Source organism: Ceratotherium simum, chromosome 32 (genome assembly GCF_057802395.1).
Source record: "Ceratotherium simum simum isolate JZ-2026a chromosome 32, ASM5780239v1, whole genome shotgun sequence".
Lineage (NCBI taxonomy): Eukaryota > Metazoa > Chordata > Mammalia > Perissodactyla > Rhinocerotidae > Ceratotherium > Ceratotherium simum.
Window position 1 is genome coordinate 28,499,479 of NC_141931.1, and position 143,918 is coordinate 28,643,396.

At 37.9% G+C, this 143,918-nt stretch overlaps 1 protein-coding gene, 1 long non-coding RNA gene and 2 pseudogenes across 3 annotated transcripts; all 4 read left to right on the forward strand.

Annotated features, from left to right (window-relative positions):
• Positions 1-6,917, forward strand: part of LOC101406446 (aldo-keto reductase family 1 member C23-like protein) — a 14,229-nt pseudogene extending 7,312 nt beyond the window's left edge.
• Positions 6,918-35,736: 28,819 nt separating this feature from the next.
• Positions 35,737-50,270, forward strand: LOC101406707 (aldo-keto reductase family 1 member C23-like protein). Of its 2 annotated transcripts, none has more exons than XM_087420906.1 (9): positions 35,737-35,820; positions 37,791-37,958; positions 38,804-38,920; positions 40,229-40,317; positions 40,753-40,879; positions 43,704-43,813; positions 44,690-44,855; positions 48,469-48,551; positions 50,228-50,270. In XM_087420906.1, the coding sequence occupies exons 1-9, from the start codon at positions 35,737-35,739 to the stop codon at positions 50,268-50,270; spliced, it is 987 nt and encodes a 328-aa protein (XP_087277032.1). The 2 variants fall into 2 exon arrangements, with proteins under 2 accessions (XP_087277032.1, XP_004425462.1); XM_004425405.3 differs by having other exon boundaries at positions 40,229-40,306; positions 40,757-40,879.
• Positions 50,271-60,422: 10,152 nt separating this feature from the next.
• On the forward strand, positions 60,423-73,052 carry LOC147912992 (uncharacterized). The gene is made up of 3 exons (XR_015549376.1): positions 60,423-60,600; positions 67,676-67,796; positions 68,224-73,052. It is a non-coding gene; the product is annotated as an uncharacterized LOC147912992 (long non-coding RNA).
• A 36,522-nt stretch (positions 73,053-109,574) lies between these two features.
• Positions 109,575-139,307, forward strand: LOC101406969 (aldo-keto reductase family 1 member C23-like; annotated as a pseudogene).
• Positions 139,308-143,918: the final 4,611 nt, after the last annotated feature.

The window sequence follows — 143,918 nt, forward strand, 5'->3', positions numbered from 1 at the left end:
GAGTAAAAGCTTAATTCCTTCCCTTTAATTATCAATGTTCTGAGAAAGCAGTTACTGTAATAATCACCATCAGTGGGAACAACTATTTTTGTTCTCTCTCATCACTATGGATTCCTGGGTTTTTGTTTACTCTGTGCGTTATAATTGCTTTTAGTCATTATTCCCTTCGATGCTCAAATCTACCCAGTGTCACCCATCACAGTGGGTGATCCCACCCATCAGTGGGATCCCATCACACTGGTTCTTTTGTCCTTTATATATCCCTTCATGAGTCTTTGAGGAATTTCTTACTTTCTGGTCCAATTTGATGTCCGAGGCTCAAATAGTTCTCTTCCTGTTCCAGATCTGGGATTAGCCATGTCTCCTTGTAGTGTGCAATGGTATTGAGTAAACAAGATCTCGTCCATAGAGTTGCTTGTTCTCAGGAACATCATCTTTTTTTTGCCCTTTCAGGGAACAGTGATATGATATTTATTTTTTAAAAAATCATTACTTGATGTTGATATTTCCAGTTGAAATTTAATACTAAAAATTTTTCTATTCAGCTTTTTTTCCTGCTGAACTTTCTCTTTCATATAACACTGCCATTCTTTAATCTGACATTTTCTCTCTTGGCTTTCTACAGGTGGAATGTCATCCTTATCTCAACCAGAGCAAACTGCTGGATTTCTGCAAGTCACAAGATATTGTCCTCGTTGCCTATGGTGCTTTGGGATCCCAGCGTCTACAAGGAAGGTAACAAAGACAGAAAAGAGTTTACCTAAAACACTATTTTTAATGAAATATTTCTAATCATACCATATTCAGTTTTTGGAATTAACTATGAACTGGTTTGGGGAGAGAAGGGAGGGACAGAAGAAATCCTTCTCCTTTGCTATCTCATCACCCAGCCATGTTTTTACATTATATGTGTCTGGTTTTAGGTTAATCAATAACAAATGCCTGCATTAAACGTATTATAATCCAAAAAGTGAGACAAAAGACATAAGATTAATAACGATTTTGATATTTATTAACTAATTAACACGTTTCTGGTAATACACTCTCTAAGCCTCACTTACTTTATGTCTAAAATCAGGATAATAATATGTAACTCCTAGGTTTATCATGATAGAAAAAATTACAATCTGAAACATTTTTACAAGCTTCTATAGGAATATTACACACTATAAGAAATGATAAAATGAATAGTTCTCATTTTGGGGCTCTTGAATTTTTATCAATATCATAGAAAAGTTAAAAGAAAAATTATCCAATTCTTTTCCTCTCTGTTTCTTCTTTCATACTCTTGTTCTTACTTTGATCAGAGAAGAAAAACAGCCACTGAGAAGTAAAAGAGAAAAACTCCATGAGTTTGGAAATTTTGGTCTGAACTGAAGCATGCATCAAAATCACCTGGAGGGCTCTGCAAAGACAGACTTCTAAGGGCCACACCTGAGTTTATGAATCAGGTGGTCCTGGGTGAAGCCATGTAATTTGGCTTCCTAACAGGATCCCACGTGATACTATTGCTGCTGCTACCTTTTGAGAAGCACTGGTCTAAAGTGGACCTATTTGGTCTGTTTGGGAAGACTCCTAACAAACGGAATACTGAGTCTCAGGTCTTCAGCATTTTTACATTTCCTTCCAGGGTAAACCAGAACTCCCCGGTTCACTTGGAAGATCCAGTTCTTTGTGCCATGGCAAAAAAGTACAAGCAAACTCCAGCACTGATTGCCCTTCATTACCAGCTACAGCGTGGGGTGGTGGTCCTGGCCAAGAGTTACAACGAGAAGCGGATCAAAGAGAACATGCAGGTGATGAGTGAGGCTGTTGGCATAGGGCTTCTAAACAATATCCTTCACATGTATTCTTTTTAAGGCTCTCAGGATATCTTTGGGTCTAGATGAGTTACCTGTTATTTCCCATGCATGTATGCCGTATGAGTATTCCCACTGATTTTCTCCTACTGTGGCAACAGGAGAGGCTGCGTGGCTGGATGGAATTCAGATTGGACCAAAAACAGAGGTTTTAGGTCCTGCATTGTCTGCAATGTACTCTGCAGCCCTGTGCAAGTAAATCTCATTTTCTTCATTCTAAAATGAGGGGATTGGATTATGTGATTTTCTTAGTCCATTTGGGCTGCTATACAAAAATATCACAGATTGGGTTGGTTATGAACAATAGAAATTTATTTCTCACTCTTCTAGAGGCTGGAAGTCTGAGATCAGGGTGCCAGCATGGTGGTTGAGTGCTCACTTCTATATGTATCTTAAAGGGTAAAAGAGGCAAGGGAGCTCTTTCAGGTCACTTTTATGGGGCCATGAATCTCATCCAAGAGGGCTCCACTATTATGATCCAATCATTGCTTGAGGGACCTCCTATCTAATACCATCACAGTGAGGGTTAGGTTTCCAGCATATGATTTTGGGGGCAAACAAACATTCAGACAGTAGCAATGATCTTCAGTTTCCAAACCACTGTGGTTTTAGTTTGCATTTCCTTGAATACTAATGTAGATTCATTTTCATGTATTTATTTTCCTTGAGTTTCCACATTTGCGAAGTGCCTGTTCAAGCCTTTGTCCATTTTTATTAAGTTGTCTGTCTTTTTTTTATGTGTAAGAGACTATTATTTCACCATTAGCGATAGCTGTATAACAAATTATACACAAATTAGAATTTTCCTACAAAAGCCATTTATTAAGCTTATGATTCTCTGGTTTGACAATTAGTCTGGGCTCAACTAAGCAGTTCTATTCTTGGCTGGGATCTCTCATGCATTTGCAGTGAAATGCAGAGCACTTGCTATCTCTGCTTTATTAGGTTTATTTGGCTGATGTCAGAGGTGTGCAAGCTCTGTTCCATATAATTTTTCATATAGTTGGCTAGACTATAGCCAACTAACCTGTTCTTCCTTTCATCACGATGGCATGACCCCAAGGCAGTGAGTGGATACTTGCAAAGCCTTTTCAAGTCTAGGCTCAGAATGGACTCACCACTGTTTCTGGAAAATTTTATTGTCCAGTGCAAGTTACACACCAGACCAGCTTCAAAGGACAGAGAATCTTGCAAAAGCATTTTTGTCTTTTCATTCAAATTTGGGTCTCTAATACACTTTGATGATTTTTTAATATGATGTGAAAATGGACCCCAAGATATATATGTTAAATAAAAATGCAAATGTCCGTATTTTCTCACCGATTTTCATTGTCTTCTCTGACATGTATCAAATGTCCTGCAGTCAATCTCTTCTTTCTCTTCTATTCAGCTGCTTACATTTCTGTAACATCATCTTATAGTGGAAAATAACACTTTTCAGAATGTTAAAATTTTTTCTTCATTCCTTTTTCTTCTTTAATAATGTCTTTGCTATTCTTTGGCTAGTTGTTCTTTATGTGAAATATAGTATCACTTATCAACTTCCATGAAAAATGAGTGTAAGTCTTTGTTTCATATTTCATTGAAACAGTAGATCAATTTGGAGAAAATTGACTTCTTTGCAATATTGAGACTTCCAATCAATGATTATTACATGAAGTTTTAATCACTTAGGTGTCTTTTATGTATTTTTAATAAATTTCATAACTTTCTCCAGAAAGGAATTTACATTATACTTTTGTTGGATTATTCACAGATAACTAGTAAGTTTGATATCCTTTTGGATTTTTCCTAACTTTTTATTTTGAAGATTTTCAAATGTACAGAAAAGTTGAAAGAATAATGCAACAAATGCCTTACCTAGATTCATGAATTGTGAAATTGTTGAAATTTTGTCTGTCTATCTATCCATCTATATCTATCTATCTATCCATCTATCTTTCCAACTTCTCTATCTTTAACAGTCTTGGAGCATTATTATGGATTGATGGATTTATTTGGTTCAAAATATTAGCCATTAATAACATTCTTTTTGATGTTTAAAGCATCCCACATTTAGACAGTGACTTCCTCTTCAAGTCAGTTACTGTGTTCTTTGAACATGGCATCATTAGTATTTGGACAATCATTGGTTTTAATTATCTTGAAAAATTTTTTTTTCACATTCTAACTGTTCATTGATGTGATATAAAAATCCATCTGTCTTCCACAAAATTACTAAATTATATTATGTATTTTTAAAATTCATCTCTAGATTCTTCTGGATCTTCAAGTACATGATCCTATCTCTTTGAATAATGTCAGCTTTGTTCTCTCTGCTCTTTTGAAGACCTCCTTTTTGTCTGTAGTCTCATGCAGTTTCAATATATTATATCTAGGGATGGATTTCTACTTAATTTTTGCCTGATATTTATCAGCACTTGAGTATTTTGCTTGATATCTTTAAAAACTTTTGAAAACTTCTAAGACATTTTGAGTATTGCCTCTGCGCCATTCAGTCTGATTTACTTGGATTTTCCAGATTGGAAATTATGTTTTCCAAAAAATGATAAAAATCTTTCCACTTCTGTGATAGGTTTTTGAATTCCAGTTGACTTCAGAGGACATGAAACTCCTAGATGGCCTAAACCAAAATCTTCGATATCTTCCTAGTCTCGTGTAAGTGACTTTGGTAAATATGTTTGCCTCAATTTATTTTCTGATAATGAGCATATGTTGATTGTTAAAATTTCTCTCAATACCAGGAAGAGAGAGGCCAGTTTGAGTCAGGGATGAGACAAAAGCTTTCTGGAATCTCATCCCAGACTCACTCCAAAGCTTTGTTCAGTGAGACAACAACAGGGTGAGTGGACAGGGGTCAGCTTGCACTTACACGCATATGTCCTGCGCTCATCACTCCATGGAACTTTCCAAGAAGCTCAATATCATTGCTGACTCTACATCTTCCATGTAGGCCTCCCATGTCTACGACAATCTAGTGGACATAGACTGTGGATATCACCAGTGTAGCATAATTCAATGTTTCCAAAACTGTTTATTATCCTCTTCTCCCAACTTCTCAATTCTTTATCAGATTAAAATCTTCTCCATCAAGCTTGTGGTCCATGCCAGATATGCCCATCACCCACTTATGGAATCTTCATAAGATGCTGCCAATTTTATGTCCTTCATAAGTTCCCAGACCTCTCCTTTCCTTTTCATTGCATGTTTGTTCAGGACCCAAACACTGAATTTCCCTCAAGAAAGGTTGGCCTTGTGGGGTCCATATGAATTCTTGGTTTATGTTTTCTGAAATGTGGAGATCTCAATGCAGAGGACAAAGTTGTCAAGAAGAGAGATTTAAACCAAAGGAGGAGTATGGAGGCAAAAGCACCACTACTGGAGAGAATTTACAGCCTCCAAAGGATCTTTACTATTGCTTCATGATCTAAGGTTCTGGAATTTTGAGAAAGGACCTACATTTTAAGTGAGGGAAAGGGAAGAATGCACATTCCTTTTGCCTGTGAGAATTTTAATTCAAAATAGTAATAAATGTGCTACTGTATGGGAAGGGATTAGCATAATGACAAGTTCTGAATACTAAAAACTTGGTAGATGTATTATTATCCTTGCTAATATATTTACTAATAAAGAGGCAAATGAAGAATAAGATAGGGAAATCATACAGAGAGAAAGAGAGAGTGGTAAACAATCAATAATTCTTCCAATAAATTAGATATTTTAATAATAAGCAATCATTTTTCTATTGCTTTCTATTTTGGGTTATTACTGAATAGAATTCTGCTCACTGTACAGTAAGCTCTTTGGAGATGGGACCCAATGTTTTCATGACAGCCTTTCCATTTCTGAATCTAACTTGATATGTGGTGTGTGGTGGGCAGTTAGTAAATAATTAATAAAGTAAAAAAATGGAAGTGAAATTGCTATCAGTAACCTATATCACCCTAAAGTATTTATTAGTGCTGAGCATGTGGCTGGACTTGTCCTGTGCAAAACAAGGCAGAATTGGTCTCTTCATCCACCGAGGATTTGAAATAAGAAACGATAGGCTATCTTGCTGCTTTATTGACAGATGTAGCTAGGGAGAGGAACATATTTTATTATTTGACTCTGTATGTTCTGTGTATTAAATTCTGGGCAGGAAATACTAGTTGAGTAATTTAATTATTATTTTTTTAAAAAATCGTAAGAAAGTCATGTTTGTGAAAGAAAGAGAGGGAAACTTCACAACCTGTCAGGAAATAAAATGTTTAACTTTACCCTAATGACAGCTCCATAGAAATCACTTCTCTGTTGTCGCGGGAAGAGGGACAATCCCCCTCTGCCCTTTCCCTTAAAGTTCTTATGGCTGGCCAAATAATTAGCAAGACAGGTTAGCAGGAGAAAATAAGACCAAGTTTGATAACATGTATACATGGGAGAAACCAGGGACTCTGCGTTTCTCAACACAATAGCAGAAATTCTCGTCTTAAATACCATGTTCAGCCAATGACAAAGGAGGATGTTGGGGGTGGGGGGAGTCAGTTATAGGAGATTACCACTAAAGCACAGTAAACAAGAGTAAGGTTATTATGCAAATTTAAAGCCTCACCTTCCACATTGACAAGTTTCTAGAAATAAAGTTGTCACCCCTCTTCCCAATACAGAGGGGGAGATACCTTTACAAATGGAGATTTCCCTTATAAATGTAAATGTTTGTCTGGCAACTCCTCACAGGGCCATCCAGAGAATGTGGCCAGAGACAGAACTTCAGATAAAACGGGCTTGTTGGTGCCTTTCCTATTGTAACATCTATTTTACATTATATTACAGCGATCAGATAGAAGATCTGTTCCAGGAAGAAGTTAGTATGTCAAATTCTTTAGGCAGTTAATGGGGGAGGTCAAATGTCCGTCAGAGAAAACAATCAAGGTAAAGAGATATATTTCAGGATGGCCAAATCTTGATCTCCCACACTATCATCCTAGAAACAGAGTCATTGGATCCATATGATGCATTGTTCTATCTCATTTTAGTTTTGCTGACCACCCTGAGTATCCATTTTCTGATGAATATTAACACCGAGGCCTTTGTCCTGACTTCTACCAGAAGACCTGCGTGTAGATAATGAGGCGTGAAATGTCTCAGATGTTGGTGATTCGACATGTCAGTGTAGGTTCCATCCATGCTGCTTAGCAACTCATACTTAGCTAGACTTAAGTCAGGAAGGAAAGACAGTCAATTTTTCTCACTTTCTTTAAAAATTAAAGATTTCTTCCAGTAAAGATTCTTTACCTACTCCAGTCTCTGTTTTGTATATTTTTTTTGCTTCTGAGTCATGAGAGCCAAAAATTGATTTACCTAGAATTTGGGGCAAGTGGGAGATGGGATATGATAACAGCTATTTTATAGACATATCTGGAGTGGGATGGGTAGAGTTGTCAGCCTCTAAGGAAGTGGTAGTTAGCAGGTATTTATCAGTCACTGTTCCTTTAGTCCTCCGAGGAACAAGACAAGACACTACATATGTGTGCAAGGTGAGGCACATATTACAAAGATGACCAGCAGTGCAAACACTCCCTTCCATCAGACCTCCAGGAAATCCCAGAATGAGGTATCCCAGTTTCAGGGCTGGCCCAAGAGGTGGGAGGGGAACCAGCCTGGAATGATTGGGATTAGGATTAGGATTAGGATAAGGACTCAGACATACAGAAGGTGGAGGGAGCTGAGCATATAGCTATTGGGGAAACTTTGTAAAATGCCTCTTTGCTACTTCTCTTCTGCACATAAAAAGAAATTTTACACAGCATTTTACCAAAGAACCAGAGCTGAGAGTCAGGACTAGACTGCTGCGTGTGCTCAGGTAACAGTAAAGAGCTCGCTGGGTTGTAGTTGGGCAGAAATTCAAAGAAACAATTGACTGATCAAATCACCATGAACATTAACTCCATGTTTGTCAAATTTTCTCAGGTTCAAAAAAATATTAATTTGATATACTCGATCCTTTTAAGTGTTTCAAAGCAAGGCACACTTACAAATACAAAACACAAAATCTTCCTAAACCATTACACGTGTTCTGTAAAGCCAATATTAGTATGGTGAATACATTTGGTAAATCCAATTCTCCTAAATTTTCAAACAGTATTGAAAATATATGCAAGCAAAATAGCCCAATGCTTACAACATTTACTAACTTTCAACATCTTTTTAAAAAATAAATTTATTTTCTACAATTTTTAGCAGTACAATTAGCAGTGTAATTGCTAATTTTGATCTCAGACCATTTTGTTAAAATTGGGGGAAATCATAGACCAAACGGGGATAATCACAGAACTTTGAGAGTGACGGTTGTTCAGGACCTGGGTACACTTTCTAACACCTTTACCTGCAAGCATTGCTTCCTCTCATGACCACATTCATCTGTCACAACCACTGGGCTTTCTATAGCCATTTTTTTAAGCTGGGACCAAACCAAAAAGCTGTGTAACCCACAGTTTTGCCTAAAATGATTCATCCTCAAACTAGAAGAGGCCATATATTCTCATATTTGAGTTCACAGTTGTATGACTGTAGCATAACTTTATGTTTTTAAGATTTAGTGTATAATTATTAGGATGGAATCCTTTAGGTAGGCTTCACTTGGACCCCCTTTATTCTTCATAATGCCTCCTTTGACATTTTTTTAGCCAGTTGACTGAATTTCATCTTGAAGGGTTGTTCCCCTGAGAAGATCAGTGTATATGACAAACATAGGCAAGTAAACTACCTAGGCCTGCTTCAGGCAGGAAAACGATAAGGAGAAGATGCAAAGGGTCAAGAAACTATACTGTGTAACTAATTCAGAACTGTTCACAAAAAAGAGCTCAGTTTTACTAATATTGAAAAAGCTAGAGTTCCAGTTTCTGGTCTCACAGATGAAGACCTCATAACTGAGGATTTCCATCCTCATGACGAGAAAAAAGAAAAACAAACTAAAAATCAACAATTCTCCTTAGATTCATCAGAAAATTGAGGTCACAGGGAAAATTTCAGACCTAATGATTGGAAAGACAGGTGGATACAGAGAATCACCATTTACTGGGAACAGGAGAATAGCATAGTGCCTGGACTGACATTACTCAATTTCAAGCCTTACTAGAAAACTGCAGAAATCAAGAGATTGTGCTAATGGTGAAAGTACAGACTAATGTATCAATGGATCAGAATAGGGAGACCAGAAATATACCCACACAAATAGAGTGAACTGATCTTTGAGAAAAGAGCAAAGGCAATCCAATGGAGAAAGAATAGTCTTTTCAACAAATGGTGTTGGAACAACTAGACATCCACAAGCAAAAGATGAATCTAGACTCAGACTTTACACCTTTCACAAAAGTTAACTCAAAATAAATTAATAGACCTAAATGTAAAATGCAAAACTATAAAACTCTACAAGATAACATGGGTGAAAATCTAGATGATCTTGGACATGCTGATGACTTTTTAGACACAACACCGAATGCTCAGTCCATGTCAGAAAATGATTGTTAGACTTCATTAAAATAAAAAGCATTCTGCTCTGTGAAAGATGCTGTGAAGAGAATGAAAAGACAAGCCACAGGCTATGAGAAAATCCTTGTAAAACCATATCTAATAAAGGATTAATATCCAAAGTATACAAAATACTCTTAAAACTCCATAGTAAGAAAACAAACAAACCAATTTTAAAATGAGCAAAAAATCTGTACAGACACTTCACCAGAGACGATATACAGGTGCCGAATAAGTATATGAAAAGTTATTCAACATCATTTGCCATTATGGAATTGCAAATTAAAAAAATGAGATACCACTACACATCTATTAGATTGGCCAAAATCCAAAACAATGACAACACCAAATGCTGGCGAGGATGTGGAGTAACAGCAACTCTCTTTCACTAAGGTGGGAATGCAAAATTTGGAAGGCACTTTGGAAGATAGTGTGGCAGTTTCTTACAAAACTAAACATGTTTTACTATATGGTCCAACAGTTGTGCTCCCTGCTATTTACCCAAAGGAGTTGAAACCTTGTTTCCATGCAAAATCCTTTACACAATTGTTTATAGCATCTTTTAATAATTGCCAAATTATGTATATGGCTTCTTTGGATGTGGATACATAATTGGATCTATACAGTAGAATCTTATTCAATGATAAGAAGAAATGAACTATCAAACCATGAAAAGATATGGAGGAACTTTCAATGCATATCACTAAGTGAGAAAAATCAGTCTTAAAAGGCTACATACTGGGCCAGCCCCGTGGCTTAGCAGTTGAGTGCGCGCACTCCGCTACTGGGGGCCCGGGTTCAGATCCCAGGCACGCACTGACGCACCGCTTCCCAGGCCATGCTGAGGCCGCATCCCACATACAGCAACTAGAAGGATGTGCAACTATGACATACAACTATCTACTGGGGCTTTGGGGACAAAAGGAGGAGGATTGGCAATAGATGTTAGCTCAGAGCCGGTCTTCCTCAGCAAAAAAAGAGGAGGATTAGCGCGGATGTTAGCTCAGGGCTGATCTTCCTCACACACACACAAAAAAACAATAAAAAGGCTACATACTGGGCCGGCCCCGTGGCTTAGTGGTTAAGTGAGCGCGCTCCACTGCTGGCGACCCGGGTTCGGATCCCGGGCTCGCACCGACGCGCTGCTTCTCCGGCCATGCTGAGGCCGCGTCCCACATACAGCAACTAGAAGGATGTGCAGCTATGACACACAACTATCTACTGGGGCTTTGGGGGGAAAAAATAAATAAATAAAATCTTTAAAAAAAAAAAAAAAGGCTACATACTGTATGATTTCAACTGTATGACATTCTGGTAAAAGCAAAACTATGGAGACAGTAAAAAGATCAATGTTGCCAGGGGTTTGGAGGAAGAGAGACAGGGAAAGATGGATAAGTGGAGCACAGGAGATTTTTGGGTGAGGAAACTATTCTGTATGTAGACAGTAATAGTGGATACATATCAATGTGCATTTTTCAATATTCATAGAGCTGTAGAACACAGAGGAACCCTAACATAAACCATGGACCTTAGTTAATAATATACCAACATTGGCTCATCATTTGTCATAAATGCCCCACAATAACACAAGATACTAATAATACGGAAAGTGGAGCGTAGGAACATGGAAGAGACTGTGCAGGCACTCTCTGTGCTTTATGTGCAATTTTTCTGTAAATCCAAAACTACTGTAAAAAGTAAAGTTGTTAACAAAATAAAACAATGTATGGTCCAATTTTTATTTCTTCTAACAGTCCATGCCTGTTAACTAAAAAATGTTTTTGAGCACCTGGCAAGAGTCAGATTTTGTAATTGTCTCATGACACAATTGTCTAATGATGTGATATACAAGTAGTCAAGATGTCTATGCTTCTATAGTTCTGAGGTCTGTGAAGGTGAACTGGAACAGGAGGTGAGAGCATTCTCTGATGATCAGCTACTTCTTAGTGAACTAGGTTAGCAGGATGCCAGGCTTAATCACATGAGGTCATGTGGAGTCGTTTTGGGGAAACTGGTCTCCAAGGGGGTATTTCCTTCAATTTCTGCATTGTACTCTGTGGGATTGGAGCTGTCAAGAATAGTTTTGCAAGTAAGATGCCATGGAAATTGCAGTTTTGGACACAAAGTGGTTGAGAAATCATGGAATCCCTTATAGAGACTCAGCTAAGATACTCCAAGTAAAAGGCCAGATAGTTACACCAATATTGATCTATTTGGGATCAATACCAGGAAATTTCACATTCAGAAGAAAGAGAACAATCATCCTGAATCCTAACCTAAGACCTGGAACCACAAGAGTTACCACAAAATCCCAAGACATGCAGGAACATGATTGTTTCCCAAATCAAAAATAACGAAGCAAACAAGGAAATCTACCACCATGAGAAAGAACCAACAGATCCAACAAATAGCAAAAAAAATCACACAAGAAGAAATAAAAAGAGTTGAGCAATTTTAGCATGATGAATATCATTTAATTTACCACTCTCAAAAGTTTTAAAAAGGGAACATTTATGAAAGGACAGGGAAACTAAGTAAGAAAAGAGAGGTAGGAGAAAGAACCAATTGGAAAATATTCATTTGTGAAAAATAAATTATTTGAATAAAAAGAGGAAAACTTCAATAGATGCAATAAATAGGAAACTAGGCACAACAGCTATGAATTTTTACTTAAACTAATGGTTGCCTTTGGAACCTACTTAATTTCTCTTTTTCTACCAAGCCAATGACAACAGCGCATTCTGAGGACATCCGTGTAAAAGACATTAATAAGTGCTATTTTCTCAGTGAAAATAATATTGCCTCTAAAGCTTTTTGGTATTTGCATTCAATTCTTAAGCCGTATTTACAAATCTTTAGGCTTCACTCTTTTTATATAACTTTCAAGCTTCAATTTAATTTTTTTTATGCATGGCTACTGCTCTTGGTTCCTTCTTCCTGACTCTCCTTCATGAGCCTCCATGTCTGCTCCATAGCAGAAAGCTAAATCAGGCCAATTCAGATTTAACCAACAAATTCAGTGATTCAGTCACTTCAGGATTAAAATTTGTCTCTTTCAGAAACTTTCCCATCCACAGAAATATATGCGAAGACAACTGCATGCTCCCTCACTCTTTCCTTTGCTGGTTCTCTTGTGCTGACCAAAAGATAATGCCAGTCCATAGGCTCTATTTTTTCTCACAGGCCACTTTTGCATTTCCCTGAGAACCCACGGAAACCTTCACATGGCATGTTGTCAACTGGAATAAGATCAAATTGCTGATGTTGCTGTTATGACAGACAAAATGGGAGCCTCTGGTATTGTTTCCACCAGGAAAAATAGTTCAACTCTTCATCGGCATCTGAGACAAGGTATGGAGGAGTTATGTCCCATTATTAAAGATCTCTTTGCTGGAAATGTTATAATTCAAACAATAGTTCTTCATTTAATAGCCCCTATGGTCTGTTTTAAAGGCAGACACAATGGAGTGATGAGTCACAGCTCAGCTGACTATTGCAAGTTAAATGTGGTTGTCCTGCCAAACATTATGGAGTCATCCAGGACATCCAAAGGTCTCCAGGCAACTACCTTGCTGGCATGGATTTGGCTACCATGTTTTACTCAATACCTGTATCTAGTTTGATGTTATGTATGAAGGCACTCAATCCACATTCATCTGGCCTCCCATGGGTACCTCAGTATCCGTGCCGTGTCACACAACCTCTGCTCCTAGGACTGAAACAGTTTAATAATACCACATTTTGGCATTACATGGACGATATCCTTTTATGGGTTCTTGCTTTAGAACAGGTGACCCAAGATCATAAGTGTCTTGCAAGTTGTTTACAAAATAGAGGCTGGGCCATTGCCCCTCTCAAGATTCAAGGGCCTCCCGGGGGCCGGCCCAGTGGCTTAGCAGTTAAGTGCACGTGCTCAGCTGCTGGCAGCCCGGGTTCAGATCCCGGGCGCGCACTGACGCACCACTTCTCCGGCCATGCTGAGGCAGCGTCCCACATGCAGCAAATAGAAGGATGTGCAGCTATGACATACAACAATCTGCTGGGGCTTCGGGGGGAAAAATAAATAAATAAAATCTTAAGATTCAAGGGCCTCCCAAATCAGTTAGGTTCCTTTGCTGAAGTTATGTGGTACTCCGAAGGGTGAACAATCCTGAGACCACCCAGCAACTTTTGTTACTTAAGGCCATTTTGAACCTGAAAACAGGCACAATACCTCCACGCTTGTTCACCTTTGGAGAAAACACATATCCTTCTTGTTGAATTTACCACACAATTTCTCAAAGTACTAGAGAGTCTGCCTCCTTCCAGTGGGAGGACTGCAAGACTGGGCCTCGAGATTAACACTCAAGATGTTCAGCAGGCGTGGTCCCTGGTCCCAGGTTCTGACTCTCCAGTGAGACCCTGGCTACCATCATGATGCCTCCTGGAGTTTATGGACCAAGTATGGCCCTAAGGGTTGCCCATGGGTTTTGGGACCAAGCAGCTGCCGCAAGGAGCCTTGAGGAGACACTTTAGAAAAACAGATACTTGAGCCTGCTAGGCTGTCTTAAGAGTGAAGTCCTGGGCCCCAGTCTGTGGCCTGAGGAGTCAGATTCCTCTCTGCCATGAGAAACAGACCCTTCATATGGGCCCCTGGGCCTGGACACACAGCCTCCTTGGTTAAATGGCAATAGCTCCTTCAGGACAGGACCAAAATCTAGGAGGATGACCTGCCCCATGATCAGTTCCTCATCTGCAACCACAGGGGTGGTGGAATTGCACTCCCTGCTTGCCCTGTGGCAAAATGAGGAGCCCCTTGGGATGATGGCAGTGACGCCATCACACAGAATTGAGCTCATGGGCCAGTGGCGGCATTCCACCCGCCTCTAGCACATCCATGACTGGAATGGGACAGACGACTCTGCTAAGCTGCCAGGGGTGAAAGCTTTCCATTTGGCCCTCCTAAGATGCCCTGAAGAGACGCCTACCTGAGGTCCAAGTTTTTAATTATCCATGGGCGGCTGTAAATGGTCTTGCAAATGGCCTGGAAAATAGAAAAAGCTTGTTTTTATTAAAAGGTAAACTGCTTTGGGCAGCCCCCATTTGGAAGGTGTTGGTGGATTTTCTTCTGCCATTTGTATTAACCAAGTCTCGGCTCTCACCCAAGGCTTACCGGAGGCTCCATTAATGCCACAGCAGACGACCTATAAAAAACTCAAACAGGTGCATTGGCTCGCCCCGAGTCCCAGGGCCACAAATAGGCCACCCCAACACATCATATCCGGCCATCTGGGCTCATAGGAGTCGTGGCCATGGTGGTACACAGGCTCTGCCTTGGGACCGTCCCTGGACAAAACAGTCATTGATAACTGTGTCCCTTGTAACTGAAGTAAACACTGGAGACTGTCTCAATGGGGAGCTCTTCCCTGTGGCCAGTTACCTTACTGCATATGGCAAATGGATTATATTGCTCCACTGCCCTCCTCAGGTGCCACACGTTATGCTCTTACATGGTATATACACAGCAGGGTAATACTTGCCTACGCCACAGCACAAACCACTGTGGACTCCACAATATAGGCCTTCGTCTATGTTGGTACCTTTGATCACAGACTCTGATCAAGGCTCCCACCTGACTTCCCAGCCTGTACAAGCATAGGTATTGAAACAGGGCATACAATGAAATTTTCACCCTCCTATTGCCCTCAGTGGCAGGTTTAACTAAAAGACATAATGGCCTCCTTAAGGAATTCCTATGTAAATTACAATCAGACAATGGTCCCTCTAAATGGGTCTCTCTCCTGTCTTAGGCCTTGGTCCTATTATATTCTAGACTGGTGGGCCTTAAAATACCCCATAGCAACTTTCAAGCCACCGCATCTCCCCTTATTAATTTTCAAGGAGGTAAAAGGATTCCATGTTCACGAAGAGTCTCCTCACCCACTTCTACTTTCATTTCCTAATCACCCATCTTCCCATGAGGGCTGAGGGTGGGGAACATCCTATGACACAGTGACAATAGAATGCCCTGAGGGACCCCTGATGGCCCTGCTGTGATACCCTCAGGGAAAGCCTATCTCTTCTCCCTGCTCCAAAAGTTTAGCCAGGGTTCACAGGATGTAAAGGCTGGTTAACAAATCCTAATGCCTTCTCTGTGCTCCTTTGTAGGAAATAGAAATAATTGCCCTGGGGCTGACTTCAGGAACCATGTAGACCACTAAGAGAGGAGATGACAAACTCAACTCCACTTAGTGAGTGCTAGCAATATCCGAAAATGACCAGGGAAGAAATTCCTGTGCTTTCAGTGGAGCCCCCGAACCATACACAGATAGTCAGGGGGCCACAATCCTACGGCTACAGAAATAAAAGGGTCCTACCTCCACAACCATCCCACTCTCCCCTGGTAAGGGTACAGCTCCCTGGGAGAGTCGCTACAAAATTAACAGGAAACAAATTTGTCAAATGCAGCTGTTAGCCCTTATGCCAGCTGGTTGTGTCTGTATCTGATCTGGGTACTTGGCTAGTTTATGACACACAGGCTCAAATACTTCACCCTGAAGATGGTTACAAGCTCCTGGACAATGAAACATGCTCATAGAACAATAGGATATTTTCAAGTTGGAAATGTATTGAGTCTCTCCTAAACTTCTCAGACCTTCTTGCCACTGCGTATGGTTCATCCAGAGCCTAGGTGAGCACCAAGGTCACATGCCACATGGACAGCCTGGAGATCCCGCATGCAGAACCACTTACAGGGCCGCTAATCAGAGCTGAACACATTTTACCCAAGGCGGGTCCACATGCACTCTTGTTGACAGGTACCCAGATGCCCAAGTCACCTGTCATGACTTATCCGGGTAAAACTGGGGATTCTTTATCAACCGTACTATCATCCCACTCACGCTGGATTTCCAGTATGCTTCCAGTAAACGAGCTGTCTTGTCAGGCTCAGAAATCACTGCATAAGCAGGCCAGGCCTTTGCCAACCTTCAAGATCTCACTGATATTTGCAAGTCCAGTTCTTGAGTCCAAAAATGCCAGGAGGTTCCCCAGATTGCCCAGGCCGATTTTCATCTTAGAGACCCTAGAGTTAGGAAACCCACACCACCTGAGCAGATAGCCACTGGGGAAGGCTATCCCAGGCCAGAGAGACAATGTTGCTCCAGTCCAAGGACTTGCCATTGCATATCACAGCCTGCCAGACCCTTCCATTCCTCCGGGACACCACAGTGAGTCGCCCCTGAGACTACACCTATGCAGCTCTGAGTGACCAACTTTACACAGCGTAAACAATGGACCCTGCTGACACCACGGACTTTCTGAGGTTGGTGCTTGTTGGCCCTGCGTCCCTGCTTGCTCAAGGACACCTGCACCATGGTGAGTCCTGCCCCCCACGACTGGGACTCCATCATAACTCACGTCCACCTTCTTTGGGTTCAAGTGTGGTGATTACACACACTCCTTTTTTTTTTTTTTTTTTTTTTTTTTGTGAGAAAGATCAGCCCTGAGCTAACATCCGTGCTAATCCTCCTCTTTTTGCTGAGGAAGACTGGCTCTGAGCTAACATCTGTTGTCAATCCTCCTCCTTTTTTTTTTTTTCTCCCCCAAAGCCTCAGTAGATAGTTGTATGTCATAGTTGCACATCCTTCTAGTTGCTGTATGTGGGACGCGGCCTCAGCATGGCCAGAGAAGCGCTACGTTGGTGCGTGCCCGGGATCCAAACCCTGGCCGCTGGTAGCGGAACGTGCACACTTAACCACTAAGCCACGGGGCCAGCCCCTACACAACACTCTTAAAACAAAGCTTCCCACCAATATTACCACCCTATCTAGCTTACATGGCTCCCTGGAGAAATACCCTCCCTCTATACACTCTGAAAATCTATGGGAGACTTTTGCTCCCCCCAAAACATACTCCCAGAACACCTCCACAAATACCACCTCTCTCTCTAGCACTAGAGAATAGCCATCCCTACACAAGGCCTCCGCCAGCGCTTTCTCTGTCGCTTACATCAGAATATCCTTCCCTGCAAGAGTCCTCTACTAACACCCAAATCCTGTCTTACATGACAAATTATCCACGTGGCATATGGCCTCTACCAATGCCTTCTCTTTTATACTAGAGAATACCCATCCCCACATGAGGCCTTCCCCATAACCCACACTCCCTTTTATACTCTAGAACACTATTCCAGCACCAGGCCTTGACCAATACCCACTATGTCACTTACACTAGAGATTCATCATCCCAACATGAGGCATCCAATAATACACACTCTCTCTAGTACAGTAGATAGTATCTATCACAACACTAGACTTCCACTGACATCCACCCTCTCAGTTACTCTAGAGGATACCCATGCCCAACAGGTGGCCCCACTAAAAACCACACTCTCCAGCACTAGAGGATACCCATGCCATCGCATGCACACCACTGACATCCTCTCCCTCTTACACTAGTGCATATGCATTCCAACATGAGTCCTCCACTGACACCCCCCACTACTGTAGAGAACACACATCCCTGCTCTTCTATGCTACACTCTACTGCTCAAGCCCTGACATCATACCTCTCTCACTGCTGCTTTTCACTACAGCCACATCAACACCACCAACATACATGTCCATCTTCCTCGGATCACAACAGGGCATTTAAACAAACTATCAGTTGGATTTGCCCTGATCACTGTCTTTACTGAACCACCACACATTTGCCTACCCAGCCCATGTCTACATCAGCAATGATCTATGTGAATACCAACACCACAGTCAACGCCCATCTTCCTTCTACCATGTATTCCTCTCACCCCATCCAGGCTTACTCTAATTGCTTACCACAGTCTTCCCCAGGGGTGAAGTGCAAAACCCCTCTAGAGGATAGCACCAATTATGCACAGTCTGTGTCTATGCTGCCTCACCTACTGTCCTCCTCTCTTAACTCTTGACTCATATGTCACCTACTTCACTTCACATCACCCTCTCTTACAGAACATTCCAGAGATGGGCTATCAGGGATACTGTGGAACTGATAACTCCACTTTCCCTGCTTCATAGCCAATCTATTTTGTGATCTCCTTTCCCATAGATCAGTTATCAATCACTCACTTCCCTATCACTGTCGGATTTCCTGTTCTCATTAAGGACACATCTACCCTGCCTGCATCCTTCTGCCAATGCCACTTGTGAGCCCTAACTATCACCTATACTCCTTGGTGTGGAAGCATTGCCCACTCCAAAGAAGACTGACACAGCAGGCAAACTTATAGAGGCCAAATGGTAAATGTCTCAGGCTTTAATCTCTCAAATGACGCAGACACCACAAGCCATTGGCCTCTTAAATTAGATAACATTTATCTTACAGAATCTATACGTAAAAGGAATTATCTTGTAGGCTGAACACATTTCTTTGCAATAGGACAACTGGAAGGAGGGGAGCAGGAGTTGCTGAAAGATAGGGAACCTGAATGCTGAAAGGGAAGGTGAGTTGACATTCAAGGCCGTTTTGACAAATGTCACAAGATACCAAGCGCTAGGTATTACCTGGTCAGAGAATCACTTAATAAAGCCTTTGACAGTGGTCAGAGTGTGTCTAATGCATTGTAATGTCTGGAGAGGAATAATCTCTACAATTAATTATCCCTAGTTTTATGCTAAGTAGACTAAACTTACTCCACCAATCAAAACATGGAAATCATCTTTTATTGAATAGCTAAAAATTGGTTAAATTTTTGAAAAATCATATCTCTGAGGTCCAGCCCTGGTGGCCTAGTGGTTATGTTTGGCATGCTCCACTTCAGCGGCCTGGGTTCGTTTCCTGAGTGCAGACCTACACCACTCATCAGAGGCCATGTTGTGGCGGCAGCTCACATGCAAAATAGAGGAAGATGGCCAGATACGTAGCTCAGGGTAAATCGTCCTCAGCAAAAAGAGGAAGATTGGCAACAGATGTCAGCTCAGGGCACATTTTCCTCAGAAACAAACAAACAAACAAACAAAAAATCATCTCGCTGAAACAGTTGGTGCTGAAATTACTACTTGAATATCACCAATGAAACAAACTGCAGTAACATATGAAAGCAATGATTATAAAATATATTACTATACCAACGGTTAAATTTCTTTGAAAAGATTGAATTTCTGATTATTTATAATTTAGTTTTGTAACTTTCTAGGGCTATGGCTACCTATTTTAATGCTTTCCTGGAATTTCAATAATCTCACCAGATCTGAAAATAAAATTATACCTTCAAAGAAAAGCCCAAATATTGTACAGAGTGACTTCAGGGAAATGGCAGACTGAGAAGCACCAGGAATCCATCTCTCCACCTAGACAACAACTGTGTGGGTAGAGTCTGTCTGAAGTAAGGATTTTGGAATTCTGGAGGCTCTTTGAAAGCTTGCCACATCCAAGAGAAAGCTTGGCTGGCAAATTGCAGTTAATATTGATCGATTACAGCCCTCAGGGTGGCAGTGTCTACCTGTTCCCCAACCTCCCAGGTCTGTGGCAGGCAGCTGTGAGGATGGAAACCAGAGGTTCTGGTGTGGCTTGCTGGACCCAGGATGGGCAATAAGGAACTTGTCTCCATGTATCAGTGTTCTGTGTTTGATTATGTGTTTCTGCTTCTGATTGCTGAGGTGCAAACACAGAGGCTGCTGCCATTGTTTCATACCCCACTGGCTAAAGTGGTTTCCAGGGCATTTAAAGGACCCATCCTTTGTTGGGCATTCAAAACCACTGTTATTGAGGGCATGCACATGTGGGGTGTTGGCTAGTGTCAGTTTAGGGCCCTTGCAGGCCACTTAGCCACACAAAATGGATGCAGAGACAGCAATGTTATGGGATAGTTTAGCTAAACTCTCAACAAAGCCATATATCACAAACCAACATGCGACATTATACTCAATGTTGAAAGACTGAAAGCATTCCTCCTAAAGTTGGGCACAAGACAGTGTGCTCGTTTTCACCACTGCTATTCAACATTCTACCTAGAGCCATTAGACCAGAAAAATAAATCAAACAGTTTTGGAGGCCGGGAGTCGACAGTCAAGGTGCCAGCATGGTCTGGTTCCCATGAGAGCCCTTTCCCTGGATGCAGACAGCCATCTTCTTGTATCTTCAAGTGTACGATCACCTCTCTTGTGTCTCTTCTTCTTATAAGGACACTAATCTCATGCATGGGTGTTCCACTCTCATAATCACCACTGAAAGACCCCACCTCCTAATACCATCACATTGGGAGAGAGGATTTCAACATACAAATTTTGGGGGGACACAAACATTGAGTCCATAGCATAGGCAAAGTGGCATGCACAGAAATGTCCTGCAAAAACAAGAGTCACAGATGACATGACCCTACATATAGAAAATCTCAAAGAATCCACAAGAAAACTACTAGAGCTAATAAACGCATTCAGCAGAGTTTCAGGGTACAAGATGAACACACACAGATCAGCTGTGTTTTTATATATCAACCCTGAACAATCCAAAAGGAAATTTTTTAACAGCATTTTTGTTGGCTGTGACAAAAATGTTTTGGGTATAAATAATGGTGATGGTTCTACCACATTGTGAATATATATAATGCCACTGGATTGTACACTTATGGATGGTCAAAATGATAAATATTATGTTATCTATATTTTACCACAATTAAAGATATAATAATCTATAGAAAGATAATTATAGATATTATAATAACATCTTCTAATATTATAGAGCAGAGATTCACAAACTATGGCCCACAGGCACAGCTCACTGCCTGTTCTTGTATAGCCCACGAGCTAAAAATAATTCATACATCATTTTAATGGTGAAAAAATTTACAAAATGAATATATTTCCAGAAATATGGAAATTATGTGAATTTTAACTTTCCGTATTCATAAAGAAAGTTTTTTGGAACAAAAAAAATTATCCCAAATTGCTGAATTTGGATGATTGATTTATTCTTAGTAGGACCCTGGTATGGCTGCCTCTCTGAGAATGATTCCAATCCAAGCCACAGTCATCAAACTGACTTCTCTTTTGATGGTAAAACTTTACTTTTTACACACTTTTTTTTTTGAGGAAGATTGGTCTTGTGCTAACGTCTGTTGCCAATCTTCCTCTTTTTCTGTTTTTTCCCCAAAGCCCCAGTACATAGTTGTGTATCATAGCTGTAGAGTTGTACCTCTTCTATGTGAGACCCTGCCTCAGTATGGCTTGATGAGCCATGAGTAGGTCCGTGCCCGGGATCTGAATCAGTGATCCCTGGGCTGCCAAAGCAGAATGTGCGGACTTAACTGTTATGCCACCGGACCGGCCCCTCTATACGCTTTTTAAATTGTCCATTCCTTTTGCCTTTCTCATGCGTTTTAGTATTTCTGATACCTGGTATCTCCCAATTTGACACACCTTTTAGAGTTTCCATTTATCAGCATTATATAACACATGACATTTAATTACCTTTCTTCCACACTGTTGAACTCTGCTTTATCTTGGGTAATGTGACTCACCCTGGGAGTCTTAATGTTCCTTTGATGTGACTCAGATGGGATCGACAGTCCCACCTGTACTTGGCCCATTTCAGAACAGCTTGGCTTGCTCTCACTTTCCTGCTTACAAAAAACAGAGGAGTACATGGCTCTATATTAAATTACTCATATACATTTACCTTCCTCAGCTTCTTCAAATCAGTGAGAAATTAAACATATTTTATCTTTTTCATCCTTCTTTTGTGTTCCAACTGTCTTTTCCTAAACTTCATATTAGTTTTCTATACAAATAGAAACTCAGGGCTTTTCATAGACTCAACTTTTTTCAAATGACAATGCTAACATTATTTTCATTTTCAAATTGTCACAACTGGTCTAGCAGTATTCTCTCAGTGGACACCTTTGTTTTTTCAGAGATATTGCTGGCTGCAATACCAAACCAAGTGTGCTCGCCTCCTAGTGAGTCAAATAAGACTCTACACCAGTGGAAGTTGTCTCAGAAAGTAAAATGTATTTGCAACAAAGAGAATGCCATGAGGAATCATTTCCAAAGTCATGGCTTCACCAAACAAAGGGAATCAGGAACTTTTATTTCGGGCAGGGAATAAATATTCAAAAGGGAGAGGCAGGTATTCACTGGCACAGGCCCAGTTGGAAAACATGCTTACACATACACTGCAGATTACAGTAGTGAGGCTTAATCTTCTCCTAAAGATATCTACACACTAAAATTAAGGCAAAGTCATGGGCATAGCTCTTTTACGGAGGCTTGGTTAGTTTCAGGGTGGTTTCTTTTTGTGTCTCCTTAACTTAAAAACAGTTAAAAGCTTCCAAACCCACCCTTGAATTCCTCAGGGCACTAGTCAGTCACAAACCACCCCTCTAGTTCTACACTGCTCTTCATTCTTGAGGGGCAAAGATTGAAGTTCTGTCTTCTGTGACTGTTTCCTGCTGAGCATGGGCATTGTCGTGGGGACCAGTAGAGGAGCAGAACTTACAGCTAATCTTCAAATAAATTTGTCGGTCACCAGAGTCATAGCCCAGAATTGATCGTAACAATCATTTGTAATTTTATAGCCTCCATGTTTTTTGGATCTTGGCTCACTTGCCGCCCTCTCCTCCCCGCCAGATTCCACCAGCTTTTTATAGTCTAGCTACTGAGTTTTCCATTTCTCTGATTGACCAATCTTGCTGCCCAGGAACATGCAATCTCCGTGTAATCATAATGTGCCTAAACGGTATGGGGTTTGTTAGGATCCAGGGAAAAGCCTGGAGTGGATAGTTGGTCATTACTTATCTGCATAGTGTCGCTGAAACAAGAGTTTCAAATCAGAGAGTGGTTTGAAGAAAAACTTGGAGTCATCAATTGTCTGTGATGATCTCTCTTCATGTTCAGGCATGGGTGCCATTTTTTACCTGTGTATGGTGGATCCAAGGGGTGACTCCTTACAAAAGAATGCTTCAGCAATTTTGATCCTATCTCATTGTCTTTAGAAACTTAAAGAAGTTTCATAGTTCAGAACCTGAGTGGCACATTGTTCCATCTCACCGAACACATTTCTTAGTCCTGATAATAGATCAGTCCAGTTAAGTTCATTTTGGAAGGAGGTGATGAAAGTGGGCTCCCAAAGTTTGGCCTATATTGTGGAAGCAAGCAATCAGGTATTTAATAAGAAACATTTCTATGGAAATAAAAGAAAAACAAGGTTAATGGTTGGAGCAAGTTATAAACCAGTTTCTGAGTTCAGAGGACAGCCAGTCAAGAAGATTTGTAGATGTCAGCATTGAAGCAAATTTTATAGATTAAAATGTCTCTGATGATGTTGTGCTGCATTCAGGTATCTTCCCTATAAGCTTACACAGCAACAGACATGAGTCTCTTAAGTTTACATCAGGTCTTCCAGCTTCGGTTTGCAAGGATTCAGTAAAAAAGTGCAGGTTCAGTTCTCAGTGATTCCAAATGAAAATGATGGGAAAATTGAAAATGTTAGTTCAGAGATTTGTAGCCAGATATTTCAGGAGATTGGAAGAATTCAGGATCCAGTCATGTTAACAGATTTAAAACAAAAACATCAAAGACAATTAACAGAACTAGAATCTAATCTAATAGTACACGATGGTGTACTATAGTTTTTATTGAAACATAATTTTTCTCTCTAAAATAACCCTCATTTTTACCAAAGCTAGTTGAATTAAGACTAACTGGTTTTCAAAATAAGTCTAGTTTCAATAAAACTTGGTTAGGTTATTTACATAAGTGTGGCAAGAATAGCAACTGGTCATATAGGCTCTTTTAAATCTGCTTTGCTGGAACTTTTTATGAGGACTGTCAGATTGAACTGTAAAGGTCTCTTGAGGCCAGGAAAGCCAAGCCAAGGACTTTGTCATACATTTTGCCAGTAACATCTACTGATTTGGGGGATTCCTCTCTTCTTTTGAAGTTCCCCAAAATATTGAGGTTCCAGGCACCTGCCAGATAAGTGACCTTCCTTACTCACCCAAGTAATATTGCTTGGAACTTCTGTAAACAAGATATTAGGCCAATATTTTCAAGTGGCTTTAGTCCATAACATCCAATATTTGTCTCTCAAAAGCTGTTTGGTCATATCTGAGTTTCTGCACGTTTTTCTCAAATATGACATTCCAGTCAAACCTTTGATAATATAACCAATGTTTCCAATTGTGTCCTGTTATAAGGAGAACAGATTCTTATTGAACTTATGCAAATAACTATATTGCCATGAAAGCAGTACTCACTCACTAAGAGTTTCCAAATCCTGGAATGATCAGGTAAGGAGAGTAAGACAAATGTTTCAGGTCTGCTTACAAAGTTATAATTTACCAAATTGTTATGTCAGAGATAGCTTAAGAGAAAAGAGAAACAGTTTCCTTAAATATATAAAAAACAAAACATCAAAAGATCAGCAACATTTCAAATGAACAATCATAAAAATTATAACCATGCTCCTTGTGTCCTGTATACTCAATTTCTGATCTTAATCTTCTGTTAGCAATTTCATGAAGTAGTCAGTTTCTCTGTTAGAGTTCTGTAATTTCGTACCCTGTTCAGTTTTATAATCAGAGTTTATCAGAAGCCTTACTCTAGAGTAAGTGTCAGAGTACTTTCCATGAATTTCTCTGAAGTTGAAAGATAGTTTGCAAAAGCACCAGAGTAAAACAATAATTGTCTGTAAACAAGATCCAAAAATGGCAATTAGCAAAGAAATTTGGTTAATTTTTGTGACATAAAACACTTTAAAATAATAACCAGAATTATGACTGATAACCAAGACAGATCAGAATTTTAGTAATGTTATACAGTTTTTAAAAAACTTATATCTGTAAAATTTCCCCTCATAATACCACCTAAGAAGGTTATCCTCACTTATTTGACAATGCTTCCCCTGTAATCTAGCATACCAAATAAGCCTAGTAAGTTTGGTATCTTCCTCTTTATAGGAAAAGATAATTTTTTTTTTGAGAAGTCCCAGGGGACCTCTGAGAATTCTCAAAGGGAAAAATATTTTTTATTCTTCCAAGTCAAAAGAAAGATTTCATTCAGGATCTGACTATTTTTGTGGGGAGAAGCTTGTCAAAAATATCAAAGGATTTCAAAACATTTGATCAAGTGGGAAACAATGATCACTGTGAAACAATGCTCAGTTATCCATTCAATCAAAGTGACAACAGAAACAGTCAAGGGCAAACAGAGAGTTAAAACGGTACCTTAGCCTCTTTGAACAGAGGAAATTACTTTAAGAGAAATAAGACCAAATTTTAATTTAGCACCAGCTTACTTTTGATATTAAAACTCATTTACTTAATTGGATTTAGTTTAATCTTAGCCAACTTGACCATGCATAAAAATCCTCAGGGTTTTTCTTTCACAAACTTTCTGTCACGTTTTACATTCAGAATTTGTCCCATGCCTTCCTTTCTTCCCTTCCAGTGCTTTAGAACAAATTTATCTTTCTTAGCAAATCAAACAAAAATATTTCCATTCTTTATACCTTCTTTACTGAAAACGTATATCTTACTTTCCTTGAATACAAAGATGCTTTCCTCATTAATTTTTAATAGCTTTAATAACATGTTAGAATCTTACCCATTTTCATCTATCTAAATAATTTGTTTCTTACAATTATGTTTGGATTATCCATGAAAACTTCATGAGCTATTAGACACAATTAGCTATATATTTTTTTAATTTTATTTATTTATTTTTTCCCCCAAAGCCCCAGTAAATAGTTGTGTGTCATCGCTGCACATCCTTCTAGTTGCTGTACGTGGGACACGGTCTCAGCGTGGCTGGAGAAGCGGTGCGTCAGTGCGTGCTTGGGATCCAAACCCCGGCTGCCAGTAGTGGAGCGTGTGCACTTAACCGCTAAGCCATGGGGCCGGCCCAAAATTGGCTATAATTTAAAGGTATTATTTTTTTGCTAACAAATTTGTATCAGAAAACATGAGCTTATTTGACTAATAAAACCAGGCTGCCTGTTGGTATCATACCCAAATACTGACTACTCTGATGGCATGCCTATTTCAGTCAAACCATCAAACTTAAATCAGCTTTCTTTTATCAAAGATTGATTTACATCATGTTAACTTGAAAGACATTTGGATAAGTTTCTATTACATTTAGAATTTATGTAAGCACTTACTTTAAGCCAATTTCAATAGAGCTCTTAATTTTGGTCATACCATCTGGAGGTAGAAAAGTATCTCACATTTACAACATACATACAGACACACATACACAGATATTCCACAGTTATTGTTTTAAAATTAAAGTCATGGATCAGGCACAAGTCTCCCCAGTTATGAATCCAAATTTTGTTCTAAGCCTTTTTACTATTATTTTTGGAGAAGTCACTCAAAGTGCTAGATTTTTAGTGAAGGTGCTCTTATGACCCTTTTTTGCTCTTTCTCCCTTTTTTTCCCTCCTGTCTTAGGAATTGGTGATGTGCTAGATAATACTTCCCAGAGAGGTGATAATCTTTTCTGAGATAAAGAAACTGGCTGGAATCTGAACTGCCTCTAGGGCTGGTTTTACCAGAAAAGCACAGGAAAGAAGAGTAAGGTTATTATGCAGATTTAAGCCCTTGCTTTGTACATTGATAAGTTTCTAGAGATGAGATCATCCGCCCCTCTTCCCAGTAGAAAGAGGGAGATACCTTTACAAACGGAGATTTCCCTTACAAATGTAAATGTTTGGTGAACATAACTTTGATTAGAATGGGCTTAGCCATGTCCCTTCCAGTCTATCCATACCCAAAGTTATCTATGGTGATGGCTGGTCCTGGGGACAGTCCTCTCATCTTAAATTCTTTCAGGCAGTTTGTGGTGGGGGATGTCAAGACTTCCCTCAGAGTCCCCTGTTCCCAAAACAATCAAGGTAAAGGAACATATTTTGGGGTGGCCAATCATGATCCCCCCCACATAAGTATAGACACACATAAACACACAGGTAGACATAGACTGAGACATTAAATTTTTCTTATGAATTGGGCCCAATACAAAGCTCACTAATTTCTGGGAAATATCTGCATTTCAAAGAATGGCTCTTAGATTCTAGAGAATATGGGAGCAGAAAATATACATCATAAAAACACAGAGAAAGTAGACAAGTTTTCTTTAAGAGGGAGTTTGTGGGGGCATAACCCATCCAATTGAACCCCAAACTAAGTGTTTCCAATTAGTTAAAAGGCACCCAGGGGGTGAGTCTCCTGGGATGCTTAGGGACTTCCCCATGGTGGTAAAGCCAGTGTTTGACAGCAGACTGGAGAAGGATGCTGAGCCCAACTGTGGGTGTCAATATAGCTATAAGATTTAGTCAAGTCCCACTCAGCGTGGGAACTTAATCCCTGAGCCAGCACCAGGGAGCCAGGGAGGCCAGAGGCAAAAGCCTAGAGTGGGCTTGGGGCCAGGACTCCCATTGGTGGTGTTGAGACTTAAGTCTCTAGCAAAAGGTTTTCAATTTTAGAGAAGGTCTGGTTCTGCTCAAGTCCAGCCTGAACTTAACCTCGACTTGCTGACAAAAGAGGCGATGATGAACAAGACAAACAAAGAAGGGAAAAAGGTGATCAGGTCTTGCCCTCATGGCCTTTTCCCAAGGTTTATCAAGATAAAGGTCACACAAACAACAGTTCCCATGCTGGGGCAACACAACCCTGAAGGACAGTTTACAGAATACAGGTCTCTTGTCTCCACACTGACTCAGTAGGTGCTGAAAATACTCAACAGGTTCTTGACAGGAGACTAAACAGGGCTCCAGGTTGTCAGTCAAATGACTGACCCAGGGGCCAACTTGAAATCACTCCAGGTGCCCACAAACCAGAGGAGAGGTCCCAGAGGTGGAGCATGGGCTCGCCTAAACCAGAGCCCAGAGGAGAGCTCCCACAGGTGGGGGTGGGAAGTGGAGCTTTCATTAAGACCATGAGAGGAGGTCAATACTCCAAATTTGATTAAGATCTTAATACTAGTCATTGCAAGAGCTTTCTGACTGTGGATTCCAGTGTTTATTCTTATGGTCTGTTTCCAACTTCCCGGGAGCATCCTGTAACAGTTAGTGGGGATGTAGAGGTAAATAAAACGGGTGGACACTGAGTGTCACCCAGAGACCACTGATAAGGAGGGCAAGGACAAAAGAAGACCCAGGAGTCCAGAAAAGCCAGACTGTGGAAAATGTCGAGTGTCCTTGACAAAAACGCTAATGTCGAGTGTCCTTGACCAAAACACAGAAACAAACAAAAAAACAGGCTCAGCAACTCCAGAAGGGTTTAACCCCAACCAAGGGGACACCTCCTCTTGAAACTGAGCAGAAATAGGTTAAAAAATCTTCCCTGGGCTAGAAGAAGTTAGCAAAATTTTGAGATAAGCTTCGCTAAATGCAACTGTACATATTCAGCATAATCAACTGTTGTTTAAAACTAACCAGGTCTTTCTGTCCCTCCTTAGTATATGAGTGAGTTGTCTTTCCCAGGAAATCAAGGTCCAGACATCAAGATTCAGCCTCACAAGGCCAAACGCAGGCTGAGGATGAAAACTTTCCCAGAAAAGTCCAGACAGTCAAGGGAAAGAAATTCAGTCTTCAAGGTCTAATGCAAGCTGGTGGGAAGGTGCCAGCCAGCGTGTCCACATACTCCCCCTCCCTTACCTTAAGCCCCAGCACACACTCTCTCCCACAAACTTTAAAACCCCTTGCCACCCATCTTTCGGGGAGATGGGACAAATCTGACAGCTCTCATCTCCCGGCTGACGTCACCCGAAATAAAAACTCTTTCCTTGCCATAATCCTGGCGTTCTAGTTTTATTTGGCCTCTCTTGTGTGGCGAATAAATAACCTGGGTATATATCTGGTAACAATTTTGCGTGCCAGCCAGGAGGTTCTTTCCCCATGGCTAAGCGGCTCCAGGCTGACTGGGATTTCCTGGGAAGCAGTCCAGCAACTGCCTTGGTAATTTTCCCTAGGCACTGCCCCCAGTACTTTCCATCTGACCCGGCACCACTGACCCCAGGCACATTTCCTTATGGCGAGGAAACAGGCTCTAGGATTGTTTGTTTGTTTGTTTGATTTTGCTTCTGGTGAGTCGGACTCAATCTGGAGTAGGGTAAGTTGCTTCTGATGTACACCGAGATCTTCCTTCCCCTCCATCTGTGGTCCTATCTCTTTGAAAGGCAGGGCCATCTGGTTAATAAGGCACCCTATTGGAGTTGGAATAGTTGTAGGACTTTTACTCGGAATCTGTTGGGTGTACGTGTCTCTTCTGTTTGGGATCCCGTCTGTCTGTCTGTTTTGTGTTTGTAATTCTGAAGGGGGGATCTCCAACTGTCCCCAGGAGAAGACCTCTGGGCCACCTCTTGGCTAAATGGGCTATATTAAGCTAGGAGCCCATGTCCAAGAAGAAGATAGTTTTTTCTTGTAACACGACATGGCCACAACATTCCATAGACTCCAGAGAAAAAGTGGACAAAACTGGGCAATTTCAGTTTACCCAAACTGGTGTATTTGCTTATACAATTGGAAAAAGCCAGCCAAAAAGTTAAACAACCAATGGGAAGCCTATTTTAATCTTTTGAGGCTTCTAAATGAAATCAGGAATACTGTACTGCCTCTTTAAAAGAAAATAATTGAACATGCCAGCAGCTGAAGCTACACCTGCTGCTCCTCTCTCCTCTCTTGCTGAGCTAAAATCACACGAGTGAAAATAAACTTTTGAGATAATTTGGTATTGTAACGGCCATTCTGGGGAACTTTCTGTTTCAGATGAGTACACCTTAAGGGTCACCCTTAAAAGAGAGGATTCAAAACCTCTCATGATGAGATGCAATCTTCAATTAATATACAGAAACTTCTAAAAGACAATGTTATTTCAAAAACAGCTGTAAAAAGTTCTTACAGCAAAAGAAGGAATCTTTAGTAAATATTTTTGACTATCTGAGCAGATCCACCTGCTAGAAAAATGGGTTGAATCTAACTGTTTTTCTGAGTTTTGTACCTGAGACCTGGTTAAAATTTTGAGGATCTGTGTTTGTGTTTATCTCTCTCTGTGTGTATTTGTCTGCCTCTGGATGACACAGTTTCTAAAGGAGCTCTATTTAATTGGCTTGGGGTAAACACTTTTGTAAATTATTTCTAAATGTAATAGAGCTAACCCAGATGTCTTTCAAGTTAACATGATATAAAATGATCTTTAGTAAATGAAAATCTTGTTTTGAGTTCGTTGATTTAATTGAAATAAATATATTTTCAGAGGTACCAACATGGGATATGATGGAGACATATAGCCTGGGTTCACTGTTCAAATGAGCTCATATTATCTCTTTTGCAAATTTCATCAGCAAAAGTAATAACAGAATAATAACTGTTTCTGTCTGATGTCTCATAGGTTTTTGTAGGCAACCAAGTACAATTATTGGGAACAAATAAACAAAATAGATGTGAAAAGGATGCAAGTTTTGGGGGGAACCTTTTTAACAATAATTATGTTTTGTGGTATATGTGCTTGAAAAACCACTTCCAAAATGTTTTTGGTAACTTGAAACTTTAGAGTTTTGCTAAATTAAGTTAAATGATAAAAATTTATTGAGTATCTGGGTCATTTCCACATAATATAAAACATTAAAAATTGGTTACTAAGCATACATTTGTCTGCCTTTGGTTTCCTATCTCAGAGAAACTGAAATGCTTGGGTTTATTGATAAACATGTTCTGTGCATGTTGAGTAATTTTCTGAGAAAGTACATATTTCTTTCTTTTTTTTTTTTTTTTTTTTTTGGTGAGGAAGATCAGCCCTGAGCTAACATCCATGCTAATCCTCCTCCTTTTGCTGAGGAAGAATGGCTCTGAGCTAACATCCGTTGCCAATCTTCCTCCGTTTTTTCCTTCCCCAAAGGCCCGGTAGATAGTTGTATGTCATAGTTGCAAGTCCTTCTAGTTGCTGTATGTGGGACGCGACCTCAGCATGGCTGGAGATGTGGTGCATCGGTGCACGCACGGGATCCGGACCCGGGCCGCCAGTAGTGGAGCGCGCGGACTTAACCACTAAGCCACGGGGCCGGCCCCAGAAAGTACATATTTCTAAAATGTCTGTATACAAGGAAAGTAAAATGTAAGTTGTCCGTAAAGAAGGTGTAAGGAATACAGATATTTTTGGTTGTTTTCTTAAGAAAGATAAATTTGTCCTAAAGTACTAGGAAAGAAAAAAGGAAAGAAGGCATGGCACCAATTCTGAACTTAAAAAGTAAGTGACAGGTTTGTGTAAGTAAAACCCTGAGGAGTTTTTTATATGGTCAAGTTGGCTGAAGTAGCTGGTGGAAAACAAGGATTTGGCTTTCTCTCTTATAAAGGTAATTTTCTTGAACTTTTGGTCTGCTCTTTATATAGAGATTAAAAAGATGTTCCTTTGAGTAAGTCTACCTAAAAGACAGAACATCTATGTTTTGCTAAAATAATTTCCTTTGTTCAAAAGGACTGAGGTCTCTCTGTTAAGGTTTGACTGTTTTAACTCTGTTTTCCTTTGACTGTTTCTGTTGTCACCTTGTTTAAATGGATAACTAGGCATTTTTTCCTATTTGACCAAGTGTTTTAAAACAGTTTGACATTTTTGATGAACTGCCCCCCAAATTAAAGTCTTTTTTTGACTTAAAAGTGAAACTTTGAAAATTTCAATCAGGCTTGAGACTTCTCAAAGAATTTGTGCTCTCTTTCTGCAAAAAGGAAGATATTAAACTAATTAGACATATTTGATATGTTCAATTACATGGAAAATATTGTCAAATAAATAATAATAAGCCTTCCTGGGTTATATTGTATGGATAAATGTTATTAATAAGTGTTTTTTTTTTAAATACACAACATCCTAAAAGTTCTTATCTGTCCTGGCTGTCAGTCATAATTCTAGTTATTATTTCAAAGTATTGTATGTTATAGAAATAGCCAAGTGCCATTTTTGAATGTTTTGTCATTTGCAGAAGGTTGTTGTTTTACTCTGATGTGTTTCTAAATATGTTTCATCTTAAGAGATATTCATGAAAAGGACTCTGACACTGGCTCTAAAATACAGGTTTCTGATAAATTTTCCGATTATGAAACTGAGCTGGGTAAAAAATTACAGAACTGTAAAGAAAAAACTGATGGCCTCATGAAACTGCTAGCAGAAGATCATGAGTTGGTTACATGAAACTCAGTAAATGAACAAGAAAGATTATAATTTTTATGCCTTTTTATTTGAAATATTTCTGATTTTTTTTTTGCCATTGGGTGGGATCTCTATTTTGTTAAATTTCCCCCAAACCAACTTAATTGTGAGGGAGGAGGGACATTTAAAGCCCAGAAAAAAAGACTCGGGGCAATAGAAGGATTACAAATGGATACCCTTAGTGAACATATCACAAATGCTCATTCTCTATATTTTGGAACATTCTTGAATAGTTACCAAAGTGAAGAACCTATAAAGTAGATACTCTATAATTTATTGTTTTAGTGTGACTAACTCAAAATTTGAGAAATGCAATGTTTTGTTTTTTCAGGTTTAAGGAAAACCTTTTCTCTTTTCTCTTCAGAAACTGACTTATACCTTTGTAAGCAGAATTGAAGCATTTATTTTTTTCTCCCTAAGTGATCCCTCCAGAATTTTTGAAAAGTCTTAATAAGTGAACGTTCTTATTTCATGACAATATAGTTATTTGCATAAGTTCAATAAGAATCTATTCTCCTTATGACAGGACACAATTGGAAACATTGGTAATATTATCAAAGCTTTGACTGGAACATCATATTTAAAAAACATATACAGGCTCGGATATGACCAGACAGCTTTTGAGGAATGAAGATTGGACTTTATGGAATAAAGCTACTTGGAAATATTGGCCTGGTACCTTGCTTACAGTGTTCCCAAGCAGCAACCTTATGGATAAGTAAGGAAGTTCACTTATCTGGCAGGTGTCTGGAAGCTCAATATTTTGGGGAACTTCAAAAGAAAAGAGGAATTCACCCAAATCTGTAGGTATTGCAGGCAAATCTGATGACAAGTCTTTGGCTTGGCTTTCGTTGCCTGGAAAGGCCTTTAAAGTTCGATCTGAGATTCCTTATAAAGAGTTCCAGCAAAGCAGATTTAAAAGAGCCTATATGATCAATTGCTATTCTTGCTGTACTTGTGTAAATAATTGGGCCAAGTTTATTAAAGCTAGACTTATTTTATAAACCAATGAGTCTTAATTTGGCTATCTTTGGTAAAAATGGGGGTGATTTCAGAGAGAGAAATTATGTTTCAATGGAAACTATAATACATATTTATGGATGTTGGATTCTGGTTCTGCAAATTGCCTTTGAGATTTTTTATTTCTATCTGTAAACTGGACTGGATCTTGAATTCTAGTTTCCTCAAATATCTGGTATGGATCTCCAAATTAACATTTTCAATGTTTTTTTTTTCTTCTCCTTTTCATTTGGAATCATTGAAAACTAAAACTATCCTTTTTCCTGAAGCCCTGCAAACTGAAGCTAGACAACTTGTTATAAACCTAAGGGAGGGCAACATGATAGCCCATACTTGAACAATCTTCATCCCTGTTGCTATGTAAGCCACTTAAAAGGCTTACCTGGATGACTGATGACATCATTGGAGACATTGTAAACTGCAGGGGATGCTTCAACCCTGGTATGTGGAGATCTTCTTGACTGGCCATCCCCTGAGCTCAAAAATTTGTTTATAATTTGCTCCATCATTAACCTTGCTTTCATTTTTATGTCTCTAGAAATGCTTCTTATTAAATATCCGGTTACCTGCTTACACAATGTAGGCCTAACTTTGGGAGACCCTTAATATGTTCTAGAGAGGATCCAAAAGACCTAGAGGGAACTTGAACTAAAAAACTAGACACTGGCAGATGTTTCTCTGCACCATCTTTGTCATAGAGACTGGGTCCTATTGAAATCCTGGACTTCATCCCTGCTGGATGGGACCATATGAAAAATGCCACAGGGAATATAAACCATGCCAGAGATAAACATCACAACTGGAACCACCCAAACCTTGGGTGACTACATACTCTTGACTTCTCTGAATGGTTAAGTGAATCCCTAGCATACTGCAAGTTGCTGTTCAGAAAACGGTCTTCTAAAGATAAGTAATAAATAACTCCCAGGTTCTTACCTTATTTGTTGAACTAGAGACAGCAGGCTACACGGCCACATCAGATTTCACTTGGGGGTCTACGCACCAACTTTGATTGGTTTACAGGCCTCTTTTATAAGATTTCCAAAGGAGGGGCAAGGGTGGGTAAAAACATGATGAAATTTCCTACCATTTTGAATCTGTTTTTTTCCTAGCTGGGTGTTCACTTTGTTGCTGTAGATCTTTGACTATTTCCCAGAGCTCCTGTAAGGTTATTTCAGCTAGTTTATGGCTGTTTCCTTATGTTTCCATGGGAGAACTCAGGGTTTCCTTGTTCACCATTTTGCTAACGTCACTCTATGTGTTCATTTTTAAATGACTTCATAATATTCCATTGTCTCAACTCATCATAATTTCTCTAACTCTTCCCAAGTTTATTTTAATTTAAGTTGTTTCCAGTTTTTTCTCTCATGAATAATGTTGAGCAAGATAACAAATTATATAAAATATTCACCAGTTTTTTTGTTAGTTACATCAGGATAGTTTTCTAAAAGTTATATAACCAGGTGAAACATATAAATACTCTGAGATTCTGTTTGTATACTGCAAGTGATATCTAAAAACTGTTAAAAGTTAACTCCAATAATGACCTTGCTGGAATGTCTTTTTTGAGTAGCCTTTTCAGGATTGCATCCTTATTAGGATGGAATATTCTTTATATAAAGCAAAGAACAAAGAACGAAAAATAATTTTGCTAATGGTAAAGACAAAAAGACAAATTTTCTTTCAATTTGAAGTTTTAATTCTTTCTTAAGGATCAACTTTTTGAAAAATGTTAATCATTGCTCTAAATTGTGTGTGTCTGTGTGTGGTGTAAGATAGTTAATTGTTTCAAATGATGTATAATCAAGAAGAAGCTTCATCCTTGCAAGAAATAAAAAAGAGATTAGTACCTGGAGGTTTCTAGTCTAACATACGATCAATAATTATTCAGCAGTTCTCTTGGAATAATTTACTAATGTACGTGGGTCCTGAAGGAAAAATTTGCTTGTGCAAGAAAGTAATTATTTCTTTATTGCTATACAATAGTTCATTATGGTTCCTCTTGATAATAAAGAAGCAAGTTAACTGGTTCCAACTCTCTTCTCACTCCATAGCTTCCTGCTTTAACTTTGCTCCTCCTACAATCCATTTAATAACAGTTGGACAGTGGACTTGGGTGTTACCCTCCTATTATTCATATAACCCGTGAGAGCAGAAGAATAAAACAGAGTTGGCTTAGACAGAGGAACAACAGACAATGGATCCCAAAGTCCGGCGTGTGGAACTAAATGATGGACATTTCATTCCTGTACTGGGATTTGGCACCTATGAACCTGAAGAGGTAACAGTGGTGGTCTTGGGCTTGAGGATTCAAAAGAAAATAGCACTAGGATGAGTGGAGGTAGACTTGGGTTGTCAAGTCATGGAGTTCTTGTGTGATTCTTAAAGGCTCACTTCATTCTTGTAACCAGGCTAGAACCATTCCTTACACAAAGACAGAAGTATTCAATGTTCACTCTGTATCAGGGTACGACCCTGTGGACACTGACAGTTTCTTCTGGGTTTTCCTCCTGGTACCATCTATTTCCTAGTTTGGCAAAAGAGATGAAACTCAGCAGTCAAGAACACTAACAATCAGTTGCCTTGCTTTGAGGGTGATTAATTGGGAGTGGTTTAGCTGTATATTTACGGAATTGAAAAAATCTTTCCTCCCACCAAGACATTATCCATAGAGATATTTGTGTAAAAGGTTCCAGAGATGAAGCGAATGACAAATGATGGGAAAGAGTTGCTGTTCTGCTGTGGGGTAGTCTGCTGAGTGCCAGGCAATAGGTACTCCACCTTTAGATTCCCTTGTACTTCTCCTTCTGCTTGGGAATTTATCTGGAATGGAAAATATAATATCATTTGAGGGAATAAGCTACAGTCTCCAGGGCAAGGTTTCAATTCTTCATCTTTGTTATTACGTTTAATTGAAGCAAAGAGGTACAGTTGGACCTTGGACAGAGGGAGGAGCGAAGTGAAAAGTCACTAGACTGGAAGCCAGAAATTTGCCTTCCAATTTTGTCTTTAGACTAGCTGTATGACAAAGGAGTAGTACTTAAACTTTGAGTCTCACTTCTTTATCTATAAAACAGAAGGAAATATTCAAAGAGATGTTTTGGAGACAGATGACATGACTTCTTTGCTTTGTAGTGGAAAGTGGGATGGAGAGGAGGGAAGGATCAAGGATACCACTGAAGCTTTGCCTTTGGTAAACCTCTGAATGTCCATACACCTAAAGAGAGAACACAACCAGCAGAGGGCAATTAGACCAAATATCTAGTTCATAACAACATCAATAAATAAAGAAAGCTTCAGAAATACTTAAAAACAAATGGAATATCATTCAGCCTTTAAACAGAAGGAAATCCTGCCATTTGCAATCACATGGATGAATGTGGATGACATCAGGTCAAGTGAAATAAGCCAGACACAGAAAGACAACTACTGAATGATTCCCCTTATATATGGAATCTAAAAAAGTCAAACTCATAGAAGCAGAGTAGAAGAGTGGTGACCAGGGGCTGAGGGAGGGGGCAGTGGGGAAAATGAGGAGATTTTGTACAAAAGGTACAAACTTTCACTTGTAAGATGAATAAGTTCTAGAGAAAAAATGTACAGCATGGAGACTATACTTAATAATAACATATTCTTGAGATTTCCTAAGAGAAGAGATCTTAAGTGTTCTCAGCTGGACACAAAGAAGTTAACTATGTGATGTGATGTGTATTTTAATTTGCCTAATTGTGCTAATCATTTCACAATGTATATATGTATGAATACATCGTCTTGTAAGACAAATATATATTTTTTAATTAATCCACTATTTTTATTTAGCATGTTCTGTGTGACTACACTGGCAAAGGACTCTTAGAAGCAATGACCTTGTTTTTTGCGACTTTGTTCCATGTATCTTTTCAGTTTGTTGATTTTGCTGAGTAATGTGTCACAATATAAAACATATCCATGGCTACAACTATATGATGAGTCCTGTGAGTTCTTTCAGCAAATCACTGAATCTAGGGATGATGATGGGGACATTCGGTGCTAGTGATCAACCAGTGATTACCCGAGATTGAAGGAGTTTTGGGGATGCCCAAAGTTCTTTACTTGCCAGGAAAAAAACAGGCAAATTGCCATGGGTTCATCACCACACATACAGAATTAGCCTAAGACTTGAGGAAAAGTGACTTGGGAAGATCAAGGGTGTGCCTTAGCTCTCTCTCAATAATGTGGAAATTCAGCTACTACCTTTTGTTGCTCATCTAGGTTCCTAAGAGCACAACTCTGGAGGCCACAAAATTAGCTATTAGTGCTGGGTTCCGCCATATCGATTGTGCTTATGCATACAATAATGAAAAAGAAGTTGGGCTGGCTATCCGAAGCAAAATTGAAGATGGCACTGTGAAGAGAAAAGACATATTCTACACTTCAAAGGTGCTGTGTATGTGGTGTGTGTGTGTGCACATGTGGGAACACGATTGTGTGGAGGTGACAATTACATGGTAGGACCAGTAGGTGTTTGGTGAATTGTGCTTATTGGTACCAATTACTTCACACATTTTCATGTATTAAATTTAAGATGAAAAGATGATGGGTTTCTCATCATTGCTTTGTTCAAATTTTATAATTTTAATGTCACTTTACTTTTTTGAGTCACAGAATATATCAGTGTGATTTAGCATAGACTATTGAATCAGACAGAACTGTGATTGGATTATAGCTTTCCCTATCATCGGTGTGACTTACCACAATTTCTTAACATTCTGAATTTCACTTCTCATGTCTATCAACAAGAGAAAGCAATATAAGAGGCACTTTGTGTATTAAACAAGATGTAGCTAAAGTGTCTTGAATTATGCACAGCACAGATTAATACGTTCAAAGCATTTTTTCTATATAATTATATAAACAAAAGGGATGCTAGTTATTCCCCATAGGATTGAACATTTGATAGAATTAGGCTATTTTTTTTAATTGCTTTGTAAACTCCATCAAACAGAATTCAGATAGGGGCAAGATTATTATTTGATAACACTTTTTATCTCTTGGGTCATCTCCTTCCATGGTTAGTAGATGTACTGTGGATACATGCAAAAAAATAATATAGTTTCTATGGGTAAGGCAGATCAAAAGGGAACCCAAGAAGGAAAAAAGTATTTTTCCTATGTGGTCATTCAGTTTCAAACCAGTAGAAAATGTCTAATTATTAAGTGAATCAAGAAAAACAAAACTGACTGAAGTGTTAATCCAACACAACTTTCATTCTTTAACGTCTGCAGCTTTGGATCACTTTCCTTCGACCAGAGTTGGTCCGACCAGCCTTGGAAAAGTCTCTGAAAAATCTTCAACTGGACTATGTTGATCTGTACATTATTCACTTTCCAATCGCTCTGAAGGTTAGCAATTTGCGTTATTATACATATTTTACTTCTTGTGTCAGAATGTCCATCAACTTGTATGGAGAGTTGAATTAAGAATTTCCTTAGAAGGATGTAGGGATTATTACAGTAGAGAAGAATCCCCAAAATAATAAGTCCTGGTTAGTTTTTTATGCAAATTTTTTGAATCCTTAAATTTCTTTCCATGCCTCCAAGTGAAAAAAAGTCAACAATCTCAAATCCTCTGCCTCAAAAACTTGAGGAAATAAAAATATGCATGTTCAACATGCAGTCCTGACTATGATTCCTGAGTCTCTTGGGGATGTCACAAACACAGAGTTTCATACATCTGTCGTGAGCAATGAAACTGCCTTACACTTGGGCATAATAAGTTTATCTCCTCTCACCATTTCAAGCTGACAGCAGATTTGGTGATGCTCCCTCTGGGTGGATCTAAAACTAGCAGACTTCAGGGGGACTTGTGAGACCTTGACTACACCATTGGCTATCTTCACAATGGAATTTTATAGACTGCTATTAGCCATTAATGATTGTGTTATGTAGAATTCTTGATTTTAAATTATAGAAAGCTAGTCAAGCTTTCCTATGCAAAAGAGTTTATTATATAAACAGGAATATGTAAAGGGGCAGTCCAAGTCATGGATAAATTTAAGGATTTAGAATGGTCACCAGAATTATCTCCTTTTCCCTTTGAGTTAACTTTGCATTACTAAAGGTTTGCTGTATTTTTGTCACAACATTTTCATTGGTGACAAGTATGGCCTTGGGACATTCAAGGCTTATGGTCGTTAACACTTGAGTGTGTCTCTGGATCTTCCAGCTTCCATATTAATCCTTAAGAGAACCTTGAATGACCCTCTTTGGTTCATGTGCCTGCCCTTGGACCATTGAATGTTCTGAGGGATAAAGAAACCTGATTGTCTAGCCTGGGTCAAGATTGTAATGGTTATTCTAGAAATAAGGCCATGTAACTTACTGTCATTCACAGTGCAAGGGAGGCCTTTTGCAAGATGAAAGTATAGGGGTCAGATAAGTGTAACATAAGTCACTACAAGTCCCCTTTAGGACGTAGGAAAATGGCATTTATTCAAACATATGCGAGCGTAAAAGATTAGAGCAAGCTTGTCTCCTAAAGACATTGCTTACAACTCCATATGCAAATCACTTTGTAAATATTAGTATCTAGAATGTTACACCACCTACCTCATGGAGGTTTAGTCTCCTGGCCCCAGATATCCCTGGCAGCCTGGCTAAGTGTGGAGAAAGTATTTTGTGACATCACTAAAATAACTGCCTCCATTCCAGCCTGGGGAAGAACTTTTTCCAACAGATGAACATGGAAAAGCAATATTTGACACAGTGGATCTCTGTGCCACGTGGGAGGTGAGTGCTTGGAGGAGAGAGCTCAGAGGAGAAAGACAGAAGAAGGGGATTCTGGTTCATTTCTTCCACTTATGAGAATGGGCTATACACCTTCAGCTTCAGCAATTCATAAATTTTAAAAGAACGAGTCTGCTGTAGTGGTGTGGAGGATATCATTACTGAAATGTTTATAGAGAGAAATGGAGCAGAAGAGTTCAGGACGACGAACATAGGCATCTCTTTCTTTCAATGTGTAATACTCTCTCATATTTTTCTAAGGAGAATACAGTAATTCTTATTCTTGCTGTCACTACATTCTTTCCCTGTTTAATTTACTACTTTTTCTCTTTTTTGTTCATGCCAATTGGCTTCATTTCTTGACATTTGTTCCTTTTAATAGATTTTTCTTTCATTTATTCTTGATCTATAGCCAATTACACAAGTGATTCTTCACCACCCCTTCCTCCCCAGGCCATGGAGAAGTGTAAGGATGCAGGACTGACCAAGTCCATCGGGGTGTCCAACTTTAACCGCAGGCAGCTGGAGAAGATCCTGAACAAGCCAGGGCTCAAGTACAAGCCCGTCTGCAACCAGGTGAGCCCCCTTGACTCCTCTCCGTTCTGTTCTTCATCTCCTTCTTCTTGCACTACTGCCAGATGTCTATTTGGCTTCCCTTCCTATTCATCCCACCTTTTTGGAATAGAAGATTCTATATAACAGAGCCTCTGTCTAGATGGGCATCAATAGAACCCATAATTGTATCTCTTTTTGTAAAGTCCTAGTGAAAAAAGTGGCAAGACCTTAGTGCTAAGTTGTCAATAAGAATTTAAGGAAGCTAAAGGAGTTGGTGGAGGTTTAGAATAGTTACCCAGACCTCAGAGGGAAAGGTACATTTCCCTGATCTATAAAAGACGTCCAGAGATGGGATGGGTGAAAGTGATTTGGAGGGAATTGTGTACAGCAAGGAAGGTCATGAAAATACATAATGGGTAGCAAATAAGGAACGAGTGAAAATAAGATGAGGTAGGTGTCAGGGGTTTGTGTGGAGTTTGGACGCCTGAAATACACCAAGATGTACTTCATCTTGGTATCTCTGAATTCAGGGGTCTTTGAATACGGAGCATAGATACAAGAAAAAACAACTGGAGACTATGAAAGTCATCCAGGCTAGAGGGATAGTTTATGGTGATACCGATGGAGAAAATCAACACTGTGGAACATTTGCAGGAATACAGAGTATACCTTTTGATTTACTCAGTCTTAGTCTGGTTATCTCCTCGATTTCTACCCTTAAATGAACTGTTTAGACACATTATTCTATGTCTGGTTCTGTGCACTGACTTTTCCTTTGTTCTATTTTTATTTTATTACCGTAAGAACAGTTGACATGAAATCTACCATCTTAACAAATTTCAAGTATGAAGTACAATACAATACAGCATTGTTAGCTATAGGGACAGTGTTATATAGCAGATCTCTAGAACTTATTCGTCTTGTATAGTTGAGACGTCATGCCCACAATTATCAGCTTCCAAATTCTCCCTCCTCCCAGCCCCTGGCGACCACCATTCTGCTCTCTGATTCTGTGAGTTTGAATATCTTAGATTCCTCATATAACTTGTATCATGTGGTACTTGTCCTTCTGTGAATGTCATATTTCGTTTACCATAATGTCCTCAATGTATAAGTTTGAGTCAAGAAGTAAGAGTCTTCAACCGGAAAATGTGGCCTATAAAATTCAAGAATTTGACATATCTTGTTATAGCACTATTTTATCTTCAATTAAATGTTAAAAAATTCATGTGATTCTAGCATTAGTTTTACTCTCAATTTTTATTATGAAAATTTTCAGACATTCAGAGAAGTTAAGCATATGATGGAGGTCATCCATGTTTTCCCTCCTATATTGAAAATTTTTCACATTTTGCCACATTGCCAAATATATGTGTATATATGTGTGGATCTATCTACACACATATACATAATATTTTGCTGACCCTCTTCAAAGTTAGCTGTAGACATGACAATTCTCCCCTACAGAACTCAGAAATGGTCTCAGAAATTGTGATGGTCTAATGTCCAATCCATATTCAATCCTCTGTATGGTTTTCCAAATGTCTTTTATAGATCTTCTTTTCTAATCAGGAGCCAACTGTGTTTCACATATTACTTTCCTTCTTCTTTCTTAAGCTTTCTTAACCAAGAATGGTTAATCAACCATTTTTCTTTCAACATGACAGCCGGCAGGATTTGTTGAATATTCTGGATTTATCTGATTGTTATCTTGTGATGTTAATTAACTTGTTTCTCTATTCCCAGTTTCTGTAAATTAGAAGTTAGATCTGAATGCTTTATGACATTAAGGTTAAACATTTTTGGCAAGAAAATGTCCTTTGCATGCTGTGTCCCTCAAATTGCTCTCCAGTATGAAACACGTCGTGACAAGTTTTCCCAATATGAGAGATGTTAGTTTTGTTCTCGTGGCTAGGCTAGTGGTAGCCAAGTATTTTCTTTGTAAATGTATATTTTCCCCTTTGAAATTACCTAGAAATCTGTTGTGTGATAACTGTCATCAGTGGAAGTCATATTGCCTCTAAGTTTTCACATAGTAGTTGAGTAGCCATGAATGACTTTACTGTGAATTAGTTATTTCATTGGGATTTGTAAATAATTATTTTCAGTTTTAAACACTCTTTTATAATTTTTTACCTGACATTTTATTGTACACAGAAAACTCCAGTATCAAGTCAGGATAAACTACAATTATTCCTATAAGGCTGGGCAAGAGCTTAATTCCTTCCTTTTAATTATCAATATTCCGAGAAAGAAGTTACTGTAATAATCACCATCAGTGGAACAAAGATTTTTCTTCTCTGTCTCAGTCTTTGTGTCTCTTTTTCATCACTATGGACTGTTGGATTTTTATTTACTCTATGTGTTATAATTGCTTTTAGTCACTATTCCCTTTGATGCTCAAATCTACCTAATGTCACCAGTAGGATCCCCATCACACTGTTTCTTTTGTCTTTTAGACATCCCTTCGTAAGTCTTTTAGGAATTTCTTTCTTTCTGGCACAATTTGATGTCCAAGGCTCAAACAGCTCTTCTCCTGTCCCAGATTGGGAATTAGCCATGTCTCCTTGTAGTGTACAATCATATTGAGTAACCAAGATTCCATCTAAAGAGTCGCTTGTTCTCAGGAATGCCATTTATTCTTTCTTTTTTTATCCTTTTAAAGGAACAAAGATATAATATTTATATTCTTTAAAAAAAATCATTACTTGGTGTTGATATTTCTAGTTTAACTTTAATATTACACAGCTTTTTATTGAGATTTTTTTCTCCTATTAACCTTTCCCTTTCATATTAATATTGGTATTTAATATGTCTGACACTCTTCTATCTTGGAATTCTACAGGTGGAATGTCATCCTTATCTCAACCAGAGCAAACTGTTGGATTTCTGCAAGTCAAAAGATATTGTCCTAGTTGCCTATAGTGCTTTGGGATCCCAACGTCCAAAACAATGGTAATGAAGACAACAGGGAGTTTACCGAAAACATTATTTTTTTAAATATTTTTAGTGATGCAATACTTAGTTTTCTGGACATCATTCTCAACTGGTTTGGAGGAAAGAGGGGAGGGACAGAAGAAATCCTTCTCCTTTACCATCCCATCACCCAGCCAATGCTTTTACATTATATGTGTCTGGTTGTAGATTAATGAATAACAAATGTCCGCATTAAAATCTATATATAATCCAATAATTGAGACAAAAGACATAGCTTAAGTCATGATTTAGAAACTTACTAACTAATTAAGACATTATAGTAACAGACTCTCTAGGCCTCTCTTACTTTATGTCTAAAAGAAGGATAATAATATGCAACTCTCAGTTTATCACGAGAGAAAAAATTGCAATCTGAAACATTTTTGTAAACTTCTGTAGAAAGATTGTAGTCTATAAGTAATGATAAAATGAATAGTTCTCATTTGGGGACTGTTCAATTTTTGTCAATATCTTAGAAAAGTGAAAATAAAAACAATCCTATTCTTTTCCTTTCTCTTTCTCCTCTCATATTCTGTTCGTAGTTTGAGGGCTATGATCAGAGAAGAAAAACAGCCACTGAGAAGTAGTAAGAAAAACTCCATGATTTTGAAACACAGGGTTTTGTAAACATAGATTGCTGAGTGCCACACCTGAATTTCTGAATCAGTTGGTCTTGGGTGAGGTCATGGAATTTTCCTTCCTAACAAGATCCCAGATGATACTGATACTTCTGATACAGGGACCACCTTTGGAGAAGCACTGATCTAGAATGGACATACTGAATCTGTTTGAGAATCCTCCTAACAAACTGAATACTGAGTCTCAGTTCTTCAGCATTTCTGCATTTCCTTCCAGGGTAGACCAGAGCTCCCCAGTTCTCTTGGATGATCCAGTTCTTTGTGCCATGGCAAAAAAGTACGAGCAAACTCCAGCACTGATTGCCCTTCGCTACCAGCTACAGCGTGGGGTTGTGGTCCTGGCCAAGAGTTACAATGAGAAGCGGATCAAAGAGAATATGCAGGTGATGAGTGAGGCTGTGGTCATAGGGGTTCTAAATAATATCCTTCACCTGTGTTCTTCTTTGTAAGGTTCTCAAGACATTTTGATCCCAGATGAGTTACCTGTTATTTCCCATGCATGTGTGCCTTATGTGTGTTCCCACCAGTTGTCTCCTACTGGGCAGCAGGAGAGGCAGCACGGTGGGGTGGAATTCATATTAGACAGAAAAAAGAGATTTTTGTTCCAGTATGAGGTCTGCAATGTGCTCTGTACCTCTGTGCAAGTGAATCTCATTTTCTTCATTCTAAAATGAGGGAATTGGATTATGCGGTTTTCTTAGTCTATTTGGGATGCTGTAACAAAATACCACAACCTGGGTGTCTTATGAACAACACAAATTTATTTCTCACAGTTCTAGAGGCTGGAAGTCTGATATCAAGGTGCCAGCATGTTTGGGTGAGGGTTTTCTTCTAGGTCGCAGACTTCTTGTTGTATCTTAAAAGTGTAGAAGAATCAAGGGTGTTTTTTAAAGTCGTTTTTATGAGGGCATTAATCTCGTTCAAGAGGGCTCCATCATCATGACCTAATCACGACTCAAAAGCCCCACAGTCTAACACCATTACAGTGGGGGTTAGATTCCGAACACATGATTTTGGAGACATGCAAACATTCAGACTGTAGCAGTGATTTTCAGTCTCCAAATCACTGTGCTTTTAGTTTGCATTTCCCTGAACAGTAATGTAGTTTCATTTTCATGTATTTATTCTGCTTTAGTTTCCACTTTTGTGAAGTGCCTGTTTAAATATTTATTAATTTTAACTAAGTCATCCGTATATTTTTTATGTCTTGGAGACCATTATTATACCATTAGTTATAGATGCCAAAAAAACTATCCCCAATTTAGAGGTTTACTACCAATGCCATTTATTTAGCTCATAAGTCCGTGGTTTGACAATTAGCCTGGGCTCAACTAAGCAATTCTCTTCTTGGCTGGGATCTCTCATGTACTTGCAGCTAAATGCACAGCAACCAGGCCGTTCTGCTTTAGGGGTTGATTTGGCTGTTGTTAGTGGCGCATAACCTCTGTTCCATATAATTTTTCATATAGTTGGCTAGACTATAGTCTACTAGCCTGTTTTCATCTCATCACAGTGGCATGATTCCAAGGAGGTGAGTGGATACTTGCAAAGACTTCTCATGTGCAGGCTCAGAATGGACTCAGCACTGCTTATGGCAAATTTTTTTTTTTCCTATTTATTTATTTATTTATTTATTTTTTTCACCATACTCATAAGATTAATTTATTAGATTTATAAGAATGTAAGTAGCTGGGATGTTTTTTTTTTTTTTTTAATTTTTTGTTTATTGCAGTAACATTGGTTTATAACATTGTAAAAATTTCAGGTGTACATCATTGTACTTCTATTTCTGCATGGACTACATCATGTTTACCACCAAAATACTAATTACAACCCATCACCACACACATGTACCGAATTATCCCTTTCACCCTCCTCCCTCCCCCCTTCCCAACCATACATCTGATAAGGGCTTAATCTCCAAAATATATAAAGAACTCATGCATCTCAACAACAAAAAAACTACCAACCCAATTAAAAAATGGGCAAAAGACCTGAACAGACATTTCTCCAAAGAAGATATACAGATGGCCAACAGACACATGAAAAGATGTTCAAAATCACTAACTATCAGGGAAATGCAAATCAAAACTACAATGAGATATCACCTCACGCCCGTCACAATGGCTATAATTAACAAGACAGGAAACAACATGTGTTGGAGAGGATGTGGAGAGAAGGGAACTCTCATACACTGCTGGTGGGAGTGCAAACTGGTGCAGCCACTATGGAAAACAGTATGGAGATTCCTCAAAAAATCAACGATAGAACTACCATATGATCCAGCTATTCCACTGTTGGGTATTTATCCAAAGAACTTGAAAACACCAATTTGCAAAGGTACATGCACCCCTGTGTTCATTGCAGCCTTATTCACGATAGCCAAGACTTGGAAGCAGCCTAAGTGCCCATCAAGGGACGAATGGATAAAGAAGCTGTGGTATATATACACAATGGAATACTACTCAGCCATAAGAAACGACGAAATCCAGCCATTTGTGCTTATGGCAAATTTTGTTGTCCATTGCAAGTTAAATGCCAGGCCAGATTCAAGGAGTAGAGAATCTTGCAAATGTATTTTTGTCTTCTCATTCAAATTTGGGTCTCTACTACACCTGGAAGTGATTTTTTAGTATAATGTAATAATGGACCCAAATAGGTATACATTTAAATTAAAATACAAATGTCCATATTTTCCCCCAGATTTTCATTGTCTTTTCTGTCATGTATGAAATGAGACTCAGTCCATTTCTGGGTTTTCTCTTCTATCCAACTACTTATTTTTCTGTACTAAGTGTAGTGGTAAATAAGTCTTGCTTTTGAGAATGGTAATTTTTTTTCTTCATTCCTTTTTCTTTGTTAAGAATGTCTTGACTATTCTTGACTAGTTGTTCTTTTATGTAAAATATAGTTTCACATCAACTTTCACAAAAAAGAAGTGTGTATGTTTTTGGTTCATATTGCATTAAAACTGTAGATGAATTTGGAGAAAACTGACTTCTTTACATTATTGAGACCTCCAATCCATGATTATAATATGGGGTTCTAATTACTTTGGTGTTCTTTATATATTTTTAATAAATTACATAAATTCTCCAAAAAAACATTTACATAGTTCTTTTATTAGATTTATTCATAGATAACTGTTAAAATAGATATCCTTTTGATAACTTTTTCCTAACATTTTATTGTGAGGATTTTCAAATGTACAGGAAAGTTGAAAGAATAATGCACTAAATGCATTATTTAGGTTCATCAATTGTTATATTCTTGACATTTTGCCTACTACCTATGTATCGATGGGTCGATCTATCTATCTATCTATCTATCTAGCTAGCTAGCTAGCTAGCTATTAATCTCTCTCTCCAACTTCTCTATGTGTCACTATCTTGGAGTATTATTGTGCATTGATGGCTTTATTTGGTTCAACATATTAGCCACTATTGACATTCTTTTTGACTCTTAAAATGTATCATATTTCAACAGTGACATCAACTTTAAGCCAGTTACTGTGTCTTTTGAACATAATGTCATTAGTATTTGGAGAATTATTCATTTAAATTATCTTGAAAAAATTTTTTTTCACATTCTAACTATTCATTGATGAGTTACAGAAATCCATCTGTATTCATCAAAATTACTAAATTATGTGTTGTATTTTTAATTTTATTTCTAAATTCTTCTGCATTTGCTAAGTACATGACTCTATCTCTTTGAATAATGACAGCTTCGTTCCCTCACTTTTGAAAAGGTCTTCTTTTTGTCTGTAGTCTTGTACGGTTTCAATATATTATATCTAGGGATGGATTTCTATTGAATTTTTGCCTGATATTTGTTACCATTTGAGTATTTTCCTTGATGTCTTTAAAAACTTTTGGAAACTTCTAAGACATTCTGAGTATTGCCTATGCTCCATTCAGTTTGATTTGCTTGGATTTCCCAGACAGGCAACTATGTTATCTAAAAATTATAAAAATCTTTCCACTTCTGTGATAGGTTTTTGAATTCCAGTTGACTTCAGAGGACATGAAAGTCCTAGATGGCCTAAACCGAAATCTTCGATATGGACGTTTTCACATGTAAGTGACTTTGGTAGATATGTTTGCCTCAATTTATTTTCTGATAATAAGTGTATGATGATTGTTAAAATTTAACTCAATGCCAGGAAGACAGAGGTCAGTTTGAGTCAGGGATGAGACTGAATCTTTCTGGAATCTCATCCCAGACTCACTCCTGAGCTCTGCTCACTGACACAACAACAGGGAGAGTAGATCATGGTAGGCTTGAACTTACACACATACGTCCTGCCCTCATCACTCCACGACCCTTTCCAAGAAGCTCGATTCATTGCTGAATCTACATCTTCTGCATAGGCCTCCCATTTCTACAACAATCTAGTGGACATAGACTGTGGATATCACCAGTGTAGCCTAATTCAATGTTTCTCAATCTATGATTATCATCTTGTTCTCCAAATTTCTCAATTCTTTATCAGTTAAATAATTCTCCATCAAGCTTGTGGTCCATGCCAGAAATGCCTGTCTCCCCCAAATCGAATCTTTGTGAGATGCTGCCAAGGTTATGTCCTTCATAAATTTCCAAATCTCACCCTTTGTTTTCATTGTATGTTTGTTCAGGAACAAAATACCGCATTTCCTTCTGGGAAGGCTGGCCTTGTGGTAAAAATAGGAATTCTTGGTTTAGATTTTCTGAAATATGGAGATCTCAATGCAGATGACAAAATTTTTAAGAGAGACATAAACCAAAGAAAGTTGTGTACACAAAAGCACAACTGTTGGAGAGAATTTGTAGCCATAAATGATCTTTAGTATTCTCATGCTTTAAGGTTCTGGAATTTTGAGAAAAGACTTTCATCATAAATGAGAGAAATGGAGGAATGCACATTCCTTCTGCCTGTGAAAATTTTAATTCATGATAGTAATAAATGTGATAATGTATGGAAATGTGTTAGCATAAGGGAAAGTTGTGAATTCTCAAATGTTGGTAGATATATTTTTATCCTTGCTAATATATTTATTAATATAGAGACAAACGAAAAATAAGGTAGGGCAATAATGTAGAGAGAAAGAGAGAATCATAAACAGTCATTTTTCCAAGAAATTAGATATTTTAATAAGAATACATTATTTTCTATCACTTTCTATTTTGGGTTATTACTAAATAGAGATCTCTCTACTCTACAGTAAGCTCTTTGGAATTGGGGGCCAATTTTTATGTGACATTTTATCCATTTCTGAATCTAACTGGACATATTGTATGTGGTGGGCAGTTAGTAACTAATTAATAGATTTTAAAAAATGGAAGTGAAATTGCATTCTGTAACGTGTGTCACCCTTAAGTATGTTTTAGTGCCAAGAATGTGGCTGGACATGTCCTGTTCAAAAAAAGCAGAATCAGTCTCTTCTTCCACTGAGGATTTGAAATAAGAAAGCAGAGTCTATCTTGTTGCTTTATTGACAGATGTAGCTAGGGAGAATTACATATTTGAATATTTGACTCTGCATATTCTGTGTATTAAGTTCTGGGCAAGGAATACTATTCAAATAATTTAATTAATATTATTTTTTTAAATTATTATAAAGTCATGTTTGTGAAAGAAATAAATGAAGATTCCATACCCAGTCAGGAAATAAAAGGTTTAAGTTTACCCTAATGACAGCTTCATAAAATTCACCTCTCACCACCTCAGAAACAGTCATTGAACTCATATATGCATTGTTTCTTCTCCTTTTAGTGCTGTTGACCACCCTGAGTATCCATTTTCTGATGAATATTAACATGGACCCCTTTGTCCTGACTTCTACCAGAAGACCTGTGTGTGGATAGTGAGGAGGGAAATGTCTCAGATGTTGGTGATCTGACACCTCTGTATGGGTTCTACCCACGCTGCTTAGAAACTCATACTGAGGAAGGGTTAAGCCCATAGATCAGGAAGGAAAGGCATTCAATTTTTGTCAGTTTCTGTAAAAATTAAAGATTTTTTCCCTAAAGTCTCTTGCCTACTCCAGTCTCTGTTTTATATATTCTCTTTCCTTCTGACACATTAGATCCAAAAACTGATTTGACTAGAGTTTGGGGGGTGGTGCTGGAATGTAATACTATAATGGAAATTTTATAGACATTTCTGGAGTGAGGTGGGTAAAGTTTTCAGTCTCTAGGGAAGTAGTAGTAATTAGCAGGTGTTTATCAGTCAGTGTTCCTTTAGCCATTTGAGGAATTGGAGGACACACTGCACGTGGTCTGGAAGGTGAGGTACATATTGCATGGATGACCAGTAATGCATAGATCCCCTTTCAGAAGCTCAGGGAATCATCGTTCTAGGAAATCTCAGAATGATGCATCCCATGGCAGTGTTGACCCTGGAGGTTGGAGAGGATCCAGCCTGGAAGGATGATTAGGACTCAGATATACAGAAGATTTAGGAGGAGGGAGTTGAACACTTATCTGTTTGGGAATCTTTAGAAAATGCTTCTTTGGTACTTCTCTCCTGCACATAAAAAGAAACATTCCAAAGTATTTTGCCAAAGGGCCGGAGCTGAGAGTCAGGACTGGACTGCCACATGTTACCATGGAACAGTAATGAGCTTGCTGAGTTATAGTTGGGCAGGAATTCAAAGAAACAACTGACTGATCAAATCACTCTGAACATTAACTCCATATTTTCTCAGGTTCAAAGACATACTAATTTGCTATAGTTGATCCTTTTAAATATTTCAAACACAAAGTAAGGCATACTTACAAAAACAAAACACAAAATCTTCCTAAGCCATTAAATATTTTCTGTCAAGCCAGCCTAATATGATGAATACACTTAGTAATTCCAATTCTCCTAAATTTTCAAACACTGTTTCAAAATATATGCACGCAAAATAGCACAACCCTTACAGCATTTGTTGACATTTACAAACTTCTTTTATAAAAATGGTACAATTATTTTCTACAATTTTTAGGGTAGTAACTCAATCATGTACTTCAAAGAACCAAATTTTCATCTCAGACCACTTTGTTAAAATTTGAGACACTCATGGACCAAAACAGAGACAATCAAAGAACTTTGAGACTGACAGTTGTTCAGGACTTGGGTACACTTTCAAACACCTATACCTGCAACTGTTGCTTCCTCTCCTGACCACATTCATCTGTCATAACCACTGGGCTTTCTATAGCCGTGCTTCAGCTGGGACCAAACCAACAAGCTGTGCAACCCACAGTCTTTCTGAAAATGATTCATCCATTAATTTAGAGGAGGTCATATATGTTCTCAGATTTTAGTTCACATTTCTATAACTGTAGAATAACTTTACATTATTAAGACCTAGTGAATAATTATTCGGATTGAATCTTTTTGGTAGGCTGTAATAGAACCCCTTTTATTGTTTTATGATGGCTCATTGGACTTTTTTTTAGTCAATTGATTAAAATTCTTCTCAAAGAGTTTCTGGGAAGATCAGTGTATATGACAAAGATAGCCAAGTAAACTCCCTAGGCCTGCTTCAAGCAGGAAAAAGATAAGTAAAAGATGCAAAGGCTCAAGAAAATATTTTGTATAACTAATTCAGAACTGTTCACAAAAGAAGGCCACATTTTAATAATATTGAAAAAGCTAGACTTCTGTTTTCTGGTAATGTAGATAAAGAACTTTGATGTCAACACTTCCTTCCTTATAACATGAAAAAAAGATAAATTAAGAATCAACAACTCTCTTTGGATCTATCAGAGAATTGAAGTCACAGGGCAAATTGTAGACCCCAAAATTGAAGAGACAGTTGGATACAGAGAATCACAACTCAATGGGATCTGGAGAGCAACAAAGTTAGGGGACTGACAGTACTCAATTTCAAGGCTTACAAGAAAGCTACTGCAATCAAGATACTGTGGTATTGGTGAAAGTACAGATACGGTGATCAATGGAACAGTACAGTGAGGCAAGAAATAGATTCACACAATTAGACTTAACTGTTCTTTGACAAAAGAGCAAAGGCAATCCAATGGAGAAATAATAGTGTTTTCAACAATTGGTGTTGGAACAAGTAGATATCTACATGCAAAAACGATCTAGGTTCAGACTTTACACCTTTTACAAAAGTTAACTCAAAGAGACTTATAGACCTAAGTGTAAAATGCAAAACTGTAAAAACTCCACAAGATAACACATGTGAAAATCTAGATGATCTTGGGCATGTTGATGACTTTTTAAGACACAACACCAAATGCTCAATCCATATAAGAAAAAAATTATTAGACTTCATTAAAAAGAAAAATCACCTCTCTTAAAAGATAGTATAAACAGAGTGAAAAGACAAGCCCCAGACGGGCAGAAAATATTTGCAAAACATACATCTTATAAAGAGATTAGTATCCAAAATATACAAAGAAATCTTAAATCTCTACAGTAAGAACACAAAAAACCCAATTTAAAAATGAGCAAAGATCTGAACAGACACTTCACCAAAGAAGACATACAGACGGCAAATGAGCATATGAAAAGTTTCTCAATATTATTTGTCATTATAGAATTGAAAATTTAAAAAAATGAGATACCATTTTACATCCGTTAGAATGGCAGAAATCCAAAACAGTGACAACACCAAATGCTGGCGAGGATATGGAGCAACGGGAACTTTCTTTCATAACCGATGGGAATGCAAAATGGTACAGCCACTTTGGAAGATAGTTTGGCTGTTTCTTACAATATGAAACATATTTTTACCACACAGTCCAGCAATTGAAGTCCTTGGCATTTAATCAAACACATTGAATACTTTTGTCTACCCAAAAACCTTCACACAGATATTAGTAACAGCTTCTAATGATTGGCAAATCATATATAGAGGTTCATTGGATATGGATACTAAATTGCATCCATACAGTAGAATTTTCTTCAGTGTTAAGCAGAAATGAACTATCAAATGAAAAGACATGGAGGAAACTTCACTGCATATTGTTAAGTGAAAAAAGCCAATCTTGACTGGCTACATCCTGTACAATTGCAATTGTATGACATTCTGGAAATGGAAAACTATGGAAACAGTAAAAAGACCCATGTTCCAGGGGTTTGGAGGAAGAGAGAAATGGAAAGATGGATAAATGGAGCACAGAAGATTTTCAGGATGATGTAAGTCTTCTGTATGTAGATAGTAATGGAGGATACACGTCAATAAATATTTTTCAATATTCATAGAGCTGTACAGCACAGAGTAAACCCTAATGGAAACCATGGACATTAGTTAATTATAATATGTCAATATTGTCTCATTAGTTGTCACAAATGTCCCACAGTAAAGGCATGATGTTAATAATAGCGAAAACTGGGGATTGGGGGACAGTGGGAACTCTGTGTATTTATATGCAATAGTTCTGTAAATCTGAAACTACCCTAAAAAGTAAAGTTACTAATAAAAAATATGTTCCATTTTTATTCATTTAATAGTTTATTCTTATTAATTAAAAAGAATTTTTGAGTACATGTTAAATGTCAGATTTTGTGGCAGCCTCGTGAAACAACTGTTAAAGGATCAGATACTCGTGTAGTGAATATGTCAGAATTTCTGACATTTCTGAGGTCTGTGAAGGTGAACTGGAACAGGAGATGAGGTTATTCTCTGGCAATCAGCTACATCTCAGTGAACCAGCTTAGCAGGTTGCCAGGATTAATCACCTGACCTCATGTACAGTCGTTTTGAGGAAACTGGTTTCCGTGGGAGTGTTTCCTTCAAAAGGAAAGTGGAATCAGATCTCAAGGGACCATTCACCTATGTGAGTTGACCTGCTTATCTCTGCAGCTTTGTGACAGCTCTCCTAGGCTAGATATTTTCTGCCTGCACATCATTTAGAGATGTCAAAATCCTTTCATAACCTGTGCAGCAAAGTAACAATTTCATTCCATACTGGCTTGCAGTACTGCAAAGGTAAAAAGCAGATATTCTCTGGACCTATAGGAAGATTCAGAAGTGAAGCCCGAGATGGCATGGTTTGTGAATGGCACCTATGCCCAGGGTAGACTGCAAGAACAGCCTTGTAGTTGTAGAACTGAGCCAACTGGGTAAATTTCCTAGCTGGTGATCATTTCTGCATTGTATTCTGTGGAATTGAAGCTGTCAAAAATAGTCCTTGACAATAAGATCCCATGGAAATTGCCATTTCAATCACAAAGGAGTTGAAAAATCATGGAGTCCATTACAAAGATTCAGAGAAGATCTCCAAGTAAAAGGCTAAAGAGTTATAGTTATACCAATATTTGTCTATTTGGAATCAGTCAGGAAATCTGACTTTCAGAAGGAAGGATGCAATAATCTTGAATCTTAACCTAAGACCTGGATCCACGAGAGTTACCACAAAACCCCAAGCCAAACTGAAAAAAGACTGTTTCTCAATTCAAAAAAAAATTTATAAAACAAGGAAATCTACCACCATGAAGAAGAACAAATAAATAGGGAAAAAATCACACAAAAAGAAATAAAAACAATGGAGTCATTTCAGCATGGCATGGAAATAATTTGGTTTAGCACTCTCAAAGGAGTTAAGAAGGCACAAACATTTATGAAAGGAGAAAGAAACCAAGTAAGTAAGAAAAGACAGATGAGAGAAAGAAATAATTGCAAGTCTTACAGAAAATAAATTATTTGAATAAAACAATGGAAAACCTAAATTGATGCAATAAACAGGAGATTAGACACAACAGCTATGAAATTTTATTTATAATGATTGCTTTTAGAATCTACCTGATTTCTCTTCATCTACCAAAGCCACCGACAACAGTATATTCTGATGAATTCCACGTAAAAGAGGTTAATCGCTGCTATTTTCCCAGTAAAAATTATTTTGCCTCTAAGGCTTTTTGGTGTTTGCTCTCGACATTAAGCCATATTTACAAATACTTAGGCTACTCTTACATAATTTGTTATATAACTTTCAAGCTTCAATCCCACTTCTTTTATGCATGACTACTGCTCCTGTCCAATTCTTCTTCCTGACCCTCCTTTGTGAGCCTTCACTTCTGCTCCACAGTGGAAAGCTGAATCAGGCCAACTCAGATTTAACCAGCAAATTCAGTGATTCAGTCAATTCAGGCTTAAACTGTGTCTCTTTCAAGAACTTTCCCACACAGAAACATATGTGAAGGCAACTGCATGCCCCCTCACTCCATCCTTTGCTGGCTCACTTGCTCAGACTGGAAGATAATGGCAGTCCACAATCTCTGTTTTTTTCTCACAGGTCACTTTTGTGTTCTCCTCAGAATCCATGGAAACTTTCATATGTCATGTTCTCACCTGGAATAAGATCAAACAGCTGGCATTGCTCTTGGGACACACAAAATAGGAGGCTGTGGAATTGCATCTGCCAGGAAAAATTGTTAATATTCTCCGTTGTTGTCTGAGACAAAGTATGGAGGAACTATGTCCCATTATTGAAGATTGCATTGTTGGGAATGTTATAATTCTAACTGTAATTCTCCACTTAACAGCTCCTATGGCCATTTTTAAAGGCAGACAAAATTGAGTGGTAACTTACAGCTTACTATTGTAACTTAACTGTGGTTGTTCTGCCAAATATTACTGAACTCATCAAGGACCTTAAGGAATCCAGATGACTGCCTTGCTGGCATTGATTTGGCTACCATGTTTTACTCCATACATTTATATGGTTTGACCTCATATATGAAGGTGATGCTGGCCCTGATATCAGTTCCCCTACATTAAACCCAGCATACAAGGGGTTAAAACCAAAAGCACCCATCCCCTTTCCCTGCTTCTCTAAGTTACATTCATATGTAAATATCGGATTTTTAAACCTTTGTATCCTTGATCTTCACAAAGCAAATAGAACTTACAAATTGTTAGAGCCCAGGTGGCCTCATGCTAACATTATGGCTAGTTATGGATCCTTTGAAGTTTTACTATAGGGAAATATCCAGAGACTATCAAGAAGCTGAAGTTTCCTACATCCCAACTCCTTGGCTTCCTCGTGCCAGAATCTACCATCCACCATGGATGCAGGGAGCGAATGACACTCACCTGCAGATTTTCTTATCTCACCATTCTCCTTCCTGCAAGCAGCCTCACAAGGCCAAATGCAGCCTGGTGGGAAGGCGCCAACCTGCGAAGCCACAACTCCCCCTCCCCTAGTTACAACCATAAATAAAAACTCCTACCTTTTTTCCTTTGTGGAGGTGGATCTGAGCTCTAACTCCCATCTCCTCCTCTGACTGCCTTTTGATAATAGTAAACCTCTTTCCTTGCCACAAGCCTGGTGTTTCAGTTTTTTTCTTTATTGACACTACTATGCAGTGGATAAAAGAACCTGTATTTGGGTTTGGTAACAATTTGGTGAGCCAGCCAGGAGGCTCTGTGCCTGTGGCTCCATGGCCCTGGGATGACTGTGATTTCCCGGGAAGCAGACCTGCAGCTGCGTACGTAATTTGTCCTAGGGATTGTTCCTTGTACTTTCCGTCTGACCCAGCACCACTGGACCTAGGAACATTTTTCTTGTGGCAAGGACACAGGCTCTAAATTTGTTTGTTAATTTGTTCGTCTGTTTTTTCATTTGTTTTGGCTTCTGGTTCATAACAGACGTCCTTGTGGTGAGTTTCCTCATTAAAATTGACCGAGACCTATTTTTCCTTTCTTTCTTTGCCTCTGGTTTAGGGGTTTTGTTCCAGGATACTAGAGTTTGTTTGAGGGGCTCTGATTTTGTTGAAAGGATTTAGAGATCTTGCTCAGGAGAAAACTCTGGGCCACATTTGTTTTGGTTGAGTTTCCTTGTTAAAACTGACTATTATTTTTCTTTTCATTCGTTTGCCTCTGCTTCAGGGGTTCTGTTCCAGGTTGCTAGAATTTGGTCCTGGGGATCTGACTTTGTTGAAAGGACTAACTCTTGTTTCCATATGTTTTTATGCTTGTGTGGAAATGTGTGAGTGTGTATAGTGTGTGTGGGGATGGCAGTGTAATGGGAAACTCGGATTTGATTCCCAGTGGCAGCCCTCTGGCTTACGAATTGCAAAATTGCGATGTTTTCAGTCATAAACCCATGAAAAAGAAAAAGATGAAACTTAATCAAACTTGGGGTCTCAGCTTCCTCTCATAGTCTTACAGATGTTAATGAAAACAAGTTAATAAAATAATTTTAAAAGCTGAGAAAAAACTAAAGGGTCTCTATTGAACAAGGTGGAAATTTTTAAACTTTTTTAAAAAACTTAATAAGGTAAATTAGGTAGTGGGGTACGTAAAACAAACATTAAACATTAAAAGGGGGAAAATGAAGAGGAATCAGAAAGGGAAGAGTCACAGGACACATCTCTGCAGGATGGATATCTTTAGCTAGTTATTAAAAAGAAAAACAGTATAAATGGAGTGGACATGAATAAGTTTAAAATAAAGATTTTAATAAAACATTGCCTAAGGTTGGGTGGAGTAAAAGGATTCTCAATTGGCCCCCCAACATTTAAAGACCTCAGATAGCCCTGTTCTATTCACCCTAGTTTGGAAGAAAAAAATTTTAAAGCCATTAGGCAGAACTCACAATGAGAAACCCAACCAACAATTGTATGGGGCAAGAGTTGGACTGTTAAGGTGGATAAAATTATAAAGTTTAAAATGTATTGAACTAATATTATATGAAGAGGTCATGTCAACTTAGTCTGAATGTTTTTTTTTTGAAATGAGTGTTATGTCTGTCTGGGAATGCTTCCCCTACACAATATTACAAGACCAAGACTTATTGATGAAATCCTAATGAAAGCTATGATTAGAGATACGAGTTGATAAAATTAAGATAAAGTTTTGTATAAATGTATACATTTAAACAGACTTTATGTAAAATGATTACATCTCTTTTTCCTGATTGTATTATAGATTTTGTTGTGGGGATAAACATTGTGTCTTACTGGGGATCTTTACCATATCTGATATTTTAAGAGCATATAAGTCCACCCCTCAGGTAGTGTTAATTAAACATGCTAAAGGAGATCTCACTTTAAAATGGCCAAAATGGAGTAATTTCAGTTTATCCAAACTGGTGTCTTTGATTATAAAATTGGAAAAAGCAAGCTACAAGGTTAAACAACCAGAAGGAAGGCTATTTTAATCTTTTGAGGCTTCTAATGAAATCAGGAATAACTTACTGCCTCTATAAAAAAAAAAAAAGAAAAAAAACAACTAATAACTAAACATGCCAGATTGGGGGATGCCAGCAGCCCTGCTAGCAAAAAACAAACAAATCTCCTCTCCTGCTGCGCTTCCCCATGTCAACTCCCCTGAAATTCCAGATCTAAAATTAAGCAAGTGGAAAAAAGTAAACTTTTAATATAATTTGGAATTATAATGGCCATTCCAGGGAACCTGTATTTCAGATGAGTCCACCTTAAGAGTGACCCTTAAGAAAAAAGATTCACAACTTCTGGTAATGGAATGCAAACTTTGATTAATATGCAAAAGCTTCTAAAAGACAAAGTGATTTCAAAAACAGCTATAAAAGGGATCCTTAGAGCAAAAAGAAAAAAAAAATGTTTAGTAAAATGCTTTAGCCATTATAATAGGTCACAATTTGGATCCAGCACTCTTTTGAGTTTTGTGCCTGAGACCTGGTTAAAAGTTTGAAGATCTCTGTGTCTATCTGTCTTTATATACATTTGTCTGCCTCAAGATGATATTTCTAAAGGATCTCTATTTAATTGGCTTGAAGTAAGTGCTTATATAAATTAATTCTAAATGTAATAGAAATTAGCCCAGATGTCCTTCAAGTTAACATGACATAAAATGATCTGTGGTAAATAAAAGCTTGTTTAAGTTTGTTGGTTTGATTAAAATAAATGTTTTCAGAGTTATCAATATTGGATATGGTACAAACAAGTTATCTGTTACAAAATTTGTCAGCAAAAAATAATAACTTAGAATAACGCTGATTTTGTCTGATGTCTCATGAGGGTTTTGTAGGCAATCTAACTATAATTATTGGGAACAAGGAAACTAAATAGATATGAAAAGGATAGAAGGTTTTTGGGGGCACTTCTTACCAATGATTACGTGTTATGGCGTATGTACTTAAAACAACGTAAGATGATGGATAACTTCTTTAATGTCACAGAAGTTTTTGTGAGTAATGTAAACATAATTACTGGTAACAAATAATTTAGATACATAAAAATGGGTAAGAGTCTTAGGGTGCAATAATTATGTTTTGTGGTCTCTTTACTTGAAAGAACGGCTTCCAAATTCTTTTTGGGAACTTAAAACTTTAGATTTTTGCTAAATTAAGTTAAATGATAAAAATTCTTTGTGTATTTGGGTCATTTTCAAGTAAGATAAAATACTGAAACTTTATTGCTAAACATATCTAAGTTTATCTACTTTTGGCTTCTTATTACAGAGAAACTAAAAGGTGTTTTGGCTCTCTTGGTAAACACGTCTTGTGTTTTGTTAAAAGATTGTACTATAAAGTAACATGTTTCTAAAATTATAAAAAGTGTCTATAAACTTGCCAAGCCACAGACTGCTGATGTAAAAGACAGTTTATAATTGTTAACTTACAAATTAAGGTTTTTAAGAGTTAAAAGTTCTAATATATGATTAAGGCTACTAGAATTTAATAAGGAAAATATGCTTGTATTCAATGAAAGTGAGATATGTTGTCAGTAAAGAAGATATAAATAATGGAAATATTTTTGTTTCTTTTGTTAAGAAAGATAAATTTGTCCTACAGTGTTAACAGGAAAGAAAGAAGGCATGGGACAAATTCTGAATGAAAAAAAAAAAAGTTATGGCAGGTTTGTGAAAGAGGAATTCTGAAAAAACAGTTTTGTAAATGGTCAAGTTGGCTAAGACTGAAAAGAATGTAATTAAGCAAATGAGTTTTAATATCAAAAGTAAGCTAGGGTAAAATTAGAATTTTTTTTTCCTCTCTTAAAAGGACAACCTTCTGGATATCCGGTGACGTCAGCATCATGGCGGAGTGAGCTTTCCCGTGAATTCTTCCCCCACAAGATACAACAAAAGCAACAGCCACAGACCAACAATGGAATCCCAGACAGTGAAAACCTAGAGAGCGGAGGGATCCACAGTGCTGCACATCTGAGAGCGGAACGTGCTGGGCACCAGGAGGAAGTGGGGAGAGGTAAGGAGAACTCCGCTCCCTCCCCATCAGATCAGCGATCCCAGTCCGCGCGGCTCCCAGAGAGGGGGGAGGGGCGGCCCTCGGCGGGGAAACCGTGGCTCTTCTGACTCTCTCAGCCAGTAGGAAACTCCCGCACAGAGGACTCAGAGGAGCCACAGGGCTACCATCAACATCTGAGCACCCCAGAGAGCGGATAAAGAGGGGCAAACGAGAAGCCTCCCACGTCAGGGACCCAGAGGGCAAAAGAGAGAGCTCCCCCCTCCCCGCAACCCGGAGTCTGCAGCTCAACCAGACCAGACCTAGCGATCCGAGGCAGACCTGATCTAACTGGACTGGACCCGTGGATCGCAGCGGGGAAAAAAAAAAAAAAAAAAAACTGCGGATCACAGCAGAAAAACCAGGGCAGAGCACAGGGGGCTTAGACTACACAGCCCTTTACCACCAGACAGTGGCGGCAGGTGGAAATTGCAACCAGAGACTTCCAGGATGAGGAAAAACAAAACCAACACAGGAACCACAATGCAAAAATATATGAAATCACCAGAAACAAAATGACAAGCACCCAGAAATCAACCCCGAAGACACAGAAATCCATAAACTAAATGACAGAGATTTCAAAATAGCTATCATAAAAACACTCAAGGAAATATGAGACAACACAGACAAACAGTTCGATGAGATTAGGAGTTTCTTCACAAAAGAGATTGAAATCATAAAGAAAAACCAATCAGTGCTGATGGAGATGAAGAACACAATGGAGGAGATAAAGGAGAATCTGGAATCCTTAAAGAACAGAGCTGACAATATGGAGGAAAGAATTAGTACTTTAGAGGATAGGAATACAGATATACTCCAGATGGAAGAAGAGAGAGAACTAAGACTAAAAAGAAATGAAGAAAGACTCCGAGAAATATCTGACTCTATTAGAAAATGTAACATAAGAATTATAGGTATTCCTGAGGGAGAGGAGAGGGAAAGAGGAACAGAGAGCCTATTCAAGGAAATAATAGCAGAAAATTTCCCAAATCTGGGGAAGGAGCAGGAAATACCAGTAAGTGAAGCCAACAGGACACCTATATATATTAACAGACAAAGGCCATCACGACACCTAGTGGTAAGGCTAGCCAGGGTCAACGACAAAGAAACAATATTAATGGCAGCTAGACAAAAACAAAAAATAACATACAAAGGAACTCCCATCAGGCTCTCAGTGGATTTCTCAACAGAAACTTTTCAGGCTAGAAGAGACTGGAATGATATATTCAAAATAATGAAAGACAAAAACTTTCAGCCAAGAATACTCTATCCAGCAAAAATATCCTTCAAATATGATGGAGAAATAGTAACTCTCCCAGATAAACAAAAGCTAAGGGAGTTCATGGCCACGAGACCCCCACTACAAGAAATACTCAAGAAGGCCCTCAGGCCTGAAAAAAAGAAGAGAAAGGGAACACGAAGCTTGGAGGAAGGAGAAAAGTAGGTAGACAAAATCAGAGAAATAGTAGATCTTTACCGGAATAGGTTAGCAACCACTTAAATACTAAACTCAAAGATCAAAGGAAGAAATTCACCAAAAATAAATTTAACCTCATCACTGTAAACACACAGCCACAACACAAGATAGAATAAGGTATAACAAGAGCAACTTAGAAGGGGAAGAGGAAAGTGACTGAATTGACTTAGTATAAGGAAATAGGAGGCTATCAGATAATGGACTATCTCATACACAAGATTTTTTGCCCAAACCTCAAGGTAACCACTAAACAAATAATCAAAGCAAAACCACATATGATAAACAAAGAGAAAACTAGAAGAATCATAAGACAGAACAACCAAACTGAATTGGCAGTCCAAAACAAATGGGACAAGAAACAAAGGAAATGCAAAAGAACCAGAAAATAAGTGACAAAACAGCAACATTAAGCCCTCATATTTCAATAATTACCCTAAATGTAAATGGATTGAACTCTCCAATCAAAAGATACAGAGTGGCAGGTTGGATTAAAAAGCAAGACCCAACAATATGCTGCCTTCAGGAAACACATCTTAGCACTAAAGACAAGCACAGGCTCAGAGTGAAAGGATGGAAGACAATACTCCAAGCTAATGGCAAACAAAAGAAAGCAGGTGTTGCCATACTCATATCAGACAAAGTAGACTTCAAGATAAAACAGGTTAAGAAAGACAAAGAAGGGAAATATATAATGATAAAAGGGACACTCCATCAAGAAGACATATCACTTATAAATATATATGCACCCAACATAGGAGCACCAATGTACATAAAGCGACTTTTGTTGCTTTTAGGTTTGTTAATAAACAAACCTAAAAGGAGAAATCAACAACAACACAATAATAGTAGGGGATCATAACACCCCACTTACAGCAATGGATAGATCATTCAGACAAAAAGTTAATAAAGAAGTATTAGACTTAAATGAAAAACTGGACAAGATGGACCTAGTAGACATATACAGAGCACTCCAACCCAAAACAGCTGACTACACATTCTTCTCAAGCGTACATGGAACATTCTCTAGGATAGACCATATGTTGGGAAACAAAGCAAGCCTCAATAAATTTAAGAAGATTGAAATCATAACAAGCATCTTTTCAGACCATAAGGCTATGAAACTGGAAATGAACCAGGAAAAAAAAAACTGGGAAAGTGACAAAAATGTGGAGATTAAACAACATGCTACTGAACAACCAATGGATCATTGATGAAATTAAAGGAGAAACTAAAAACTATCTGGAAACAAACGAAAATGATAACATGCCATATCAAACCATATGGGATGCAGCAAAAGGGGTCCTGAGAGGGAAACTCATAGCGATACAAGCCCACCTTAACAAACAAGAAAAAGCCCAAATAGGCAACCTTAAATTACACCTAACAGAACTAGAAAAAGAAGAACAAACAAAGCCCAAAGCCAGCAGAAGGAGAGAATTAATAAAAATCAGAGCAGAAATAAATGATATTGAGACCAAAAAAACAGTAGAAAGGATTAATGAAACAAAGAGTTGGTTCTTCGAGAAGATAAACAAAATCGACAAACCCTTAGCCAGGCTTACTAAGAAAAAATGAGAAAAGGCTCAAGTAAATAAAATTAGAAATGAAAGAGGAGAAATTACAACAGATACCATGGAAATACAGAGGATTATAAGAGAATACTATGAGAAACTATATGCCAACAAATTGGACAATCTAGAAGAAATGGATAAATTCTTAGACTTATACAACCTCCCAAAATTGAACCAAGAAGAAATGGAAAATCTGAATAGACCAATAACAAGTAAAGAGATTGAAATAGTAATCGAAAACCTCCCCAAAAATAAAAGTCCAGGACCAGATGGCTTCTCCAGTGAATTTTACCAAACATTCAAAGAAGATTTAATACCCATCCTCCTCAAACTATTCCAAAAAATAGAGGAAGAGGGATCACTTCCTAAATCATTCTATGAGGCCAACATCACCCTGATACCAAAACCAGACAAAGACAATACAAAGAAAGAAAATTACAGGCCAATATCGCTGATGAACATTGATGCAAAAATCCTCAACAAAATATTGGCAAACCGAATACAACAATACATTAAAAAGATCATACACCATGATCAAGTGGGATTTATACTAGAGACGCAGGGATGGTTCAACATCCGCAAATCAATCAACGTGATACATCACATCAACAAAACAAAGAATAAAAACCACATGATCATCTCAATAGACGCAGAGAAGGCATTTGACAAGATACAACATCCATTTATGATAAAAACTCTCAATAAAATAGGACTAGAAGGAAAGTACCTCAACATAATAAAGGCCATATATGACAAACCCACAGCTAACATCATACTCAACGTGGAAAGACTGAAAGCCATTCCTCTGAGAACAGGAACGAGGAAGGGCTGCCCACTCTCACCACTCCTGTTCAACGTAGTACTGGAGGTTTTGGCCAGAGCAATTAGGCAAGAAAAAGGAATAAAAGGAATCCAAATAAGTAACGAAGAAATGAAACTCTCACTATTTGCAGATGACATGATTGTATATATAGAAAACCCTAAAGAATCTGTTGGAAAACTATTAGAAACAATCAACAACTACAGCAAAGTTGCAGGGTACAAAATCAATCTACAAAAATCAGTTGCATTTCTATATGCTAATAATGAACTAACAGAAAGAGAGCTCAAAAAGATAATACCATTTACAATTGCATCAAAAAGAATAAAATACCTAGGAATAAATCTTACCAAGGAGGTGAAGGACCTATACAATGAGAACTACAAGACATTATTGAGGGAAATCCATGATGACATAAAGAAATGGAAAGATAGCCCATGCACGTGGATTGGAAGAATAAACATAGTTAAAATGTCTGTATTACCTAAAGCAATCTACAGATTCAATGCAATCCCAATCAGAATCCCAATGACATTCTTCACAGAAATAGAAAAAAGAATACTAAAATTTATATGGGGCAACAAAAGACCCCGAATAGCTAAAGAAATCCTAAAGAAAAAGAACAAAGCAGGAGGCATCACAATCCCTGACTTCAAAACATACTACAAAGCAATAGTAATCAAAGCAGCATGGTACTGGTACAAAAACAGACACACAGATCAATGGAATAGAATTGAAAGCCCAGAAATAAAACCACACATATACGGACAGCTAATTTTCGACAAAGGTGCTAAGAACATGCAATGGAGAAAGGAAAGTCTCTTCAATAAATGGTGTTGGGAAAACTGGACAGCCACATGCAAAAGAATGAAAGTGGACCATGTGCTATCGCCATTCACAAAAATTAACTCAAAATGGATCAAAGACCTGAAGGTGAGACCTGAAACCATAAAACTGATAGAAGAAAATATAGGCTACACACTATTTGACATTGGTTTTAAAGGAATCTTTTTGGATGACATGCCTACCCAGACTAGCGAAACTAAAGAAAAAATAAACAAGTGGGACTTTATCAGATTAAAGAGCTTTTATAAGACAAATGAAACCAGAATCAAGATGAACAAACAACCAACCAGCTGGGAGAGAATATTTGCAAAACATACATCTGACAAGGGGTTGATCTCCATAATATATAAAGAACTCACACAATTGAACAACAAAAAAACAAACAACCCGATCAAAAAATGGGCAGAGGAAATGAACAGACACTTCTCCAAGGAAGATATACAGATGGCCAATAGGCACATGAAAAGATGCTCAACATCACTAATCATCAGGGAAATGCAAATCAAAACAACAGTAAGATACCACCTCAAGCCTGTTAGAATGGCTATAATCACCAAGACAAAAAACAACAAATGTTGGAGAGGATGTGGAGAAACAGGAACCCTCATACACAGCTGGTGGGAATGCAAATTGGTGCAGCCTCTATGGAAAACGGTATGGAGATTCCTCAAAGAATTAAAAATAGAGATGCCCTATGATCCAGCCATCCCACTACTGGGAATCTATCCAATGCACCTGAAATCAACAATCCAAAGAGGCTTATGCACCCCTATGTTCATTGCAGCATTATTCACCATAGCCAAGAAGTGGAAGCAACCTAAGTGTCCCTCGACTGACGACTGGATTAAGAAAATGTGGTATATATATACAATGGAATACTACTCAGCCATAAGAAAAGACAAAATCGTCCCATTGGCAACAACATGGATGGGCCTGGAGCGTATTATGTTAAGTGAAATAAGCCAGAAAGAGAAAGACAAACACTGTATGATCTCACTCATATGTGGAATATAAACCAACACATGGACAGAGAAAACTGGACTGTGGTTACTAGGGCAGTGGGGGTGGGGGGTGGGCACAAGGGGTGAAGGGAGTCATATATGTGGTGATGGACAAACAAAAATGTACAACCCAAAATTTCACAATGTTAGAAATCATTAAAATATCAATTAAAAAAAAAAAAAGGACAACCTTCTGGAACTTTTAGTCGGCTCTTTGTAAAGAGATTATAAAAGGTTTTCTTAGAGTATTTTACTAGAAGTGTGGGAATTTTGTGTTTTATCAAAATAAATTTCCTACACTGTTTTTATCAGGTCTTTAATCACAGGTGCTAAGGTTTTTCATAAAGCCACTTAATTTTCTGTATTTTCCTGAAAATCTTTAATTGTCACCATGGTTATATGGATAAATAAGCATTATTTCATAGGGACTTATGATTTTTTGTGGGTAAATGTTGTTGATGTAAGTGTTCTATAAATTATATAATATTCCTAGAATTCTGAGCTGTCCTGGTTATCAGTCATGCTCTAGTTATTATCTTAAAGTGTTGTATGTCACAGAAATAACAAAATTTCTTTGTCAATTGTCATTTTCAAGTCTTTTTTTGTTTACACACAATTACAGTTTTACTGTGATGCTTTTACAACTGTTTTCATCTTCAGAAAGATTCATGGAATGGACTCTGATATTCACTCTGGAATACAGGTTTCTGACAATCTTTCAGATTAGAAAACTTAACTGGGTAAGAAACTACAGAATTCTAACAGAGAAACTGATGGCCTCATAAAACTGCTAGCAGAAGATTAAGATAAAAAACCAATTACACAAGACTGAATGAACTGATGAGGATGGTTATAAATTCGTATGACTTTTGTTTGAAATATTGCTGATTTTTTAAAAATTTTTTTCAGGTTTAAGGAAAACTTTTTCTCTTTTCTCTTAAGCTAACTATGACATATAGCCATTTGGTAAACTGTACTTTTGTAAACAGAAATGAAACGTTTAACTTTTTCTCTGTATGGGATCCCTCCCAAATTTGAAAATTCTCAGTAAGAGAATATTCCTATTTCATGACGATATAGTTATTTACATTGGTTAGAATCTGTTCTTATAAAAAGAATCTTATAAAGAATCTTATAAAAAGAATCTGTTCTTATAAAAAGACATTATTGGAAATACTGGTTATATTATCAAGGCTTTGACTGAAATGTCATATTTGAGAGAAACATGCATAAACTCAGATATGACCATATAGTTTGAGAACCAAAGATTGAACTTTATGGAATAAAGCCACTTGGAAATATTGGACTTGTACCTTGCTTACAGGGTTACCAGCAGCCTTACCAGCTGAATACGGATGGTCACTCTCTTGCAGGTGCAGAGAACCCCAGGATATTTGGAGGACCTTGAGAAGAGAGGAATTCATCCAAACCCATAGTTATTACAGGCAAGTCTGATGACAAAGGCATGGTCTTGACTTTCCTACCTCAAGAAGGCTTTAAAGTTAAATCTGAGATTGCTTATAAAAAGTTCCAGCAAAGTAAGTTTAAAAGAGCCTATATGTTCAATTGTAATTCTTGCTGTACTGATGTAAATAATTGGGCCAAATTTATTCAAATTAGACTTATTACAAGATAGTTAGTCTTAATTTGGCTATCTTTGGTAAAAATGAGGGTGATTTTAGAGACAAAAATTATTTTTCAATAGAAACTATAGTATACATTTGTGGATGTTGAAATCTGGTTCTGTGAATTGTCTTGAGATTTTTGTTATATCTGTTAACTAGATTGGATCATGAATTCTTCTAATCTGAAATATCTGGCTGCAAATTTCCAAACTAACATTTTAAATTTTTTTCCATCCTTTTCATTTAGAATCAGTGAGAACTGAATCTACCTTTTTTCCTGAAGTCTTGCAAACTGAGGCTGGAGGACTTGATATAACCTTAAGAGAGATTCATGTCTGTTGCTGTGTAAGCCACTCAGAAATGTACCTGGATACCCAATGACATCATCAGAGATGCTTCAAACTGCAAAAGATGCTTTGACCCTGACCTCTAGAAATCTTGATTGGCTCACCCTTGGGCTCAGGAATTGGTTTATAATTTTCTCAGACTATTAACCTTGTTTTTTCTTTTTGTTTATCTAGAAATACTTGTTATTAAAGTCCTGGTCACTTACTTACACAATATAAGCCTACCCTTGGGAGCCCACCTGCATCACCGCCTTATTAAAAGAGAGGTTCAACGAGAGGAAACAACCTACACCCCTTATCAACAAGTATGTCTAGAGGTACTAGGTCTAGACTTATTTTCAGGACTGTTTGTTTGGATTCCCCAAGGGATTAAGTCTATTTTTCAGGGACTGTTAAAATTTGGGTTGTGTATACTTCTTATCCTTTTGCTCAGATACTTAATGTGCCTTTAGATATTGTTCCAAACTATTGAACAAGGTAAAAAAGTTTTAATAATACAAAATGTCAGCCTGAAACTGGTAACAAAAAAATATTTCCAAACGAGTGCTAAACAGTCTCATTCTTCTAACCTGGACCTATGTCCCAATTCAGCAGGTAATAGCTAGATTGGTCATCACCCTGAATCCCCCAAGATTGAAGAATGAACGTAAAATGGGGGGGAATTGATGCTGACCCTGATATCAGTTCCCCTACATTAAATCCAGCATATATGGGATTAAAACCAAAAGAACCCATGCCCTTTCCCTGCTTCTCTAAGTTACATTCATATATAAATATCAGTTTTTTAAACACTTGTATCCCTGAACTTCATGAGGCAAATGGAATTTACAAATTGTTAGAGCCCATGTGGCCTCATGCTAACCTTTTGATTAGTTATGGGTCCTTTTTAAGTTTTATTACAAGGAAACTGATATCCAGAGAATATCAAGAAGCTGAAGCTTCCAAGAGCCCCACTCCTGGGCTTGCTGGCACCAGAATCCACAATCCATCACAGGGGCAGACAACCAAGCACATCCAACTGGCTATTCTCTTGTCTCACCATTATCCTCCCTGCAAGCAGCCTCACAGGGCCAAATGCACACTTATAGGAAGGTGTTGGCCTGCAAAGCCACAGATCCCCCTCCCCTACCTAAAATCTCAAATAAAAACCTCTACCATTTTTCCTTCGAGGAGATGGATCTGAATTCTAGCTAACACTTATCTCTTCATCTGGCTGCCTTTTGATAATAGTAATCCTCTTTCCTTGCCACAAGCCTGGTGTTTCGGTTTTTTCTTTATTGGCCTTACTATGTGGCAGGTAAAAGAACCTGTGTTTGGGTTGGATAACAAAGGCACACAATCAACTTTCTCTCAGCCTCCATGGGTACCTCAGTGGCACTGCTGCATCACACAACCTCTGCCACTGGGATTGAAACAGTTAATACCATATTTTGGCATTACATGAATATATCTCTTTGTGGGGCCTTGCTTTAGAACTGGTGACCCAAGATCTTAAGTCTGTCAGAAGTTGTTTATAAAATAGGGACTGGGCCACTGCCCCTCCTAAGGTTCAAAGGCCTGCCAAATTGGTTATATTCCTTGGTTAGCCTTATGTATCCCTGGCTATCACAGCTATGCTTATGCCTCTTGGAGTTTAAAAACCAAGCATGGGCATAAGGGCTGCCCATGGATTTTGGGACAAAATGGCTGCCATAAGACACATTGCAGGAGACACTTTAGAAAAATATATACTTGAGCCAAGGCTCTTGGAGACTGCTGTCCTGAGGCCTAGTCAGTGGCCTGAGGACTCAGATTGCTTTCTGCCATGTGTTAGAGAAACTTCACACAGGCAGCTGGGCCCAGACATGGAGCTTCCTTGGTTAAATGACAATAAATCCTTCAGGACAGGGCCAAGCTCAAGGAGGATGACTTCCTCCATGCTCAGCTCATCACCTGTGACCATCAATGAGGTGGTCTCTGTCTGTCCCCTTGGCAAAGTCAGGAGCCCCTTGGGATGATGGAGGTGACACCATTAAACAGAATGGAGCTCATAGGCCAGTGGCAGCATTCCACCCGCCTCTAGAACATCTGTGACCTGGATTGGACAGAGGGCTCTGCTCAGTTGGCAGGGTTGAAAGCTGTCCTTTGGGCCCTTCCATGATGCCTTGAAGAGACATCTACCTGAAGTCTGAGTTTTTACTTGTTCATGGGCGGCTACTACCAGTGTTGTGACATGACCTGGAAAATGGCAAAAGCATTTTTTATTACAAGGGAAACCAAGTTGAGTAGTCTACATTTGGCAGGCCTTGGTGCATTTTCTCCTTCCATGTGAGTGACCCTTGTCTCAGCTCTCAACTTTATGATTTGTACAAGGACAGACTAAGAGGAAAAAGAGCTAGCAGACCTCACCCAACACCAATCTTTTTAAAAGAGAAATGTAGAGACAATGAATGGAATTTGATTTAACTTCACTTTAATTTATTACCTAAGCTAATTTGAATATGTAAACTTCTATGGGAACTGAAAGGATGAAAAGGAGAAAAAAAGACTCTGTGATTACAATTCTTGATGAATCAATAACTTGATGGATTGAGGTGTAGTAGGAACCACAGAGGAAGAGAATTTATCAGGATGGAATGTGTTAAAGTTAAAATTTCAGAGATAAAGCAGTTCTAAGGCCAAATGTGGAACTAGTTGCCTCATGGAGTGTAGGTATAAGTAAAACTCTCAGGAGTTGAGGACTTCAGAATACTGAGAAACTTGCACTGTCTAACATGAACAAGGATGACATCTACATATCCTGAGAAGGAATTATCAACTATATAAACATTATAAAGACAATGAACGGAGTGTAGTGAGAAGTGGGTAACATAGTAGGATCAAGATGATGTCATCCTTAAAAAGAACAGTCATGTACATCTCTCTTTGTAAGGAATCTAACATCCCCATTGCAATGGGCTACTGTCTGAGCATTCCCTGCTCTCAACTTTGTCCCCATGATATTATATTCTGAGTATTAGGTTCTGAATAAACAAAGGAAGGAAGCGCTGGTTGGGATGAAGTCTAAGTCTTACCAATTCAGAACAGGAATCAATAGCACTGTGGTGTAGGGGGTGGTTGGGGGTTCTTTGCTTAGTTGGTGCAGGCTGTGTATCTCTAAACTTGTCACTGAATGGCAGAGAAGCTTCCCACTAGTTCCCCCAAAGCCACACTTGTTCTCTTTCAGAGGTTGTGGTTCAGGAAACTTTTTCATCTTCAATAAAGCTGTACTCAGAAATTCTACCTATTCTATTGTATTAGAAATTATACCTAATATTATTCTATTCTAAATCTTGCAAATAATTAACTGATATTCAATATTTATAAGGCAGACAAAATTTCCTATCTATATTTAATGTTGGAAAACCACTTGTTAATATTGATAACTAGGAGCAAATCTCTCTACCCATATTATAATTCTCTAGAAAATGAAGAGAATAGAAACTGATCTTACTTTCATTTCAGAAACTAATTAAGAGAGCAACCACTGTCCCTTCCCAAAGCATGGAAAACTGACCATGACTCAGGTCTACGAAGGAGTAGAGAAAAATAGAAATAATTTTAATATTAAGCCAACACATTCAAAATATATATCAACAGTATAATAAGTTTAATATTTATCATATTAGGACCTCATCCAAACCAGTGCTTCCTTTCTATGTTTATTTAGAAGCTCATACTCAGAATGCAGTGTGACAAGAGCAAAGATTATAACCAATACCCCATCGCATTGGAAAATGTTGAATTCCTTAAAAAGGAGAAATAGGTAACCTCAAACTGGTGCTAGCAACACTCTAATTCCCCTTTAGTGTGTCTGGATATTAATATTTAACAATATTCTGACAGGACACCTGCCATTTGAATGAATTACTTCAGTGGGATGGATAGCAGAGAGGTTTCATAATTAGAGGGCTGGCTAAGGAAGAAAACTCTGCAGGTAAAATTCAAATACCGTTCACAATCAAAGAGGGCACAGGGGAGGATCACGCTGTGGAATATCAACTGTTATATTCTTGATCTCAGTTTCATCAATTCGTGGTCTCTATAATTGACATCATGGAGCAAATCCCCAAATCGAGATAGTTACTGTGGCCACCCTATTCTTGACAACCTCCTCACTAATTGTGAACAATCCTTGGAACTTCTAACCTGGTGGCTCTTAATAGGGTCATTGCAAGTGGGTACAGTAGATCCACTGTGAGAAGACAGGAACCATACTGGGGTGTTGGGGTATATATAAGGTATCCGTTGAATTTGTAAATTACTTAGGTTAGTTTTGCCATCCTAATATTATCTTTCATTTATGAACATGTTTGTCTTTGCGTATATTTTCATTTTTTTTAATTTCTTCATATAACTTTGTAATTTTGTTTATACAAGTCTTTGGCCTTCTTGGTTAATTTACAGCAAAGTATTTTACTCTCTATCATGCTATAGTAAATGGAAATCTTTTTGTAAATTTCCTTCTCAGATTGTTCATTGTTAGTGTATAAAAATGTAATTGATCTGTGTTGAATTTGTATCCTGCACCTTTGCTGAAATAGTTTATTAGTTCCAACTGTTTGTTGTTTGATTTTTAGGGTTTTCTACACATAAGATCATGTCATCTTGCAACAGAGACAATTTTTCTTCCTTCCCATTTTGGATGGATATTATTTCTTTTTATTGTCTGACTACTATAACTGGAACTTTCAATACTTTGCTAACTATGAGTGGAAAAAATAAATTTTTCATATTATAGATTTTAAGGAGAAATGCTTTTAGTCTTTTACATTTAGTATGTCAGTTGTGTTTTTTTCATGTATGGACTTCATTATGTTGCGGAACATTCTTTCTGTTTCTAGTTCATTGAGTGTTTTTTCTCAGGAAAGGGTGTTGAGTTTCGTCAAGTGCTTTTTCCATATGAGTTGGGATGATCATGTGGTTTTTCCTTCATCCTGTTAATGAGGTGTATTGCATTTACTAATTTTTGTATATGGAACAACGTGGCATTCCAGGAATGAATACCACTTGTTCATGGTGTAAATTTTTTTTTTTTTTTTTGTGAGGAAGATCAGCTCTTAGCTAACATCCATGCCAATCCTTCTCTTTTTGCTGAGGAAGACCGGCCCTGAGCTAACATCTATTGCCAATCCTCCTCCTTTTTTTTCCCCCAAAGCCCCAGTAGATAGTTGTATGTCATAGTTGCACATCCTTCTAGTTGCTGTACGTGGGACGCGGCCTCAGTATGGCGGTAGAAGCAGTGCATTGGTGGGCACCCAGGATCCGAACCTGGGCCGCCAGTAGCGGAGCATGCACACTTAACCGCTAAGCCACTGGGCTGGCCCCCATGGTGTAAAATTTTTTGTATGCTGCTGAATTCAGTTTTGTAATATTTTTTTGAAAATTTTTAATTCACAAATCATATGGAATATTTGTCTTTAGTGGATTTTCTTGTAGTATGTTTGTCTGGTTTGTATTAGTGTAATGCTGGCCTCATAGAATGAGTTAGGAAGTGTTCTCTCCTCTTCTGTTTTTTGCAAGAGTTAAGAACGATTGTTGGTAATACTGTTTTAAAGCATTAGTGGAATTCACTAGTGAAGCAGTCTGGTCCTGGGCTTTTCTTTGTTGGTAGGTGTATAACTACTGCTTCAATATCCTTAATAGTTATAGATCTACTCAGATTTCATGTTCCTTCATGATTCAGTCTTTTAGGTTATATGTTTCTTAGGATTTTCTATTTCTTGAGGATTTCTCAGTTTGTTGGCAGACAATTATTCCCATTAGTAACTTTTCTATTTCCCTATTGATCTTCTGTCTGTTTTTTGAACCATTATTGAAAGTGGCAGATTGAAGTTTCCAACTAATTTTGTAGTGGTCTCTATTTCCCCCTTCAATTCTGTCAATGTGGGTTGCATATATTTTGGAACTCTTATGTTTGGTATGTATATGTTTATAATTGTTTTATATTCTTGGTGGATTGACTATTTTATCAATATATAAAATCCTTTTTGTCTCTTGTCACAATTTTTGTCCTAAATTTTTTTTTATCTCTTACTCTTATAGCCATACAGACTCTCTTTTGCTTAATATATACACAGAATATCTTTCACCATATTTCCCTTTCAAACTGTTTGTGTCCTTAGATGCAAAGTGACTCTCTTATAGAGAACATGTACTTAATTCTATTTTTAAAAAAATTATTTAAATGAGGTCATAATAGTTTATAACGTTGTGAAATTTCAGGTGTACATTATCTTTTGTCAGTCACCATGTATATGTGCCACTTTGCTCCTTATGTCAACCCCCAACCCCCTTCCTCTCTGGTAACCACTAATCAGTTCTCTTTGTCTATGTGTTTGTTTATCTTCCACATATGAGTGAAATCATGCAGTGTTTGTCTTTCTCTGTCTGGCATATTTCACTTAACATAATACCCTCAATGTCTGTCCATGTTGTTGCAAATGGGACGATTTTGTCCTTTTTATGGCTGAGTAGTATTCCATTGTATATATATTTGCCACATCATCTTTATCCATTCATGAGTTGATGGGCATTTGGGTTGCTTCCACATCCTGGCTATTGTGAATAATGCTGCAATGAACATAGGGTTGCATAAGCCTCTTTGAATTGTTGATTTCAATGCTTTGGATAAATACCCAATAGTGGGATAGTTGGGTCATAATGTATTTCTATTTTTAATATTCGGAGAAGTATCCATACTTTTTTCCATAGTGGATCCACCAGTTTGCATTCCCACCAGCAGTGTACGAGGGCTGCCTTTTCTCCACATCCTCTCCAACATTTGTTATTTTTTTGTCTTGGTGATTATAGCCATTTTAATGGGTGTAAGGTGATATCTTAGTGTAGTTTTGATTTGCATTTCCCTGATAATTAGTGATGTTGAACATCTTTTCATATGCCTGTTTTCCATTTGTATACCTTCTTTGGAAAAATGTCTGTTCATATGCTCTGCCCGTTTTTCTTATCAGGTTGTTTGTTTTTTTGTTGTTGAGTTGTATGAGTTCTTTATATATTTTAGAGATTAACCCCTGGTCAGATATATGATTTGCAAATATTTTATCCCAGTTGGTGGGTTGTCTTTTAATTTTGTTCCTGGTTTCCTTTGCCTTGAAGAAGGTCGTTAGTCTGATGTAGTCCCATTTGTTTGTCTTTTCTTTTGTTTCCCTTGCCTGCATAGACATGGTTTTTGAAAAGATACTTCTAAGACTGATGTCAAAGAGTGTACTGCCTATCTTTTCTTCTAGGAGTTTTACGGTTTGACATCTTACCTTCAAGCCTTTAATCCATTTTGAGTTAATTTTTGTGTATGGGATGAGATATTGTTCTACTTTCATTATTTTGCATGTGGCTGTCTAGTTTTCCCAACACCAGCTGTTGAAGAGACTTCCCTTTCTCCATTGTATGTTCTTCTCCTTTGTTGAAGAATAGCTGTCTGTATATTTGTGGTTTTATTTCTGGGCTTTCAATTCTTTCCCATTGATCTGTGTGTCTGTTTTTGTACCAGCACCATGCTTTTTTGATTACTATAGGTTTGTAGTATATTTTGAAGTCAGGGTGTGTGATGCCTCCAGCTTTATCCTTTTTTCACAGGATTGCTATGGCTAGTCAGGATCTTTTGTTGTTCCATATAAATTTTAGGATTCTTTGTTCTCTTTCTGTGAAGAATATCGTTGGGATTCTGATTGGGAATGCATTGAATCTGTAGATTGCTTTAGTTTACATGGACATTTTAACTATGTTTATTCTTCCAATCCATGAGAAGGGAATATCTTCCATTTCTCTATGTCTTCTTCAATTTCTTTCAATAATATCTTATAGTTTTTATTGTATAGTTCTTTAACCTCCTTGATTAAATTTATTCCTAGATATTTTCTTCTCCTTGTTGTTATTGTAAATGGGATTGTATTCTTAACTTCCCTCTGCTAGTTCATTATTAGTGTATAGAAATACAATTGATTTTTGTAAGTTGATTTTGTAACCTGCATCTTTGCTGTAGATGTTGATTATTTATAATGGTTTTCTGGGGGATCCTTTAGGGTTTTCTATATATAGAATCATGTCATCTGCAAACAGCGAAAGTTTCATTACTTCCTTTCCAACTTGGATACTATTTATTTCTTTCTCTCGCCTAATTGCTCTGGCCAAAACCTTCAATACTATGTTGAATAAGTGTGGTCAGAGTGGGCACCTTTGTCTTCTTCCTGTTCTCACATGGATGTCTTTCAGGTTTTCACCATTAATTATGATGTTTGCCATGGGTTTCTCATACATGGCCCTTATTGTGTTGAGGTACTTTCCTTCTAACCCCCCGTTTTTTTCCAGTGAGGAAGATTGTCGCTGAGCTAACATCTGTGTCAGTCTTCCTCTATTTTGCATGTGGGACACCATCACATAGTGGCTTGAGGACTGGTGTGCAGGTCTGCACCAAGGATCTGATCTTGGGAACCCAGGGCCGCTGAAGAGGAGTGTGCAAACTTAACCACTACACCACCGGGATGGCCCCTTCTTTGAATCAATTTTGTTGAGAGTTTTTATCATAAATGGATGTTGTATCTTGTCAACTGCTTTCTCTGCATCTCTTGAGATGATCATGTGATTTTTATTCCTCATTTTGTTAATATGGTTTATCACATTGATTGATTTGCAGATGTTGAAGCATTCCAGTGTCCCTGGTATAAATCCCACTTGGTCATGGTGCACGATCCTTTTGATGTATTGCTGTATTCAGTTTGCTAATATTTTGTTTAAGATGTTTGCATCTATGTTCATCAGTGATATTGGACTCTAACTTTCTTTTTTTGTGTTGTCCTTGTCTGGCATTGGTATCAGGGTGATGCTGGCATCATAGAATGAGTTAGGAAGTCTGCCACTTTCTTCAATTTTTGGAATAGTTTGAGAAGGATAGGTATTAAATCTGTTTTGAATGTTTGGTAGAATTCTCCAGAGAAGCCATCTGGTCCAAGATTTTTATATTTGAGGAGGTTTTTGATTACTGTTTCAATATCTTTACTTGTGATTGGTCTATTCAGATTCTCCATTTCTTCTTGATTCTCCTTTGGGAGGTCGTAAGAGTCTAAGAATTTATCCAATTCTGTTAGGTTGTCCAATTTGTTGCCATATAGTTTTTCATAGTATTCTCTTATAATCCTTTGTATTTCTGTGGTGTCCATTGTAATTTCTCCTCTTTCATTTCTAATTTTATCTATTAGACCTGTGTCTTTTTTTCTTAGTGAGTCTGGCTAGTGGTTTTCCAATTTCATTTATCTTATCAAAGAATCTGCTCTTAGTTTCTTTGATCTTTTCTATGGTTTTTTTGGTTTCTATTTCATTTATTTCTGCTATAATTTTTGTTGTTTCCCTCCTTCTGCTGACTTTGGTCTTTGTTTGTTCTTCTTTCCTAGTTTTTTTAGGTGTAGTTTAAGATTACTTATTTGTGGACAGGCACCATGGCTTAGTGGTTGAGTGTGTGTTCTCCGCTACTGGCAACCTAGGTTCGGATCCCGGGTGAGCACCGACGCACTGTTTGTCTGGCCATGCTGAGGTCGCGTCCCATGTACAGCAACTAGAAGGATGTGCAATGATGACATACAGCTATCCATTGGGGCTTTGGGGAGAAAAAGGGAATAAAAGGACAAGGATTGGCAATAGATGTTAGCTCAGGGCCGGTCTTCCTCAGCAAAAAGAGAGGATTGGCATGGACGTTAGCTCAGGGCTGATCATCCTCCCCCCACTCCAAAAAAAGTTACTTATTTGAGATTTTTCTTCTTTATTAAGGTAGCCCTCTATGGCTTTGAATTTTCCTCCTCGGACTGCTTTTGCTGCATCCCATATGATTTGGTATGGTGTAGATTCGTTTTTATTTGCCTCCAGATACTTTTTTAATTCTCCTTTAATTTATTCATTGATCCATTGGTTGTTCAGTAGAATTTTGTTTAGTGTCCGTATATTTGTCACTTGAACAACTTTTTTCTTATAGTTGATTTCTTGTTTCTTAGAATTATGGTCAGAAAATATGCTTGATGTGACTTCAGTCTTCTTAAATTTATTGAGACTTGCTTTTTTTCCCAATATAGGGTCTATCTTTGAGATTTTTCCATGTTCACTTGAGAAGAATGTGTATTCTGTTGTTTTTGGATAGAGCGTTCTACATGTATCTATTAAGCCTGTCCTGTGTAGGTTTTGTTTAATTTCTCTATTTCCTTGTTGACTTTCTGTCTGGATTATCTATCCATTGATGTAAGTTGGATGCTGAGGTTCCCTACCATTATTGTGTTGCTGTTAATTTCTCCTTTTAGATCTGTTAGTAGTTGCTTTATGTACTTTAGTGCTCCTATGTTAGATGCATGTATATTTATAAGTGCTATGTCATCTTGGTGGAGTGTCCCTTTTATCATTCTACAATACCCCTCTTTGTCTCTCACTGCCTTTTTTATCTTGAAGTCTACTCTGTCTGATATAAGTTTGGCAACACCTGCTTTGTTTTGTTTGCCATTAGGTTGGGGTATCATCTTCCATCCTTTCACTCTGAGCCTGTGTTTTTCTTTAGAGCTGAGATGTGTTTCCTGGAGGCAGCATATTGTTGGGTCTTGTTTTTTAATCCATCCAGCCACTTTGTGTCTTTTGACTGGAGAATCCATCCATCTACATTTAGAGTAATTATTGATATATGAGGGCGTAATACTGCCCATCTACCTCTGTTTTCTGATTTTTCTGTATTTCTCTTGTTTCTCATACTGTGTATTTCTGACGTCCATTTAAGTTTGGTGATTTTCAATGGTGGTTTTCTCTTTATTTTTCATTTGCATCTCTATTCTGATTTTTTGCTTGCTGGTTACAGTGAGGTTTGTAAAAGATCTTGTAGATAAGATAGTCCATTTTCTGATAGCCTCTTATCTCTTTAGCCTAAGGAGGTTCCATCCATCTTGTCTTCCCCATCTAAGATATTGTTGTCACAAATTATTCCATTTTGTGTTGTGAGTTTGTGACTAAAATGAAGTGATTATAGATATTTTTGATGCCTTCCTTCCCTTTATCTTTTATGTTATAATTGTTTGTTAACCTCTCTGAAAGAGAGCTGCCATTTTCTGATTTTGTCTTTCTATTTACCTCCTTCCTCAAGGCTGTGTAAACTCTTTCTTTCTTTTTTTTTTTTTTTTGCAAGTATGTGCGTCTTCTTGATCATTTTTTGTAGGGGAGTCTTGTGGAGATGAACTCCCTCATGTTTTTTTTATCTGGCAAATTGTTTATTTCTCCATTGTATCTGAAGGATAGTTTCACTGGATACAATATTTCTGGCTGAAAGCTTTTGTCTTTCAGTATTTTGAATATCTCATTCCAGTCTCTCCAAGCCTGTAATGTTTCTGCTGAGAAATCCACTGAAAGCCTGATAGGGGATCTTTTGTAGCTTATTTTTTCTGCCTTGCTGTCCTTAATATTTTTTGATATTGACTTTTGCCAGTTTTATTAATATATGCCTAGGAGAAGGTCTTTTTTTAATTGATGTAATTAGGAGTTCTATTAGGTTCCTTTACATGTATTTCCAGATCCTTCCCCAGGTTTGGGGAGTTCTCAGGCATTATTTCTTTGATCAAACTCTCTGTTCCTTTCTCCCTCACTTCTCTCTCTGGTATACCTATAATCATTATGTTTCATTTCCTAATTGAGTCAGATATTTCTTGGAGAAATTCTTCAATAGTTTTAGTGTTCTTTCTCTCTCCTCTTCCACCTGAAGCATTTCTATATTTCTGTCCCCTAAATTAGTATTTTTGTCCTACATAATATCAGCTCTGTTTTTTAAGGACTTCATATAATTTTTAATCTCATTCAATATGGCTTTCATCTCCAACATTTCTGTTCATTTTTTTTTTATTTTTTAGAGTTTCCATCTCTTTTTGAAGAATTCCCTATGCTCATTAATTTTAATCCTGAGTTCATTGAGCTTTTTTTTCTGAGTTTTCTTGCAAGGCATTAAGTTTCTTTGTGATAAGTATTTTGAATTCTCTGTCATTTTGATTGTAAATTTCTGTGACTACAGGATTGGTTTCTTTTTGAATGATTCGATAGTTGTCATTTTCTTTCTGATCTTGATAGTTAATGTATTTCTTCAGGCTGCTTGAAGAGGTGCACATTTGTCAGTGCATAGTGGTAGTATCTGGTCACAGATTCCACCTGGCATGACTGGGGGTGGGGGCAAGAGCTGCATTTTCTGAGTTTGCTGCATCCACTGGCAATTGTGCCTGGTTGTTGGAAGTTGTGCTGATAGTGTTCTCTTCATCTGGCCACCACTGCTTCACACATGCAGGCACAGGCACTCTGTTGGGGATACCCTGCCCTGGTTGACTGGTTGAGCCAGTGTGCCATGTGGTATGGGAAGGGAGGGGGCACCTTCTTTCCCACCCATACTCCCTCCTGGATACACTGACAGCCTGCCTAGGCTATTTGGATTGGTTGGGGCACTCATGTGGTGACTTAGCTGTGTTGGTGTGGAGTTCCTGTGGGCTGGGAAGCAACTCTGATTGTGAAATCATTTCTGTGGATGGCTACCTTTTCCCCCTTCTCACAGTAGCATGGTGACCACTGTGAAAAGTCCAGTGCCCTAGGTCACTACCACTGGGGAGGGGGAGGAGATCCACTTACCTACTTCAACTGCCTCCTGGGAATCCAAGACCCCCAGCTTCAGATGTATGGCTTTGTGGATCTCTCACATGTCTATTGTGTGGTGTGGATGTCCTTTCCTGGTTAATGAACGTCCTTTTCACTGTGTCTTATGGGGGACAGATGAAGGAAACAGCTCACTATGCCATGATGCTGACATCACTTGATCCTGTTTTTTAATCCATTCTGCCAATCTATATCTTTTGATTGGAGGAGTTTATTTACATTTAAAGTAACTAGTGGTCAGGTAATACATATATATATATATATATACACACATACATATACTTTTTTCTATACAACTAAGGTCCTTTATTTCCTTCAGTACTGCCTTCCTTTGTGTTTAGACATTTCTTGGTTGTGACATATTTTGCTTTCCTTCACATTTTCAAGTGTGTATATTGTATTGCTATTGTGTTTGTGGTTAACTTGGGGATTACAGATAATGTTGTAAAGTTATAACAATCTATTTTGAATTGATGCAAATTTAACTACAATGCTGTGCAAAAACTGTAATCTATAAAGCTCTGTTCCCTTCTCTCAATTATTGTTATTGATGTCATTAATTTCATCTTTATTCATTGTGTACATAATAACATAGATGCACAATTATTTTCATGCCTTCATCTTTTAAATCTTGTAGAAATGAAGAAGTAGAGTTATATACAAAAATTATGAAAGTACATGATTTTATATTTGCCCATATATATAACTTTATTGGAGGTCTTTATGTCTCCAGGTGGTATTAAGTTACACTGGAGTATCCTTTCATTGAACATGATTGACTCCCTTTGCATCTCTTGTAGGGCAGCTCTAATAGCAATGAACTCTTTCAGTTCTTGTTTATCTGAGATTATATTAATTACTGCCTCATTTTTGAAGGACATTTTTACAAGATATAGATTTTTGGTTGACAGATTTTTTTTTTCTTTCAGCACTTTAAATACATCATCTCACTGCTTTATGTCCTCTATAGTTTCTGCCTAGAAATCTGTCGATAATCTTACCCAGGATCCCTTGCACCTCATGAGTCATGTTTCCTTTGCTGCTTCAAGATAGTCCGCTGTCTTTGTTTTTCCACAGTTTGAATATAATGTATGTGGGTGTGGATATCTTTGAATTCGTCTTACCTGAAATTATTTGAGTTTCTGCATTTGTTGATTATTAATGTCTTTCATTCAGTTTGGGGATTTTTTATTCATTATTTATTCAGATGATCTTTCTATACCATTCTTTCCTTCTCCTCCTTCTGTAAGTCTGATAATATGTACATAGTTCACACGAGGATGTCCTAACTGTCCTTTAGGGTCTGTTCACATTTCTCCATTATGTTTTTTCTGTTCCTTAGACTCGATAATTTATATATATTTTTTGATATTATCATTTTATTCTTAGATGATTTTCCTCATTTCCTCTAGTTCTTTGTCAAATTTTTGCTCAGCAATTTCAACATTTATGAGACAGTGGTTTTAAAACTCTTTGTCTACTAAGTCGAATGCCTGTGCTTTTTCAGGAACAGTTTCTGCCAATTTACTTTCTTCTTAATGAATCATGATTTCTTTTTTTGTTTTTTTTGTGGGTTCTTTTGTGTGTGTTTAATTGGGCATTTGAAAAACCAGCCACCTCTCCCACTCTTTGCAGAATGTCTCTGTGTGCTGAGAATCCTTTGCTCATTAGCTTGTTATGGTTTTAGTCTTGGGATCAGCCCAACATGAAATCAGGTGTATTCAGTTCTGTTCTGAGCATACATTTTTCAGGGCCTGTGTGTGGCTTTTTTAATTACCTTGGCTGCTTTTTGAATGCCTTACTATTCCCCAAATTCACACCTCAACTTCTCCTCAGGGCTTAAATAGTCTATTCTATATTTCCACCCTTAATCTTTTGCCTCTGGCATCTGGGCATGTATAGTGCCCCTGCAGATGCAATGAGCCATTCAAGCTGCTTTTAAGTTCAAGCTTAGAGTTAGGCGAAACAGACAGCAGAATTTCAGGTGGCCCCCAAAAGTTAGAACATTGTAAATAATATCTTCTGTGATCGTTCGGGTTTGAGAGAGGTAAGTGGGAACTGCGTTGATACCTCTTACAGACCAAAACTGCAATGTACCATGCAGGGAGAAGGGAAGGGTGGATAAAAATCTCTTGAAATTTCCTACCATTTTGAAACTGGCTTTTTCTTAACCAGAGTTTTAATTTTGCTGCTGTGTATGTTTTTTTGACTGTTTTCCAGAGCTTGTATAAGGTTATTTCAGCTAGTTTGTGCTTGCTTCCTTGTTTCCATGGGAGAACTCAGAGCTTCCTAGTCAACCATTTTGTTGACAACACTCTATGTGTTCCATTTAAAATGGGTTCATATTTAATCCATTTTATCAATGCTTCATAATTTCTCTAACTTCTCCCAAGTTTATTGTAATTTATGTTGTTACTTGCTTTTTCTTTCATTAATTCTGTTGAGTAAGATAATCAACCATAAAATGTTTTTTTTCAGTATTTTTTTAGTAGTTACATCATGATAGTTTTCTAAAAGTTATATAAATGGTTCAATGATATAAACACTCTAAGGTTCTGTTTGCATACTGGAAATGATATCCAAGAAATGTTAACAATTAAATCTTCAAGAATCGCCTTGCCAGAATGTCTTTGCTGGGCACCATTTTCAGGATTGCATCCTTGTTAGCACTGGATGTTCTTTTTATAAAGCAAATAAAAAAGAAAGAAAAATAATTTTGCTGATGGGAAACATAACAAGGCAAATTTTCTTTCAATTTGAAGTATTTTATTGAAGGTCAACATTTTGAAAAATCTTCATTAATCATTCCTATAAATTTTTTTTTGTCTGTGTGTGTTGTGTAAGATAGTTAATTGTGTCAAATGATATACTATGAAGAAGAGATTTCATCATGGCAATAGTAAAGAAGAGATTGGTATCTAGAGTTTTCTGGTCTAACATATGGTCAATGATTTTTAAGTTAATCTCTTGTAATAATTTACTAATGTTATGTGGATCCTGAATAAAATTCACTTGTGCAAGATTTAGTAATTTATTTATCACTATATAGTAATTCATTTGGATTACTTTTTGACAAAAAAAAAATGTTAACTGGTTCCAAATCTCTTCTCACTTGGGTTACTGCTTTAACCTTGTTCCTCCTATAATCCATTTGCTAACAGTTGGACAGTGGATTTGGGTGTTATCTTTCTGTTATTCACAACCTGTGAAGGCAGAAGAATAAAACAGAGTCTTCTTAGACAGAGGAGCATCAGGCAATGGATCTCAAAAGTTGGTGAATGGAAAAAAATGATGACCACCTCTTTTCAGTACTGTGATTTGGTACCTATGCAACTGAAGAGGTAAAAATAGTGGTCTGGGGGCTGAGGATACCAAATAATATAGACCTAGATTGGGTGGAAGCCTCCCTGGGTTGTCAAGTCATTGAGTTCCTGTGTGACTCTGGGAGGCTCACTCGTTCTTATAACCAGGTTATAACCATTCCTTATACAAAGAGATGAAGTAGCCAGTGTACACTCTGCAAAAGGGTCTGACCATGTGGTCACCCACAGATTATTATGGGATTTCCCCTCAGTTTCCATCTATTTTCCAGGTTTGCAAAAGCAATGAAACTCAGCACTCAACACCACTGACTTTCAGTTGCCTTGCTTTGAGAGTGATTGCATGGGAGTAGTTTGTCTATTTCTTCAATTGAAGAATTCTTTCCTTCCACCAAGAATATATGATCCAAGGAAATATTTGTGGCAAAAAGTCCTGGACAAGAGGTGAATGAGAAATGATTGGAGAGAGTTGCTGTTCTGCTGTGGGGTAGCCTGCTGAATGGCAGGCAATAAATACTCTACCTGTAGTTTCCCTCATACTTTTATTGTTTGGGAATTTATCCTGAATAGAAAATATAAGTTGAAGGAATAAGCTATAGTTTTCCAGGACAAGGTTTCAATTCTTGGTCCTTGTTAATGTACTTTTGATTGAAGCAAATAGGTAGAGTTGGACTTTGGACATAAGAGGGAACAGAGAAGACAATCACTAGACTGAAAGCCAGAGGTTTGCTTTCTAATTTTGTCCTTAGACTATTTAATGGTGTGACAATGGACTATACTTAAACTTTGAGTCTCACATTCTCATCTATAAAACAGAAGAAAATATTCAAAGGCATGTTATGGAGGCAGAAGACACGACCTGTTTACTCTGTTTAAAAGTGGAATGAAGGGGAGGGGAGAATCCAGGATACCACTGGAGCTTCAGCTTCAGTAAAACTGAATGCTTCTACACCTAAGAAGAGAGCATGACCAGCAGAGAGCAGGTAAACAAAGTATGTAGTTCTCTGCAGTGTGATTGAAAAAAGAAAGCTTCTGAAATATATAAAAAGAAATGGAATATTATTCAGCCTTATAACAGAAGAAAATCCTGCCATTTGCAACCACATGGATGAACCTGGAGGACATCGTGTTAATGCGGTATAAGCCAGACTCAGAAAGACAAATATTGTTATGCACCTTCTTATATATGGAATCTAAAGAGTCAAATTCATAGAAGAGGGAGTAGAGGAATGGTGATCAGGGGCTGGGGGGGGGGGCAGTGGAAAAAATGGGAGATGTTGGTCAAAGGGTACAAACTTTCAGTTATCAGATGAGTAAGTTCTGGAGAGCTAATGTACAGCATGGTGACTACAGTTAATAATAATGTACTCTATTCTGGAGATTTGCTAAGGGAGAAGATCTTAAGTGTTCCTACCACACACATAGGAAAGTTAACTACGTGATGCAATGAATATATTAGTTAGCTTCCTTATGGTAATCATTTTACTATATACATGTATATGAAAATGTCACATAGTACACTTCAATATGTACATTTTAAATTTATATACAATTCTTATTTAGCATGTTCTGTGTGGCTACAGTGGTAGAGGACTCTTCAAAGCTTTCACCTTGTTTCTTGAGGCTTAGTTTCATGTACTTTTTCCATTTGTTTATTTTTCTTACTAACCTCTCACAATATAAATCATATCCATGACTAAAACTATATGCTGAGTCCATGAGTCCTTTCGGCAAATCACTGAAACTGGGGGTTGTCTTGGGACCTTCAATGCTAGTGATGAATCAGTCATTGCCTGGGATTGAAGGGGTTTTGGGGAAGCACAACTTTTATTACTTACCAGGAAAGACCCAGGCAAACTGCCATGGCTTCATCACCACACATGCAGAACTAGCCTAAGACATCAGGAAAAGTTAATTCTTGGAAAGGTCAAAGTTGTGCCTTAGCTATCTCTCAATCATGTAGATGTCCAACTGCTACCTCTGGTTGCTCATCTAGATTCCTAACAAACAGTAAATTTGTGCGGGTCACCAAATTAGCTATATATGCTGCGTTCTGCCATATTGATTCTTCTCATTTGTACAATAATGACAAGGAGAGTGGATGGGCCATCAGAAGCAAATTGAACATGGCCCTGTGAAGAGAGAAGATGTATTCTACACTTCAAAGGGGCTGTGTATGTGGTGTGTGTGTGTGTGTGTGTGCACATGTGTAAACATGATTGTGGAGATGACAATTTTTTAATAGGACCAGTAGTTGTTTGATGAATTGTGCTTATTGGTACAACTTTTTTCACACATATTCATGTATTAAATATAATGTCAAAAAAGATAATGGATTTCTTATCATTCTTTTGTTCAAAGTTTACGATTTTAAAGTAAAATCATTTTACTTTTCTGAGTCTCAGACCCTAACAGTGTGATTTAGCATAAACTATTGAATCATAAAGAACTGTGGTCAGATTAAAGCTTTCTTTATAATCTGGGTGACATACTAAAATTTCTTCACATTCTGAGTCTCACTTCTTGCCTCCATTAATTAGTGAGAGCCTCCATTTCACCATCTGTAACTTTGCACTAAGTGGGATGACAAGCAGTTGACTCTGGGGATTCAGAGGCTGAGTATTTTTAGAGTGGAATATCATTATTATTATTTTAGTTACTTAACATATGTTGAATGTTTACCATGTATTTTAATCACTTTCCATGCATTATCTTTAATTCCTCAACAACTCTCTTAGGTAAACTATTATTCTTATTTTTTATACATATAATATCTAAGCTAAGATTCCTCTTTCTGCGTTCCTCTGCTGCCTCAGTCAGAGTCACTCTTCTCTTTGTTAGAAACTCCTGATGTACAGTGCGTGCGGGAGGAAAGGACAAGTAACATGACTGCTTCACAGCAGTTTTGCTGTTTCTTTCTCGGGGCAGGAAGTGTTTGCTAAAAAATTTGCCAAAAGTATCCATAATTGAAACCTTTTGTCATATCAGAAGCCACTATTATTCCAAATGTTAGCTATTAGAAAGGAAGACTTAGGAGCCATAAATTAACACTGGAAACAGAGTTGTGCTTTTCATCGAATGTATTCTTCACACATCCACACCATCAACTGCCATGCACTTAAATTGTCAAACCCCAGTCACGGTGAGGTTGGAGCAGCTTTGGGGTTGCTTGGGAGAGAGTGACCCCATAGATGATGGAGAGCAATATGGTCCATCTTGGTAGAGCTATGACATGAAATATCAATAGCCAAAAACTTTCAGACAGGGCCAGTTTGTTTACAATGACATAATTATCCACTATATCCACCATTAGAACTTAAGCATAAAGTATGTCTTATCTATGTTATATCCAACTTTTATTACTGTTGTTAAAGACATAAAAGGACCACAGAGAATAGAACAAATAGCCAATGTTTCATGAGATCCTATAATGATAAATCCAACTCTCTGTAACCTTAACATAGTAATGCTGTGTGAGGGACTGATAAAAGAGATGGCAAACTCCACATAGAATTCTATCAGTCTCAGTAAAGATGAGTTGCTGCTTCCATCCCCAGTTAGATGGAGAGTTTAATATAATCAACTCACCATCCAAGGACTGGCTTGTCTCCTCAAGGAACAGTACTTTACCAAGACTCAGTGTCAGTCTCTGCTGCTGCTGACAGGTCACCTGTCTCAAAATAGTGGTTGCTCAAACTACCTTGGTGAGAAATAGCCCAGGCAGTTGGGTTATGCACAGTCTTAATCCTTTCCACAATGGCTATTCCATTCATGGGCCCATTGTGTAAACACTGGAGGGGTCAAATATAGAGGCTAAGTATCATCTAGCGGACAAGACCTCCTCTTTACCTAATTATCATGAGTCTCTCCTGAAGACTCTGGTGGTCATAGAAATCTCCTGGACAGAGTCATAAGTGCTCGCATTTGGAAGTCTGCATCAGTGTACACAGATATGTTGAGTGCCAAGCAGATATAGGTAGAGTGACAACTGAATCTGATACAATAATGGACTCTATATAGTCCATTTCTCATTTAATCCTCTTCACAATCCCTTGAAGATTAACTATTATTCTCTCTTTAATTCAATTGGTACACTATATTTTATTAAAATTTTTCTCAGCTTTATTGAGGTAAAATTGACAAATAAAATTCTAGTATGATTAAAGTGTATAACGTGATGATTTGATGTATGTACATGTTATGAAAAGATGCCCCCAACAAGCTTAAGACATCCATCACTTCATGTTTGCGTTTTTTCTTCTGGTGAGAACATGTAAATTCTTTTCTCTTAGCCAAATTTAACTTATAATACAGTGTTGTCGACTATAGGTACTGTGTTATACATTAGATCTCAGACTTTATCTATTTTATAGCTTAAAGTTTGTACCATTTTAACTAACTTGCCCTTCTCCTTCAACGCCTAGCCCCTGGCAACCACTTTTCTACTCTCTGTTTCTATGAACTTGACTTTTTTTCCCAGATTCTACCACACAGTATTTGTCTTTCTCTCTCTGGCTTATTTCACTTAGTAAAATACCCTCCAGCTTCATCCACGTTGTTGCTATGACAGGTTTGCTTTCTTTTTCAAAGCAGAATAACATTCCATTGTATATATATACATATATACCACATATTCTTTATCCATTCATTGTTCAATGGACACATGGGTTGATTTCTCACTTTGGGTATTGGGAACAATGTTGAAATGAACATAAGAGTACAGATACATCTTCGAGATACAAATTTTGTTTCCTCTAGAAAAATACCCAGAAGTGGAATTGCTGGATTATATGGTAATTCTATCTTTAATTTATTGAGGCCCTTCTACACTGTTTTCCTTAGTAGCTTCACCAATTCACATTCCCACCAACATTGCACAAGGGTTCCCTTTTCTCCACATCCTTGTCAGCATGTTATCTCATCCTTTTTTTTTTTAATTATTTTATTGAGGTCATATTGGCTCATAACATTGTGTAATTTCAGCTGTATATTGTTATATATCAGTTTCTGTACAGACTGCTTTGTGTTCACCACCAATAGTCTAGTATATCTGTCGCCATATATGTGTGCCTCTTAACCTCTTTTGTTCTCCCTCCACATGTTTCCCCTCTGGTAACCACTATTATTTTGTCTTTGTCCATTTGCTTGTTTCTCTTTCACATATGAGTGAAATTATATGGTGTTTGTCCTTCTCTGTCCTGCTTATTTCGCTTAGCATAATATCCGCAAGGTTCATCAATGTTGTTGCAAATGGCGCAATTTTGTCTTTTTTATGGCTGAATAGTATTCCATTGCGTGTGTGTGTGTGTGTGTGTATCACATTTTATGTATCCATTCATCTGTTAATGGGCACTTGAGTTGCTTCCATGTTATCTCTTGTCTTTTTGATAATAGTCATCCTCACAGGTGGGGGATGATATCTCCTTTTGGTTTTGTTTTTCATTTTCTTAATGATTAGCAACGTTGAACACCTTTTCAGGCACCCATTGGCCATTTGTATGTCTTTGGAAAAATGTCTATCCAAGTCGTTTGCCCACCTTTAAATTAAGTTACCTATTCTTTTGCAATTGAGTTGTGCATGTTCCTTGTATATATAGGATATTAAACCTTTATCAGACATGTGGTTTGTGATTATTTTCTCCCATTCCATAGGTTTCCATTTAATTTTGTAGACGATTTCCTTTGCTGTACAGAAGCTTTTTATTTTGATGTAGTCCCACTTGTTTATTTTTGCATTTATTAAGTTTGCTTTGGTTTCAAATTCAAAATATGATGGCCAAGACCAAAGTCAGGAAGTTTCCCCCTATGTATTCTTTTAAGTTTTAAGAAGGTCTCTTTTGTTAATGGTTATATCCCCAGGGCTTCAGCGTCTAGCACAATGTTAGGCACACAGGAGGCACTTAATGAATTCTTGTTGCATAAATGTTGAATGAGAGCACTTGAGGAATGAAGGATAAAAACAATCATGAATGGCTTTAAGAACCCAGTTGGGTGGAAACTGGATGGGTGATGGGTATTATAGACTCGTTTCCAATTCTAATCCAAAAGTAGATGCTGATATCTATATCTGTATCTGAATCTATATCAATATCTATCTACATCTATATCTTTAGAAGTTTTCTCCAAGTGTCAAAAGCATTCCTGTTAGCTACTTCCTTAAAATGAATTCTTGATTGACTGAGATTTGATTTTCCATGTTCTATGTTGAAGCAGATTCCATGAATTCATTTCAAATTAGAGACTGGATTTTAGTCTGTGCCTCCCTAGTATATGTTTGTTATCAAGGCTGACACCATCAACAGGAGAACAGGAGACACGGATAAACAGCTGGTGAAAAGGCTATGAAGGAAACAAGTTGCTTCTCTCTGAATCAAGTGGATTACCAACCCTACCTATTCATATATTACAGGTTCCTAAGAGCAAAGCTGGAGAGACCACTACAGTGAATATTGATGTAGGTTTCTGTCACATCGATGTGACATGTTTACGTCAAAATGAGGAGGAGATCTGCCAGGCTCTGCAAGAGAAAATGGAACGTGGCACTATGAAGACACAGCACAGAGTCCACACCAACAATGTGCTGTGGCTGGAGTGACGAGCGTTCACTGTCAGATCAGATATGTATTTTTTGAAAAAAAAAAAAAAAAACAACTTTGGTTTTGATTTGAATAATTTATTTACCTCCTAACATTGTAGAGGCTTGTTAGGGAAAACAGAAAAGGCTTGCATTGCTCTGAAATGTGTTAAGGGTGGGACCCAGTTGCTCAACCTCTCTGTTAGTCAGTCAGCATTCATATGTGAAACCTGAATAATGCCTTTCTTCTATATCTGTTGTATGGATTGACTGAGCCACTATGAAGTATGTCCACTCCTTTTATCCTTAAGCAGATTCAGGACACAACCAAGTGAGGCTGACATATTATTCAGAAAAGGAAGCAAGTCTAGGAAACGCTTTTTCAAGTCAGCATTGGGATTACAGAAATGTGTAAAATTTTCTGAGGTGGAAAATCCTCTTCCAATGTCAAGAGAGCTGAGGTCTCTTCAAAATGATTCTACCTATATCAATATCAGTGATCACGTGATCTTAGAGTTTAGGCCTTTCAGCAGAATTTCTTCCAGGCATTTATTATACAGGGAAGTAAGTTCCATTTCCCCTTGCTTGACATCACTTTCCTTCCAGAGGTGACTTTTTTAAAGCTTGAAACACTTAGGTTGCTTTGCTCTGCCGTCTAAGTATTATTCACAGTTTTTTTATAGTCACTCAAATAAATCTTAGAGACTAAATGAAGAGAGAATTGTGTCAGAGAAGCCAAAGAAGGGGAAGTAAAATGTTTGTGTGAGCCATAGGGTGGATCCTGCTGAGAAGCAACCAATCCATATAGGGATAGAAAGAGTTATTGGATTTAATGGTATAGCCTTCAGGAAAACATTTCCGGAGCTGTTACAGAGAGGCTAGGAAAAAAGTCAGAGAGAAAAACAAAGGAAAGGAAAGTAATGAAATGGAGAAAGGATAACTAAAAGTAACAATTTTTAAAAGAAACACCCAACGCTACCAATTTTCAAGCACTGTGACATGGTAATATTATATAGCTCTTTTGCAATGCAGTTTAAAAATTATGCAAGAAATCATTCAAATATTTCTACTCTTTGTCTTCATGATTTCACATCAGGAATCTGTTTGTAGAAAATAATTCAAAATATGGTAATGTGTGTCCCTCTCTTTCTCCCCTCCTCCTCCTCCTTCTTCTCTTGCTCTCTCCTTCAACTGATTTATGAAAGAAACTAAGCTTTTCTTCTTTAACTTTTTCCATGGAATTGATTTTACTGACTGATCCCTGTGATACAGTCTGACTTGATATTCTGTCTTTGTGCCCCTGTAAACAGGAGGTTACAGCTAGGAGTCGATCATATATATACGTCACTGTGAATTCATGAATGTTAACGAATATGATGTTTTCCCATTCAATGTAGTTACTGTTCTTACTGATGATCAAATTGTCACCATTTTATTGCCTCTTCCAGTGAGCTCCTGAATCATTTGACATGCCTCATTGTCTTTCTTATCTTCTTCACTTTCTAGAGCGTAAGATAATCCAGGCTCAATTCATAGATTTTGGTCCCAGAGTCAGCCATTTTTTAAAGGAATCTTGGTTTCTTTCCATAGGGAGTAGCATTTAGAGGCCACAACCTGGGTGTAGGGGTCTTTAGTCATTCTAAACAGTAACAAAAAAATAAAAAACAAATTCTTTTAACATTTCTGAAAATCAACAGCATTTGAAGGTATTTCAGAAGGCGCTTGGGAAAGGTACCAATCTGAAAAATAAGTACAATATTAATGTAGTGTTAGGTATTCCTTCAAAAGACTTTTCAAGTTTACCCATTACTGGCTCATGTGTTGTGATACCTTTTGGTCTTGGCAACTCACAAGTGGAATGTCAACCTTACCTCAACCAGAGCAACCTGATGGAGTTCTGCAAGTGCAAGGACATTGTTGTAGTTGCCCACAGTGCCCTGGGGTCCCAGAGAGACCCAAACTATAATGAGAATATCAGAACGAATTTATGTCAGCAACTCTATTGATGAAGAAACGCTTTTTTTTAAATTGATGTTTTAATAGTTTTTAACATTGTGAAATCTTGTGTTGTACATTTTTGTTTGTCCATCACCATGTATATGACTCCCTTCACTCCTTGTGCCCACCCCCCACCCCCATTGCCCCTGGTAACCACAATACAGTTTTCTCTGTCCATGTGTTGGTTTATATTCCACATATGAGTGAGATCATACAGTGTTTGTCACTCTCCTTCTGGCTTACTTCACTTAACATAATACTCTCCAGCCCCATCCATGTTGTTGCAAATGGGAGGATTTTGTCTTTTATTATGGATGAGTAGTATTCCATTGGAAATGCAAACTGGTGCAGCCTCTATGGAAAACGGTATGGAGATTCCTCAAAGAATTAAAAATAGAGATGCCCTATGATCCAGCCATCCCACTACTGGGAATCTATCCAACGAACCTGAAATCAACAACCCAAAAATGCTTATGCACCCCTATGTTCATTGCAGCATTATTCACCATAGCCAAGAAGTGGAAGCAACCTAAGTGTCCCTCGACTGACAATTGGATCAAGAAATGCTTTTTTAAAAATTATTTTAAATTTTATTATGGAATGTTTCAAACATAAAAATGAAATCAACTGTATAGTGATCAATGGATGAAGGGATAAAGAAGATGTGATATATATACACTATGGAATACTATTCAGCCACAGAAAGATGAAATCATGCTATTTGAGACAACATAGATGGACCTTGAGGGTATGATGCTAAGCAAAATAAGTCAAATGAAGAAAGACAATTACTGTATGAATTCACTGATATGTGAAAGATAAAAACAGTAACAGCAACACTAAAGAAACAATACTTATAGAGATTAGATTGCTGGCTACCAGAGGGGAAGGAGGCGGGGACCATGGCGAAAGGGGTAATAGGAGAAATGTATACAATGAAAGGTGGTCTTTGGGTGGTGAACATGATGTAGTTTACACAGAAACCAAAACATAATGATGCACGTCTGAAATTTATATAATGTTATAAACCTATGAGTGCAATAAAAAATGGTGTAAAAACCTGACAGCTATCATAATCCAGAAACTTTCTATCTTCCAACAATGTTCTTATGTGTTCCTTTCCAGACAATCATTCCTCACCCCAAGGCAACCATCTTTCTGATTTCTTTTTTCAACTTAGATAGCTTACTTTGTTCTAGTACTTCATATATGAAAGACATCACAGAGTATATACTCTTTTGTGTGTGACTTCTTTGGCTCAGCATAACATCTGTGGGATTTATCCACGTTGTTGCAGGTGTCTAGTTCAATCTTTTTACTGCTGAATAATATTCCATCACATGGACGTAAATAACACAAGTTGTTTCTCTATTAACCTGTCAATGGGAATATTAATTTTTCCCAGTTTGGTACAATTATGAAAGAACCTCTACAAATATTCACGAAACTCTTTTTTAATCATACCACATTGTATCTACTTCTCACAGTTACCTGAGGAATTTGGGGATGAGGATGCTCTAGGTGTTCTGTCATACCCCCACAAATATGTGTTTTTTATTTTCAGGATGGAAAGGAATAGTTCATATCTCTTGGATGAGCCAATCTTGAGTGCCATTGTCAAGAAACACAATCTGAACCCATGCCAGGTTTCCCAGCACTACCAGCTGCAATGGAGGTTGGTAGTCCTGGCCAAGAGCTTCAGTGAGAAGAGAGTCAAAGAGAACTTCCAGGAACATACTGGAGAGTCTCTCCAGAGTGAGGAATGGGTGCTGTATTGGGGGCCATCTCTCTTGACTTTCAGTAACTATCCATGTTCCTTCATTTCATGCATCTCTCCCTATGTGCTATGGAGGCAGCTAGAAAGGGTAGAAAGAGAGAGCACTGGCTCAGAGTCCTAAGTTTTATGGCCTCGACGCTTGGCTTTGCCACTTTTATAGTTGTGTGACACAACACATTTCATCTTTGTTTTTTTATCGGTTGTCAGATTACTTCCATGCACTAAAGAACTTTTAAAACCCTGGTTCCTCTTCTTCAACTTCTCAACCTGATGAACCCCTACTTGTATCTCAATATCAAATCAAATAGCATTAGCTGCGTTGTTAATCCATTGGGACACCCCAGCACAATTGTTGACCAACACAGCTAAAGGAATGGCTCTGTTAGTTAATTTTTCCCTATTAAAGTCAAATTGTTTGTTTATATGTAACTGTGCTCTCTAAATCATAAGACCCTAAATGTAGTGACTCCCTCTAGGTTATCTTTTAGCATATGTTCCCCAGCAGAGCTCCTGGCAGGTAGGAAGCTAGATACATAAGTTTATAGACTGACCAAATTAAGAAACAAATGAGTAAAGCTGTTCCCTAAATTCTCCCTCACACACCTCCTGGTCCCTTAGATCACTCAGTGGCCTTAAACTTGTTTTGTTGTGAACCTCACGGGAATTGCAAAAATCTACTTAAGCTCTATTTCATGTTAAGTTGACAGGTAAAAATTTCATCATGAGTATAATATTGCAAAAGATGAGATTTAGAACATAATAAATACTTATAATGTATTTTCTGTGAAACTTTGAAGTTTAGATTTAGTTCCTTCAGGAGGCCAGCCCCGTGGTATAGTGGTTAAGTGCACACGCTCCTCTGCTAGTGGCCCGGGTCTGGATTCTGAGCACACATCGAGGCACTGCTTGTCAGGCCATGCTGTGGCAGTGTCCCACATAAAGTGGAGGAAGATAGGCACGGATGTTAGCTCAGGACCAGTCTTCCTCAGCAAAAAAAGAGGAGGATTGGCAGATGTTAGCTCAGGGCCTATCTTCCCCACAAAAAGAGGAGGATTGGCATGGATGTTAGCTCAGGGCTGATCTTCCTCAAAAAAAAAGAAAAAAAAATATATGTATATATACAGATTTAGTTCCTTCGATTTTTGAAAATACTGAATTCTGATATCTAAATCTCATTGTTAAATCAATCAGAAAAAAATCACATTTTATTTTTCAATTCAACTCAATTTTTTTTTTTTTTTTTTTTTTTTGGTGAGTGAGATTGGCCCTGAGCTAAAATCTGTGCCCATCTTCCTTTATTTCGTATATACATTGCTGCCACTGCATGGCTTGATGAATAGTGTGTCGGTCCACACCCGAGATTTGAAATTTCGAATGCTACGGCCCTGAAGTGGAGCACATGAAGTTGACCACTGCCCCACCAGACCGGCTTCAATAACTCAACATTTTAGTACATGTCCTTATGATAACCAAATCATTTCTGGAATATATATATATATATATGTGTTTATTTTTGTGAGGAAGATCGGCCATGAGCTAACATCTGCCAATCCTCCTCTTTTTTTACTGAGGATGACTGGCCCTGGGATAACATCCATGCTCATCTTCCTCTACTTTATATGGGACGCTGCCACAGCATGGCTCGACAAGCTGTGCGTTGGTGCGCGCCCGGGATCCGAACCTGAGAACCCTGGGCCGCCGCAGTGGAGCACGCGCACTTAACCACTTGCGCCACGGGGCTGGCCCCTGGAATATATTTTTAAGGTGAGTGACATGTGGATGGGTAGAAGACAGACAGATAGATAGATAGATAGACAGATAGAAAGATAAGGCACTGAGTGTTCCATAAAATTGTCCCCAGGGTGAAATAATGAGCTTCCTGCTTTCACATTTCTACCAAAGATCTGTCTGCTGTGCTATTAATGGACTCTCCATTAAGGGCTATGCATCATCAAATAAAAATGAATATGGACTTAAATAAGAGAGACTTTATTCAAAATGGAGAACTCTCTGAATGTAACATCTTTAAGTGTCTTAAAGATCAATCAGAAATAATTTTCTTGTATAGGGAAGAGTAAATACCACTCTAAAGAGAATGGTGTTTAGGGGTTGGGATGAGCAGGTGATATGCTTCAAGAGCTGTTAAAGGAATACTTTCTCTGGAGGGCAGCAGATTCTTGGAGAAAATGTTACAGGGGTTTTCTATTCCTTCCAATGTTTGCTTAAGTTAAAGGCTTTCAAATTCTAGGGGTTGTGGGGAAGGAAAACTGGAACAAAGTTTTATCAAATCAGCAGGTATATTTTCCCAATAGTCCAACTGTCCCTTTGGAAAAAACGGGGGTTTTCTTTTCTATCACAAGAAATTCACTTGGAAAGATTTGCGATTGATGAGCGATTTGTGAGCCATTCTTTTCTAAAGTGGAGAGAGATGGAGAGGGAGTGGGGAAGGAGAGGTGGAGAACCAAGGTAGAAGAGTTCTCAGGCCAGTACACCTGGAAACCGACGACAAGGAAGGCTTCCCTGGATATTTTCTTTGTCTCCATCCAGTTGGAAAGTCCTTAAGTTCCCAGGGAGAAGTCAGTTGATTTAGACAAAGCTTAATGAGATTCTCTCCTTCATTTCAGGTTTTTGACTTTGAATTGACTCCAGACACATGAAGGCATTTGATGATGTCAACTGAAATTTCTGTTATGAAAAATTACTATTGTAAGTGACCTGTAGATTGTTTTCACAGTTTATTTTCTGTAGAATGCAGGTTAGCAGAGGAACTAAGTTACCCTAAATCAGGAAGACAGGCCTTATTGCCTGTGTAGAAGTAAAACAGGAGCTTCCTGTAGACTCAGACCAGAGGTCACCCAGGGCTCAGTCTGTGACCCAAAAGAAACATGACTGGACCCAGGACAGGCCATAAGTAAAGTGGCTAGAGTTTGCATCATGGTGAATTCACTACTTTATGTCCCTAATCTCTGTGTCTGGTGAGCTTCCACACAGCGCTGACTTATCCATTCAATGCAGAAGGCACAGTGCCTACAACCCACTACCTTTTATGGGCCTATAAAATGTTTCATTTTTTATTCTTTTTAAAATAGGAGAATAAATGACTATATTAGTAATGCCTATGTAATAATGAATCCAGTCTGGATTCTATGTCTTTTTATCCTAACACAACCGTAAAGTGTAACATTAGTATTTTTATGGAGGAGTGGGCCCACTAAGGCAGATGTGCATAGGTACTATGACAGTCATACTATGACCTTGCTTCCATTTCCTCTCCTAAGTATCCTGTGGCATTTCTCCTTAATATGTCTTCCTTTTCCAAGACATCGTCCATTTCTTCCAAATTTATTCCTATATTGGCCTCTTTCCCCATCATAACTTCCATTTCCTCAGCTGTGTGACCTCACCAAATTGAATTATGAATGGATCATGAAATTAATTGACCCTAATGTTAGTGAATAATGTGTCCTTAGTGGCATACACTAAGATAAGATCTCTGGATTGCTCAAGCCTTACTGCAGGGTGGCCTTTGTCCATCAGCAGACTATCCCCTGGGAACCTCTACCTCATTTGACTTTGACTTGTTCACAAACATAGCATTCCACTTGCTCAGTTTCTTCAAGAGTATCTCAAGATGAATAGAAATAAGGCTCATGAAACTGAGAAGTTTGGAAGAGAGTTTAGAGATAAGGGGAATAAAATTTGAGTTATAGAATAAAGATCTAGTTCCAAAAGAAAGATCTCAAAACTCTCCTTCTTACTTATAAAACTACATCACGTTCCCATGAAGTTAACTTTTCTATTCACAAAGGCTTTTATGTGTAAGCCTATGATCTCCTTCATTAGGCTGTGAATGCCTGGTCTCACTCATCTTTGTGGTCCTATGTCAACAACACAGCTCCTGTCTCATAGAATTGTTCATAATGCACTCTTCAATGACATTGAATTGAAAAGGATGAATTTAAAATGGAAAAGAAGAACATGGAATGAAATCAAACAATTGTAAATATTGATGATTGAATAACAAGTATTCTCATAAATTTTAATTTTAGAAAACTGTAATCACATTTTGTATGGTTATGTAGGTGTACATGTTGTCTCCTCAATAGACTAGAAGTTCCTTAATGGAGGGCCCCTGGATTGTTGAGAGTGCTTAGTACACATTTGTTGAATGAATTTGTGTAAAAGACAAGCAAAATCCTTACCATGATCATTCTCTATGGCTGGGGACAAAAGTTACACCTGGGGTGAAATGACCACAAATTTTAACATAGTTCTTACATATAAATGCATATAAATTCTAATCTACATCAAACTGCATGACATTTTGGCATTTATGGTCCCTGAGAATGTTGAGGAATTGGGTATGCAGGTGGAGTTTGCACATGGACAGGGAGCCTGCAATCTCCCTGTATGTTGAGGTAGAAGAAGGGATATGTTTGTAAATTTAGTTTACAACCATCTGCTAGATGATGTGAAGACACAGTTAATACATTAATATCCCTCTTTCTCTTTCAATGCTGTTGATCACCCTTACTATCCATATTCTGAGGAATATTGACCATGAGCTCTATCAGAATTCCCTGCTTGTAAGGATGTGGAGAGGATTTCTGTTCTTGATGGAGTTGATTTAAAGCAGAATCTCTAGTTTCAGGTTGCTGGCATTTCTTTTTTTTTAATTTCTTTTTTGTTTCATTTTATGAAATAATAAAGACTTTAAAATAAGGATGGTTACTTTTCCTGATTGTTAAAATAATACATGCAAATTACAAAAAAAAGTTGAAAATAGAAAGGAATAGATAGAGAATAAAAATAACTTGTAATTAGCCCATTTAAAAATTCTTGAGATTATTGACTTCAGCATCATGGTGGAGTGAGCTGTTCCCTCTGCCTCTCCCCTCTGTCACAACTAAACAGGCATTCATCAACCAAAATAGAATTCCATGCACAGTACAACAGGACACCTGAGAGATTCATGCATCTATACATCTGAGGGTGGGTGGATGGATCCCCGGGAAGAAGTGGAACTCGATGAGTACACCCCTCTCCCTCCCTATAGGCAGTGAACCAGGTCACAGATCCTCACACAGCAGCTGATGTGACCACAAGAGGAGGCAGGGAAGCCCAGCCAGCACATGAACTCACTCAGAAGGGTAGCCTGCTCCACAGGAATGCCCAACATGCATGGTGGGCCCCACATTGGAATGCTCCCCACTGAGTGGTGGCAATTCACCCCTTGAGATGGAGCCCCTCCCATCCAGCACAGTAGTTAAGTTGAACTGCCCACTAGTGCAGTGCTGGCCCCTACATGAAAGAAAGCTCCCATCCTGCCTAGTTCACCAGCTCACCTTGTCCCTTCCACCCACTGAGAGTGATGCACTGAGAAGCTGTACCCAGCCTACACAAAAGCAGAGCAGTCCGACTGTCACAACTTCCAGCAGATAGGGTGGGATCAGAAAAAAACTCCTGGTACCCCCAACAGTGGCAGTTGGAATCTGCAACCTGATACTACCACAAATGCACCAGCAAAAGGGTCAATTCATCAAGCACCCTGAAGATTTACAGTAACACTTCAAAGCAGAAGCAAAATGACATCTCCAGACACCAATCTTTAAGTCGTAGAAATTTACAATCTAAATGACAGAGAATTTAAAATAGTTGTCTTAAGGAAACACAGTGGGTTACAAGAAAACTCAGAAAGACAGTTCAATGAGCTCAGGAATAAAATTAATGAGCAGAAGGATTATTTCACCAAAAGATTGAAACCCTTAAAAAAACTATAAAGAAATTCTGGATAAGAGGAACAAAATTAATGAGATAAAAAGTAATCTAGAAACCATAAAAATTAGAGCTGCTCTTATGGAGGAGATAATAGGTGACCTAGAAGATAGAAATCTAGAAATGGAGGAAGAGAGAGAACTAAGATTTTAAAAAAATGAAGAAATTCTTTGAGAAATATCAAACACAATTAGGAAAAGCCACATAAGGATTATAGGTATCCCAGAGGGAGAAGAGAGGGAAAAGGAGCAGAGACTTCTTTCAAAGAAAAAATAGGTGAGAACTTCCCAAACCTGGGAAAGGAACTGGACTTATAAGTACATAAAGAGACCGGAACTCCTAATTATGTCAATGCAAAAAGACCTTCTCTAAGGCCTATAATATTAAAATTGGCAAAATTCAAAGACAATGAAAAACAATATTAAGAGCAGCAAGGCAGAGGAAAATAACCTACAAAGGAACCCCTATCAGACTTTCAGCAGAAGCCTTGGCAGAAACTGTACAGACTAGGGGAGAGGAGAATGATATATTCAAAATAATGAAAGACAAAATATTTTAGCCAAGAATATTTTATGAAGCAAACTATCCTTCAGGTAAGGCAAAGAAATAAAAGCTTTCATAGATAAACAAAAGCTGAGGGAGTTCATCACCACTAGACCTCCCGTACAAGAAACAATGGAGGAAGCCCTCCCATCTGAAAAAAAAAACTAAGGTTTACAAAGCTTTGAGCAAGAAAATAAATGAACAGATAAAATCAGAAAATTGCAGCTATCAGAACAGGTTAGTACAACTTAATTATAACAAAAGATAAAGGGAAGGAAAGCGTCAAAAAAAACTATAAACTCTTTAATTAAGTCACAAACTAACAACACAAAAAAGAATAATTTTGACAACAATAATGCAGAAGGAGAAGAGCAAAAGGATGGAACAATCTTAGGTTAATGGAGATAAGAAGCTATCAGAAAATGTACTATCTCATGCATGAGATCTTTTATACAAACTTCAAGGTAACCACTAAACAAAAAATCAAAGCAGAGCCACAATTCATACCAAAAGAGAGAACTGAGAAAACCTCCACAGAAAACCACCGAACTGAATTGGCAGTCAGAAATACAAGGGAAAAGAAACAATAGAAATATAGAACACCAGGAATACAAGAGACAAAATGGTGGTATTAAGCCCTTATATATCAGTAATCACTCTAATTGTCAGTGGATTGAATTCTCCAATCAAAAGACAGAGTGGCTGGATGGATTAAGAAACAAGACCCAACAAAGCCTCTAGGAAACATATCTCAGCTCTAAATACAAGCATAGACTCAAAGAGAAAGGATGGAAGATGATACTCTAAACAAATGGCAAGCAAGAGAAAGCAAGTGTTGTCATACTTATATCAGACAAAGCTGACTTAAAAAAAAGAATGAGAGACGAAGAAGGGCAGTATAGAATGATAAAAGGATAAAAATATGCACCTAACACAAGAGCAGCAAATTATACAAAGCAACTACAAATAGACCTAAAGGGAGAAATTGACAACAACACAATAACAGTAGGGGACCTCAACACTCCACTTACATCAATGGATAGATCATCCAGACAGAAGTCAACAAAGAAACGGTGGCCTTGTATGAAACACTAGACCAGATGTACTTAAAAGATATATATCGAACATTCTATCCCAAAACAGCAAAATACACATTCTTCTCAAGTATACATGGAACATTCTCAAAGATAGGCTATATATTGGGAAGAAAAGTAAGCCTCAAAAAAATTAAGAAGATTGAAATCAAATAATGCATATTTTCCTACAACAATGCTATCAAAACAGAAATCCACTGCAAGAAAAAAGCTGACAAAGTTACAAGTATGTGGAGACTAAACAACATGCTACTGAACAACCAATGGATCAATGAAAAAAATCAAAGGAAAAATAAAAAAATACATGGAAACAAGACAAAATGAGTACACAACATGCCAAGTCTTATGGGATGCTGCAAAAGTGGTACTAAAAGTGAAATGTATAGCAATACAGACCTACCGCAACAAACAAGAAATATCTCAAATAAGCAATCTTAAACTACATCTTACAGAACTAGAAAAAGAAGAACAAAGACCAAATTCAGCTAGAGGAGAGAAATGATAAAACTTAGAGCAGAAATAAATTAAATAGAGACTAAAATACAGTAGAAAGGATCAATGAAACTAAGAGCTGGTTCTTTGAGAAGATAAACGAAGTTGACAAACTCTTAGCCAGCCTCACAAAGAGAAAAAGAGAGAAGGCTCAAATAAATAAAATTAAAATTGAAAGAGGAGAAATTGCAGGAGATACCACAGAAATACAAAGGATTATAAAAGAATATTATGAAAAACTATATGCCAAAAAATTGTATAACCTAGAAGAAGTGGATAAATTCTTATTTTCATACACCCTCCCAAAACTGAATCAACAAGAAATAGAAAATCTGAATAGACCAATCACAAGTAAAGAGATTTAAACAGTGATCAAAAACCTCCCAAAAAACAAAAGCCCAGGACCAGGTAGCTTCTCTGGAGAATTCTACAAAACATTAAAAGAAGATTAAATACCTATCCTTCTCAAACTATTCCAAAAATTTGAAGAAAATGGAACTCTTCCTAACTCATCCACGTGGCCAATGTTACCCTGATTTCAAACCCAGACAAGGACAATACTAATAAGGAAAATTACAGGCCAATATCCCTGATGAACATTGATACAAAATTCTCAACAAAATATTGCCAAAGAGAATACAGCGATACATTAAAAGGATCATACACCATGACCAAGTGAAATTCATACCAGGGACACAGGAATGGTTCAACATCCACAAATCAATCTGTGTGATATACCACATTAAGAAAATGAGGAATCAAAATCACATGATCATTTCAATAGATGCAAGGAAAGCATTTGACAAGATTGAATAAACATTTGTGATTAAAAAAATCTATAAAATGGCTATAGAAGGAAAGTACCTCAACATAATAAAGGCCACATATGGCAAATCCACAGCCAATGTCATACTTAATGGTAAAAATCTGAAAGTCATCTCTCTGACTACAGGAACAAGACAAGGGTGTCAACTCACCACTCCTATTCAGAAGAGTACTGGAGATTTTGGCCAGAGCAATTAGGCAAGAAAAAAATGTGGTATCCAAATTGGAGAGGATGAAGTAAAACTCTCATTGTTTTCTGACAAAATGATTCTATATGTAGAAAACCCTAAAGAATCCACCAGAAAACTGTAAGAAATAATCAACAATTGCATCAAATTTGCAGGGTACAAAATCAACTTACAAAAATCAGTTTCATTTCTATACACTAATAACAAACTAATAGAAAGAGAAGTATACAATCCCATTTATAATCACAATGAAAAGAATAAAATATTTAGGTATAAATTTAACAAAGGAGGTGAAAGACCTATACACCATACACCTACATGCTAAAAGTATAAGACATTATTGAACTAAATCAAAGAAGACAGAAAGAAATGGAAAGATATCCCATGCTCATAGACTGTGAGAATAAACATATATAAAATGTCCATATTACCTAAAGCAATCTACAGATTCAATGCAATCCCTATCAGAATCCCAATGACATTCTTCATGGAAATAGAACAAAGAATCCTAAAATTTATATATAACAACAGAAGACCCTGAATAGCTAAAGAAATCCAGAGAGAAAAGAACAAAGCTGGAGGCATCACAATCTCTGACTTCAAAATATACTACAAAGCTATAGTAATCAAAACAGCATGGTACTGGGACAAAAACAGACACACAGATCATTGGGAAGGGATTAAAAGTCCAGAAATAAAACCACACATTTAGTAAAGCTAATCTCAATAAAAGAGCTAAGAACATACAGCGGAGAAGGAGAAGTCTCTTCAATAGCTGTTGTTGAGAAAACTGGACAACCACAAGCAAAAGAATGAAAGTAGACCATTATCTTACACCATACACAAAAATTAACTCAAAATGGATTAAAGACTTGAAGGTAAGACCTGAAACCATAAAACTCCTAGAAGAAAATATAAGCAGTAGACTCTTGGACACCGGTCTTAGCAGCATCTTTTCAAATACCATGTCTACTCAGGCAAGGCAAACCAAAAAAAAATAAATAAATAAACAAATGGGACTACATAAGACTAAAAAGATTCTGCAAGGCAAAGGAAACCATAAACAAAATGAAAAGACAACCCACCAGCTAGGGAAAATATTTGAAAATCACATATCAGAAAAGATGTTAATTTCCAAATTATATACAGAACTCGTACAACTCAACAACCAAAACACAAACAACTCAAGCAAAAAAATGCACAGAGTATATGAACAGCTATTTTTCCACAGAGATATACAGATGGCCAGCAGGCACATGAAAAGAAGTTCAATATCACTAATTATTAGGGAAATGCGAATCAAAACTACAATGTGATATCACCTTACAACTGTCAGAATAGCTATAATTATCAAGACAAAAAATAACAAACGTTGGAGAAGATGTGGAGAGAAGGGAACTCTCATACACTGCTAGGGGGAGTGCAAACTGGTGCAGCCACTATGGAAAACAGTATGGAGATTCCTCAAAAAATCAAGGATAGAACTACCATATGATCCAGCTATTCCACTGCTGGGTATTTATCCAAAGAACTTGAAAACACCAATTTGTAAAGGTACATGCACCCCTGTGTTCATTGCAGCGTTATTCACAATAGCCAAGACTTGGAAGCAACCTAAGTGCCCATCAAGGGATGACTGGATAAAGAAGATGTGGTATATATACACAATGGAATACTACTCAGCCGTAAGAAACGATGAAATCCAGCCATTTGTGACAATATGGATGGACATTGAGGGTATAATGCAGAGTGAAATAAGTCAGAGGGAGAAGGTCAAATACCGTATGATTTCCCTCATTAAGTAGTAGATAATAACAACAACAAACACATAGAGACAGAGATTGGATTGGTGGTTACCAGAGGGGAAGGGGGAGGGAGGCGGGTGAAAGGGATAATTCGGTACATGTGTGTGGTGATGGGTTGTAATTAGTATTTTGGTGGTGAACATGATGTAATCTATGCAGAAATAGAAGTACAATGAGGTACACCTGAAATGTTTACAATGTTATAAACCAATGTTACTGCAATAAACAAAAAATTAAAAAAAAAATTGTTTATAAAGTGGAGGAACAAGCAAAGGAGACTGAGAAGGAAGAGCTAGTGAGGGCCAAGGGAAAGCAGGAGATTGTTCTGTCTTGGAAGGCAAATGAAGGAGTTGTTTCAAGGAGAAGAGTCAAATGTTACAAATAGGACAAATAAGATGAGGACTGAAAACTGACAATTGGACTGGAATCTAATACTCAGAATGGAGTGTGACTGGAACAAAGGTTAGAACATGGAAAGGTTAGACAATAGCCTTTTACAACGGTGATGTTAATTTACTTAGAAAGAGAGAAGTACGTAACTATTTTTTTAAGGCTGACATCATCTTGACTCTATTATCTTGCCCAGTTCTCCATACACTCTCTTCATGGTCTTTGTTTATAATTCCTTCCCAGGATATGTTGACACCAACCTTGTTCTTGGAGACAATTCAAGATTCTCCGTGCTTTGATATCCTCAGTCCTGAGAGTTTCTACTTGTACACACACTACACGAATCACTACTCCCATGTTTACCTCTTACAAATGCTTCAGCTCTGAAATCTTAACTTTTAATACAATCCACTCCAATCAATTCTCTTACTCTGTGGTTTCTACTACACTTCAATCTATCAAGGTCTTGATTTATCATAAATTGTAGTCACTGAGTCTCTTTTTCCCCTTTCATCTTTTCAGTTCCCACAGAAAGGCACATATTCAAATTAGGTTCAGTAATAAATTAAATTTAAACTAAATCAGACTCCACTCATTCTCTCTACGTTTGTCCTTTAAAGAGATTTGCTTCAGGGTGAGACCTCCTGGCTCTTTCACCTCTTAATCTGCCCTTATACCAATCATACAAGACATATGTTTCTACAACAAAGACAATGTCTCTGCTTTTATTAATGTGGATCCTTTTATTTGAAGCTAGGACCTGAGGTTCATTGGAGATTCTTATTTGTTTGACTGTAGTAAAGCCTAGGCTTCCTTATGTTTTATAGGCTCACCAAGTAGTTCTAATTTGGTCGAGGTCTGAAACATCTAATCTAAATATCATCAGGTTCTCACTGTGATTTCAGTGGTAAAGTTGTTTGCCTTTCCAACACCCATTGTACTCCAAATGTTTTGATTAGGTCACTCATGTTCACTCCATTGACCTTGACATGTCACCTTTGGAAGAGGACTGTGACCCAATCCGGCCCAATGACACATGAAAGAAACTGTGCTGGGTGGTTTCTAAGAGAATTTCCTTCACTTCTTAAAAGAGCTGGCCACTTTCCTTTGGCTGGATGTGTGCTGTTGAGATGTGAGGTCTGAAATTGCTGCACTGTCTTCACTGAGCCTAAGGATGATGCCAATACACAGAAGAAGGAAGAGCCAAGAGAATATCATAGAAGACCTGGACCTCTTATTGCCCACTCAGCATTGGCCCTTCCTCATGACTCCCTGTTATGGGGGTAACACATTTCTGTGGGGTTTAAGCCAATTTGAGATACATTTTTTTTGACCTGGTTGTATCCTAATAAAATCAATCATAGAAGTTAATAATTTTCTCTTTACAACTCCCTGTACTATGCACCTAACTCCCTGCACTATGCACCAGCCAGGAGTTTCACAATCTGTGGAAATTGCTGAGTCATCTTCTGAGAGCAGAAGCCCCAGTGGATTCTAAGAGTTTTACAATAATATTGGTTCATTTTAAAATAAAAAATGATGCAGTAGAAAGAGTGATTTCAGAAAGAGCCCTAGCTTTTCCTTCACTCGTCTTGAGGTCACATTCAGGTACCATTTTGTTCTTCAGACAGAACCTGTCTGACACAGTAGTGAGTGAAGCGGATTTTATCTCAAATTCCATGGGTTATGAATTTCATCAAACACCATAATTCAAACTTCATAAGTATCTGCTTAGACATCTCTGTTTTTTCCCTCAAATTCCTCCCAGGGAAACAATAGTGCCTCATACCTGCTCTCCACCCTCCCTCCCTTCCATCCCTCCTCCCGTACAGCCTCCATCATTTCCTTACTTTTCCAAAGCAATGCAATTTGACCTTTGGCCTGAACAGCCCCTCAGCCCTCCACCCTATACCCATAAGCCTCTGTCAAAGTCAAATGTACTCTATTTTTCTTCCCACAGAACACCATATGACCCCACTCTCCCCCAGATAATTCATTAAACAAAACAGGTCACTTCCTATGGGCAAGTACCCCTGGAACATGACTTTATTTATTTTTTAAACCATGTCCATATACCCTTTGCTCAGCAAATATTTCCTGTTCTCTGCCCACTGGCAGTTCACTTATTGGGAATGAGTGAGGAGAAATCAAACAGTTATTGACTGGTGAACACAGACAATATGTACATATAACTTCAGGATGTCCTCTTATTCTCCCTCTCCTGTAGGACTGGGAAATCCTGAGGTCTCTTGACATACAGTTTCCTCGTTCAGCCTGATTGTATAAACTGGGGAAAGTCTGAATCCCCATCAACTCCAATTAATCCGGACTGGTCAAGCACAAGCCCCAGTGGACCAGCCAGTTTCTCCAGTGAACTTTGGGAGGTTGGAGGATTCTAACTGGTCATTGTATTAATAGAGGACTGTCTGGCCAGGGCCCTCTGTGACACAGGGCTCATTTTATAAGTCAGCAACTTCCCTAGTCTCCCCAAAGGGGCAGCACACTGTTGATACAAAGTAAACAATAACCATTCTATAGATGAGAGATAAGGTGAGTTTTGCTTGAGCAAAGCTGAGAATTGTAAACCAGGAATTTAGTTTCCAGGAAAAAAGAAAGCCTTCAGGAGAAGCATGGTTTTCGATACAGTTTTATACCTTTTTAGGACAAAGAACATGCATTAAACATGTCCAGGACACATATTCAAAGTTTCAAAAAGGTTTTCAGTTGCAAATTCGCAGGTCCAGGAAAGGGAACTTATCCTCAGGAGTACTAATATGAGTATTACCCATACTGCTGGGCATAGGAGGTGGAAGTATGCATTCTTATCTTCAGTGAGTGTGTACTTTTCCTTTGAGATAACATTTAATGGACTCTTTACTTTAATGGTTAAAGCAGATGTACAATATATGTTTGATAGGCCATAAGTTAGGCCTCTTTAGCTCAAACCAAAACAGTGTTGAACCAGAATAGCTACCACATAACTCAATATGTTAAAAATCTCTTTTCAACACTGGAGCTTGGGTCCCTTCTGTCCTTCCCTCTAAGTGTCTGGGTCCAGTGAAGGCAGAAGTTGCTAAGCATCCCAGGATTTACATCCTGTTTCCAGTCTTCACCAGATGCCTTTCCTTCCCACAACCCATGCAATTTCACAACATCCTGGAAGTCCCTGGTTGTACTTTGCACATGTGGGACCAGCCTGTTATAGAGGGAGGACGTTAATGCCTGATAGCCACAGTCATACTATTTGTAATGAAACCTTCCAGATTGGAGACAAACTAGAGGTGCAGCTCCTGACCAAGATCCTGGCTTGCTCAAGGAGTCCTCAGTGGTGGTGAAATTGGTTCTCCTGGTATCTCCTTACACCTGTATCTCCTCCAGTCCAAGCCCACGCTGGAGCCAAATCCACACATAGGTCTTCTTTCCTATGAGTAGCCAGGGTCAACTCCATGGTTATTTCCTTGTAAATCCCCAGGTAGGCACAGGAATCTGAACTTTTGTAAGAGCCTTAGAGTAGAAATAAATGTGGCTAATTTGTAGACTGGTATTTGGGATTCCTTTTTAAAGACTTTGACTAGCTTATGTTATTCCTTGTAAACATCCCATGATGCCCACCAGGCATCTTCTATAAGGCTTTCCCTGCTTCTTCTTTTTAAGGAATTTTAACATCCGTGATGCCTTGGGATATTGTCTGACCATTCCCTGTTTTAACCTCTGCCCCAGGCACACTGCACTCTGAGTATTAGGTTCTGAATAAACAAAGGAAGGAATCACTGGTAGGAGTCATAAAGGATGGGAGCAGGACACGTGCTCTTAGGGTAAGTTCATAAGGCTGATGGAAACAAGGGGCAATGGAGGAGGCTATGCCAGGTAGAGCCAGCAGCTGAAACTAATGCACAGCTACAAAAATCCATCCTAGATCTCAGAACAGTTTTTTATTGCCAAAAAGATTCAAAGAATCAAGATAGAAAAATGAGAAGGAGAAACAAGTTCTTGATACAGGGAAAAAGATAGTGGAATTAAGGGTGAGCACTCCTAGGGCGTTTTGTCATATGTATGCTTGGGAGCAGGAGTTAGTCTTTGTTCAAGAAATTCTGAAAGTCTTTTTGATAAAATGAAGGGTGAGGTATTTAACTAAAGTCCTATAGTGGAATTAGTGTTTAGAAACGACCAGTCTACTGATTATTTTGCATCTTGTAAAGTAAGTCTGACATAATTATCAAGGACAAATTGACATGGTTAATTTTATTTTTTAACTTAAGAGTCAAGGATGAACAATACTGAAAAGTAAATTCAAACTCCTGTAGTTTGCATGACGTTTCTGCATGCTATCCTGTAAGATATGCCTGCAGAGACCTGAAAGAATTATAAGACAGTTAGTGGCTTGATTCTAAATCCTTTTTGGAATCTTTGGCCTCTGCAATCCCAGCCCCACTGATCTTGTTGTGGTTAATACAAATAAAGAATGCTGGAGCCTTGTCTTCTACTCGGCTCACAGTTGGGGAAAGGAAGGAAAGACAGAGTCAGGTTATCCAGGACTGTGGACAGTGAGGGTCCTCAACCATAGTTGTTCTGTGACACTGAATGATGGGAACTTTATGCCTGAGCTTGGATTTGGCATTTTTGCTTCAGATGAAGTAAGTGGAGCCCAGGGGACTGGAGGGTTGAACGCAAATAGCCTTGAAGGGTGGTCAGCAGACAGCCCCCGATCCCCCGTGTCTAGTACTCTTTGGGTGACTTGGAAGGACTCATTTGAGCTTCCATTTCACCATCTCTAACTTTGCACTAAATGGGATGACAAGTTGTTGACTCTGGGGAAAGAGAGGGTGGCAATTTTGAGGGTGGATTATCATTATTATTATTTTGGTTATTTAACATATATTGAATACTTATCACGTATTTTAAGTAATTTCCATGTATTACCTTTAGTTCTTCAAAGCTCTCTTAGGTAAACTATTCTTCTTCTTACTTCTTACACATGTAAAATCTAGGCTGCTCTTCCTGCACTCATCTGCTGCCTCAGTCAGAGTCACTCTGCTCTTTGTTAGAAACTCCTGACAGGCACCGGGCACAGGAGGGAAGGACAAGTAACGTGACTAGTTTGTAGCAGCTTTTCTGTGGGTTGCTCAGGGCCTGAAGTATTTGCCACACAATTTTCCAAAGCTTTCCTCTCTTCACGTGAGAAGCCACTATTATTCCAAGTGCTAGGTATTTAGAAAAGAAGACTTAGGTGGCATAAAGTAACAATGGAGACAGAATTGTGCTTCTCACCAAATGTATTCTTCACACAACTGCAATGCAGTAGTAGTGTCAAACTCTGGTCACAGTGAGGTAGGGGAAGCTTTGGGGTTGTTTGGGAGGGATTGTGCCCTTAAGTTACAAAGAGCAATACCTTCCCTCTTGGTAGAGCTATGGCATGAAATATCAATAGCTAATAGCTGTCAGACAGGACCAGTTTGCTTGCAGTGACATAATTTACCATTGTATACACCATTATAGCTTAAGCATAGTGTATGTCTTACGTATGTTATATCCAACTTTTATTACTATTGTTAAAGACAGAAAAGGACCACAGAGAATAGAATAAATAGGCAGTCCCATGGGATCCTATAATGATAAATCCAGCTCTCTGTAGCCCTATATAGTAATGTTGTCTCAAGAGACTGTGAAAAGAGGTGGCGATTCATATATAGAATGTTATCAGTCTCAATAAAGATGAATTTCTGCTTCCATCTCCAGTTAGATAGAGAGTTTAATGTAGTCAAATTGCCACCCAGGAGCTGGCTTGTCTCCTCAAGGAACACTACTTTACCAAGACTCAGAGTCAGTCTCTGCTGCTGCTGACAGGTCACCCATCTCAAAACAGTAGGAAGTTAAACTATGTTGGGGAGAAATAGCCCATATAATTGGCCCATGCACAGTCTTAATCTCTTGCATCATGGCTATTCCATTCACAGGCCCATTGTGTAAGTACTGGAGTGGTCAGGTAGAGGCTAAGTAGCATCCAGTTGACGAGACTTCCTCTTTACCTAATTATTGAGAGCTTCTCCTGAAGATTCTGCTTGTCATAGAAATCCCCCAGGCAGAGTTGTAGGTGCTCACAATTGGAAGTCTTGATCAGTGTACACGGATATGTTGAGTGCCAAGGTGATATAGGTAGAGTGACAACTGTGTCTGTCACAAAAACAGACCCTGTATAGTACATTTCCCATCTCATTCTCCTCACCACCTTTCTGAAAATTGTTCTTCCTTTAATCCCATTGGCACACTTTGTTTTTTAAAATGTTTTTCAGCTTTATTAAGATAAAGTTGACAAATAAAATTCTGAGATGATTAAAGTGTATGACATGATGATTTGGTATAAGTATACATTGTGAAATGATTCCCCTCATCAAGTTTAACACATCCATCACTTCATATTTTCATCTTTTTTTTTTTCTGGAGAGAACATTTAAATTCCATTCTCTTAGCAGTCTTTAATTATATAATACAGTGTTATCAACTATAGTTACTGGGTTATACATTATATCCTCAGACTTTACTTGTTTTATAGATGAAAATTTGTACTGTTTTACCAGCCTCTCCTCTTTTCCCCCAACCCCTAGCCCCTGGAAACCACTTTTCCACTCTCTTTTTCTATGAACTGGAATGTTTTTTCAGATTTCACCAAGCAGTATTTGTCTTTCTCTATCTGACATATTTCACTTACTATAATACCGTCCAGCTTCATCTATATTGTTGCAGATGACTTGCTTCCCTTCTTGTTCAAAGCTGAATAACGTTCCATTGTGTGTGTGTGTATATATATACATACATGGGAGTACAGATATCTCTTCGAGATAGTGATTTTGTTTCCTCTAGAAAAATACCCAGAGGCGGCATTGCTGGATGTTATGATAATTCTATTTTTAATTTCTTGAGGCACCTCCACACTGTTTTCCTCAGAGTCTGTACCAATTTACATTCCCACCAACAATGCACAAGTGTTCCCTTTTATCCACATCCTTGCTAGTATTTGTTATGTCTTGAATTTTGGTTATAGCCATCCTAACAGGTGGCAGGTGATATCTCATTGTGGTCTTGCTTTGCATTTCCCTGATGGTTGGTGATGTTGAGCATCTTCTTAGGTGCCCATTGGCCATCTGTATGTCTTCTTTGGAAAAATGTCTTTTCAGGTCCTTTGTCCACTTTTAAATTGGGTTGTTCATTTATTCTTTCTGCTATTGATTTGTATGGGTTCCTTGTATATTTAGAATATTAACCCCTTATCAGATATGTGATTAGCAAATATTTTCTCCCATTCCATAGGTTGCCATTTAATTTTATTGATAGTTTCCTTTACTCTGCAGAAACATTTTATTTTAATGTAGATGTAGCCTGGCCTGTTTATTTTTGCATTTATTGCTTTTGCTATTGCTTGGTGTCAAATCCAAAATATGATTGCCAACATCAAAATTAAGGAGCTTACAGCTACACTTTCTTTTAGGAGTTTTAAGCATGTCTTCTTTTGTTAATGGTTAAATCCCCTAGATCCCTTTAGGATCTAGCATAATGTCAGTCACACAGAAGGCACTTAATAAATGCTTGTTGCATAAATGTTGAATGAGAGCACCTGGGGAATGAAGGATAAAAAAACAATCATAAATGACTTTAAGAGCTCAGTTGGGTGAAACTGGATGGGGGATGTACTAGTGTTATTGACTCATTTCCAATTCTAAGCTAAACATAGATGCTGATATCTATATCTATATCCTGCGAATGTACATCTATATCTATATCAATATCTATACCTATAACTAACTATATCTCTCTACATCTGTATCTGTAAAAGTTTTCTCAAAGTGTCAGATGTTTTCCTGCTAGTTACTCCCTTACAACGAATTATTTATTTATTTATACTTGATTTTCTGTATTCCATGCTGAAGCCCATTTCATGAATTCATTACAGATTAGAGGTCATATTGGGGTTAAGTCTGTGCCCCCCAAGGACAGGTTTGTTACCAAGGCATGCACCATCAAACAGTAGAACAGGAGACGTGGAGAAACAGCTGGTGAAAACGCTATGCAGGAAATAAGTGGCTTCTCTTTGAGTTTGGTGGATTGCAAACAATCCTTATTCATATTTTATAGATTCCTAAGAGCAAGTCTAGAGAGGCCACCAAAGTGGCTATTGACGTAGATTTCCGTCACGTCAACTCGGCATTCCTCTGTCAAAACGGGGAGAAGACTGGCAAGGCCCTTCGAGAGAAGGTGGAAGATGGTACTGTGAAGAGAGAAGATATATTAATCTACACCATGAAGGTGCTGTGAGCAGAGTGACAAGAGTGTGCTGTCAGATCAGATATGTTATGTTGAGGAAAAAAAAAAAAAGAAACACTTTGGTCTTAGTTTGAATAATTTATTTATCTCCTAAATCCTTGTACAGGTCTATTATAGAAAAACAGAAAACAGAAAAGGGTTGCTTTGCCCTGAAATGTGTTAAGGGTGGGACCCAGTTGCTCAACTTCTCTGAATATCATTTGGCATTCATATGTGAAACACAAATAATGATACTTTTCTTCTTTATCTGTTGTATGGATTGACTGAGCCGCTGTGGAGTGAGTCCACTCCTTTTATTCTTCAGCAGTTTCTCTCAGGACATATCCAAGTGAGGCTGACACATTTTTCAGAAAAGGGAGCCAGGCTAAGAAATACTTTTTCCAAGTCAGCATTGAGTTTGCTGAAATGTGTACAATTTTCTTAGGTGGAAAATCCTGCTTCCAACGTCAAGAGTGCTGAGATCTCTACAGAAAGAGCCTATGTATTTGACATCAGTGGTAACATTGTTCTTAGAGTGTGGGCCTCTCAACAGAGCTGTTTCCAGGCATTTATTATACGGGATAGTAGGTTCCATTTACCCTTGCCTGACATTTCTTGACTCTCCTTCCAGAGCTGACTTTTCTAATCTTTGAAACATTTAGGTTGCTTTTCCCGGGCCATCTGAGTATTATTCACAGTTTTCTTAGGGTCACTCAAAAATGTCTCAGTTCCCATTAAGGACCTCATTTATACTAAGTCACATAAATTTAGTCCCAGTGCCTCTTATATGTGGACCACCACAGTGGTTTGTTACTTGCTTCTCAACCTTTTAAACATAAGGTTTAATTTGGGTCCCCAAATGTGGGAAATCATAAGCCATATTTTTATTTCTTTTGGTCACTGCAGCTTTGGGATACTTTCCTTGGCTACGATTGGTTTGACCAGCCCTGGAATGATCACTGAAGAAACTTGGACTTGACTTCGTAGATCTCTTCATCATTTATGTGCCAATTGCTATGAAGATCAGCTTCTGCTTTTCCTTGTTATGCCCAAGTGTATTTCATTGCTGCTACTGCACCTCCATTCTCTCACTCCAGCTGGGTTTTCTGGGTTCTTTCTGAGAGAGGTAGGTTTGAGTGTGGTGGATAGAATTGCTAAATGATTTAGATGTCACCTTTACAGTTGTGTCACTTCATCCTCAAGAAATTTTTAATCGTTATCCCATAGCCTTCAGAAGGATTGAAATTCAGTGATCTCACTGCCTTCACCTCAGAGTTGAAAACACCACCTAACATGTCTAAGTGATATGCTTCTGTCTGTAGTCTCTTAGTGGTTAGGGTCCTCAAGAATGTTCAGTCACAACAGAATGCAGAGATATAATAGGAAATCTCTACCTCTTTATGACAGTAGTCCCTCCCATATGGACCTCTCAGTCTCAGTCAAGAAGGAGGTACCATGGGATGGTCCATATTACACAACTGGACTCCTTTGGACTTCATTGATCCAACCTCTTATCACAGTGGATGTTCACTGAGCACACCTGCTGTTCTCACTATCTCTGAGTTGGGTTATCATAAACTGGAGCTAAAACACATTGCTCATTAGTAAATGTAAATCCTGTCTTCCAAACCAGCTTGTCCCTTGGAAATAAAATCAATTCTAACTGTAAAAGAATTCATTTTTAGTAAAATTCAGTGGTGGGTGTGCATGGGAGGGTAGAGGTCTTTGGGAGAGATGCACTTTGCTATAGTCTCTCAAGTGCTTCTGATCTTACTTCCCCTTGTGTCTTCTCTTACACAACACACACACACACACACACATGTACATATGCACACAAACACTCAGATTAGCCTCTTGAAGGTTTTGTGACCAAGCTCCTTAGGCATCAGGAAAGTAATTCTTTACAAAAAGAAAAATAAAAGCCTCTTCTTCAGCCTCTCTCCTCTCTGTATTCTAGCCTGCGGAGGAGCTTGTGCCAAATGATGCCAATGGGGAAACTATTTTACATACAGTGGAGTTTTGTGACACATGGGAGATAAGTACTGACACTGTCACCCAAGGGTGCAGAGTGACAAAGTGGAAATCACTGGATGGGGGAGTCAGAAGAAATGGGTTCTGGTCCCATCAGTTGTCTGCCGTCAGCCATGTCACTGTCTTGCTTTGTACCATGGTGCTCTCATCTGTAAAGGAAGGGAGCTGAATGGGATGACCACTAAGGCCTATTTTTCATCTAAACTTCTATGGTTCTAATTAGGAGTTTCTTTGCCCCACTGATCAGGTTGAGCCTTGGAGCCCTATAAGGGGATTTTCAGAGAAAACTCAAGAGGTGTTAGAGCTCCATCCCAGGACAGACAAACAGGCCCATGAAGGCAGGGAAAGCTGTATATGACTTAGCAGAGGGGTGGACTGTAAGAGAATGAATCCTGCCCTTGTGTAGCCTTTCCCACCATGTTTTTCACCATGCTAGGAAAGTGGAAGCAACTAAACCCTCTAGTAGGATAACCTGAGAGTTTCTCTTTGCCTTTGACTCTGACACCTTTTGTTAAGAACTATTAGAAGCCTAACCAGCAAAAAATGCATATGGAAGAAGATGGGGAGGGGAATTGAAAAGCATCTTCATGTCAATTTATCATCCTGGGTGTGCATTTAATAGAAGCAAGGAGACAAAGTACTTGTGCATAGCAATAAACAACATTAGGAAATAACGCATCCAAGTGATAAAACGAGTTCTGTCAAATTGTGATATATGTGATAACAGGTGTCCAGTTTTTAAAATGTTCAATATCAAATGAAAGGGCCAAACTACACAAAAAGTTCACCACACATTTCCATTCTCCCTCTGGAGAAATGTAAAGAGGCAGGTTTAACCAAGACCATTGAGTTGTCCAGTTTCAATCACAAGCAGCTAGAGATGATCCTGAACAAGCCAGGGCTCAAGTACAGGCCCATTTGTAACCAGGTGAGCCTGGAGCCCACTGGGGCTTCCTTGCTTTCTTCTCTTCATTCCCTCTTCCTTAAGTAACAGTCCACAAGTTCCTGGCTTGAGGTAACTGTGTAATGATAGTGGCTCCGTGGGACATCCAAGTGGAGATGCTGAGTTGGCAGTTGGCAATACTGGTCTGGAGCTCAGGGCTAGAGGTACAGATTTTGGAGTCGTTGTTTTATAGATCATTATCAAACTCACAGAAGTGGATTTGCTCTCCTGGGAAAGTTCATAGAATGAACAGGAAGAGGGCAGGAAAGTCAACATTTAAGGATCAGGGAAAGAGGCACTGTTTAGGAGATTGAAGAGGAGTTGCTGGACAGGGAGAGAGAAAATGAGGAGAGTGTGGTGTCAGCAAAGTCAAAGAAGAGAGATGGATATGTTTGCGGGAGCCATAGGGTGGACCCTGCTGAGGAGCAACCAATCCAAACAGGGATGGAAACAGTTATTGGATTTAATGACATGGAGCTCATGGAACCTCACAGGAGCAGTTACAGAGAGGAGAGAGAAAAAGTCAGAGAGGAAAGCAAAGGAATGGAAAGGGAGGAAATAGAGAAATCATAATGAAAAGAAACAATTTCTAAAAATAGCACCCAATGCTGCCATTTTTTAAACACTGTGATGTTGTAAATCAGTTTGAAAATTTTGTAAGAGACCATTCAAATATTTATATGCTTTGTCATTGTTATTTCATTTCTAAGAATCTATTTGTAGAAAATAATTCAAAATATGTCCCTTCTTTTTTCTCTCCTCCTCTTCCTTCTTTTTCTCTTTCTCTCCAATTTATTTGTGAAAGAAATTAAGCTTTTTTTCCTTCAACTTTTCCAACACAATTGATGTTACTGATTGATCTGGGGATATGGTTTTATATGATACTGTATTTTGTACCCCTGTAAATTGGAAGTTATGTCTAAAGACTTGATCACATATGTATGTCATTGTGAATTCATGAATTTTAACAAATATGGTGTTTTCCCTTTCAATGTAGTTATCTTTCCTATTGGTGATCAAATTGTCACCATTTTATTCCCTCTTCCGGTGAGTTCCTGAGTCCTTTGACATGCCTTGTTGTCTTTCCTATATTCTTCACTTTCTAGAGCGTGTGACGTTCTAGGCTCAATTTGTGGCTTTTCTCCGAGAGCTGTAATCAGCCATTTTTTCTAAGCACTCTTGGTTTCTGTTCATACGAAATGGCATTTAGAGGTTACAACCTGGTTGTATGAGTGTTCAGTCATTTTAAACACTTACCAAATTCAAGGCTGTCCAATTCTAGGTGGTTGTAGGGAAGGAAAAATCTGACTAAAGTTTGTTAAAGTCAGCAGGTATTCTGTCCAGATTGTCCAACTCTCCCTTTGTTTGGAAAAAGGGTATATTTTTCCTTTCTGTCAAAAGCAATTCACTTGGAAAGATTGGGGATTGATGAGTTGTGAGCCTTTCTTCTGTGAAGTGGAGAGAAGGAGAAGGAGTGGGAAAGGAGAGGTGGAGAACACAGGCAGAACAGTTCTTAGTCCAGTACACCTGGAAGCTGAGCACAGAGAGGGCTTCCCTGGACGCTCTCCTTCTTCCATCCAGCTGGAAAGTCCTCAAGTTCCCAGGTAGAAGCCAGCTGCCTCGGGGGAGATTTTACTGTGATCCCCTCCTTCATTACAGGGTTTTTACTTTGAATTGACTCCAGAAGACATGAAAGCAATTGACGGCCTCAACAGAAAATTCTGATATGCTCAATTACTCCTGTAACTGACCTGTAGATTGTTTTCACAGGTTTTTTTCTGCAGCATACAGGTTAGCAGAGGAACTAAGCTTCTCTAAATCAGGAAGACAGGCCTGATTTCTGGTGTAGGAGTAAACAGGACCTTCCTGTAGACTCAGACCAGAGTTGACTCAAGGGATCAGCCTCTGACCCACAGAAACATGAGCAGGACCCATGACATGCCATAAGTAAAACGGCCGAAGTTTGCATCATGGAGACTTCACTACTTTTATGCCCCTAGTCTCTGTGTCTGGTGAGCTTCCACACAGGGCCGACTTATCCATTCCACACGGAAGGCACAGTACCTACTGCCCACTGTACTTTTAGGAGCCTATAAAATGTTTAACTTTAATTCTTTTTCAAATCAGGAGAAAAATGATTATATTAATAGTGCCAACATAATAATGAATCCAAGCTGGATTCTATTCATTTTTATCCTTACACAACAGTAAAATGTAACGTTAATATTTTTTATGGAGGAGGGGGCCCACGAAGGCAAATGTGCGTAGGTTCTGTGAAAGTCATGTCATGGTCCTGCTTCCACTGCCTCTCCTAAGTATTCAGTGGCTTTTCTACTTAATGGACATTCCTGTTCCCAGACACCATCCATTTCTTCCAATTTATCTGTTCATTGGCCTTTTTTCCCTACCACAACTCCCATTTTCTCAGGCATGTCATCCTGCAAAACTGAATTATACATGGATCATGAAATTAATTGACCCTAACATTAGTGACTGATGTGTCCTCAGTGGAACGCGCCAAGATGAGATCCTCTGGACTGCTCTATTTCTTGAATCAAGGCTTACTCCAGAGTGGCCTTTGTCTCTCAGGAGACTGTCCACTGAAAGCCTTCACCTCCTTTGACTTGGCCTTGTTCACAAACATAGCATTCCAGTTGTTCAGTTACTGCAGGAGGATCTCAGGATGAAGAGAAAGAAGACTCATGGCACTGAGACGTGTGGAAGGGAGTTTAGAGAAAAGAGGAATACAATTTTAGTTATAAAATAAATGTTTAGTTCCAAAAGAAAGATCTCAATATTCTCCTTCTTGTTTATAAAACTATATCGTGATTCTGAGAAAGCAGCTGTTCTATTCCCAAAGGCTTTTAAGTGTAAGTCTATGACCTCCTTCATTAGGCTGTGAACGCCTAGTCTAACTCATCTTTGTGGACCTATGTCAACAGAACAGCGCCTGGCCCATAGACTTGCTCAGAATGCACTCTTCAATGATATGGAGTTGAAAAGGACAAATTTAAAAAGGAAAATAAGACCATGAAAAAAAAAACGGAAAACAACAGTAAGACTGACAAGTGAATAACAAATATTCTCATAAATCATAAACTCGGAAAACATTAATGATACTTTGTAGGAATGGTTATGTAGGTGTACCCTTTGTTTCCTCAATAGATTAGAAGTTCCTTGATGGAGAGACCTTGGATTGTTGAGGATGCTCAGTATATATTTGTTGAGTGAATGCATGAAAAAGAACAGCAAAATGCTTACTGTGACCATTTTCATTGGCTAGGGACAAAAGTTACACCTAGGGCTGAAATGACCACAACATTTTAGCCGTAGTTCTTATATATAAATAAATATGAATTGTCATCTAAATCAAACTACATGTCACAGTGTTGTTTATACTACATGGGAATGTGGGAACTGGGCATGCATGTGGAGTTTGCTCCTGGACTGCGAGCTTCCATGTATGTGTGTCAGGGTGAGACCTGGCTGCAAATTTAGTTTTCAGCCCATCCTGACAGCATCCTTAGAGAAATTGTCTTTTTGATGGTCTGAAGGCAGCGTTAATGCATTAATACTCGTTCTCTTTCAGTGCTGCTGATCAGCCTTACTATCCATATTCTGAAGGTTATTGATCATGAGCTATCCACCATGACCTCTACCAGGATTTCCTGGTTCTAAGAGTGTGGAGAGGATTTCTGTACTTAGTAGAGGTCATTCAAAGCAATGTCTATAGTTTCAGGCTGCTGGCCTTTCTTTTTTTTTCATTTCCATTTCTTTATTTTACATTTTATGAAATAATAAAGACTTCGAAATAAGAACGTTTACATTTCCTGATTATTAAAATAATACATACAAATTACATAAAAGTAGAAAAATAAAAGGGAAAAGATAGAGAGTGAAAGTGACTTATAACTAGCCCACTTAAAAATTCTTGAACTTTTGGTGCATTTTCCTTCATGATTTTCCCATAAAAATGTGGGGGCAGGGGTGTTTCTTTAGAAATTGAAATAATCTTCAACATACAGATTGTGTACTTTGTTTTTACTTAACATAAGTACTGTCTCAAGCTATCAAATATTATTAAAAATTCCAGTATTATATTTTGCTTGTTGCAAAGCAGTACATCTTATTAATTTACTTAATTTCTTAATAATCTGCCTATGTTTTGACATTCTGATTAGTTCTGGTATATTTTGCCATTGATTCTTTTATTCACCCAGCAAAATCTTTATTGTAAATCCTTTATGAGCCAGACTTTGTGTTATCAATGAATAAACTAGACAGGAATTAAATTAAGATGAGAAGTGCATTGAGGCTACAGGCTGGTGGAGGAAGAAGACCATGAAGGACATAGGGAGTACCGAGCTGTCAGAAATGGGCAAGTGCCTGCTGGGGATAACTCTGCAGGGTCTCACATTCTGTGTGCCTGATAAGCAGAGGCAATGACTACCATTCGTTCCACACTATTTTTTCAAGAAGTTGGTCCAGCAAACAGTCTTGAAACATAGTGATAGTTTCCTACATGGATAGGAGTGGATAGCTCCCTCCAAAGAAATGGAAGGCATGTTTACTGTCGAGTAATATAAAGCAAACATTTCCCTCCAGAGAAAGAACAGGGATTTTCAGTCCTTCTATAATCCATCCAAGTTCCCTGGACTCAGGTTTTCCTCTAGTGAGTCAACCTACAAGTTCAGGGGTCATGTGGGTCCCTTCACTTCACCCTGTAGAAATGGGGATCAAGGACCTAGCACAGCAAAGCTTAATGTGGGAAACATTTTCACAATATATCCGTGTATCAAATCATCACATTGTAAACCTTAAACTTACACAATATTATACGCCAACTATATTTCAATAAAGCTGGAAAAAATGCCGTTACTTTGGCTATAGCTATTGTTGTGAGTAATAAAGTGTCCTTCTTCTCCAAACCCACACATTTCACGCCTTCTACCAGTTTCCATGAAAACATTTCAGGTTAATTTGTTAGTTTGGAAGTCAGGTTAGAATCTTAGATCCTTCACGATGCTTGACAGAGATATGGAGAAAAATTAAGCAGGCAGGGAAAGAGGTAGTGGTGGGCAGTGAGAGTGTTAGGTGTTATTTTAAATAGGACAGTCAGAAAATAGTTCACTGGGAAGATGACACTTGAACAAAAATTTGAATGAGACCAGAGAGTGAGCTATGTGGATGTGTGGAGAGTATTCCTGGAGATGGAACAGAAAATGTTAAGGCCAAGAAGAAAGATGTTCCTATAATACTTAAGTGGCAGCAAATAGGCTAATGCTGGTGACATTTAGTGAGCAAGGGACATACTAGTAGAAGATAAGTTCCAGATCCACAATTGGGGGTGGGCTATGTCATGTAGCTTTCAAAAGGCTTTAACTTTTTTTCTGAGAGAAATAGAAAATGATTGCAGAATAGCTACATGAGCTGAGATGCTTTAAATGGATCGCTCTGGAGGTTATGTCAAGAAGAAAAAAGGGAAAAGACCCTTCTGTTAGAGTTTTATACAAAAATTCAGGTAAGAGATGATGTTGGATTGACCATGGTATGAGCCGTCAATGTTGCCAGAAGTTGTCAGAATATGGATCTATTTTAACAGTAGAGACAACAAAGCCTTCTTACATATTGGATATAAGGTAAAAGGAAAAAAGGAGTCAAAGTTGACTCAAGACATTTTGAGATGAGGAACTGGAAGGAAGGAGTTGCCATTTGCTGAGATGGAGATGATGTGGAGGAGCAAATTTTTGTGGGAAAATGATGAGTTTAATTTTAGACATGTATGTTGAGAAGTCTGTTAGGTATCCGGGAGAAGATGCTGTGTAGACAGTGGGGCATACAAGTCAAGAGGAGAGGAGAGGTCTAGACCAAAGATATATTTTTGGGATTTGTCAGAAGATAGTTGTCATTTTAAAGCCACAAAGGCAGATGATCAGAAATTAGATTAGATGAATGAGTGTGGACAGAGAAGAGAAGAGGGATCCCATCATTAAGAAGTTGTAAAAAAGTTGAGGAAGCTGCAATGGAGGCTGAGAAGGAGGGGTAGTGAGGTACAAGGGAAAGTGGGAGATTGTTCTGTCTTGGAAGGCAAATGAAGGAACTGTTACAAGGAGAAGAGTCAAATGCTGCTAACAGGACAAGTAAGATGAGGAATGAAATGGACTATTGCATTTGGCAATTGACCTTAACAAGGTCAGGAGCAGTTGTGAGAGAATGGTGGAGACAAAATCCTGAATAGAGTGGGTTCAAGAAACTGTGGGAAGAGAGCAATTAGAGAACGTAGACAGTTCTCAAAGAACTTGCTATGAAGAGGACCACAGAATTCGGCAGTTGCTGAAGAAGAAAATTAAGTCAAGTGAGGATTGTCTGTGATAGGAGAAATAACAGCATGCCCCTGTGCTCTTAGAACGTTCTAGAAGAGAGATGAAAATCAATGATGCAGGAGAGGGAGGGGAGAATTGCTGGAATCATGTCTGCATTAGTTTTCTGTTGCTGCCATAACAGATTACCATAAGCTTTCTTGCTTGAAACAACACAAATTTATTATCTTATTCTTCTGAAGGTCAGCATTTCAAAATCAGGTTCAATGGGCTTAAGTCAAAAACATTGGCAGGCCTGCATTCCTTGAATCTCTAGGGGAATATCCATTTCCTTGTCTATTCTAGCTTCTAGAGGACACCTTCATTCCCTGTCTCATGGACTCTTACTCCATCTCCAAAGTCAGCTGCACAGCATCTTCGAATTTCTTATCTATGCTTCTCTCCTCATATCTCCTCTTTGATTGAAACCCTCCTACATCCTACCTATAAGGACTTTGTGATTACATTAGGCCTCCTCAGAAAATCTAGGAAAATCCTCCCGTCTCTTGATCCTTAATCACATCCATAAAGTCCTTTTTGCCATGCAAGGTGACATATTCACAGGTTTCAAGGATTGCGGCATGGACTCAAATAAGGACATTTGAGCCATTATTCAGTCTACTACACTAGCTCTGTGGCTAATGTGCAGCAACTAAGCCCCCATTTCTTAATATTTCTAGTAGGAATAATTATATCACCAGGTGCTAAGTGTTGAAACTCTAGATTTTCATCTCAGATATCAAGTGGAAAGCCACATTAATAAAAAACTGTCCTTTTAAGGCTGATATAAGTTTGACCGTTACCCACTTCTCAGTACACTCACTTCATTATTTTAGTTTATACTTCCTTCCCAGGATATCTTGACATCATCCTTCATGCAGACAACTCAAGGTTCTCAGTGTTTTGACATCCTCAACTCCTGAGAGTTTCTACTTGTACTTAGTACACGAGGTAACTATTGCCATATTTACTTCTTAGAACTGCTTCATCTCTGAAATCTTAACTTTAACACACTTCACCCGAATCAATTATCTTGCTCTGTGGTTTCTACTACATCTCAATTCAACATCAAGTTATTGATTCATCAAGAATTGTAATCACTGAGTCTTTTTTTCTCCTTTTCATGCTTTCAGTTTCCATGGAAGATTACACATCCAAATTAGGTTAAATAATAAATTAAGCTGAAATTAAATCAGACTCCACTCATTCTCTCTATATTGCTCCTTTAAACAGATTGGTTCTGGGTAAAACCTCCTGGCTTTTTCACCTCTTACTTGGTCCTTGTACCAATCATATAGGACAAATGTCTCTACAACCAATCCAATTAATCTGCTTTTATGTGGACCCTTTTATCTGAACCTGAACCCAAACCCCCCAGAGATACTCATTCATTTGACAGTAGTAAAGCCTAGGTATCCCTATGTATTAAAAGCTCACCAAGCAGTTCTAAGTGTGGCCAAGATCTGAAATGTCTATTCTAAAGACCATCAGGTTCTCACTATGATTTCAGTGGTCAAGGTGTTTGCATTCCCAACATCTGTTATACTCCAAATGATTTGTTTAGGTCACTAATGTTAACTCTACTGCCCTTGACATGTAATCACATTGGGAAGAGGACTGTGACACAATCCTGGCCAGTGACACGTGAGAGGAACTGTGCTGGGGGGTTTCTAAGATAGGTTCTCTCACTTCTTAACACACATGGTTCCTCTCCTTTGATGTGATATGTCCTGTTGAGTTGTGATGTCTGAAATTGCTGTACTGTCTTCACCCATCCCAAAGATGATGCCAATACACAGAAGAAGGAAGAGCCAAGAGAATATCGGGGAAGATCTGGACCTTCTGTGGCTGAGCAAGAGCTGTTCCTTCCTATGGACTTCCTGTTATGGGGGTAACACATTTATGTGTGACTTAAGCCAATTTGACATAAGTTTTCTTGACCTGGTTGTATCCTAACTGCAAAAGCCATCAAAGTCAATAATTTTCTCTTTACAGATTCTTGCACTATGCACCAGCCAGGAGTTTCACAATCTGTGGAAATTGCTGAGTCATCCACTGAGAGCAGGAGCCTCAGCGGATTCTAAGGGTTTTCCAATAGTATTGGATGATTGTAAAATAAAAAATGACATAGTAGAGGGAATGATCCCCAAAAGAGCCTCAGCATCTCCTTTACTCATCTTGAGGTCACATTCAGGACCTATTTTGTTCTTCAGACAGAACCCACTGACAACACAATAGTGATTGAAGTAGATTTTACTTCAAATGCCATTGGTTATGAATTTCATAGTTCAAACTTCATAAATATCTCCTTAAACATCTCTGTTTCTTCCCCAAAGTTCCTCCCAGAGCAACAACAGTGCCTCACATCCTCTCTCCACCCTCCCTCCCTTCCATCCCTCCTCCCGTACAACCTCTACCATCTCCTGCCTTTTCCAAAGCAATGCAGTCTGACCTTTGGCCTACATAGCCCCTCAGCCCCCCCTCCACATCCATAAACCTCTGTCAAGCTCAAGTGTACTCTATTTTGTTCCCACAGAACACCACATGACCCTACTCTCCCCCTAGAGAATTCATTACACAAAACAGGTCACTTCCTAGGCACAAGTACTGCTGGAACATAATTTTTTTTTTAAACCGTATCAATATACCATTTGCTCAGCAAATATTTCCTGTTCTCTGTACACTCACAAGTCTCTTGTAAGGAATGAGTGAGGAGGAAAATCAAGCAATTATTTACTGGTGAACACAAAGATTACTCATTCAAACCTCAAGAATGTCTTCCTCTTCTCCCTCTCCTACAGGACTGGGAAATCCTGAGGTCTCTTGACATACAGTTTTCTTCTTCAGACTGATTGTGTAAACTGGGAAAAGTTTGAATCTGAACCAACTCCATTAACCCAGCTTGGTCAAGCACAAGCCCCTATAGCCAAACCAGTTTCTCCAGTGAAACTTGGGAGCCTGGATGATTCCAACTAGTCATTGGATTAACAGGACAATGTCCAGCCTGAGTCCTCTGTGATGAATAGTCTATCCTGCAAGTCAGAGCCTTCCCCATTGTCCCCAAAGGAGCAGCACACCAAGACTCAGACCCCTTCCATCCTTCACTCCATGTGTCTGGGTCCAGTGAAGGCCAAAGTTGCTAAGTTTCCCAGGCTTTCCCTCCTGATCCCAGTCTCTGCAAGAGGGCTTTTTCCTTCCCACAACCCACACAATTTCACAAAGTCCTAGCAGTCCCTGCTAGTTCTTTGTCTGCACAAGTGGGACCAGGCATGTTATGGAAGGGGTGACATTAGTGCCTGATAGCCACAGTGATACTGTTTGTAATGAAACCTTCCATATTGGAGACAAACTGGAGGGTGTAGCTCCTAACTGAGTTCCTGACTAGCTGGAAGAGTCCTCAGTGGTGGTGAACTTGGTTCTCCTGGTATCTCTGTAAGCCTGGGTCTCTTCCAGTACAAGTCCACACTGAAGCCAAATCCACACACAGATCTTGTTACCTCTAAGTAACCAATGTCATCTCCCTGGTTGTTTTCTCCTAAGTGACCAGGTGAGCCCAGGATTTTGAACTTTTATGAAAGCTTCAGAGGTGAGTTGAATATGGCTGTTTTACAGACTGGTATTTGGAAGTCATTTTTAAAGACTTGAGTAGTACATTTTTTATTTAGAGAGGTCTAACAATGCTTACCATGTATTTTTGTTAAGACATTTCCTGCTTTTCTTTTTTCAGGAATTTAATATTCTTGATGCAGTGGGCTATTGTCTGACCATTCTCTGATCTAACCTTTGCCAAAGTCCCATTGCATTTGAGTATTAGGTTCTGAATAAATACAGGAAGGGAGCACTGGTTGGGATGAGATCCAAATCTTACTTGTTAAGAACATGGTTCCATAGCACTGGGGTGTGAGGGGTCACTTGTGGTGCTTTGCTTAGTTGGTGTAGGCTGTGTGTCTCTGACCTTGGCCTTGACCATGAGAATGGCAGAGCAGCTTCCTACTAGTTCTCCCAAAGCCACATCTGTTCTCTTTCGGAGGTTGCAGTTCTGGAAACTGAACTTATTTCTTCATCTTCACTAAAACTGTAATCAGAAATTCCACCTATTCTATTCTATTAGAAATTACACCTAATACTATTCTATTCTCACTCTTGCATGCAGTTAACTGATATTCATTATTTATAGGGCAGTCCTAAAATATCCTCTTGTCTGTGTTTCATGTTTGAGACCCATGTATCAATATTGCTAACTAGGAGCAAATCTGCTTTATCCCACTAAAATTCCAGAGAAAAGAAGGAAAACAGAAACTTTGATCTTTCTTTCTTTTCAGGAATTAATTAAGAGAACAACTACTCTCCCTTCTCAAATCATGGAGAACTGACCATGACTCAGGTCTGTGAAGGACTAGAGAAAGATAGAAATAATTTAAATAGTAATCCACACACATTCAATGTTTATATTTCAACACTATAATAAGTATAGTGTTTGTCATGTTAGGACCTCATCTCAACCAGTGCATCCTTCCCATGTTTATTCAGAAGCTAATACTCAGAATGCAGGGTGAAGGGATCAAAGGTTATAACAGAGTTATGGTCAGACAAGAACCCATTGCATAAGGGGATGTTAAATTCCTTAAAAAGGAGAAACAGGTAACCCCAAACTGTTACTAGCATCAGTATAATTCTCCTTGATTGTGTCTGGATACTAAAATTTAACAACATTCTGACCGGACATCTGCTAATTGAATGAATGACTTCAGTGGGACAGATGGCAGGGAAGTTGAATAATCAGAGGGCTGACTAAGGCAGAAAATTCAGCAGGTGAAATTCAAATAACATCCACAATCAGAGAGGGCACAAGGGAAGGTCAGGCTGTGGAATTCTAACTAGTATATTCTTGATCTCAGTATCATCAATTTGTGGTCTCCATAATTGAGATCACGGGGCAAATCCTGAACATCCCCAGGTTCAGGTAGTCAGTGGGGCCACCCAATTCTGGACAACCTCCTCACTGATGGTGAATAATCTTAGGAACTTCTAACCTGGTGGCTCTCAGTAGGGTCATCACATGTGGGTCTAGGAGAGTCACTGTGAGAAGAGAGGAGATACACATGGCAATGAATGTGTAAATCACTTTGGTAAATATTTCCATCCTAATATTAAGTCTTTCATTTATGAACATGATTGTCTTTCCATATATTTGAGTTGTCTTTAATTTCTTTAAACAGCTTTTTGTAATTTTGATTTTACATGTCTTTTGCCTCCTTTCTTGAATTACTCCTATTTTATTCTTTTTAATGCTATTACGAATGGAATTTTTTAAAATATTTCCTTCCCAGATTGTACATTGTTAGTGTATAGAAATGCAATTGATATTTCTGGTTTTATTTTGGATCCTGCATTTTTGCTGAAATTGTTTGTTAGTTCCAACAATTTGTTGTTTGATCTTTAGGGTTTTCTACATATGATATATACATCATTTTGGAACAGAGATAGTTTTATTTTTTACTTCCCATTTTGGATACATGTTATTTCCTTTTCTTATCCTGTTACTATGTCTGGAACTTTCAATATCATGCTGACTGTGAGAGGCAAAAGCAGGCACATTTTTTACATTATTATCTTAAGGGGAAATGATTTCAGTCTTTCACCATTGAGTATGATGTTAGTTAGGGGTTTTTCATGTATGGGCTTCATTATGTTCAGGAAGATTCTTTCTCTTTCTAGGTTATTGTGTGTTTTTTATCATGGAAGAGTGTTGAGTTTTGTCAAGTGCTTTTTCCACATGAACTGAGATGATCATGTGGCTTTTCCTTCATCCTGTTGATGTGGTGTATTGTATTTAGTAATTTTTGTGTGTTGAAATGTCATTGCATTCCAGGAACGAATCCCACCTTGTCCTGGTATAAACTTTTTCATATGCTGCTGAATTTAGTTTTCTAGTATTTTTTTGGAGAGACTTTAATTCTCAAATCATATGCAATATTTATCTTTAGTTTATTTTTTTGTAGTATCTTTGTCTGGCTTTGTATCAGGGTAATGCTGGCCTCCTAGAATGAGTTAGAATGTGTTCTGCCTTCTTACCTGTTTACAAGAGTTAAAAATGATTATTGTTAATTCTGCTTTAAAGACTTGGAGGAATTAACTTGTGAAGCCCTCTTGTCCTGGAGTTTTTGGGGGAGCGACGTCTTAATTATTGATTCAATATCCTTAATAGTTATAGTTCTACCCTGGTTTTCTATTCCTTTATGATTCAGTTTTTGTAGGCTATGTGTTTCTAGGGAGTCCCCATTTCAACAGGATTTTTGAATTTTTTGGCATGTAATTGTGCATAGTACTCTCTATCTATTTCCTTATCGATCTTCTGTCTGGTTTTTTTATCCATTATTGAAACTGGGTTATTGAAGTTTCCAACTAGTTTTGTAGTTGTGTCTATTTGTCCCTTCAATTCTGTCATTGTGGGTTTCATATATTTTGAAGCTCTGATGTTCAGTATATATATGTTTATAATTGTTCTACATTCTTGGTTGGAATGACCCTTTTATCAATATTTAATATCCTTTTCTCTCTTGTCAGAATTTTTGTCTTAAATTGTTTCTATCTGTTACTGGTATAGCCATGCCAGCTCTCTTTTGGTTACTATATACATGGAATATTCTTTACCATCTTTCTCTTTCAAACTATTTGTGTCCTTAGATCCAAAGTGACTAGATTATAGAGAATATATATTGGATTCTGTTTTGTTTGTTTGTTTGTTTTAATCCTTTCTTCCAGTCTATACCTTTTGATTCAGGGAGTTATTTTACATGTAAAGTAACTACTGATAGAGAAAGACTTACATTTTTATTATTTTCTACATGACTTAAGTTCCTTATTTGCACCATTGCTATTTTCCTTTTTGTTTAGATAATTTTTGGTTATGACATATTTTGATTCTCTTCTCATTTTCAATTGTGTATATTCTATTGTTATTTTCTTGGCATTACAAATAACATTGTAAAGTTATAATGGTATATTTTGAATTGATACCTATTTAACTGCAAAGCCATGCAAAAACTCTACTCCTATACAGCTCTGATACACTCTCCCAATTAATGTTATTGATGTCACTAAATTCATCTTTATACATTGTGTACATATTAACATGGATGCATAATTAATTTTATGCAATCTTATTTTAAATCTTGTAGAAATTAAAAAGCGCGGTTACAAACCAAAATTACAAAAGTACATGATTTTATGTTTGCCCATATAGTTACCTTACTGGAAGTCTTTATATCTTCGTATGGCTTTCAATTACTGTCTAGTGTCCTTTCATTTGAACCTAAATGACTCACTTTACATTTCTTGTAGGGCATTTCTTTTTTTGTTTGTTTGTTTGTTTTGTGAGGAAGATCAGCTCTGAGTTAACAACCGTGCTAATCCTCCTCTTTCTTTTTGCTGAGGAAGTCAGGCTCTGAGCTAACATCTATTGCCAATCCTCCTCCTTTTTTTTTTTTCCCCAAAGCCCCAGTAGATAGCTGTATGTCATAGGTGCACATCCTTCTAGTTGCTGTATGTGGGATGAGGCCGCAGCATGGCCAGAGATGCAGTGCGTTGGTGCGTGCCCGGGATCCTAACCTGGGCCACCAGTAGTGGAGTGCATGCACTTAAAAGCTAAGCCATGGGGTTGGCCCACGGCATTTCTAATGGTAAGGAACTATTTCAGCTTTTTTTATCTGATATTGTCTTAATTACTCCCTCATTTTTGAAGGACATTTTTGTGTGATATAGAATTCTTGATTGGCAGGTTATTTTTTTACTTAACACTTTATTTATTTATATTTTTTTGTGTGAGAAAGATGGGCCCTGAGCTAACATCTGCCAATCCTCCTCTTTTTGCTGAGGAAGACTGGCCGTGGGCTAATATCCATGCCCATCTTCCTCCACTTTATATGGGACACCGCCACAACATGGCTTGCCAAGCGGTGAGTCGGTATGTGCCCAGGATCCAAACCGGCGAACCCTGGCCCCCACAGTGGAGTGCGAGCACTTAACCACTTGTGCCACTGGGCTGGCCTCTTAAATTTTTAAGTGTACAATATAATACAATATTATTAACTTTGGGGATAATGTTATACAGCAGATCTCTAGAACTTATTCATCTTGCATAATTGAGACTTCATGCCCACAATTAGCAGCTCCTGATATCTCCCTCCTCCCAGCCACTGGCGACCACCATTCTGCTGATTCTACAATTTTGAATATTTTAGGTTCCTCACATAACTGGTATCATCTAGTACTGTCCTTCTGTGACTGTCTTATTTCATTTACCATAATGTCCTCAAAATATAACTTGGAGTCAAGGAGTAGGCATTTTCGGTTCGAAAATGTGGTTTATAAAACTCAACAATTTGAGATATAGTGATACAGCACTATCGATTTTCAATTATAAATGCTAAAAAATTCATGTGATTCTAGCATTAGTTTTATTCCTAACTTTTATTACGAAAATTTTCAGATATTCAGAAAAGTTAAGAGTACAATAGAGAACATCCATGTTTTCCCTCCTATATCTAAAATTTTTCACATTTTGCCATGTTGCCAAATATATATATATATATATATATATATATATGTGGATCTATCAGCATAGATATATGTAATATTTTGCTGACCCTCTTCTAAGTAAGCTGTAAATATTACTATTCACCCCCACAGACCTCAGAAAGATTATTGTCTAGTGTCCAATTAATATTAAATCATCTATATGGTCTTCCTAATGTCTTTCATAGATCTTCCACTGAAATCAGAAGCTGATGGTGTTTCACATATTACTTTGATGCATGTTTCTTAAGCACTCTTATCCTGGAATGGTTTCTCAATCCCCCCCACTTTTTTTTTTTTTACCATGACCTCCAGATGGGTTTATGTCGAATATTCTGAATTTATCCAATTGTTATCTAGTGATGTTTATTAACTTGTTTCTCTGTTCAAAGTTTCTGTAAATTAGAAGTTAGATCTGAATGTCTTATTATATTAAGGTTACACATTTTTGGCAAGAAAATGTTCTTTGCATGCTGTGTCCCTCAAATTGCTCTCTAGTAGGGAGCCCATCATGACAAGTTGTCCTACTATGTGAGATGTTAGTTTTATTTTCTTGATCAAACTAGTGGTAGCCAAGTAAATGTGTATTTTCCCCTTTGAAATTACCTAGCAACCTGTTGGGTGATAATTGTCATCAGGGGAAGGCACGTTGCCCCCAAATTTTCACAAAATGTTTGAGTTGCCATCAATGATTTTACACTGAATTAGTTATTGGGATTAGTAAAGAATCATTTTCAATTTTAAACACGCTTTTTTAATTTTCCTACCTGATGTTTTATGGTAAAAACAACATCCCCTCACCAAGTTAGGATAAAATATGGTTATTCCTAGAAGGCAGGGTAAAAGCTTGATTCCTTCCGTTTAATTATCAATGTTATGATAAAACACTTACTGTAATAATCACTATCAGTGGGAACTATTATTTTTGCTCTTTCGTCACTACAGACTCATGGATTTTTATTTACTCTATGTGTAATAGTTGCTTTTACTCATCATTCCTTTTGACGCTCAAATATACCCGAATGTCATCTGATGGATCCCCATCAAACGGATCCTTTTGTCCTTTAGACATCCGTTCCTCAGTCTTTGAGGAATTTCTTGCTTTCTGGCACAATTTGATGTCCAAGGATCAAACTGTTCTCTTCCTGCTCCAGATCGGGATTTATCCACGTCTCCTTGTAGTGTACAAGGTTATTGACTAACCAAGATCTGGTCCATAGAGTTGCTTGTTCTCAGGAACATCACTTTTTTTTTTTTTTTTGTCCTTTCAGGGAACAGAGATATAATAATTATTTTTTAAAATTATTACTTGATATTGATATTGCCAGTTTAAATTGAATACTGAAAAGTTTTCTATTCAGCTTTTTTCTCCTTTAAACTTTCTATTTCATATAATACTGCCATTCCTATAATCTGACATTTTTCTGTCTTGTCATTCTATAGGTTGAATGTCATCCTTATCTCAACCAGAGCAAACTATTGGATTTCTGCAAGTCAAAAGATATTGTCCTAGTTTTCTATAGTGCTTTGGGATCCCAACGTATAAGAGGATGGTAATGAAGAAAACAAAGAGTTTATATACCACATCTTCTTTATCCATTCGTCCCTTGATGGGGGGGGTGAACATGATGTAATCTATGCAGAAATAGAAGTATAATGATGTACACATGAAATTTTTACAATGTTATAAACCAATGTTACTGCAATAAACAAAAAATTAAAAAAAAAAGAAAACAAAGAGTTTATCTAAAACATCATTTTTAATGAAATATTTTTAATCATACTATATTCAGTTTTTGGAATTAACTGTCAACTTGCTTGGGAAAAGAGGGGAAGGACAGAAAGAATCCTTCTCCTTTATAGTCTCATCACCCAGTCAATACTTTTACATTACATGTGTCTGGTTGTAGATTAATCAATAACAAATGTCTGCTGTAAATGTATATTTAATCCAAAAATTGAGACAAAAGACATAAGATTAATAATGATTTTGATATTTATCAACTAATTAACACATTTTTAGTGATACATTCTCTAAGCCTCACTTACTTTATCTCTAAAATCAGGATAATAATATGTAACTCCCAAGTTCATCATGATAGAAACAATTACAATCACAATCATTTTTGTAAACTACTATAGGAATATTGCATAGTATAAGAGATAATAAAATGAACAGTTCTCATTTTAGGACTACTCAATTTTTATCAATACTATATAAAAGTTAAAATAAAACCTATCCCATTCTTTTCCTTTTTCTTTCTCCTTTCATACCCTTGTTCTGTTCAGAGAAGAAAAACAGCCACTGAGAAGTACAAGAGAAAAAGATCCATGAATTTGGAAGCATTGAGCTGAACTCAAGCATATATCAAAATGACCTGGAAGGCTGTGCAAACACAGACTTCTAAGGGCCACACATGAGTTTATGAATCAGGTGGTCCTGGGTGAAATCATGGAATATGCCTTCTTAACGGGATCCCACATGATACTGATACTGCTTGTCCAGGGACCACCTTTGGAGAAGCACTGGTCTAGAGTGGACCTATTTAGTCTGTTTGGGAATCCTCCTAACAAACTGAATACTGAGTCTCAGATCTTCAGCATTTTTGCATTTCCTTCCAGGGTAGACCAGAGCTCCCCAGTTCTCTTGGATGATCCAGTTCTTTGTGCCATGGCAAAAAAGTACCAGCGAACTCCAGCACTGATTACGTTTCGCTACCAGCTACAGCGTGGGGTTGTGTTCCTGGCCAAGAGTTACAATGAGAAGCGGATCAAAGAGAACATGCAGGTGATGAGTGAGGCTGTAGGCACAGGGCTTCTAAAGAATATCTTTCACATGGGTTCTTCTATGTAAGGCTCTCAAGATGTGTTTGGGTCAGGATGGTTATCTGTTATTTCCCACGCATTAAGCCTTATGTGTGTTCCCACCAGTTTTCTCCTACTATGGCAACAGAGGAGGCTGCATGGTTGGATGGAATTCGGATTGGACAGAAAGCAGCGGTTTTAGATCCTGCATTAAGTCTGCTATGTACTCTGTAGCCCTGTGCAAGTGAATCTCATTTTCTTCATTCTAAAATGAGGGAATTGGATTATGTTATTTTCTTAGGCCATTTGGGCTGCTATAACAAAATATCACAGACTAGGTTGCTTATGAACAATAGAAATGTATTTCTCACACTTCTAGAGGCTAGAAGTCTGAGATCAAGTTGTCAGCATGATGGGTGAGTGCTCTCTTCTGGGCCATGACTTCTCTTTGTATCTTAAGAGAGTAGAATGGGCAAGGGTCTTTTTCAGGTCTTTTTTATGAGGGCATTAATCTTATTCAAGAGAGATCCACTGTCATGCTCTAATCATGGCTGGAGGGCCCCACTATCTAATACCATCACAGGTAGGGTTAGGTTTCCAACATATGATTTTGGAGGCACACAAACATTCAGACAGTAGCAGTGATCTTCAGTCTCCAAATCACTGTGGTTTTGGTTTGCATTTCCTTGAATACTAATGTAGTTTCATTTTCATGTATTTATTCTCCTTGAGTTTCCACTTTTGTGAAGTGCCTGTTCAAGTCTTTCTCCATTTTCATTAAGTTGTCTGTCTTTTTTTATGTGTAGGAGACCATTATTTTACCGTTAGCTATAGCTGTATAACAAGTTATACTCAAATTAGAGTTTTCCTACAAAAGCCATTTTTTTAGCTCACGATTCTCTTGTTTGACCATTAGCCTGACAATTAGTCTGTCACTACCGCTTCTGGCAAATTTTATTGCCCAGTGCAGTTCTGTTCTTGGCTGGGCTCTCTCATGTATTTGCAGTGAAATGCAGAGCAACCAGGCAGCTTTGCTTTAGGAGGTTGATTTGCCTGTTGTCAGAGGTGCATAAACTCTGTTCCATATAATTTTTCATATAGTTGGCTAGACTAAGGCCAACTAACCTGTTCTTCATCTCATGACAGTGGCATGACCCCAAGGCAGTGAGTGGGTGCTTGCAATGCCTTTTCATGTATAGGCTCAGAAAGGACTCACCACTGCTTATGTCAAATTTTGTTGTCCAGTGCAATTACAGGTCAGGCCAGCTTCAAAGGGTAGAGAATCTTGCAAAAACATTTTTGTCTTTTCATTCAAATTTGGGTCTCCAATAAAATTCGATGATTTTTTAATATGACGTGAAAATGGACCCCAAGATGTATATGCTTAAATGAAAATCCAAATGTCCTTATTTTCCCACAGATTTTCATTGTCTTCTATGGCATGTATCAAACGTCCCTCAGTCAGTCTCTCCGTTCTCTTCTGTTCAGCAGCTTTCTTTTCTGTACTGTCATCTCCTAGTGGAAAATAAGTCTTTTCAGAATGGTAACATTTTTTCTTCAATCCTTTTTCTTCTTTAAGAATGACATTGCTATTTTTTGGCTAGTTGTTCTTTTATGTAAAATATAGTATCACTTATCAACTTCCACAAAAAATAAGAGTGTCTGTTTCATATTGCATTGAAACAGTAGATCAATTTGGAGAAAATTGACTTCTTTGCAATATTGAGACTTCCAATCTATGACTATGATATGAATTTTTAATTACTTAGGTGATCTTCATGTATATTTAATAAATTTTATAACTTTCTCCAGAAAGGAATTTACATGATACTTTTGTTAGATTTATTCTAACAAAGAATATCTAAGTTTGATATCCTTTTGAATATTTTTCCCAATATTTATTTTGAGGATTTTCAAATGTACTGAAAAGTTGAAAGAATAATGCAATAAATGCCTTACCTAGATTCATCAATTGTGAAATTGTTGAAATTTTGCCTATCTATCTATCTATCTATCTATCTATCTATCTATCTATCTTCTATCTATCTATCTATCTATCTATCTATTATCTATCTTTCCAACTGCTCTTTCACAGTCTTGGAGTATTATTATGGATTGATGGATTTATTTGGTTCAAAATATTAGCCATTACTAACATTCTTTTTGTTGCTTAAAGTGCTCCACATTTAAACAGTAACATCCTCTTCAAGTCAGTTTCTGTGTCCTTTGAACATGATATCATTATTATTTGGGCAATCATTGGTTTTAATTATCTTGAAAAAATTTTTCTCACATTCTGACTGTTCATTGATGGGATATAGAAACCCATCTGTCTTCAACAAAATTACTACATTATATTATGTGTTTTAAAAATTTTTCTCTAGATTATTCTGGATCTTCCAAGTACCTGACCCTATCTCTTTGAATACTGTCAGCTTTGTTCCCTCAGCACTTTTAAAGATCTCCTCTTTGTCTGTAGTCTTACACAGTTTCAATATATCATATCTAGGGATGGATTTCTACTTCATTTTATGCCTGATATTTATTACCACTTGAGTATTTTGCTTGATATCTTTAAAAACATTTGAAAACTTCTAAGACATTTTGAGTATCGCCTGTGCACCATTCATTCTGATTTGCTTAGATTTTCCAGATTGGCAATTATGCTTTCCAAACAGTCACAAAAATCTTTCCACTTCTGTGATAGGTTTTTTAATTCCAGTTGACTTCAGAGGACATGAATGTCCTAGATGACCTAAACCAAAATCTTCAATATGGACGTTTTCACGTATGACTTTGGTAAATATATTTGCCTCAGTTTATTTTCTGATAATGAATGTATGTTGATTGTTAAACTGTATCTCAATACCAGGAAGACAGAGGCCAGTTTGAGTCAGGGATGAAACAGATGCTTTCTGGAATCTCATCCCAGACTCACTCCAAAGCTTTGTTCACTGACACATCAACAGGTTGAGTGGACTGGAGTCAGCTTGCACTTACAGACATATATCCTGCCCTCATGACTCTGTATAACTGTCCAAGAAGCTCGATATCATTGCTGACTCTACATCGTCCATGTAGGCCTCCCATTTCTACAACAATCTAGTGGACATAGACTGTGGATATCACCAGTGTAGCATAATTCAATGTTTCCAAAACTGTGTTTATCATCCTCTTCTCCCAAATTCTCAATTTTTTGTGAGATTAAAGGCTTCTCCATCAAGCTTGTGGTCCATGCAAGATAGCTCATCAACCCCTCATGGAATCTTCATGAGATGCTGCCAATTTTAACTCCATCATAAGTTCCCAGACCTCTCCTTTCCTTTTCATTGCATGTTTGTTCAGGACCCAAACACTGAATTTCCCTCAAGAAAGGTTGGCCTTGTGGGGTCCATAGGAATTCTTGGTTTGTGTTTTCTGAAATGTGGAGATCTCAATGCAGAGGACAAAGTTGTCAAGAAGAGAGATTTAAACCAAAGGAGGAGTGTGGAGGCAAAAGCACCACTACTGGAGAGAATTTACAGCCTCCAAAGGATCTTTACTATTGCTTCATGATCTAAGGTTCTGGAATTTTGAGAAAGGACCTTCATTTTAAGCGAGGGAAAGGGAAGAATGTACATTCCTTTTGCTTGTGAGAGTTTTAATTCAAAATAGTAATAAATATGATAATGTATGGAAAGGGATTAGCATAATGGCAAGTTGTGAATACTCAAAACTTGGTAGATGTATTATTATCCTTGCTAATATATTTATTAATAAAGAGGCAAATGAAGAATAAGATAGGGAAATAATGAAGAGAGAAAGAGAGAGAGGTAAACAATCAGTAATTGTCCCAATAAATTAGATATTTTAATAATAAGCCACCATTTTTCTATCACTGTCTATTTTGGGTTATTACTGTCTAGTAATCTCCTCACTGTTCAGTAAGATCTTTGGAGATGGGGCCAAATGTTTTCATGACATCCTTTCAATTTCTGAATCTAACTCGATATGTGGTATGTGGTGGGAAGTTAGTAAATAATTAATAAATTTAAAAATGGAACTGAAATTGCTATCAATAACCTATATCACCCTAAAGTATTTATTAGTGCTGAGCGAGTGCCTGGACTTGTCCTGTGCAAAACAAGGCAGAATTGATCTCTTCTTCCACCAAGGATTTGAAATAAGAAACAATAGGATATCATGCTGCTTTATTGACAGATGTAGCTAGGGAGAGGAACATATTTTATTATTTGACTCTGTGTGTTCTGCATATAAAGTTTTGGGCAGGGAATACTAGTCAATTTAATTATTTTTTTTTAATTGTTGGAAAGTCATGTTTGTGAAAGAAAGAGAGGGAGACTTCACAACCTGTCAGGAAATAAAATGTTTAACTTTACCCTAATGACAGCTCCACGGAAATCACTTCTCTATCATCCTAGAAACAGAATCATTGAACCCATATGATGCGTTGTTCTATCTCATTTTAGTTTTGCTGACCACCCTGAGTATCCATTTTCTGATGAATATTAACATGGAGATCTTTGTTCTGACTTCTACCAGAAGCCCTGTATGCAGATAATGAGGTGGGAAATGTCTCAGATGTTGGTGATTAGACATATCAGCATGGGTTCAATCCATGCTGCTTAGAAACTCATACTCAGCTAGACTTAGGAAGGAAAGGCACTCAATTTTTCTCACTTTCTGTAAAAATTAAAGATTTCTTCCAGTAAAGACTCTTTACCTACTCCAGTCTCTGTTTTGTATATATTTTTTTGCTTCTGAGTCATGAGAGCCAAAAACTGATTTACCTAGAATTTGGGGTGGGTGGGGGATGGGATATGATAACAGCAATTATATAGACATTTCTGAAGTGGGATGTGTAGACTTGTCAACCTCTAGGGAAGTAGTAGTTAGCAGGTATTTATCAGTCAGTGTTCCTTCAGCCCTGCGCGCAACAAGAGAACACACTACACATGGTCTTCAAGGCGAGGCACATATTGCAAAGATGACCAGCAGTGCAAACACTCCCTTCCATCAGAGCTCCAGGAAACCCCAGAACGAGGTATCCCAGTTTCAGGGCTGGCCCAAGAGGTGGGAGGGGAGTCAGCCTGGAATGATTGGGATTAGGATTGGGACTCAGACATACGGAAGGTGGAGGGAGTTGAGCACATATCTGTTGGGGAAACTTTGGAAAATGCCTCTTTGCTACTTCTCTTCTGCACATAAAAAGAAATTTTCCACAGCATTTTACCAAAGAACCAGAGCTGAGAGTCAGTACTAGACTGCCATGTATGCTCAGGTAACGGTAATGAGTTTGCTATGTTGTAGTTGGGCAGGAATTCAAAGAAACAACTGACTGATCAAATCACCATGAACATTAACTCCATGTTTATCAAATTTTCTCAGGCTCAAAAAAATATTGATTTGATCCTTTTAAATGTTTCAAACACAATGCAAGGCACACTTACAAATATAAAAGACAAAACAGCTCTGGGTCATTAAATATATTCTGTAAGGCCAATATTAATATGGTGAATACATTTAGTAAACCCAATTCTCCTAAATTTTCAAACACCATTGAAAATATATGCATGCAAAATAGCCCAATGCTTACAACATTTGTTAACATTTAGGAACACCTTTTTAAAAAATAAATTTATTTTCTACAATTTTTAGCAGTACAATTAGCAATGTAATTGTAAAGAACCAAATTTTGATCTCAGACCACTTTGTTTAAATTGGGGGCAATCATGGACTAAACAGGGACAATCACAGAACTTTGAGACTGACAGTTGTTCAGGACCTGGGTACACTTTCTAACACCTTTACCAGCAAGTATTGTTTCCTCTCATGACCACATTCATCTGTCACAGTCACTGGGCTTTCTACAGCCATGCTCTTAAGCTGGGACCAAACCAAAAAGCTGTGTAATGCACAGTCTTTCCTAAAATGATTCATTCTCAAACTAGAGGAGGCCATATATTCTCAGATTTTAGTTCACAAGTATATGACTGTAGCATAATTTTATGTTGTTAAGATTTAGTGCATAATTATTGGGCTGGAATCCTTTAGGTAGGCTGCACTTGGACCCCATTTATTCTTTATAATGTCTCCTTGGACTTTTTTTTTAATCAGTTGATTGAACTTCATCTTGAAGTGTTGTTCCCCTGGGAAGATCAGTGTATATAACGAACGTAGGCAAGTAAACTCCCTAGGCCTGCTTCAGGCAGGAAAAAGATAAGGAGAAGATGCAAAGGCTCAAGAAACTATACTGTGTAACTAATTCAGAACTCTTCACAAAAGAGTTCTCAATTTTAACAAAATTGAAAAAGCTAAAGTTCCAGTTTCTGGTCTCACAGATGAAGACCTTACAATTGAAGATTTCCATCCTCATAACAAGAAAAAAGAAAAACTAAAAATCAAAGATTCTTCTTAGATTCATCAGAAATTTAAGTCACAGGGCAAATTGCAGACCCAACAATTGGAGAGACAGGTGGATACAGAGAATTCACGACTTACTGCAAACAGGAGAATAACAAAGCGAGTCAAGCGCCATTACTCAATTTCAAGGTTTACTAGAAAACTTCAGTAATCAAGAGATTGTAGTATTGGTGAAAGTACAGATTAATGTATGAAAGGATCAGAATAGGGAGATCAGAAATAGACCCACACAAATAGAGTTAGCTGATCTTTGAGAAAAGAGCAAAGGCAATCCAATGGAGAAAGAATAGTCTTTTCAACAAATGGTGCTGGAACAACTAGACATCCACATGTAAAAAGTGAATCTATACTCAAATCTTACACATTTCACAAAAGTTAACTCAAAATGACCTATAGACCTAAATGTAAAATGCAAAACTATAAAACTCTACAAGATAACATGGGTGAAAATCTAGATGATCTTGGGCATGGTGATGACTTTTTAGACACAACACTGAATGCTCAATCCATGTCAGAAAACGATTGTTAGATTTCATTAAAATAAAAAGCATTCTGCTCTGTGAAAGACACTGTGAAGAGAATGAAAAGACAAGCCACAGACTATGAGAAAATACTTGCAAAACTATATCTAATAATGGATAAGTATCCAAAGTATACAAAGAACGCTTAAAACTCCATAGTTAGAAAACAAAGGACCCAATTTTAAAATGAGCAAAAATCTGTACAGACACTTCACCAAAGAAGATATACAGGTGCTGAATAAGTATATGAAAAGTTGCTCAACATCATTTGCCGTTATGGAACTGCAAATTAAAAAAAAAAAAAAAAAACGAGATACTGCTGCACATCTATTAGATTGGCCAAAACCAAAACAATGACAACACCAAATGCTGGCGAGGATGTGGAGTAACAGCAACTCTCTTTCATTACAGGTGGGAATGCAAAATCTGGAAAGCACTTTGGAAGATAATTTGCCAGTTTCTTACAAAACTATACATATGTTGCTATATGGTCCAACAGTTGTGCTCCCTGCTATTTACCCAAAGGAGTTGAAACCTTGTGTCCATGCAAAATCTTTTACACAATTGTTTATAATAGCTTTTAATAATTGCCAATTATGTAAGTGGCTTCTTTGGATGTGGATGCATAATTGGATCTATACAGTAGAATCTTATTCAGTGATAAGAGGAAATGAACTATCAAACCATGAAAAGACATGGAGGAACTTTCATTGCATATCACTAAGTGAGAAAAATCAGTCTTAAAAGGCTACATACTGTACTATTTCAACTGTATGACATTCGGGAAAAAGCAAAACTATGGAGACAGTAGAAACATCAAGGTTACCAGGGGTTTGGAGGAAGAGAGACAGGGAAAGATGGATAAGTGGAGCACAGAGGATTTTTGGGTGAGGAAACTATTCTGTATGTATACAGTAATGGTGAATACATATCAATATGCATTTTTCAATATTCATAGAGCTGTACAACCCAGAAGAACCCTAACGTAAACCACGGACCTTAGTTAATATATATCAGTATTGGCTCATCAGTTGTCACAAATGTCCCACAATAACACAAAATCCAAATAATATGAAAAGTGGGGGTCTAGGAACATGGAAGAGACCACGTAGGAACTCTCTGTGCTTTATGCGCAATTTTTCTGTAAATCCAAAACTACTGTAAAAAATAAAGTTGTTAACAAAAATAAAAAAATGTATGGTCCAATTTTTATTTCTTCTAACAGTTCATTGCTGTTAGGTAAAAAAAAATTGAGCATCTGGTAAAAGTCAGATTTTGTAACTGTCTCATGACACAACTGTCCAATGATCTGATATATGTAGTCAAGATGTCTATGCTTCTAATAGTTCTGAGGTCTGTGAAGGTGAACTGGAACAGGAGGTCAGATCATTCTCTGATAATCAGCTACATCTTAGTGAACTAGGTTAGCAGGATGCCAGGATTAATCACATGAGGTCATGTGGAGTCGTTTTGGGGAAACTGGTCTCCAAGGGGGTATTTCCTTCAATTTCTGCATTGTACTCTGTGGGATTGGAGCTGTCAAGAATAGTCTTGCAGGTAAGAGGCCATGGAAATTTCAGTTCTAAACATAAAGTGGTTGAGAATTCATGGAATCCCTTACAGAGATTCAGCTAAGATACTCCAGGCCAGACAGTTATACCAATATTGATCTATTTGGGATCAATATCAGGAAACTTGATATTCAGAAGAAAGAGAGCAATCATCCTCAATCCTAACCTAAGACCTGGAATCGCAAAACTTATCACAAAACCCCAAGATGTGCAGGAAAATGATTGTTTCTGAAATCAAAAATAATGAAGCAAACAAGAAAATCTACCACCATGAGAAAGAACCAACAGACCTAACATATAGGGAAAAAATAACACAAAAGGAAATAAAATAACAGAGTCGTTTTAGCACGAGATGAAAATCATTTGGTTTAGCACTCTCAAAGGAATTAAGAAGAGACAAACATTTATGCATTTATGAAAGGACAAGGAAACTAAGTAAGTAAGAAAAGAGAGGTAGGAGAAAGAACTAATTGGAAAATATTAGCTTATGAAAAATAATTTTTTTGAATAAAAAGAGGAAAACCTCAATAGACGCAATAAATAGGAGACTAGACACAACAGCCATGAATTTTTATTTAAGCTGGTGATTGCTTTTAGAACTGACCTGA

What these genes read in the sequence shown, in the direction of transcription:
- LOC101406707 (XM_087420906.1), top strand. Translation starts at nt 35,737, where the DNA reads ATGGATCCCAAAGTCCGGCGTGTGGAACTAAATGATGGACATTTCATT. An exon ending in ACGTGGGAGGTGAGTGCTTG is followed by an intron (nt 40,318 to 40,752) that starts GAGGAGAGAGCT and finishes ACCCCTTCCTCC; the next exon opens with CCAGGCCATGGAGAAGTGTA. An exon ending in GGATCAAAGAGAATATGCAG is followed by an intron (nt 44,856 to 48,468) that starts GTGATGAGTGAG and finishes CTTCTGTGATAG; the next exon opens with GTTTTTGAATTCCAGTTGAC.